This window comes from Cyrtonyx montezumae, unplaced genomic scaffold (genome assembly GCF_038088225.1).
Source record: "Cyrtonyx montezumae isolate F1298 unplaced genomic scaffold, pur_monq_1.0 scaffold_8, whole genome shotgun sequence".
Classification (NCBI taxonomy): domain Eukaryota; kingdom Metazoa; phylum Chordata; class Aves; order Galliformes; family Odontophoridae; genus Cyrtonyx; species Cyrtonyx montezumae.
In genome coordinates this window covers 48,471,400-48,615,578 of record NW_027072089.1, presented here as the reverse complement: position 1 = coordinate 48,615,578, position 144,179 = coordinate 48,471,400, and the positions used below count along the sequence as shown (strand labels likewise).

Here is a 144,179-nt window from a genome sequence, read left to right as displayed (position 1 = left end):
GAAAAAAACACCTGTAAATTCAAATTCCCATCAAAAGTCAATGATTTGGATGCTTGTATGCAAATGTATTATTTATATATTTAGCCAGATCTCCAACCCCCCTGCATGATGCCTTCTCTCTATTCAAAACAGCAGCAGAGGCAGCAGAGATGCCTAACAAGTGATGCAGAGAGCATTCAAACAGCAAAATGACCATGTGCATTCTAACCATTGTAAGCAACTTGTGGTAATGAGGTTTGGATAAGCCTACTGTCAGACTCACTTCATATGCACTGTTGAAGATGAAATAAAATAGAGTGTAAGAGTGACCACAGATGATGAGATATATAGAAGAAGAGAGCGGCTGTAAATTCCATATGTACTAGTTACAGTGCAGACAAGTGTGCTCTCCTTCAACAGGCTGAACAGCTTTATACTGAGCTTTCAGAAAGCTGTCAGCAGTGTATATAACAGTTCAAAATGCTCCACAGCTTATAGGCTGTGATATATACTGCAGCATTCTGAGATAAACATAACTTCTACTAAGCATAAACTGGACAAACTTTCTGTTGTAAATGCAACTCTTCCTATAGGTGCTGAGATTGTAATTATTATTGCTGCTATTGCTTCTATTCATCATCAAATTATATGTATAATTTAGCAAGGAAATGCTGAGTAATCCAGTCAACTTAAAACAGTTAAAACAGAAGAAAGGATGGAAGGGTAAATTATATCACAGAAAGGACTCAAAAATCAGTCTTGCCATGGAGAAAATGCAATCCTTTCCACCGCTTGCATTGCAAACCAAACATTTGTCTTCATCTTTTTATCCTTTGTGCCATCTTGGGTGCCTGGGACATTCACATTGCTGGTGATGGGCTTCAGCAAAGGAGCCCGACAAATAGTTGTGGGGTTTTCCTAGGAGCCCTTGACCATTTCACGGCTCCCTGCAACCAGGCTCAATTGCAGCACTGTCTGCTTTGATCAGGCCTCTCCCTGAAAGCATCTGGATGGAGCTTCAGACAAGAGACGCTTAGAAATGAGGTTGGCTGCTTGCCCTGCTGCAGCTGAAGAATTTGAGTGGGGTGAAGGGGAGGGAGGGAAGAGAGAGTTATTTCCAGCACAGCAAAAGATGCAGCCAAAAGATACCCTGCATCTGAGGGAGCTTTATCAGTACACAGATCAGCACATTTACTTGGAAAGGGAGGAACAAGGGCCTGGGATAGACAGGGTGGGTTTTGAAAAGTCTTAATCCATCTCCACATCTAATGCTCAAACGTATGCTTAATTTCTTCTCTTGTGCTGCAACAATTCATGGACTCTGGGGTAACAGAGCGAATCCTATGTCAAGTCCGATTCTCTGCCAGGGATTTCACACTGGGTAGCCATGAACAGAGTATTTCCAAATGTGCCTTTCAGCTTTTTAAATCCATTTAGCACAGGTGCAAATACAGCTACAAAATAGTCATGAACAGTCTCCAGTATCACCAGCTATCAGATCATGATAGTATAAAAAAACAGGGATGCAGCAGACCTCAGACTTACCAGGGAGTTCCTATGGGAGGGATAAAGCACCAGTGTGCCTGAGATGTAGGCAGGGGTCTGTGTTGCAGGGAGGTTGTAATCCATGTATTAGCATCCCCTGAGCTGTAGTGACATGTCTCTTATTCAAGATAGCTCATGTGGAGAAGCAGAAGATACTCGCTCTCTCACCTATATACAAAAGACAGAAAACTGTATAGTTCTTTATCTTACTGCAAATCATTTTGAAGGAGCCTTACAAAAACTGGTTGTGTGACTGCTGAAACAAAGCATCCCTAACATTTTGGAATGGCACAGCCACTTCTTTTTGGACAAAAGACGCAACAAGCTACAGCACATTCAAAAACTTGGCCATTTCAGATACCAAATAATCTTCTGAGCTCAGAGAAATCCATCCTTTTGTACCAGCACACTGCACTGTCATCACACAGAGCTGTGGAAGCCACAAGAGTTAGCACAGGGCAACTCATCTCCTCATTCCCTTTAATACATAACCTCTGTTTGCTGCTAAAGGCTGCAAAGATTTTGGGACCACAAGAGCACCGAAGACCCTGGCTCTTAACAACTGCACCAGTGCTGCAGGACGGAATCTGAAACTCACTCTGGAAAATGAACTCCACATAAGTAGGAAGAAAAATAAACCAACCCTTTGAGCTCTCCCGAGCCCAGGATGCTACCTGTGTAGGCATCCTCACGCAAATAAGAGCACACATGGGGTCTCCTTGTGTTAAAGCAACAGCCAGGACCCAAGACCTTAGACACACTCCTTGTGCAGGAGGTGGGATATGTGGAAAGGAGGTTCTGCCTGTGAGGAAAGGAGGGCTTATCCCCCTATGAACATAATATTTACCTAGGGGCAATCAGGGCTCTGGTACAGGAGGCTCAGCTGTTCATTTTCTTTGCTCTCCTGCACATGCAGTCAGAGATGATGCAGCAGAGACCTATCCATACGTCAGCTAGAGGCAGGAGCATTGGTACTCCAGGTGCTCTCTCCTCTCTGCACGTACTGTAGGTAGGAAAGTTGATCTTGGCAGCAATCCACTGGGCATCTCTGCCTGAAAAGGTCTTCATTGCAGAAGAGGTGAGAGAACTCCTGGGAGCCTTAAAGTCATTTGGGTTTCTGGTAAACAGCAAACTTCTGCAATACAAGATTTAGCAGCACCTCAGGGAGCTTAAAGCAACTCTGTTTCTAAATATTTGCTTCAACAAACTCAGTGAATCTACTACAGTATTTGCATCCATCGAGAATGGGGTCAAAGTGATACAGATCCCTTCTGGCACAGTCCTACTCATCTGGCTGTGATTTTTGCTTGTGCCACTTCAGTCACTGGCAGCAATGGAAGAACTCCTGTCAGTGTATTTTATTTACACAGATGTCTTACATACTTCTGGCTGCACTGCAGGAGAGAGCTCTGGGTTAACCTCTGCAATTGCACACCAGCTACAGCCAGTCAGTAGAGCAAAGAAACCCTACCTATAAGAAAAAGTCCATTTTGCAAGACTTGTATTCACAGTGCATGGCATTTGGGGTCTGTTTAAGCTACTAAATCCTAGTTCTTAGTTAAGCCTTTGTCTGAGGATCTCGGGCATCACAAAAGTGAGAGAGAATCTGGTCCTGTTGCAGAAAAGAAACCATGAAAGCAAGTGATTTTCAAGACAGCAAAATCTAGAACACCTTTGGATAGACCACAGAATCATAAAGGTTGGAAAAGACCACAGATGTCTTCTAGTCCTATCACTGACCCACCACCACCATGCCTACTAACCCATGTCTCTCAGTGCAACATCCACACATTTCTTGAACACTTCCAGGGACAGTGACTCCACCAACTTCCTGGGCAGCCTGTTCCAATTCCTCACCACTCTTCCTGGGAATAAATTTTCCCTAAAATCCAGCCTGAATCTCCCCTGGAACCTGAGGCCATATATTACTATATGTGTGCTCACTAGCAGAACAGTTGATGGGCATATCCTTCCATCCAGCCATCCTCAGGCTCACAAGCACAGAATTCATGTAAATGATAGAAAAAATCAAAAGCTGAGTTGAATTCAAGCTGAGCAAACCAAGTCTATGTGGCTTTGTTTTGGCACAGGAAAGAAAATATAGATGTGAAGCTTTTCAGAGAAGATTCTCCCACAAAGTTAATCACAAAATTTTTTTCAGTTTTCTGTTGGAAGGTTTTGGCTACATGGAGGACCTCTATCATACAATCTCAGCTTTTTTTTTTTTTTTCACAGCAAAACATGCAAATATTTCCCCCATCAGAATAAATTAGCAGCATATATGTCCTATAAGAAGAGGGTGTGTTTTGAGAGGAACAGCACTTTTTTTCCATTCATTATAATGTGGTGGAATATTTTCAAACTACAAGAAAGAGCCTGTTCTGGGTGGGCTCAAGCATTGGGCAAAAATTAAGGTACATCTTTGATACAGTCAAGCCTGCTCTGGAGGAGTAGAATCAATGTCCCTGAAGGTTCTCAAGAAAAAAGCAGATGTGGTACTGAGGGTCATGGTTCAGTGGGCAAAACTACTGTTTCTGTGGTTTAGATGGGCTGATGGTTAGACTAAATGATCTTAGAGGTCTTTTCCAACCTTAATGATTCTATGATCCGAGCTCTGTGTGATTTAGTGTCATAACAAATGTACATGCAGTGGGGTTCCTCCCTCCCAGCTGTGCCACAACACTTCCTTAGCACAATCCCTTACTGCCCTTCAGCTCATAGATCTTTTACACTTTGCTTGTGCCCACGAAGGGACATCTGCTGTTTAGAGAAAGTCGTTAACACAGATACAAGTGCACATCTCTAACATTCATACGCATGTATTAACCACCACAGCAGACTGCTCTGGAGATGGGATGTTTGATGCAGACTGCAACAATACATCTTTCACATCACAACAAAACTTCATGCTTTTCACAGATGGCCAAGACAATCAGAAAAGCCAACAGCAAGCCAGTCCCCTCTGCGGGGCTCTGAGAAAGAACAAGACTTTGAAGCTCACCACAGAGGTTATAAATCAGCTGGGAAAGATCCCAAACAGCCGGAAGAAATCCCCACTGTGGAAAGGGTGCTTGCTCTGCCAGTTCCCACAGCAGCACAGAGGGGAAAAGGGTAAGTTAGATCTTATGTCATTCTGCTATTCATATGTCCAAGACAAAATGCTGAATTTCATTTCATACATTGATAAGGCATACCAAAACCTCAGCAAGTGACATGAAAAAATCCAAACAAACTGACTAAGCCCATGCGTGCTCCTGGAGACAAACAGTGCTCATCTTTATGATCATATTCACGCTGGGGGCTTAGGGTAAGGGGGAAAAACAACTATCAAACAAAAATGAAGGTGTCCCATGCTTTAAAATGATTTTATTTTTAACAGTGTATCAGTTCTTTCAGAGAAATTGTACGTTTCTTAGCAAATAGCTTCTTGGTGAGCTTTTACAATAGAGGCTGAAGGAAGGCTTTCCATTGCTCTCAGTGATGAGAAGTATCAGTGCACATTGCCTTGGATAAGGAAAGGCATTCATGATCTCACAGCATCAGAGAGCTCTCACTCACTGCTGATTATGGACTCTGGTCCGGCAGCCTGCAGGAGCTCAGAGTCCAGCTGAACATCAGTAATTCCTGGTCCCCTCCCCAAAAATCTCTTCAACCAGAAAAACAAGTTCTTCAAATTAAAGAGAAATATTTAGAGAAGCAGCAGGGCCCAAAAGATAAAAAGCTACTCTGGTTAACTGAAGACTAGGGGTCCTACTCACAGATGCTTTCCCAGTACCATTGCAAAATAATTAGTTTTTCTGAATATTCAGTCACATTGACAAGAACAAAGGCTAGCACAGAAAATTGAACTTCCTTGCTGAGCTTGAGAAACATGAATTTATAAGTCTTACTTAATTTATGTATGGATACCGTTTTAAAAGGAGATAGAGAGTATTCCAAGAGACTAAACTTCTCTAAGTTATTCTTGCTTTCTTCTTGCCTATCACAGACAATTATTTCATTGTCACAAAACTGCAAAGAAAAAAAAGCTTCCAGGAGTGAGTATATGAAGTTTTTCTAAGGTGATACAAAAGCATTCAGACAGCAGTATAAAAGCATTTCTAAGGTTCTATTGAATTAAAATTAAATCAACTTCAGCAGGTGACAGCAGGATGACATTACCAAATTAAGATGCAAAGCCAATGTCACTGTCTGCAGACTTTTCCCTTATACAGGACCTGGGCTCCAACAGCAAGATTTTCATACATACAAATGCAGCTTTCCCTGCTCCTTCCAGTGAGCCCTTAGCTTCGGGGTTATTTGCTGCTGTTCTCCAACTAAACACACTGCAAATTCTGAGCAGACAAGTTCGTTGAGGAGGTATTCAGGGTGCCATAATTCACCCTCAAAAGAGAAGTAGTGTAAATGGAATTAGGTGGAAAGATCAGTATTCAATCAGACTGAATACAGAGGCCAACTGAAGAATCAGGTAATAACACTGAAGCTAATAATGGAGGTGATTTTTGCAAGATCTTTAAAGCACAGGAAAAAATATCTGGAGCAATCACATGTATTAAATAGACACCCCAAAACCTTAATGAAAAAAGTGGTGTTCTTGTTTACTGAATCACTGAAGAAATTTAAGTATCCTGACATTGACAGTTTAACAAAAAATTAATTAAAGAATAATGTAAATTAAGCTGGCTGAAGGCAGTGTTTAATTTGTTGGTAACTTAAGCTCAGCATAAAAAATGGAATATATTCAGTCAAAGAGAACAAACAAACCCCGCAAAGAAAGTTGTTTCTCAAAGTAAAATGGTACATTCGTGCATTAAGAATAAAGTATCATTACAGAAGGCACCTCAAAGCAGAATTTCATGGATTTCATGCATTTGTGAAGCAGATGGTGCCTCTAGAAACACTCACTTCTTTTTGTGCCATTACTACTTGTTAATCAATTACTACTCTTCTAATTATCCACTAATCAAGTACCTAGAAAATAATAATAATAGCCTCCCAGCATATGAATACAGAGAATTTTCAGAAGCTCCTCCTCTGCCCCTTTCTACAGAAACAGTATGTTAAAGAACTTCAGAGTCTGGGCTGGTGGGAAACCTCCAGTCCTGAGCAGTTCACCAGAGGCAAAGCCTCACATCTCAGGCCAGAGGGAGGCTGGTATCCCCACATCCCAATGACCAACCCATGCCAGCGTTACCCTGCCCAACCCATGGCCAAGCCAGGCAGGCTGACCAGTCCACATGGCAGCCTGGCTGCTCAAAACACCCAGCAATCTCAAAAGTCCCATCCAATGAAGGGCTTCTGCAGAGCCAAAGAGTTTTATAATCCAGCAGCTGTCTCTGCCCCAATCCATTCACACCCCAGTATGGATCTCTGTCATGGTTTTATGATTTTTTGATCTCGATATTCCACATCATAACATCATGTAGTACAGTGAGAGTTAAAGAGTTAATGCTCCAGTTCCATAGCTCATCAATAGTTCCAGGTATACTTGCCTCAGAAGGGAAGAACTACTTACCCCAGAGGACTTTGTGTTACTTTGCATTTTTCCTTTTTCCATTCAGAGGAAAAGATAAAACCGTTGGCAAGTCACAAGATCCCTCTCTCTTACTCTTTTCCCTTTTGGATCATCCCAGCAGCATGTGTGCTCCCTAGCCATCTCGTCTTTCAGCGTTAGAGTAAGGCCTTCTGTTTTTGGACACTTTCTCATTTTATTTGATTTATTAGCTTCAATTCCAATTATGTTGTATTATATTGTGTTATTTAACATTCCAATATCTTATTTAGTAAATTAGCTTTCCTCCTTAGATTGTTGCCACTGTTTTGTTTTTAGGCCCATCTCCCTGCTCTTTCCCTTTTTCCTTCTTTCTTTTTCCCAAAGCGTGGGTCTGTGGGTCCTCCCACCCCATTCATCATAGAACTGGGCCAAATCAGCACATAAACCACTGACAATCTCATTCCTGAGCCTCCCAGTGCCTTGGCCCTGCTCTCCCTGCACAGAACTGGGATAGACTTGAGTGCAGGATAGTTGTTTATATCTTTGTTCAGAGGAAATCTGGGATTATTTATGGAAATTCAGATGTTGCTAAAAAACAGATGCTGTTCTGAAAAGGAAAACTTCTCTTTTTCTTTGAGGTTTTTTGTTGTGTTTTTTGTTGGTGGTGGTGGTGGTGGTTTGTTGTTTTTTTATGCAGTTTAGAAAAGAAAGCTGAGTGTTTGCTCCAGAATATAGAGCAACTGCATACAAATAAAACAAATTTTCTTGGGACGTGGGCTTTATAGGGTACCTACTATTACTGGACTTAGGGGCACTTCAGCAAAACTGTTAAAAAAACAACTACAAAAGTAGCTAGGACTTAATGGCTGCTTTGGTCTGCACTCTACTGAGAAGACTTGTTCTCTTTCATGCTATTGCTCTGTGGCAGAAGAGAGGGGCTTCCATATAATAAGCAAAGAACTGCATTGAAATTGAGACCTTCACATTTAATGCCTAAACAAGAAAAAACACAGAGTTCAGCAGAAGACGGAAAGCCCAACTAATTCCTCCAGCTCATCCATAACAGCTTGTCCTCTGCATGATCACCATGGCTCTTCCCCAGCTTTGCTGTATAAACACATATACCATAGCTCATACTTCTTCTTGTACATGGTGGAGGTTTCAGGAAAAGCATCTTCTTGTTGGATGTCCTGGTATGATTAAAAATATTTCATCTTTTACTGATATTACTCTAAAGGTGTTGATATGATATTCCTAAGATCTGCCACCATTCAAAAAAGTTTATTTGATGCTTGTGCAATTTTCTCATTTTTAACTTCAGTTTTTAACTTTAAATTATGTGTGGTTTTTTTTCTGTTTTCTTTGTTTGTTTGCTTGTTTGTTTAGTAATTACAATACATTTGACCTACTGAAAAGAACTACTCCAGTTTTTCTGGGACTTAACAGTGCAGCAGTACAAACTACTACTGTGACAAAAACCATGCCCAGGGTGAGCATTAGTAATGCAATGAATCTGACCTGTGATACATTTTAAAGAACATTTTAGATGCCCAAATCACAAAACTAACCTTTGACAGTGTTTATTTTCTATGTTGTTGTGTTGGGTTTTTTTAATAAATTTCACAACATGGTGAAAAATTTTATCTACATATCAGTTACGCCGCGCTGAAAACAAATAATGAAGATCAGGAAGAATAAAGAAATATCTTTTTTATTATCTAAGAGGCTTTCTAGAAAAACACTAGAAAGCCTCCGAGTGTCTACCTGCTAATAGTAATACGAAAAAGTGTTCCCTTAGTTTGGGATACAATGTGTTTAGCAAAGATAATAACATTTTGTGGAAGGGTAATGGAGAGAGGGTCACAGTGCATTTAGTAACTGTTTATGTACTGGGCACTGCAGTAAATATTTGATTATGTATATGTAGAAGGCCAAGAGAGTGTACACAGCATAGTGCATAGACCACTGAGAGCTCTCTACTCAGCTGCCATGCAGCAGAAGGATAGGCCAAGATGGAGGCCTTGTCCGCATCACCCTTAAAAGAAAAGGCAGAAGTACATAGTGAAGTTAGAGTTAGGTTGGCCGTAGCTATTTCCAAAGGGATGGTAGGAGAACATGTAAAAAAGCAAAGGGCAGGAGCCACTCCATACTCATTCATAAGGCAGCAATGCCTGGCTTCGATGAGCTTGAAGCAAACAAGCAATTTGGGTGATACCATAGGCACTTTATTAAGAGAAAGTTCTCAGTAAATAGATAAGCCAAAGATTCTCCCTTCACAGTGTAAACGTCTGAGCAAAGCTAAGGATGTTTACAACAATGATACGATGTGGATCACTGCACAAATCTGCTTTGAAGATATGACAGTGAATGCCCTCCAACACTTGTTAGCTGTTCAGAAAATTGTAGGAATCAAACCATGTGAAATCCCACATTCTCTAAGGCTTCTCCTTCAGCGGATGAGCTTCAGAACTTGACAGTGGGATGTGCATGGGACAACCGAGCAGAAAAAATAATTGAAAGGAATGAGAAAAAGAAGAAAAGCCTATGTAATTAATACCCTTCTCAAAACAAACAAACAAAACCATCAAACCAATAGGACAGCTATGCAGATCTCCCAACAGGAGACATTAGCAGCCTCCATCTACACCAGTCATGCTTTCTCTCTCTTTTTTTTTTTTAATAATTCACAATCATCATCACACATTCCACTTAACGATGTACCACAATCATCACATCATCGCCACTCATTCTGGCAGTGAGGGACATGACATTACAAGAGATTGAATTACTCAGACTTAGTTGCAACAAATACATAGGAAACACAATAGGGGAGAATTCTGCCCAAAATCACAGTCTGGAAAAGTTGCATTTAACAAAATGCTAACCACAGACAGCTCTTATTTTGGAAAAAAAATACTTGTAGAAAGTCTGATGGAAATAACGTCGTGATGAATTCAAGAGATGTCTCAGCAATACACTTCTTAATGTTCCTGCAGAGTGAGTGCCATGTAAATGTACCTTTGTCTGATAAAGGCAATGACTTGACGAGGTAGAGAATCAAGGAAAGAATATGTGGCTACATCTGTCAAAATAAAAATTAACATGTAAAAACAATACCACAGAATCCCCCATTAAATGTAAAAAGTTTGAAGCAGTAATGCCTCTGAATATAAATTCCATTGTTTTCCTACAAGGAGAGTCAGCAGTTAGTCTTAGGTAAATAACTGAACAATCCAAGCTTATCAAACTACATCAGGATAGTCAAAAGGCTGTTTCCAGGGATGTTTCTTGCTTAAGTGAGAAAACAGTAGTTCATGGGATGGAAGTCTCCCCTGCCTCTCAAGTTAGCACACCAGGCTGAACCTTAGATGCATATCTTGTGCTGAAACATGAGGGTGGTTTTTGAAATGCATGTTGGTTGTAGAAAAACAGACTTGAAAGCATCTTGATTACTGCTAATATGTAGTGTCCTAATACAGACAAAATGTTTGCTGACTGAAGTAAACATCATGATTAATTTCCAAAAAAAAAAAAGACACAATAAGTACATTAAGAAATCTCTTAGTAGTTATAAATGAGTACATCAAATCCTGCCAGTTCTTGTCTACACACTTCATTGTAAATTCATCAATACTCCCAAATTAAACACATGCAGAAGTGTTGACAAGATTGAGGCCATCAGAGAATCATCCCCCCAAGTACTGACAATCTAAGTAATGTTCTGGCTTCAACCTGAATGCTTGGCATTGTGAGACGGACCTCAGGCATGAGGCTACTGCAGCATCACAACACAGGTTAAGGCTGGATACTGGCACCCTTACAACTAAGATGCAAGACAGGTCCTTGGCAAATATTCAGCAAGCATGTAAGTACATGTGTAGCTTTAAGATTTCAAATAGCCTTAATTCCATTCAAGCAAACCACAGTCTTTATTTTTGCACTGGATGAGGTTTTTAGTGAACAAGTACTGAACATGGTCTATGTACAGTAAAATACTTCCTTATCTATGAATGGCAATATCTAGCTTCAAAGTGTTTTCCATGTAAATAAGCAATGTTACTCTAAATAATCATTGTTAATACACATCATTATAATCAGCAATAAGCTAAAAGGTATTAAGTATAATAGCTTGTTAATACCTTAAACACAAAACAATGAATAGTGCTTACATCTGCAAGCTTATAGTCTAGGCAAGAGCAGGAGTATTTAATATACAAAAAAGAATTACAGTGGGAGGGGGAAAGAGGTAAGGTAATTGAAATCAGAACTTGATATATTTAGATTAAGATGTATAATGAGAAGCTAATAGGTTTAATGGGAAAAATAACTGGATATAAGACAGCACATAATTGGTCTTTTGCTATAAACCTATCATATACACAAGGAGAACACCTGGAAATGGGAATCCCCTAATTGTGCTTAAGTAAAAAATATGCATTATAAATTTACGTGGAGACTTTTAAAGAGGAAACAGAAGACTGATTTCATATTCTAGAAGGACTTCATTTACCGGTTCCTTTCCCTGCTGTCCACTTAAATATTCAAGTATTTGTATGAAGGTTAATGAGTTTATTATTATTATTATTACTTAATAGTGCCATAGAATTGGTGATGTGTAATACTTAGGCTGAGATTACATCTCTAAATTGAAGAGGTATGGATTTGAAAGACGGACTGTTTGATGGATTAAGAACTGGTTGACTGGTCACAGCCAAAATGTTGTGATCAATGGTTCTGTGACTGGGTAGAGGCCAGTCGCAGGTAATGTCTCACAAGAGTCAGACTTGCAATCATGCTCTTCAACATCTTCATCAGTGATATAGACGATGGAATCAAGTGCACTCTCAGCGAGTTTGCAGGCAACATCAAGCTGAGTGGTGCAGTCAATACACTGGAGGGAAGGGAAGCCACACAGAGGGACCTGGACAGGCTGGAGAAGTGGGCCCATATGAACCTAATGAGGTTCAACAAGGACGACTGCAAGGTGCTGCACTTGGGCCAGGGCAATCCCAGGTATTTAGGCTGGGGGAAGAACTCCTGGAGAATAGCCCTGCAGAGAAGAACTTAGGAGTCTGGTGGATGCTTGCAGCCCAGAGAGCCAACTATATCCTGGGCTGCATTAAAAAAGGGGTGGACAGCAGGGAGAGGGAGGTGATTGTCTCCCCCTACTCAGCTCTGAGGCCCCATCTGGAATACTGCATCCAGACCTAGGACCCCCAGCACAAGAAAGACACAGAGCTCTTGGAACAGGTCCAGAGGAGGGCCACTAAAATGATCAGAGGGCTGGAGCACCTCTCTTATGCAGAAAGGTTGAAAGAACTGGGCTTGTTTAGCTTGGAAAAGAGAAGACTCCGTGGAGACCTCACTGTGGCCTTCCAATACTTGAAGGGAACTTATAAACAGAAAGGGGAACAACTATTTACACAGGTTGATAGTGACAGGACAGGGGGGAATGGTTTTAAACTAAGGCAGGTTAGATGTTAGGAGGAAGTTTTTCACTCAGAGGGTGGTGATGCACTGGAACATGTCACCCAGAGAGGCTGTGGATGCTCCATCCCTGGAGGCATTCAAGGTAAGGCTCTGGGCTGCCTGGTCTAGTGGTTGGCAACCCTGCCCATGGCAGGGGGGTTGAAACTAGATGATCTTTGGGGTCCTCTTCAACCCATGCCATTCTATGATTCTATGACATCCTGTATTGTTACAAGATGAGAAAAACTCAACAGTCACCTCTTAGATCTCTGTCCCTCACTATGAGAGAAATATCCACTAAGAAAGAGACAAAAAAGAACAATCCAGACTTAAAATAGCAAATTAGGAATCAAAACTATTTACCACATTCTTTCCCAACACAATCACTGAATACACGCCCTGCCTCTCCCAACAGAGGCAGAGGGTCAGAGAGATGATGAGTAACTACAAAGGACATAAGAACATGAGAGGAAGAATCAGATGCAAATATTTTGAGAAGAACAAAGGTAGGCCTGCTATCCACAGAAACAAGTTCATCTTTTCTGTCCAAGCACTCACATGGACCATTTCTAAATAAATGCTAACTGTAGAATTAGTCATTAAAAAAAAAAAGTGTTTATGCTTTTGCATTAAAAGGTGGTTTTGCTTGTTGACGCAAGAATAGTACTGCTTAAAGGAGTCTTTGGCTGAAAAAGGTCAATCGCATTGGAAATATCATTTCACTTTTCAGTCACATTTTTCAGTGCAGTCCCCAGACAGGGTGAGATTTCAAGAATACTGCAGCTCCAGCCCAGAGTGCTCCAGTGGGGGCTCTTTATGGGCTGTGCCTCCTTCAGGCCTCATCCACCGCTGCCCCACAGCTCCTCTATGACTGCACAGGGAGATGTGCCCTGCACATTGCCCATGGGCTGCAGGGGGACGGCCCGCTCCTCCATGGGCTTCTCCTGGGCTGCAGGGAGCTGCTGCTGAGTGCCTGGAGCTCCTCCTGCACTGACCTCACTGCCTGCAGAGCTGTTCTTTCACATCTCTAACCCCTCTCTTCCAGCTGCTGTTCCATGGCATTATTTCTCTTTCTGAAATCTGCTCTCCCAGTGCACAACAAGCATCACTCACAGCTCAGCTCTGGCAATAGTGAAACAGCTGGAGCTCTGAGCTAACTTGGGGACAGCCCGGTCTCTGTTAAGAGAGGCCTCCCTTGCAGTCCCCACTACAAAAACTTTGAGACATAAAGCCTCTACAAAGAGCAGTGTGGATGAGCTGAGCTGCCCACCAGCAAAGAAGCACTGCAGAGTTTGGGAGAATGAAACACATGACAGTGACAAGTGGAGCACGGGAGTGTCACAAGGAGCCCTGATCTAACAGCCAGGAGCACATGGTTACTCCGTGGAGAAGGTCAATCAGCAGTTCTCACGAGCAAGGAGGTAGTAACAGTTTTCAAATGAATGAGGTGAATGCATCATTATTTTCCTAAAAACAGAGCTTCAGTAACAAGTAAACAACCCTTTTTATAGAGAAATAGGTACCTTCCATGTAGATCCATGAAACTGCCTGAAATCACCCTTTCTGATTTTCTCCAGCCCTCAGTCTTCTATCTGATCCCACCTGCTTTCCTAAGCCCCAGCTCAGACTATCACCCTTCATTTCATACCAGGACTAACTTTTTAAGACTGAAGGAAATTAATCCTCCCCATAACTATGTCCAGCCCATGTGTGACTTGACCTATTGACAGTGGGGTGGGTTCAGCACCTCTGAGCAGAGCCTCCCTACCCAAGCCTGGGCAATTCTTTGCCATATATACCAGACAGCAGTGTGTTACACTATATGCATGTTGGACTTTCTCCCACGGCAGACCCCACCAGCACAAATCACCACAGTTCCTCTGGAGGCCCAGCTGATGGATTTATGCAGTTCCTGGAATGTTCCTCTGGTTGTGTCTGCACTAAAACCACTGAATTCAGTAGAAAAGGGGTTACAGTATTTTTTACTAGGGGAAGGAAAGGGGAAAGGGAAAGGGAAAAAAGGAAGGAGCCTTAGGAGGTATTAATAGATACATCACTACTAAGAGAGGGTGAAAGAGGATCAAAGTATTTACTGAATGAACGTGCCAAGAGATGTTAAGAAGACAGCACAACAGAAAGCAAATAACTTACTGAGGTAATGGCAAAGCCTGCAAAGTCCCTTAGCACAGAAATAACCCCACAAGAGTAGAAACATCTACACATTACTGCAAGAGAAATACCATATATCAATGCCTGTGAGGGGAATGGAAAGATGGAAGGGGTGATTCTCCTACTAGCAGCTTTGTAAAATTATTATGCCATGATCTGGCAGCCCACTATTGGTCTGCCTGATTACTACAGCCAAAGTTCCTCCAGAGTTTATAGTGAGCATAAACAAATGCTTTTCCACTAAAACCAATATAAACAAATCATCCACTAACACACTCTCCCTTCCAACAGTTGTACGCTGTCAAATAGCATATGAGCTCCAAAAGCAGTTACTCATATTCAGAAGTGTGTAGCATTCATCTGTCTGTCTCTATTGAAATTCACTGACATTTTATGAACCAAAAATCAGCTTCCCTTAGACATGAAAGGTCAGAATCCAACTTCACCATAGCTATGTTCATATATTGTGGAGTTTTTAGCTAGAAATCCACAGTATCCAACAAGGATACTTCAAACAGACCGCAGGGGAAGTCAGTGCCAACTCAAACTCAGAGACATTTCCTTGAGTGCAGGACAATGATGAGTCTCAGAATAATGAGAAATGTGTACAGCCACTGGAAACCTAGCACAATAGGAGCTGGGCTATTTAAGCTCCTAAAAGCCCATCTTTCTGCCACGTAGGAATAGCGGCACATTTGTGTAGCAGTCCTACATAATTTGTTGCTTCTGTTAACAAATGGAGATTTGGAGCCATACCCTCATTAGACAGAAGTAACGTAAGCAATTCCTCCTCATGACTCATAGAATAAAGAAACAGAACACAATGTAGCAGTATTCCTCCAAATGCTGGTATAACTGTGACAGAACAGGAGTAAATCACAAAGAGAAATTTTGCCGAGCTCTCAAGGTCAAAACTAAATTTTGCTGTCTTCTGAAATATCCCCCAGTCTGAAGAAGGGATAAAATACTTTCCTGAAGGTTACTATTAAGTCTTGAGCTCAACAGAAGTCCCTGAATAAAAGGCAAATATGAGAGGATTCTTCTGTCAACTCTACTGTTTGATATGCCAATCAGCAATCAAAGAATCAAGAGTTCTCAACTCTGCTTGTAATCCTGAGGAACCAACAGCGTTCTTCACCAGAATTTTGTTCAGCTGCTCAAAGATATGAAAACAATGCACTATTCTGTACACCAAATTACAAATACCCTGTATCATCTGCAAATTGGGCAGAAAAAGCAGCATGATTGTTACATATAATCCAGCACTGATATGCATTTTAAATCTGTCGCAATTCAAATTTTCCACAACTGTACTTTGAACTCTATAACTTTAATGTATGCATGAATTCTAGCTTAACTAAACCAGCCATGATCTTAAAATACCCATTTAACTCAAGCAGTACATAATTAAGTGCTATAATGGAGGGATCATATTAAAAGCCAGTAATTTATAAGACAGCTAGGCCACAATGACTGGAAAAACAGACTTGAGAGAAGATAAACAGGTTCACTTTTTGTCACCGAGAACGTCTCCGAGTCACTCCTGACTTATGTTTGTCTAATCTGTTCTTGCTCCAGACTTTATTCTGGTATTTCCCAGGCAATTAATTCTAGCACGCCACTGTCTGTTCTGTTAGAGTGTTTTTGTTGTTTGTTTGTTTGTTTTCCAATACCTAGGCTCTATCTTTTTCACTGCATTTTTAAACTCTTTGTAGCTTTTCCCCAATCACCAGGCACCAGGAGAAAATGTTTTTCCTTTCATCTTTCCACTAGTCTTAAACACTCTTCTCAGTCTCTATTTCTTTAAGCTGGATAAGCCTCATGTTTCCATCATTTTCTGTAGCTCATACATTTCAGTCTCACTTTTTTAACTCATCTTTATTTTTCATTTTTTTCTGAACCTTTCACATTTTTGTTTAGGTGAAAGCCCAAAAGCAAACATAGTACTCCATCTGAGCCCTAATATTTTTGAAACAGAGCAGAAATTTTCTTCAAACATCTTGCAGGCAATAACTAGTTTAAAAATCAAAGTACAATATCCATCTTTTTTAGGGGAAAAAAATAATAACAAAAAAAATCATAGCAATCATGACTCTACACAAATCATGATGGAAAGAAAAAAAACACCGTAGATAATTTCTCTGCAAGCATTGCCATATAGGCAGCTCTTCCTACTCTCTCAGTGAAGTTCTTGCTTAGCTATACTGCCCCAAATTTAAAATACTAAATAGTACTATACTATTAAATTTGAAGATAATTAATTTGATCCCTTTTTCTTGGGTTATTTCTATAAATCCATTCTCAAAACATCTCCTTGGCAAACTTAATCACTGCTTTAGCTTCCTACTTCCAAACAGAAAAACAATTGTACAGCTTTTTCATTCAAAACTAATGACAGAGATCTTCTAGCCACAAATTACAGTTGTTACGGAGTTTTGTTTTTGGTTGTTTCTTTTTTCTACAATAAGGAAAAAAATAATCCAAGCATGAACAAAGTAAAAGAAATTAGAAGATATGAAACGTATGGTAGCTGGCCTTTTCACAGACCCACGCTTCTGCCAAATGTCTGATAACAGAATGTGATGTGTTACATAAGCAAAGACAATATTAATTGCTCAAGAGTAAATGCCACAGGCACAGGCAACAGGAGTGGAAAAGCAGTCCTTCTCTAGGATAAATAGGAAGACAAAGATCCCTATTTCCCAGCTGCAACACAGAAAATAGTCTTTCTTTTTTTTTTCTTAAACGTTTAGCATTTTATAGCCATTAAGCTCATTGTTACTACTACCACTACAGCATGGAGGAATTACCTGACAACTGATAAAAACAAAGACTTCAACGATTTTGTTTACTTCTGATATGATTGTTTTACTGCATAAGTGTGCATGGAAGGAGAACAAAATTAAATTACCCAGATACAGAGAACTTCAAATGAAGACAGAGAAACTTAAGAGCTGATGACCATAAGATGGTCATTTTTTTTTAATTTTCACTACTATCAGCTGCATTAGAAACCCTTGGGATACTTAATGGGCAAAGGCCTTCAGTCGCATGACTCTGAATAGGACCTTTCTCAATCACAGTCACTTGACTTGGAGTTTTCAAGACATCTTTTATCTTCATTATCAGTACTTATATTCTGGCCTTTTCCTGAGCTTTTTTTCTCCTCCAGCTCCACAAACCTTCAGAGATGTACAAGCTTTCTAACTATTAATGACTTCTCAAATCTGGTTGAAACTAGCCAGTGAGTTCAAAAGAGGGCGGGAATATTAAAAGAGCATAGCAGAGGAAACACAGAAATCAAGGCTGCACAGATAACCATTATTCAGCTTAGACGAGCTCCTTCAGAGCTTCAGCAAACATGGTTATGTAGAGATCAGCAAGAAGTGTGCCAAAGAACACCACTTCTCAGACTCTTCAGTCAGTGTCTTTCAGTTTTGTTTTGTGGTGTTGTTTTTTTATAATCATATGAGGTTTTTAGACCTTCAATTGAAAAATATTTCTGTGCATATCAATAACAATAGTCCCCTCCTAAGCTTAGAATGAACTTGTCTGATAATGGTTTCTCAACAAGTGCATTACTCTTCTTTGTGATTCCACCATTACTTTGTGGTTTTTGTTTGTTTGTTTTCCTATTTGCAAAGTAATGCAAAGTAAGGCACATTAAGTCTACATAGCTGGAAAATACCAGAGTACCTTTTCTCTTAGAAAAGAGGGAAAATCATCTAGACAATTAAAGACATTTGAACTATGCTTACAAAAAAATAAGAAATAAGAAGATAAGAAACCGATCAAAGATATGGAAGACAATGGAAAATCGATGGTATAAAATGATGAGATTAATTTACCAAAGACCAACCATTCAGAAAAACAGATTTTCAAACAAGGGAAATGAACAAGTTTTCATATATCTGGACTTCATTAAAGTGCTTTATACAGTTCCATATGGGAAAAGACTATGCTGTATAAAATGGGAATCAAATCCAACAATTGAATGATGGTAAGAAACTAACTATTAGGAGGGATTTGCTGACAGCAAAACAATTGGGCTAAGGGGGAGGTTTTCTTGGAGTTCTTCAAGAAACTATGCATTTTTCTTTACATCTTTGGATTAAAAAGCCATGCCAGAAGGATGAACCCATTAATCAAGAGAACAGTCAGAGCAGCATAGAGTGGAGTGCCTAAAAATTGTGTCCTGTCCACCACCTGCAATATGTGCATGTTAGAGATAAAGTGTGTGGCACCAGTACTACTGAAACTTCCAGCAAGTTTCAGTGGCAGAATTGGAGTGAGTTCCCAGTTTTTCTATCTGGACATTGTGAAGAACCAGATGACCATGAGGCACAGAACTCTGGAAATCAGACAGCATTCAACAGTACAAAATATAAGGCCAAACATTTCGAAATTATGATGATTTTTTGTCACAGTCTGGGATTTCATTAGTTTGATGAGGAGCAGAAGAAAGAATGAGTCAATCAGTAACAGAAGAACCAATAACCACACCTATGATGTCACCATTACAGAAAAATGTGGTCCTAGTTTATAAAGAAGCAAAATTATTTCCCTATCCAGCACGAACGTAGATTTCATTACGTAATACTTTTATGAAACTCTCTCTCAATGCCATGCAGACACAGTTATTCATGGAAACCCATACTGAAACAGGTGTGACGGTAAGACAATTTGTTTTGTATACTCTACAAGGAAGATGTTGAAAGCAAACATAAAAGCTGTCTATAAAAAACAGCAGGGAACTTCAGTGGTAGTACTGACAGGAGTTACCTAAAATCATTGACAAGATCAGTAGGAGAGCAAAAGTTATAAAGTAATCATACACCTAAGATGGAAACTGAAATATATTTATATGAAAATTAGAGAAACTGTATTCTGACCCTAACCCCAAACTAATAATAAAGTAATAACTAACTGCAATATGCTCTTCGTGACTCTAGTAGTCCTCTCTAGTCCAATACTTCTGTATTTCCTTGCAAACTGGCATTCTAGTCTCATATGCACTGAGAAAGATAACTAAATTCTGCATGTTATAAAGCCATGTTATAAAGCTGGCAGTTTAGATCAAGTAAGCTGCCAAACTGAGGCCTACCTCAAGCCAAATTAATACATGCAGTATGTAAAAGTGATACATGTAATTCATAAAGCTGTTTTTCTGCATTTCATGCCAAGAATTTTTCTTTACTTAGAACTGCAAGTTCAATTATATAATCACTAATCTTTCAAAGTGACGAACTTTAATCAGAAATGCAAGCACCCCTCAGTCAACTGAATTCATTTTAAAAAATCCACAGTGCACTGATCCGACATGTTAAAGTGCTAGGAGGAATTTTCCACTTTTCAATTTCAGTTTGAGTAAGTACATTTAAAATATATTTCTATAGTGTCCACAAAGTAATAAATAACAATTTTGAAGAAGAAAAAACATGAGGAAATCAAATTCCACAGCACTTTTGATGAAGCCACATGAATTAATGCTGTATTCTGAACTAAAACTTGCGTTAAAGGACAATTGTATGCAAAAGTTAAAATGTGGAAAATGTTAAGTGTTTTGTAATAAGGGATTGTTCCCGGAAACAATTATACTACTTTGGTGTCCTACTCATTTAAACAGCTTCACTCCTTTTTCAGCAGTCTTCATTTGTTTATTTATAGCTTATTCATTTATTAATATTCTTTTCCAGCAACCCAAAAGATAGCTTTCCTATAGAGTAACAAGGGCATACAATGCAAAAATAGGACAGACTAAAGATGGCAAAATATATGTTTTTCAACAATAAACATTCCTTTTTTGCAAATGCTTTCCTATTCAACAAAGGCCAAAAGGAATTGCTTGGAAGCTCCTTTAGATACCTCACTCCTACACATAGACACATTAGCTGAAAATGGACCCATGTGCAACATTCATTAGAGAACCTGGAGAGGACTGTCATGTGGGCATCCAGCAAAAGCTGACAAGTATCAGAGGGCACCATACTTTGCAGCCTTTGTAGCATTTATAGAGCACATGGCACCATACCATACTCATTGCTTATATAGCATTTACGACAGCAAAGTCTGCAGCATGGAGACCAGCTGCTACCACAGAGGCCATGGACACTTCTGGAAATTTCAGATGTGACTAGATAGAAAGCTAATAAAACACTGAGGTTCCAAAATTAAGAAGTTGCACTAACTTCAATGGATTATAGCAGAAAATTGCATTTCTACTATTAAAAAGCAAAGGATTTTAAGTGACTGTGAAAGCTTAAGAGGATTAATCCCAAAAGTGAATCTTACTGGAAGCTGGTTCTCAGTCTTACTTGCTTTTTTGAGTTACTGGAGGTATTTACGGTTTGTTTGTTTGTCTGTTAACTAAACAGAAATGGAGGAAAAAAATCATTTTAATTCTGCTATAAGTGCTGCTTAGTTCACTAGATCCTTCTTATTAAAGAGGGCTCCAGTTTCACCACATGACAGGATACCAACGTTACTCCAGTGAAACACCCCACTAGCAAATGCAAAGTGCTTACACTCTCCACAGAGGGTTAATACAATCTATTAAAGCTGTAAATCAGGGAGGCAGGTAGAAACAGTCCTCTAGAAAGAACTGCCTTCTGAGGTGTCTGCCAAGATGCCCCAAGAAAAGGCAAGCTGAAGTTTACATCTTTCTTTTTTTCCCCATGGGTATTTTGGGTACAAAGTAAAATCCAGTTCCTGCAGAAATGGCTTGTTGGAACTGGATATGGATAAGTCACCTCCATTCAGAGCAGGAAGGGGAAACTACCAGTTCAGAGGCTGTTACAGAGATCAAATCAAAGTCACTCAGACCTCTGCTCAAATCTGTGTTTCGGATTGTGCTAAATTTGAAGGAGGCTTAAACAAAGGCCTCTCAGGTCAAAATGCCTGCAGCTTTAATCTTCTTTGAGCCTACCACCTATTGCATGATTTTGGGCCTAACTTAAAGCTTTCTTACACCGTACTCAGCTCAGCTGGAAAACTGGGTAAGAAGCACAACTGCACTGAAAACCAGATGCTTCATCCAAGCCATGATCAGCTGCAAAATAAGGGAACATACACTTTCCTTGAAGAAATCAATAAAATGCGCAGTGGGGGAATGCAAATGTAATGCCTCACAGAATACAAATCATTGATTGTGATTTGCTGTTAAAATAGGGAAGAAACAAGATGTTACAGAAATATGCTCTGTAGAACAAAAGCAGCACTTAAGTCTAGATTCTGCAAATGTGCACATATATATAACACTTTACTCACATAGAGTATTTTGAATTCAGTGAGACAAGTTGTATGCTTGAATAAAAATGGCTATACATATACATATATATATGCACACCCCATAAAGTGTGAAAACAAGGTGTTTTCCACACACATACCTTGTGAATTCAGTATCAGATATATTCTCTTTCCCAGCTGACATTCACCAAGCAGTGAAGGATCAGTGGCAAGAGGATAAATTGTGTTGCATCTCTCTGTAATGTTCAAGGTGCAAGCTGGAACATTACCTCTATATTAGATGTATCTATACACATCACTCTTCCTCACTAGTTTAAATCACTCAGCTTATGTTTGTGCATCCTTGGCACAGAAACCATTTTCGCACACATCAAGGAGGTCTCTGAGGCATCAAATAAAGACTCTTCTTAGTGTAGTCTGTATTTTACACAGGTCCACATAAAAAGCAGAGCCAAAGGCTAAGTTTTAAGGGAGTTCATAGATCCAGGGAAATTCTATTTGCTCTGGTTAAACTTTTCTTCTAAAAAGATGGGAAATTCAGGCAAAACACTACTTTTTAATCATCACCAAGCATGGAAATATTGAAACAAGAAAGAGTAACAGGTTTTTTTCCTTTTTTTTTTTTTTCTGGAAATCTCAACAGGAAACAAACTGAGCAAAAAATAAAAAATTCAAGTTAGTTCTGCAAGAGTTAAATTTCCCCTCAAGTCTTGCATTTCTCAGCTAATATTTCAGTGCTGGCCTCATTGCCATTCTTTACTTCTGTTAAAGTGCAAAGATTACTTACAAGTTTCACACACATGCACGCACAAAATAGATAAGAAAAGTAAAAAAAAAAAAAAAAAAAAGGAACAAAAAGAAAGAAGAAAGAAATACTCAATGGGATATATTCACAAATTACCCCAGACCCAGTGCTTTGAAACTTCTCCAGCAAGGCTGCTGAAGAACCAGTACAACAAAACCAAGAATACCATATTACTGTGCTCTCATGCCTTATCTAATATCTACAGTGAAGCAAGAATAAAGAATGGGAAAACATGATTTGCTTTTCATACATAGAAACTCACTGGCCTCCTTTGCATATTAGTATGATTTCCCCTATGTCATCTATAGAGCTTCCTGTTACCAGTGCTGGAAAAGAAAGTAGACAGATTGTAATGCTGTAGCACTTCCTGTATGCAGATACTCATGCAAATTGATAAAACAAATCTTCTATAGAAATAAGAAATTCACACAGCTTTTCTAAAGAGTAAACACATCACTATTCTGTTGTATTGCCTGGAAGGACTCAACAAGTGTGCAGACCAGGAGAAATCTGGTCAGTCTGGATTTCCAAAATGCCTCACAAAATATCTAGACTGGACAAGTATAAAAGAAATGGTATAGCCCCATCACGTTTGTACTCTGTGAAATGGGATGGGTTTACTTCAGTTCCAAAGACATTCAGAGCAAAGATGAGACTGACAGTGAGGATCTGCTCAGTGATGATCTTTTATGAAACTCTGAAGGTTTCATAAAACAGGCTGAGTGACAAAACAGCAAAAGAAATCCCGTGTAAACAAATGCAATAGGGAAAAACAGATCCTAACTTAGTGTGGACTGTTTCCACTTAGGGACAAGATTTTAGGATTACAGAAAATTCTATTCACCTGGCTGCCCCATAGCCATCAAAAAATCAAATTAAATGCCAGGAATTATTAGATAGGGTAGAAACATCAGAGCAGAACTTACTGTTATTATAAAAATCCCCAGGTTGTATGAGTCTTTGCACACCTGCGTTTTGAATACTAACACGTTTTTCATCCCACCATCACAAGATGGGCACAACAGAACTAGAAAAGGGGAAAAACACCAAGGATGACAAGGAGCACAAAGCAACTTCTGTAGAAAAGGTGATTTAAAATTATAGGGCAGTTAATCTCAGAAAAGAGATTAATGATGAAACCACAAGTAGCAAGAAGGATATGACCAAATACTTATTTCCAATATTACTGGAAATGAAGGCACCAAAATTGTTCTCAGGTAGTAGTATTACAGTAGTTCTGCATGTCTCCTAAGCAGCCATCCTTCCACTACTGAGCACAGCTTGCTGGAGCTGCAAGCAAAACTCCAAGGGCTGCTCTCATTCCATCCACAAGATGCTGGGAACTTGTTCAGACTCTCAGCCTGTTGTTCCCAGGGAAGCCCATTGATCTCAGATTTCAAACATTGCCAGAGCTGTATCTCCCTGTGCTGTTTGCTCTTCTGAAAAAAAAAAAAAAAAAACTCTGCTTGGCCAATTGTTCTGCACACACTCCATTCTGCACACACCAGTGGTGCTTAACAAGCCAGTTCCCTCCTGCCTAGGAGTTTCTCTTTGTCTCGTATCAGCATCATGGTGCTATGAAACACCACCAATCCAAAGTGACACAATGCAGTCAAGCTCTCAATGAATAATTTCTCCTTGTCCTCATGAAGTCTTGTAAATAAGTGATTAGGTCTCATTCAGGGTGTCTAGGTTTTATGGGAAGAATCTTTGCAATATAAGGAGATGTATACTGTTATTCAACCTTTTTTCTGCTGCTTCTCACAGTACTACCATTTTGGAAAGCTGAAGAGACTGCAAAGAACAGCCTGGATGGGATAACTGAAATCTATTACATATGCATTTGAAAGACAAAAGACAGGAACCCAGCACTGTTTCCAGAGGCTTCATAGGACAGAAAAAAAAAAAGAAAAAAAAATGCAAGCAGGAAAACCACCACTGTCACACCATGTACAGAGAAGTCTGCCTGTTCAGAACAGGAGCCATCTGGGAGCATCACCCTCAACCTCCAGCTACACATCCTAGAGGCTGCACAACCTTCAGTTCCAGCTCCCCAAAGATGATAGGGCAAGGTTAGCCAAGTGAGCATTTTTTATCCCTAAACAGGAGTCCAAACAGGGTTCTTTCATGAGGTCAGGGCACAGAAACACCCAATGCTCCTCTAGCCCTAAAAGTCAATGATCTAAAAACATCCACTTCAGCTCCATAGCTAAGGGCACAAACTCAAGAAGTCTTGCTATGCAAAATACTTTTTTGAATCCTATCTTAAACACTCTGGAGAGAACAGACAAAACCCAGCCTTCTTTATGACTCCCTTTTGAACTAGGTACATTATTTCTGGGTTGTACATTACAACAAATGTCTCATTGATTTCCCAGTCACAAAGAAATCATTCTTTTCATGTCTTGTGACAGATGTTTCTTTGGATGAACAGCATTGACTTCAAACGGGATTTTTTACCTCACAGAATAACTTTTCCAAAACTGATTTTAAAGTACCTATTAGCAAACCAAAACCAGACGCATTGTATTTCTGAAGCAAAGGGTGAGCAGGAAGAGCCTCTTTTCCAAACTGAAAAACATCTCTGTCATTTGGCATTTTCATCCTGCACAGAACTGATCAGGGTGCAACATAACAGGTGCCTAATTAAGGAGCAGTTACTTATCTTTTTTTCCCACTGTTTCATCTCATTATCAGCATTGAAAGAGTGAGCCCCAGACACATCTATGTTTCATTTCAATCACCTCTTCTTCATTAACAGGAACCAGCTTAGGGCACTTACAGCATTCTCAAACTATTTTTGTAGGATTTGCTCATTTGGCAACCCCTGGAAAAAATATTAAAGAAAAGGGGGGAAAAAAATCACAGAAGTATATAAATACTGTTTTCTACTTTGAAAGTAAAGTGCCTTGAGTTGAGGTAAAAGAAAACTGTGAAAATAAAATTTGCTATTTACAGAGGTATAAGAAGGAAAGTTTTTGATGCACCGTTTTGTTCTTTGGTTTAGAAATAGACAAAGGCAGAAAGATGGTCTTCATCATTTCCTCTTAATCCTTCACCACACAGATCCATTGTCACACTTAAGCTCCCTACAAATGCAGAATAAACCTCTCCCGTGAGCTACTTAGTTAAGCAGTTTGGCAGGGGAAAAACGTGATTACAACTTTAACAGGGTTTTTGATTTAGCCTGGAGAATTTGTAGCCCTATTTTCTCAAGAGACTGCATCAAAAGGTAGAGAAAAGAGCAGCTAATACATCTTACAGTGAGCATGGCATGAACAGCTTTGCACAGCATTTACCTCACAGGATTCTTCAGTTTGACCAGAGCACAGCTGAGCAACAGTTTCTGAAGAAGACAGTTATATTGGCTGCTTTTGGCCTGTCAGAAAGTATTTCAAGAAGTCTCATACAGTAGATGAAAAATACACTCACAAGTTCACTTTGTTATATCATCATCGAGCTTGTAAACATCTGTCTCATTAGAAATTTAAGCTATGAGAACACCCAGGTTTATGATTAAAGACTGAGGTCAAAAATGAGAATATGAAAGACCAAAGCTTCATGTGCACCAGGTTATCTGGCATGGATTGCTCATATTCATCACAGATATATCAAATGACATACTTGCTTCAGTTTCTCAGATAATAGAATATAATACACAATGGAATCAGTCTTCACAACTGGAATTTCATATTCTGAACTCTTCTCTGCTCATATGTGCTGATCTTCAAGCATATTGGTAACCACTGCAGTTACCTATCTGTGCATACAAAGCTGCAAAATAAGGATGTTACCAAACAGAACTACAGCACAATAGGAAAGTTTGAACCACGAGAACTCCCTCTCAAGAAATCTGAAATGGCACCACAGTGCCTCTAAGGACTTTTCTAGTGGAAGGAATAAAAAGAAAAGCAAAAACAGGTAATCAGGCATTTAAGCATTTTCAAAATAAATTCTAAATTTGGAAAAATTCTTTTGGAGAGGAAAGAGTTTTTAAGAGAAAACATCAGTCACAGGAAACAAAGAGATGAGATGTTTTATTCCATGACTGAGCCTTTAGAAACAAAGGGTGGCACATACCTCTTTCTGTTTTTCTCTATCGACTCAAAAGCCCTCATGGCTTCTAGTGGATAACATAGCCCCGCGCTTGCTTTTTATACATGCAAGTATGGCACTCCTGTCCACATGTGCATATTGCTACGGAATACTTGCAGCCATCCATACATCACAACAGGGCCTGTTCTTGTGCATACACATATGGTATATAACATGCACATATGTCTCTGACTGCTTATATGCAAATGCATGCATGGAAATACCAGCAGACTTGGAGCTCCGTCAACACAGGCTGCACTATCCCCCAGCCAACCCAAGCCAACCAGCTATTTCAGTCACTGCGGGAGCATGGGTTACACACGCATACAAAAACAAACACGTGGGGTGACATCCTCTCCACATGAAAAGAAGAGCCTGTCATCTCCGTGGGTGTCAATTTAGCATAAACCCCACAGAAAGATACTGCTTGCTTTAAAATACACAGATGTCTTATATAAGAAGAGCCCATTCATTTCAAGCTCAAAATACATAAACATGCCTTGAGTAATACAGCAAAAAAAGGTACTTTTTGCTGATGTGTTGTGGTTTAGGATTTCTGAGGAGGTGAAGTATGGAGCTCAGTTGTTGTTTTCGTTTTCTGAGGGGGTTTTATGATTATTAAGTTTTAATTCAGTTTGGCTCGATCTTTATTTTGTAGGTATGTAAATATAGGCAACCCAGTGCCAATAGCTAGAGAAATAATTCTGGTCAAAATGAAACACAGAGCTCTAGGCTATAAACTTAAGACAAAAATCAAAGGATTTAAATGAAATTTGACATGGTGACTCATTAAATTCAAAAGTATCCATGATATTTTATTAAACATCAGTTAACTGCATCATTAAATAAGATAAATGCAAGCTCAGGAAATGAAACAGTCATTGCCTAAACCTTTAACGTGCTTGAGACACACCGATGCTGAACCAGTTTAGAGGAGCAGCCCCAGCTCATCCACAGGCTTATCTTCAAGAGTAGTCCTTATTGTTGTCTCTAGAGGAAGTCGTTTCCTTTCTAGAATAAACACTAAAACCAGTCTTCAGATAAGGGTGACTGAACTGAGCACAGTATTTCCAAAGGAGTGTATCACACTAAATAAGTCAGACCACGTAACTGATGTGCCATGTCTTAGCTATATGACCCATAGGTTTGACTTAAGTTTTCACATGTACTGAACATAGAGCCAAATACTAGATTAAAAAATTGCTATTCAGGGTAAGAGTCAAAGTCTCAGTCCACAAGTTCTGTTTCACAATGTCCAAGTGTCTCAGTGAGATACCTAAGTCAAAAAGCAAGTAACTGAGATTACCTTCCCTCGCCTCATTTCAGAGATCTTTATTACTGCTGCCAGTTGGCTCCAGTTTAAGGTCTTTTTTTGGGGTGACAGAGTTAATTAGAGCTCCAAATGTTTCATCCAAAGGCACACTACTTTCTAGCTTCCCCTTAATTTTTATCTGTTATTCACTCATATCAGTTAAGTTCAACTGATGCTCTCCCTGATCACCAAAATAATTTCATGCTGCTACATGGATTTATTCATCTCGATTTGTAAATCATTATTAAGTATAGCTATATAACATAGATTCCATTGCAGGATCAAAACATATCATTTCTCACACTGTGGCTGTTCAAACCTTCTGTGGAGATGTTTTACCAAGGTAACAATTCTAAAGTATCAACCAACTTTCCTTAACCTCTTCTTTTATTATGACCCAATCTAAGTTTACTAACAGGCAGCAAAAGCTGTGCCAGTTATATTTGAGTGCATCATTATATTTTTAATCTTTCATTTCACTTTCACTTTTTTTTTTAAGCAAGAAGAATCGCTCAGTGCAGGTGTTGTTGCTCTGTAACTACCCACATCTCCTTCTTTCACCCTTTAGAGTGACACAGAATCAACACAAAAAATAAATTAAAGCAATAAGAATTTTTAAGTAACAAGATCTTTAGATACCTCACTACTGCCTTAAGCACATGGTGTTAAGAAAATGCTCTGTTCCTGTATGCATGTAAATAGTAGGTTTCAGATGAAGGCATACTAAAGCTTGTTCAAAGTAAGTAGCCCCATTCCTGACATTTTGAGGACTAACGTAACGTATACTGATCTGCACTACAAACAGCCCTGCTGTTCATCTCACTGTTTAGACATAAATATATTGTGCAGCAATTCAAAACACATTTTTGCAGTCCACCAAATCAAGTCCTCATTTCCCACAGGCTTAAAAGTGGCTAAAAGAATAGGGAAACTTAAGTGGCTGGCCAGAATATATCTGAATGTGGTCATTTTTCTCAATCTCTCCTGCTTTAATAAGCTACAAGGAACATGGTTTATTTTACCACATATCTCAGGCTATGGACCCACTTTCCTACAGCTAGAAACTCTGCAGACTGTGATGGGGGGTAGTATCTGCTTCTCACTCAGGGAATTTAAGACTACTACAGAGAATATTCTTACCAAAGTTATCACAAACAGTATATTAAAATCAAAACATTTTCTCAGAAACGCAGAAGGAAAAATTTAAAAAAAAAAAAAAACACTCAAGAATTTAAGAATCCTTACCAGCAGAGACAGGAGGACCAAGTCACAAAATGCCTGTGAATGAAACACAGATGTTTTGATCTGCCAAATTTAAAGGATCGGTTTTCCCAAAAGTACTCACTGGGAACAGTACAAGAATCATTACATGCGGTTACTATATAGATTAGGCAACATTCCTCATTACCCGAGTAAAATCAGAAGACATCTTTCAAATAAAAAGGAGAAAATTGATTTTGAATGGGTCCTTGGTATTAATCTACATTTTGCTGTGAACCACAGGTACTACATCTCTGTAGTCAATAGCAGTGCTCCCAGTTTCTACTGTTAACCCTATCTCCTGGTTGGCCATACCATGCTCTCCTTGGACCACCTGAGCTGAGGCACTTACATGTCTCTCTCAGCCTTTTTTCTGTATCTCTCCAGCTTAAATCACCCAACTCATGACCCAACATAGCACATTATTCCACATGCTCAGGCCAGCAAGAGGCAGAATTGTCTCAGTTTTGATAACTGCAGTCCATCTCACCTAATCCACTACAATGGCCTGGGGCACGGCATGGTCTAAAAAGAAGACTCTAGCCCTCCTTGCTTTATCCAGAAGTACGTATGGCACTGGCATTTTCAGAAACCCTCCCAAAGTTGTACATTCAACAGAGTTAACTGGCAAGCCATCTAAGCAGCACTGCACACAGATCAGCAGCCAGTTCTAGAAAAATAAAAGCAAGAAACACAGCCCCACCCTGGGGTGAAAAATTCCTTCTTCAAGTCTGAGATGTTTCTGACTTAATACATAGTTTAACACAACACTCATCGCCATCCAGGATAGTTTTAAAAAGCCTATGTGTTCTAGAGAGGATTATATGAAAATTAACTTGAAACCTATTGCAGGGGACAGGGGAGGAAAATGGAGCGAGGAGAACTTCTGAGCCTGAGGACTTTTTGAAGGGCAGTAGTAAAACAGTCACATCACTCTGTGAGTTTCTCTCAAGGGATACACTCTCTGTTCAACAAATACTTCCATTACTAAAAGTCACAGCCATATCCCCAGTAGGATCATCACAACAGTAAGATGGCCCCATGAGCAACATCCTAACAGCCCAACATCTCAGCAGCCATGACACAGCATTAGACCACCAGCAGTCATTGAAGGCATGCTGTCACCAGGGTACTGGCTAGGACTACTGGGCTTGGAAGATCATCACTCAGTTGTGTGTATGATCCTCCAGCCGAATTGCATTCACCTATCCCCCAGGAAGGTGAACATAAACGTGCAGAGACCTGCAGTAAACCAGTTCCTTCCCCTTGGTCTTCTTCATTCACTGGGCATGAAAGTCTTCCTGTAGGGAACCATACGTTGTGGCTCTGATAAACACAAAAGACAACAACAAAATCAAATCCAATTTTAGTCAGTATTTTTATTTCCAACAGCTCCTTGGCTTAAGGCTGAAAATGTCTACATGACACAATCTCCAGCACTAGATTGACAGACCCCAAATAACCCTCAACTACACAGCCACCCACCAAGCCAACTTTTCAGCCATGTCAGAGTGGACTTGCAATGTTTCAATCACACCAGGAAGGAGATAATCCAGAAGGATAAGAGTGAAGACCACTATCCCACCAACAAGTAGAGGCTCTGTGGTTACTTCACAGAGATGGAGCTTCCATTAGAGTTATTGATAGAAGAGGACTGGCAGCAATGGGAGTACCTGGTAATCCTGGCAGAAATTCTCTGGCAGATGTTTCACCTGTCCTCCAAGCACTCAAGAAGCATACCATCAGAATGCCTAATAATTTACTTCAGCGACTCTCAAAGCACCAAAATTCAAATCACACGTTTGCACTTAGTAGCATGCAGAATAAAAACGGCACCACTAGCTTCAATGAGATCGCAAAAGACACAACGTCATCTTCATGCCCAAGTATACAATATGGAACTCACACTTAACTGGAAACACTGAAACACATATTTTAGCCAAATCAAAATGAATTCAAATTTAAAGATGTCAAAATTTCCTGAGAAATGATAACACTGAAGTTTTGCCGGATCTAGTCCATGTCAATGTTCCATATCCAGACATACCAACACTATCTTTTTTTTCTTTTCAGAAAAAAAAAAGTTATGAAAACAGACCGTGTCCAATATCCACAAGTTCTTTGATCTGAACTGTGAAAATAAATTATTTACTGAATTAGATGATACCTTTGGGAGTTCTGGTAGTACTGTCTGTAAATTTCCTTTAGTTGTGCATAACAGATGGTCAGCATGTTAGTTTTATTTACAAACTGTAAGCATTCACAGAAAAGAAGAGGTGGAAGGGGAACAGCCTGTTTGTTTCAACATCAAGGACCTCTCTTGGAAAAGGTTGCTGATAGGTTTTAGGGGACCTGAGGGGGACTTTTTGCTTTAATTGTTTTGCATTATCAGTTTGGACTTAAACATCAATCCCACAGCTCTATTGTTCTCCCCTGGAAAATCTTCTTCAAGGTTTAAACATTAATCAAAAAGGAAATAAAACTAAAACCACCTCTAAATTGTAGTGAATTATGTCTTGGCAACTCTATCCTTTTGACCCTACTATCACTTTGATGAATCCATCCCATTCTGTTGTGTTGTGTATAGTACAGCACTGGCTTGCATGAGCTGTAACACAGGCTGCCAAGTAGTATACTGACTGATTAGTTTGTGAATGCCTATGTTAACAAAGCCTCCAAGTGTGCATAGACAATGTCATAGATTGACTTAAGCCAAACTACTGAATAAAATCAACATCCAGGCAGTAATTCTCATTCATCAGAGAGAAGTCTGGGAGTGACTCAAGCCCTCATCATTGCAAAGATCAGATTCCTATAAGTTAACAGGCAAGAAAAAGTCACGTAGAGAGTAGTTTTCCATAAGAGTGACTGTTTGGGATTTATTAGTAGTGTATCTGCCATTAGATGCTCATTATTATCTAATAATTCACTGTTAATATAAATATATTAACAATCCACTCATCTCCCTTTTCTTGGGAAGACAAGGAGCAATTGAAATGGTCTTCCTCCCACCTGTACAAGGAACCAAGTGTACATGTGTCCAATAACCTTTCCATCAGGCTGCTGCCCAGATATCAGTATCAACACTTCCAGCTGCACCCACAGGCAGATTGTATGCACTAGAGAAGAACTGCTATATTCTGTCCTGCTTTGGCAAATAACTGGACATGATAGCTGCAATAACTGTTTCATGTACGAAGGAGATCTCAGATGCTGAGCTGTGACTTAGGAAACCCAGATTAAACTCTCAGCTCCGCCACTGTGCTGCTGTGGGACCTTACCCATACCATGCCAATGTTCCACCATTCTCATCACCTCCGCAGTAGCTTGATGTTTTGCATTACACCCACATATGGTCATGCATTCAGGAGGACTAATAAAATATCACGATCTAGATCTAGCAACAAGCTATAATTACCACTGGAAAAGATGCTTTTCTACTGATATCATTTCAGTGTCATCAGAGCTGCCTGAAACAAATACTTCATTGTTTTACTGCATAAACATCCTTCTAGGTCATGTCTGCCTTGTTGAACTCTTTCTGTGCCATCAGAGGACAGCAAATGTAGCCAAACTGCGTCAGCTCTGCAAACCCACTGTTTCCCAGTTAGCAGCTAACCAAACTGTGTCCACACATCATTGCTGAGGAGCCGGCTCCTTCCCAGAAGGGAAACAGAAAATGTACTGTATCATTGTAGGGCAGCTCCAGCATGCTAAATAGAGTCATATACTATCACTGCATGAGCAAAAGCTGCTGCTGAGGGGAAATAAAGGTTATGTTTTGTTTTGAGGTTTTAAAAGCATTTTTTCCTTTTTTTTTTTTTTTTTGCTTTTTTTTTTCCTCTTAAACGAAAGGGATCCAAACCAAAAGTTCCTTCCTGTCTGAAAGAGTTAGGCCTGGAACTTTCATGGCCCGATTTTCCTCTTGGCTATACTAAACTCAGTCAAATGTGCATCCAGTGAGCCCACAGAACTGCTTCAGTGTAAAACCAAGGCAAGGGAGGCAAAGATATGCTCCACACTAATGAAGTCATAACAGCAGCAGCCATTCAAAGCAGTGTCAGCATTTTCAAACCAAAATGATGTTGATCTTTTAGCTGGAAAACACAAGAATTTGAAGCTCATTCAAGTACTCTGCACAAAATATTCAATTCCTTTCCAGCATCCTTTTATTGAGGTTGACAATACGTGTCTGTAGCCTGTTGAAACCAAGAAAAATGGCAATGGCTTTACCCACCAGTTTTTAACACAGATGTAAGAAAATAAACAACTTTGAGTAAGGAGCCCATGCAGATACTGAAAGGTGTGACATTCTGATTACTTGGTGACAGAGGACTGCTGCAATCACTGCATACAGACCACAGAAGATGTTTGGTAATTCCTGCTGTGAGATCAAAACCTCTGGGTAACCAAGAAGGCCTAGATTAGAAGGTTTTGATCACTAGAAACCACATATTTGCCTCAAGCAAGGAAGAACTACTACCATCTGTATTGGACTTATGTGGAAAGGTTTCTATAGTGGGGGCTGCAAGCGTGGCATCTGTGAAGCAGAGCCCAGCAGCTGCCCCATGTTAGATCATAGCCAGGTCTAGTTGCTCCAAAAGCAACCCACCGCTGCCAGAGCTGAGCCATGGGTGTCTAAGGTTGTTCTTCTGGAAGAGGAGATTTAAGGAAGAGAAAAGATGCTGTGCAACAGCAGCTAGGAAAGAGGAGTGAGAGATATGAGAGTACAGCCCTGCAGGCACCAAGATCAGTGCAGAAGAAGTGCAGAAGGTGCTCCAGGCATGGAGCCTCTATCATGAATAAATAAATATTCATCCTTCACGTTTTGTCCCTGTAAAAAATTGTTCCCTAGTGTAAACTCATTTTCTTGTCCTAGTTAATACTGTACAGGTCGGCTCTGCCATGGGGAATATGTTAACTTTCAGCATATCACCCTTTTCATTGACCACTGAATCTCACTTTCAATTCCTAACTTAGCTCCTGACTCTTCACAGGCTTCTGATTTGACTTTTGCTGTGTTTTCTTCTTCCTAATCCTGACCTGTCTGCATTACCTTGCCCATACTTTATCTCTACTGCTATCCCCGAATCTGCTTGGCATTCTGTAGTCCTTGATCTTGCAGTTAAACCTCCCAAGACCTTCTAGCCCAAACTATCTGGCTAAGTGTTTCCTGTTTCCCAAATTATACTTGACTGCAGTAGCTACATCCCATCTACAAACCTGATGCTAGCCTGATTCTTGTCAGGAGGACTGACAATATCTATCCCATTGCATACCTTTTACCTCCAAGGGATGAAGAACATGGTAGAATAGCCCAAGTCATCTTTGAAGTCTACCAGTACTCAGCCCACATTCATTGCTAAACTACCCCATCCCTTCCACATCAAACATTCTCCCCTTTGAGGGAAGTGTTCCAGGCTGAAAATATTTGCATTCCTGTTTACATTTCTATACTTAAGCATTTGAACCCAGGAGAAGCCCCAGACGCACAGCAAATTTCCAGGACCCACCCCACACATTCCAAGTAGAATGTGTGGCTTTTTCTACGTTTTGTTACAAAGAGTGTTTCCCACTCCAGGAGTGAGCAACAACTGTCCAAGACAGGGGTAGCTGTTCAGATCTCCAGGTCTCATGTTACCTTTCCAGACTCATCCTAATTTTGCAATAGCTGTTCTTTTTGTGCTTTACCTCTCCTTTCTACTTTCCATTACCTTAATGTTATTAGTCCAAATGTGTCAATCAAGAAAGGATTTTTAAGGGATCATAATGGGTTCTCATCTTGCATAGCACATGGTCCCTGTCTCACTGCTAAGTCCTTTGGACCATCACAGTGCAGAAAGACATCAAGCAGACATAAAGGAAATGACCCTCCTTTCATCTGCTTCTCCTGAACCACAGGTGCCTGTTCTCCATCTGAACTACTTGAGTATGAGCAATCCAGCCCCACTGACAAATGCAGCTCCCCTGCCCACACTCTGTCTGGATCTGCTGGCTCTTTCCTGTAGCATCAAGTAAAGAACAAGGAATTCTCTCTCAGGTTGTCTGTATGACCAAGCTCCTTCCAAATCTGGGTGCTACTAATAATGTCCTAATAGATTAAATTAGATAGCACTGTAAATCAGGGCATGGAGAGCAAGAAAGGTTTTGTCCTCTTTCACACTATCAAACTCAGAATCAACTCAGAATCAACTCCAATTCTGATGAACAAAATTACTTGATCTTCAATTGGTAAAGTTCTGTCTGTTCCCGCTAGGTTTTCCATAAGCTGGCTAGTCATAAACAGACCTAAATTGACTCTGACTGACATTAGGAACCCAATAAGAATAAGACTGATACCATGCACAGAATATTCACCAGGTTGTGCAAAGATACACCTTCCCAAAGTCGTAGGCAACTTTGAGTATGTTTTAGTCTTCACTAGATTCTTCTTTTAATCACTTCATAATACACATGAACCAGTGTGATACAGAAAGTTGTTGACCTCCCTAGTACAGGAAGTAGGGCTGGGTAGATGTCAGGGAATCTAATAGCAAGAAGTTATGTATTTTTCCTCATTACCCACAAAAGAAGTTCTGGCTTTTTTTTTTTTTATTTAATTTCCTGGGAAATGATCCAATCTGTATGCACTGGTACACTGATGATTCTTTGACGTTCTCCTTCACTTCTCTCTTCTCAGACTGCCCAAAAAAATGAATTAGTATTTTAGTACTTCTATAGCCTTATTCTAAGATGTTTATGAAGAAGGAAATCGACCTCTTCCTGGATACCAATGAACTGTCAACTTCCTCTAGCCAGCTTCTTTGTAACACATGAAAAGCCATTTCTCAGAGGCACATTTATTGACTTCAGCAATAAAAGTGGAGTGAAAAGGATGCAAAGAGTGCATGGGGAGCATACCTCAAAATGATTCCCTTGAACTTCTCTTCATATTCACCAGAAAGGGGTAGAAGCTCAGTATGTGGGACATGGATCAGGCTGTGCCTATGCTTCTTGGATTTGGGAAAGATTTAAGAAAGGAGAGGGTAGACAATGTGTCAGAGCACTCATCAAAGCAAGGGGGCTCAGACAGTACAAATGCTGTAGATCAAAGTACCCAGAATAATTTGTGCATTGTTCCCAACTATATAAACACAAGATTTCTTAACTTTCACACAAATCTTTGCAATGCCAATTCTTCCCTTCACACACATACCTGGAAATGCTCTTTGCTAAAATACAAGTGCCCCTTTTCTCGGTGGCCCAGCAGGAAACCTGGGACATCCATTAACAGCTTCAGAGCTTACCAAAAAACTTTTTACCCTGAAACCCATAACACTGGGTAAAGCACCTGGTCTGACAGCTTCTAGGTTAATTCTTATGGCTTTATTTTTCCCCTCAATAAAGTTGTAGGCAACTGCATCCTTTTCTCAACAAGTCTCTGGAGGAGAGTTCTGTCTTCTCTACCTTAAAAGAGGGTTTGAGTCCAATGGTTTTTCAAGCTGAGCTGAGATCACAGATCAGACTTGAAATATTGACCCACCTCTCAAATTCTGGGAGATAAATCAGAGAAAATCATACCCCATATCATATGTCTGAGTCAAAAAAGCATTTCTTAATGGCTGGGCCAGCTCAGATAACACCCTTAACAGACTTGGGACACCAAGCCACCCACAGCTTGGACAAGGGAATAGGCACTGACCAGAAATACTAAATACACACCTCCCATGATGTGTCTATATGAAGAAGACTAGGAAAAGTCCCTCAGACACTTGGCTCTGTGTCCAAAATAGCGCATAACTGGAAGCAGATTGGAGCAGAAGTCTGGAGGTTCAAATGGGTAACTTCCCCAGGAGACAGAGTGATACCTGAGCTCATTTGAGACAAAGGAAGCTGAAGATTTGGGAGAGAATACCTGCAGATACAGCCCTGGGGCATAGTGCTGTCTCCATTTGCTACGACCCAGGGAAGGTGTCCTTTATGCAGTCTTGCTGGAGGAGCAATTTTTTTATTTTGATTCCTGGGAAAAAAAAGGGAAGAGACCATTGCTGCAGGAAGGAACTGTGTCTTCCTATGCTACTAGGAAGACAGGGCTTACAGGGAAGCTGAAGTGGGTTAGGAGTTAAGACAGCCATCACCAACATATCAAGAAAACTGCAGAACTACAAGGATGGTGGTGCCCTGGAACCGAGCCAGACCAGACAAGTGTGTGCAGAGCAGAGGGCTGGTAGGGAGCCCTTTGCCTGAGATAGATTTGTTGTTGAGAAACAGAACTTTATAAATGCTTAATTCTGAGACAAAAAAAAAAAAAAAAAAAAAGATAAAAATACAAAAGGAACACACAGCCGTCAGAAACAGTTTTACCATAGTCAGCAGGAGACAGCAATAATTGAGAGGCACTTCACCTCAGTGCTTGCAGAAACAGCACATTGAAAGAGAGTAGAAAGAGACTGAAAGCGAGTTACCAGTGTTTTATGCTGGGATTGGGCAATGACAACAAGACTGAAGGAAGCTAAAAGCAGCCATATTGAGTACTCAAATTTTACTGAAGCTCCATGTGTTCCCAGACCGAGTTTCCAGTCCTAGAACAGTATGGACTGAAAAAGGCAGAGGAGCCTGCTTGTAGCAGTGTACCCTCCCTGGCACATGAGCACAGCCCAGAATGCTTGCAGATGCAGCTGGATCCAATCACAGGATATACCATGTGGTAAAAAAAGTCTTCTCAGAGCCAGCATTTTCCTTGTCTTCTTCAACTGCTGAGTAAGAAATTAGGCCCGAGCCTTTCTTCTTTTCTCCCCTTTTCACAATTTCCTCTCCTGTTTTGCAAACATTATCCTCCTCTGAGGTCTACCAAGCCATTTGGTTTCAAGTTCTCAGTTGTTACAACCTGCATTCTTTTAGTTCCAGGTTGTTTATACAGATAAAGTAAAATCAATAAAGGAGGTAGAATAAATCACCTTAAGACTTTTTTTTTTTTTTTTGTCACAACTTTAAATTTTGAAGCCCTTCTGTGGTTCTCCTTTGAACCATGCCATCCAGCTAAATACTTCCTTCCCATGCCTCTTCAGCTCCAACTAAATATGCAGTAAAACCTACTGATCACTGAGGGATATGGTTAGTGTGCATGGTATGGTGGTGATAGGCTGATAGTTGGACTAGATTATCTTATCATTTTTTTTACAACATAACAATTCTGTGGTTCTATGATCTCAACATGGCTCGTTGAATTAGAGTTAAAAGTTGCCCTGCCAGTCCACTCATAACCACGCAAAATCCTACTACAAATAATAAAAAACAATATGATTATAAAATAATAGTACCTGTGCACTGATCTTTCTCTCGCAATAAAAGCTACTCCTCCAAAAGCACAAGTCAGTCCAGCAGCGTCTGGAGAGTTGCTTGCTGAGTTGCCACCAACAGCCTTGGTGCAGCTCTTTCCAAAGCCTGTCCTGCACTTGGAGCCTTCTTTGGTCTTGCATTTGTATTTCCCGCAGTGATCTCATGCTGACCTTGGACAGACTCCACACAGTTAAGTATGGCTGTGATCTGCCTCACCACTAACAGTGTGTTCATTTTGCCTCTTCCTCTTCCCCCTCCACTGAAAGATGCCGTTCTTCAGGTGAGATTAATTCTGTCTTCAGGTGAAGGTCCAAAGGCTTTTTTTCATTGACCTAAATTAAACCCCATATTCGCATCCATATAAGCAACACCAAAAATCAGGCTTAGGGCTTTCAAATCCTGCCAAATTCATAGGAAAGGAGAACAGCAGACTTCAAAATCTACCCCCATTCATTGAAGTGTTTTAATTAGTATATATATTACATGGATGTATTTTGAGTCAATATTAACATTTTAAATTATGCAATTAAATTAATCATGGTAATAAATAATTACATGCCCGTACTCAGGAAGCCAGCATTGCAAGCAAAGAAAGGAGTTCTCCTATTTACCCACCTAGGAAAAAAGCTGAAATTATGTATGTTAATGCTAGAAGAAAGTTCTTGAATTAAATTATCAGAGGGCTCTCAAAAGAGAGTAAAGGGGCTAGGTAAGAATGATTAACGTGCTTCTACACAAAGAATGATACTTTTTATATATCTTTGACCTTCAGAGGTCAAAGGGATTATAGGACTGTTTGAAGTTCAGGAGGAGCTGAGCGAGAAAACAAGAGGGCTTTTCATGGGGTGATGAGAAGCTGAGGCTGATATTTCAAGAGCAGAAAGCCTATTTTTATTAACTCCTTCTTTCTCAGGTAAAATGTTTTTGACAGAAGAAAGCAAAACAAACAGACGGATGTGCAAGAAGTAATCCAATTTCCTTTGCTAACACACAGAACTGAACTTGAAGTTCCTCAGAATCAGCACAGTATCCCGTGGGGAAGCAGAAAAGAAAGACCCATCAGAGGCAGGTCACCAAAAGCAGAATAGCATCTCATTATCAATGGTTACATTGGCATCGCTTACTGTGCTTTTGGAAGTTTATTAGGACAACTGCTGAGATCCTCCAACAATTATGGGATATTTTATCTTATATTTTTGCTTAAATTTTTGAAGAGTACTTATATGTTTCTGTGCACAGCTTAAGGGGAAACAAATATCAGGGTGGTTAATAGAGCCTGCATAATAATAGAGAATAAACATAACACGCATGATCTAGAGAAAGAAGTACAGCATAAGGATTCTAGGATATATTAGGTTATTTATTCTCAGTGAGTATTTCACTCACACAAAAACTCTTTTTAACAAGGGGCAGAGAAAGTATGGGTTAAATTTAATTAATAGTTTTGGCAGTGAGATCTTAGAAAGATGAAGGACCAGGCAAAGTGATTCATTTCATATTTTCAGTGTTCTTTTCCTTTCTTGTCTCAAAATAGATCTTTTTACTTTAAAATTGTCCGATTACCGTAAAGGCATTTTAGAAAGAATTTAAAATGCCACAAATAAAACTGAATATTTGACTTTGAGTCAAACAAAAGGTTTTGATCAATCTTAAATTATTTTTTGTTTTTATAGCATAATTACATGTAAGTATGTGGCTTTTAGCTTGAATATTAATACTTTGTGAATATGTGCAGCAATATCAATCATAAATTGTGTTTCTAGTTACTCAGACACCGTGGTAAAATGTGGAGAGTGTAATTTTCTTCTCTAGTCATTTTGAAATATACTGAAATATTGTGTTAATGCTACAGGAAATTCTTGATACTAAAGTCTTCAAAATAGGGGAAAAAAATCCCTTGACATTAACGCTATAGTAGTAGATTATGCCAGTGTCCCTAGTTCAAATACCAGACAGAACATTCAGTGGAGATCTTGGAAAGAACTCAGAGGACAAAGCTTACTTCTCCCTTTTCAGTTCTCTCTAAATTGACTGAACTCTTATGCACAAAATGAAACTTCTTTATTTTTCGAAAATTACTTCTCATCTTTTCTAGCTCTGACCAAAAATTGGAATGAATCATCTCACTTCTCTCGCTCCCTTTGTTTACCCTCAAGGTATGTTAGTACTTGACTGTTATTAATGCACTTTGCTCAACTTATATTGGATTTTCTGAATGTAAGCTGAGGCTGCCAATAAAAGAACTCCATTTGCATATATAAAAATGTGAGGGTACAATTTTTGACAAAAATGCAATGCAAATACTTTCCAAGAATGAACTCTAAAATTGAACAGAAAATAGCCAGCAAGTCGCTACAGTTGAAAGTGTGAGTAACAGCAGAGTAAGAGTAATCAACCTCAGCCTTCTTCCTTATCAATAAACCATGAGAAACTTCCATATTCATGAAGATACCACCACAGAGAGGTACAATTCAGGTAAATCTGGAGACCTACACTAGGCCTCTCACAGCAAGTCTTCATTGGTAGAGTAGTTTGAAGTGGCTCTTTCTCCTTAATCTTCTTTAGTATTCTCTCTGTAAACACCCAAATGCAAAAAGCAACTTCAGCACAGCTTATTCAGTCAAAGGCTTAGACAGAGTACAGAACTGTACCCACAGGATATGATAAAATATAAAATCTGCAATTCAAAGTCCTTCACTGCCCATAGAGCACTATGTTATAGCTCTACCTGTGTGGAGAGAAATGCCATGCATGGTCTTGATAACCAGAATTTTGTTAAAGAAAAAGAGAATTTTGCCTCAAAGGCTTAATTCAGCCACTGTTTACTCTGGACTCACACAGTAAATTCACACATGTTCAAGAACATTTATTTTTCATTTGGTGGAATATCTGCCGTGTAAAACACGGAGCAAAGGCAGACTGGTCAAACTCACCAAATCATTTTGGACTGAGGAAAAGTTTAAAAAGCCAGACACAGGAACGCATTAGTTGTGTTGTTCTTTTAACTAGAATTACAGTGTCAAAGATCTTAGGTTGATGTGAGAAAACACCAGTTTCCTTCCTTTACCAGAGGATATGTAACCAACAGCCCTCACCTCCCAGAAGTTCACCCATAATATCAACCTTTTTTGTATTCAGAACAGGGAAACCTTTCAGTCTGCCCTGTTAACTGTTTTAATTGGTAACTAAAGAACTTACTTAAAATTTACTAAATTGCAGGTTTCGGCTGAGCATCCTACTTATCAGGATAGAGGGTCACACTGATTTACCATAGCTGTGTCAGGGACTAATAATCCTGCACAGGGGGAGGAGCTTCAACAAGAAGGACAGAAGTCCCACTAAAACCTGTTGCTTTAGGTGTTTACTACAGTCATGGGTCTTAAATTTGCTGTTTTTTGACTCAGCAGCTTGCTAGCACATAGAACATGAGCTATACAGGACAGAAGCAGATAAGGGCCATGCTGTGCATAGGAGGAGTACAGAAACCCTTTCTTCATCTTTTCCACTGTTGTGCTTCAGAATAATGATTTACGTAAAGATGGTGCCTTTTGCTTTAGTTTTGAATGCTTTTCTTTTTAATCTTCAAGGGAAATGGATACAGGAGAAGGTACAAGTAGCCTGCACATTGGAACACTCCATTTCTTTGTTCCAATAAATGTTTACACAGCATTGAAAAGTGACAAAACAGAAGAGTTGTCTGGCAATAGTATAAAAGCGTCTTACTCCTTGTTTCCAATTTTGTGAATATATCCATTTCCTTTGCTTTTCTTGAAAATGCTTGGAAAATGAAATATTTCATTTTGGGTTGGACAGAATGTTTCACTCAACATACAACATAATTTTCTGACTTTTCATTCTTCTTTGTGGAGAAAAAATAATGGGGAAAAAAAAAGTCTAAATCCATTTTAATCCAAACCAAAATCTCAATTTTCTTAACTTCGTCACCAGAGTAAAAAAAAAAAAAAAAAAAGAAAAATAGTTCTTCATATAGCCTTAATGACACATTCAATCAATTACAACATGCTGACGTGCTATAAGAATTCCCAGGCTGCAAAAACAAATTGCAGCAACAGGAAAAGCTGTGGAAAGCAAGTCTAAGTAAAAAAGTGTATTGCTACTGTAACAGGTGGAATAAAGAAAAATAGAAATGGGTATGGAGAGAGGAGAAAAGATTTCCTGATGCTGTTTGCAAGAAGAAAAATCCAATTGACAACCGATCTGACTTAGAGAAACATGAAAAGCAAACAGGTGACAGGCAGTTTGAAACTGCTATTCTTTAACATTAATAAAAGAAAAAGAAAACATAGCCCAAACTTCTATACTTCAGCATTCTACTGCACGCAAAACCAGGTGAGCCTACGCCAATTCCTCCTAGAATGTGTGTTGAGACTTGGCTGATGCAGCATTCCACAAATAATTCCTCTTCTTTGTGCCTGCAAGACATTTCAGTGTAGGAATGGGAACACAACCCAATGCTCTCAATTAAAATAATCATTCAAAACTGGCAAACTCTTGAGATACACTTATTGTTTCTTAATTAAAAGGTGGCATTTAAACTTTCAGGGATACGAAGAGGAACTTTGTTTATAGATGAAACGCAGTTCTAAGGAAATCCTGATTCTCACTTGCTTCTCCTAAAGACCAATAAATCCTCTCTAAAACCTCCTGATAAGGGGACATAGCTAATATATACAGATAAGGATCTTATGGTACATTAAGGATAAAGTTCCTAATCAAATAGTAACTATAAGTTTATAAATACTGTGCAGTAGGAGGACTAACCATCACATAAAATGATTTTATTGCTTTCACAGAACAAAGCACTGTCCCCCTTTCTAACACTTTAATATTTATTAAACATCTCACCATCTTTTTCACATGCTCTAGGTTAGTTTCTCTATTAACACAGTTCCAAAGAAAAATGAGAGATTGTTTGACTTTCTCTTTATTTAAAATGAGGAAAACTAGCCCTCTAGACTCCCTTATGAGGAAAGGCTGAGAGACCTGGATCTGTTCAGCCTCGAGAAAAGAAGACTCAGAGGGGATGTGATCCACGTCTATAAATATCTAAGGAGCGGGAGGCCAAGGGATGAGGATGGACTCTTCTCAGCAGTGTGTGGTGATAGGATGAGGGGAAATGGACACAAACTGAAGCATAGGAAGTTCTGCACAAATGTGCATGGGAACTTGTACACAGTGAGGGTGATGGAGCACTGGCACAGGCTGCACAGAGAGGTGGTGGAGTCTCCTTCTCTGGAGACGTTCAAGACCCACCTGGACACCTACCTGTGCAACCTGGGCTAGGGAGCTGCTTTGGCAGGGAGGTTGGATTTGATGATCTCTAGAGGTCCCTTCCAACCCCTACAGTTCTGTGATTCTGTTATTCATTAGAAGGACACACATAAACAAGTAGCCCCTCTTAATTACAAATAGCTATTTAGTCTCATTTCTCATGCATTACAGCCAGCATTAATCATATTCTCACAGTGAGGCTGGACTGGTGATACAAGACTTCATGATTCCTAAGCTATACTGTTTTGTGTGTATACGCATTACAGCTTTGCCGAGGCAAGTTCTATTCTTTGACTCCAAATATATCCCCTGTGGCTCAGCTATTTCCTGCTGCTTTCATGAAAATGAGAAATAGTCCTTGATCACAAAGTTCCCAGGTTTTTCCTCGTATTCACAAAGGAGATTGTTGTTCGCCTACTGGCAAGTGTTTTGAAATGTGCCAAAGAAATAGGATTCAAGTGAACACTCACATGGATCAGGAAGGAGTTTTTTTATCTCTTAGAGCAATTCTCTTTTTTTTTTTTCCACTCATCTACTCACTTCCCATTGCACTTCCAGGCTCATGACCCCACTTCTGATTGCAAGCCCAACTCCTGCGATCAAGTTCCCATCAGGCCATCTCTCAAGTACCTTGACCTCTTTTTTGTGCACCAGTGCCCTAAGGGTCTGGTAAAGAGGTAACTCCTTTGTGAGTCCTTCAGCATAGGTGCAACCATCAAACCACAGTAATCTCCGGTTGCTTGTTCAGATACTGCACATGCTCATAGCAGATGTGGAGATATTTCCACTATGGATTTTGTCCTGGAAAATAGTGGTCTTCATACATGATTTCCAAAGGTCCTTTCCAATCTAAACCACTCTGTGATTCTGTAACCAAACCTCTGTCCTAAAACTGTGGAAATATTTAAATCCTCTAAATGCACATAGATCAAGATGCCCACAGAGCATGCCATCTAGAGCCCATGCCCCTGGCCCACAGTTCCTGAGAATCAAGGGGACATCTCCACTGATCTCTCAGACCTGCACGTGAGATGCTGTGGAGCTGAATGTGGCCATAAAGAGTGTATGAAAATATGTCTAGTCAAACTTCTTTCACCATCAACCATAGTTCACCATGGTCCTTGTGTCACTAATAGTGAATAAGGGAAACTAAGCCACCTCGGTAAACCTCTCTTCATTTTTAATCCTTTCTTATAAATCACTTCCTCCTGACTCTGTTGCTGTTCATCTCTGGCTTCTCTCCATTTTACCACTGAAGCTGGAGAGTTTTCAATTGTGTGATCTGTTTCAGACAATTTTAAAGGAGAATATACAACTAATCACAGAAGAACAATGGATTTTGGTCATGGTTTAAGTATTAAAACCAACAGCTAAACGGTCTCATGCATGCAACCCTCTCCATGGTACCTTCTTACCAAAACTGCCTAAAATTCCATTGCGTTCCATTTGTCAAACTGCATGTCACCTCTAACTGCCATAATCACACAGGGAACCATGGACTAAACTGAAACTTCCAGGTGCTTGTTGTTGGTAATGCCACATAACTCCCTCTGTGTCTGTCTTTCTGAGTACAGAGGAGAGCTTCACACCTATGCACAAAAACATAGAAGCATGGATTGATTTTTTTTTCCCTCTTAAACACGCTTGCAGGAACACAAGCCAGGAAATACCAGCTTCCATAGGCACTGACGCTGTGGGTGGTTTGAGGCTGGTGCACCCATGCCTCTGGGGGAACAGATGTTGCCACTGATTCACTTTGCAAGCATGTGAGTCAAAGTCTACATCTGTGACAACTTACAGTAAAGAATTGTGAGCAGCTGCAGAGCAAAGAGCACAGTGAAAAGTCAATCAAGATGTAAGGCAAGATACCGCATAAACCCTGAAAATTGACAAATGGAATCCATTTGAATCAAGCTGTGACAAATCTACCTGAATAGGAAAAAAAAAAAAAAGGAAAAGAAAGAAGGGCAGATAGCAGTTCACTGACTGCCCTATGCATGTTGCACACTGACTGCTCTCTGATGCCTTCCATGCTTCCTCCTGCACTAAAAACAGCTGGTGGGGTCTGCATGTTACTGCAGGACTTGTGACAGACACCTCAGCTCTGTAGCACACTGCACCTTCTCCCCATCCCCAGTGAGTTGTCCAGAGGATTTGGCTGGAATGCCATCTCACACGCAGTCACAAAAAGGCCCAGTGTGTTCTTCATTACAATCAATTATACCAATTACTGTGTCCCTCCGACACAGTGCATGCACACTCACAAAACCAAAGTTAATTTGGATTGGTGCACACTACCCCTTCATACCACAGGAAAGCACAGTTCAGGGGACAGCAGTGTTATACTGAATTGGAGTGTATGCATCACCTCAGTGTTTTGAAAAGGGGTTGGAAGTCTGCGGATGAAAAGTACTGTCTACACAAAGAAGTAAAGCTACCTCTGTGCCTACATAGAGTGAAGGAGAGGAGGGGAGGGGGGGGGGGAAGGGAAGATAAAAAGACTGCAAATATTTGATTGACTTTCTAAACAAATGTTCTCCACATTGCTCCTTTATGTTTGCTTTCTCTGGGTATCTATGATATCAGGTTTTAATATCTTAAGAGTTTGTAGAAGGCAGGAACACACAAAGTTGCATACTGAGGAAAAAACAAATTTTAAATGTGCTTTCTACCCTAATTTGACAAGAAGAGGGGTTTTATGACTACACTGGTCAATCACAAAATAGAGGCAGTTGCATGAGTCTTAAGTAAACTTATCTGGTGATGTGAGAACTTTCTCAAACTCACTGGAAATATTGGTACACCATAAGATAGTTATCTTTATAATCTTCAAACACCTTAGAATGATAATTAACCTAATTTAATCAAAGTGGGGGTTTTGGCCAGTCACAACACTCCTCTGGCTGTTACTAAGACTACAAATTTGCTGAGGGAAGCAGTATCTTCAAAATTATGCTCTTTATGAATGTTTTGTGTTTTAAATCTGTGTGGTTCTGGGACTTCTTAAAAAGGAGTGATTTGACTGCCTGAATAGTTTCTGTTTCTTGTGTGGGTAGCACTTTGCCTAGTGAATATGCTACTTTCAGCATTCTAGTAGCTACATGCTTGCCAGGGGCTTTACAGTTTTTTTCTTGAATTCCTCCAGCATTAAACTTTCTACAGTGCATAGAGCTCTTCTGTACCTTTGCACTGCATTCATCAATTGTTTGATAACTTTGCATTTATAAACTGCATATAGCAATTCCAAACTCCATCTGCTGATGGAGTCTGATTTGTTAATGCTCAGCAAATTTCTTACCATTTTGTATTCCTACCTACTTCTTTCACCTTGACTAATCTAAATTATCTTGGGAGCACCCACTTACTGCCTCTGGGCTCCCCGTCATTTTCAAATTATTACTCTCCACATTAAACACTGTCCCCAGTTTGGCAACTTGTCAGACCATGGTCTTACGACTGCAATAATGAAAACTGATCACTGATGGAAATTGATCCTTTCCTGGCTTTTCTGTAATAACAGCTCTTCAGCTTTTCACCAGTGACTACTTAATTTCTTAACAGTCATTGGCAAAGGTCTTTCAAAGTGTAACTATATGTTAATAACACATTTTCCTTCATCCTCTGACTACTTCATTGACATAAAGAATTCCAAAATGTTTTCCCAGTACAATCTTCCACTGCAAAGATCCATGATGATCTTCCAAATTCATTTCATTTTACCACTTCAGTATTTTGTCAGGTCTCAGAGTAAGGTTCATGGTTGGTGTCATGGTTTTATGATTTTTGGTACTGGTATTCCACATCATAACATCATGTAGTGCATTTAGAGTTGGAAACTTCCTGAATGATCTCTAAAACAATAGAATAATCCCTGTAAAATAAAAAGAGAAAAATAAAGGGGAAAAAAGCAAAACAAAAACACATTTTCAAATTAAAGTTTGAAAGGAAAATTTGGGTGAATTACCCTAAAATTGTTCATTTTTTATTCTGAATTTTAAAACAGTCATCTTATTATGTATTTTCTTAAAATAAAGTTGTTGTGTTTTTTTGTTTTTTGTTTTGTTTTGTTTTGTATTACTACTGTTCAGCCTGTTCTAGACCAGCTTTACAGAGGCAGATATAAAATGATGTCCAGTTACCCCTCAAGAGTAAGATCCTGACAGTAGATATTTTAACATTAATGCAGGCTTGATATCAAGAAGCTGTTAGTAAGGAAAACTGAAAAGTGTGGATTTTTAAGAAAAGACAAGATTTAGTTATATTGTGCCACTGCATATGCTTTTCATGTGCTTGCACCCTGAATACCGTGTGGGGTTCTGTTTCTCTGACCTCAGAAAGGATATATTTGAACTGGGAAAAGTTCAAGGAAAGGTCACAAGGATGATCAAAGGTGTGGAACAGTTTCCCAACTAGGAATCACTGAAGAGAATAGGCTGGAAATGAAATGACTGAGTGGGGATATGACAGAGGTCAATAAATCACAGGTGTCGTGGGGAGAACAAGCTGGGGACAATGTGAACACTGTCCTTCCTCAAGAAGGGACCAGGCACATAATGAGAGATGAGAAGGTGGCAGGTTCCAGACAAGGAAAGGCAATGGTTCTGCATGAAGTGTGTTATTAAGCTCTGGAGTACTTTGCCTCAGGATGTTGTGGATAACAGTGGTTTCAGAAAGCAACCAGATAAATACATGAAATAAGTGCTCACCAGGAACTTCTGCATTTTACATGTGCAACTTCCAGATCAGGAGATTTTTAAGCCCTGAATTGCTGGCTGGCAGGAGAGCACGCCAGGCAAGTACTACACAGTAAGCAGTAAGCTTGGTTCTTCTACTCTTACCTAAGCATCCATGGCTCACCAGCAACTGGGACAGGACCCTAGGTTAGACAGGTCTCTGGTCTGACCAGCAGTGTCATGCTTACGTTCCTTCTATGGTGAAAATTACTTCTACTGACAGATTTTTCCTAGTGCCTCAACCACTTCAAGTTACCATCAAACCCTCTTCTTATGTGAACAGCAGCTTGCTTTAATCTCTCTTCTTCCAACATTTTGTACTGTGTTGTCACCACAGAAGAGGGCTGGTCTGGAGAAAGGTCCTCCATGGAGTCATTTGTGGGTAACTTCCACCACACTTACGTTGAAGTCAAAGGAAACTGCACACATGTGATGATAGTTTCTAGTATTTGCACCGCAGAGTACAAAGGTGTATCAAAAATGTATAAAATAATCCACAGAGGCACTCCAGACATGTTGGAGCAGAATGACGAAAAGGCTGGTGAGTTGAACCAGACCTGTAAGTTTAAAGCTAAGGAGAAATGCATAAATTAAAAATAAGAATGATTTTGTTTTACTGATGTCATGTATAAGTATCTGTGTGCTATTTCAAGAGCACGTTGAATGGATTGGATTACCTTGTCTTTCAGGGTAAAGAATAGTTATGAGGAAAAACAAAAAAAAGAAACTTCAGGGAAGCAAAATTTCAGGGTTAATATTTTTGATTACTAAGATGAACTAAAGGATTTTCAAGCTGTAATTATAAATTCAAAGTCTATGCCCTGGACATTTTTGTCTTGTTTACTGATATGCAAACATTCCCCTACTCATAGTAATTTATTTATATACAATGAAGGCATAAACACTAAAGCAGCAACATCTGAACATCCAACAACAACCCCGGTTGCTAAATTTGTCAGGGTCAAGTTAAAAGTCCTCTGCATTTGTTTATTAATATTCAAGCTAAAGAGGGTCAGTAATATTTATCTTGGATTCATCTCAAATTTCAAATTCTCCATTTCAGAATCCTCTCAGAATAGGCCTTCCATGCTAGTGAGACATCCTTTACTAAGGGCTGGCTCTGCCTGGAAATGAATGGGGCAATGTGGCCTGTATGACATGAAGAACTAAATTTCCTGGGTTTCATTCCTGGAACCGTCATCAAACTATTCTATAATTCTGTCCATGGGATTATAGGCATTGTTTCAATTAAAGAGGGTTTTCTTCTATCACAAAATTCAAATTTTGTAAACATTTGTTTTGATGTTTGTGGGTTTTGTACAATCCCAAGTGATTATTATGTTTTTTGTGCTTATTAAAAGCTGTGACATTTGATACTTCAAAAATGAGAGAATTCACAACTCTCTCCGTTATCTTCACATTTTATTTCAAGATGAAAAGGGTCATAAAATGGGAGAAAAAACACAATCAATGTTTTTTTACTCCTATAAACTCAATTTGAAAAACAGATGAGAGAACAAAGTTGTTAAGCAAAAAATGCTTACAATGCATCTTAAATGGTAAGGGTTTTTTCCATTTAAACGGGCAAAGGGCTGAATGTAAATCCATCTAACTTCACCCACTACACAATACCCTACAGCAGAAACAGTCAGAAGACAGAGACTCTACTCAGTGTCCCTTGCATAAAGCCAAGTCCACTTCTTCCAGTAACTGCTAAATCCCAGACCATGCTCCTGGGAAGGCTGAGCTGGCCATACTGGCTCCTGCTGGCATATCTCTGTCCCAGGAGTTCAGAGGACCAGCAGCCATCACCCAGGGGTCCCATGCAAGTGCCCTGTTTTCTGGTCTGTGGGGGCTTCCTACCTTTGCCTGCCCACACACCAAAAAGACAGTGAAAAGGGAAAATCCATCCTTCCATAAGAGCACTGCTAATTCTGGTGTCTGTAAATGCTTTATATGCAAGTGCTAGATGAGCTAGCATGTGGTATGTCAGGAATGGTTATTCTAGAAATTGATGAAATTATGAATGATGTTATGAGCATCTAGAAAGGAAATTGTAATGCTGACAAATAGAAGATATGAGGTTTTGTCAGAAATATTTAGATATGAGATCTCTCTTCGTTCAACATTCAAGATATGCATATTACACTATCTGAATCCCATCCACTTAACAAAGACTTGAAATAGACCTCAGCCAAAGCTGAATTTAGTAGCCTGGGATGCAGAGTGTATGCATGAAAACACAGCATGCCTCATCTTTGCCTGTGTGTACATGGTAATGCTTACCTACTCCATGAAGTTGTTACAAGGATGTTTCAATCACGTTTAATTTAATGCAATGCATTAGCAACAAGCATCTCGAGCTGTAAGAATGAAATGGATGCATCACTTCATTCCACATATTAGGGCTGTCTGCATAGAGCCGTGTCATCCAAACACAAATATAGGTGGCTCCCCATGCACAGGAGATTGTTCAAGATCATAAGCCAATGGAATACAGATGCACAAACTTTGTAGATGGTATCTAACCAGTGCATTAGTGCTGCTGGACACAAGATACTTGCTGTTATTGACTGGTTCTCCTTTCTCATTCTTATGCTTTACTAGCCTTATTTATTTCTCACAGTGGTCTAATATTTAACAAAATTGTATGTTTTTCCTGAAAGAAATCAATCAATAAATTACAATAACACATTTTTTTCATTTGTTTCTTTTCAGTATTGCACCCTATTTCCAAAAATTTCAAATAAAAGTATAAGTGGGAAAAAAAAGACTGTTAAATTACATCCACATGGATGCTAATAAGTAGTCTCTAAGGTCTTAGCCACTTGCCTAACCAAAACACAAAGCATATGGGAAAAAAAAAAGTGGGGGTGGGGGCTGCAATAAAAAAAAAAACAGCAATTCCATACTTTGATTATTTAGTCTGTGCGGTTGAAAGAACATGAGTGTACAGATAAGAGTCTGGTGCTATTACTTGGATGTGTAACAATGTTCAAGGGCCATCTGCATGTGTAGAGCAGTACTCTTAGGTCTATATACATTTAGGTCTCTAACTGTTAAAATCATAGAATCATATAATCATTGAATGGATTGGGATGGATCTCAAAGATCATCCAGCCCCCTGTCGCAGGCAGGTTTGCCAACCACTGAATCAGGCACTAAATCAAGTTGCTCAGGGCTCCATCCAACCTGGCCTCGAACATCTCCAGGGATGAGGCATCCACAACTTCTCTGGGCAAAATTTTCTATTCATTTTTGTTTTCTCTATATCTGTACATATAGAAAGTGCAGGACCTCGTCCATGGGCACTGCACCCAGTGCTGTGTGTCCCAGGCTGAATGGCCTTATTCCTAAAAGCTTCTCCAAAAACTTGGAGCTGCTCAGAGCTTGCCATTTCCCCAAGGCCTGAGAGTGGGCTGCAGCACATGGTGTGCAAAATGACCTGGACAGAGTTAGATTCATGAAACCCTTCACAACTGCAACTTGCTGTTATCCTGCTTTCATTTCTACTCACGTAGACATAGTGAAAACTATTTCTTTTTCAGTGCTCACATTTCTCTGCTCTGGTACAGCTTTTGGTACATCAACAAAAAGACAAAAGATTTCTCTGTCCCCTCCCTACTCACAGAACAAGCTTTCAATCCATGGTACCTAAGGGGGACCCAAGAAGCACTAGTGTTACCATGAAAGGATCCGACACCCAGAGAAGAGATAGATCTACAGTTTGTGCCAAAAGCACAGCAATGACAAAGTCCTTTTTCTTGGTAATCATCAAATGATTGCCACAGATGGGTAAGGATAACCTCCACTCAACCAAGAATAACTCAGATGAGTCTGGAATTGCTTCTGTCCAAGAAGCCATTATGATGTCTTGTAGACCAAACAGCACGGTACATCCCAGAGATCTGAGTACCAAGGCTAAGTCTTAACTCTAAGACCCATGATAAGTTGTCTGATTACTTTTTAAAAGTTCACTAATTTTGTATGCCCCTTTTTAAAGGTGCATAGCTGCCTTGTAAAAGATGGAGAGATCACCTGTTTTATAGGTTCATAGGTACATTAGGTTGGAAAGGACCTACAAGAACATCTAGTCCAACCATCCTCCTAACAGGCCTCTTCACTAAGTTCACAGAGAAAGTTTTCTGGTAGGTAAGGTGAAGTTTTCTTTTGCCTTTCACAGAAATTGTGAAGAATAAAGGACTTCTTGCTGACGCCTTTGAAAAAACAAATTTCACTCTAAAGTAGAGACCCAGATAAGACAGCTCAGAAAATCACTAACCAGTGGACAAAAAAAACAGTTTCCCACAGAGAACATCATGCAAGTTCGATGACTGCAATTCAGGGGAAGCACATGCTCAAGTTCAACACATCTTTCAGCTTCAGTTTGCAAATGTATATGATGAGATCACTTGAGCTGAAATTATTATAAAAACTTCTGTGGGCCAATGTTCACTGAATGCAGACACAGGCAGCAAAAATTTCTTATAATGCCAGAGCCTTTCCAAACAGATGTTTTATTTTAGTTTTACAAAACCAAGCTGTTTAATCTTGTGACACAATCTACAGTTTATACATAAAAGGATTTGGCATAGATATATATGTGTGTGTGTGTGTATATTATATATAAAAACACGTGAACAGACACATACTTAAAACAGTTAAAAAATTTTAACACTAGCAGGAGAGAAATACTAACTGGAGAATATCATATAGTTGTTATGATAAACTGTACCCCATTCTGTTTAGTGTTTCTTCATCTGTAACTGTTTACCAAGTGCCCCTCATCAGCAGATAAATATTTCTTCATAAAAAACTTATAAAACTTCTCTAGTTAGCACATCTCTCCAAGTGTTAACTGTCACCATATCTCTGAGGGTGTTACTTCCCTATATCATCAGAATAAAATGTTTCTTGCCTATGAGTGTTCTGAATTGTCTCTGAGTGTCTGAGACTGTTTAGCAAAACTGTGGTTTCTTCGACTGCAGCAGTGAGTGTCGGTCTGTTAATCAAAAGCTTCTGTCATGCAAGAGGTCAGGCCAGACCAGGGGCTTGCCTGTGTCGTGGTCACAGACCCCCTCTTCATCAGAGAGAGAAGGACCCCCAGCTCCTAAAACATAACAGCAAGGCACGACAAGAGACTGGAGGAATGAAAGCAAATGACCAGTAAGAGCTCCATCCACTCCTAAAGTTTACATGTTTAAAATTGTAGTCTTTGTCCTTTCAGTATTAAATAAAAACGTTTCTTTTATTGTCGTAACAGGGGAAAACTGCCTTTAAAGCTTACATCTCCACTAATATTATTCATACCTTATGGAGGCAAGACACGAAGCATGCATTAAATCATAGGCCTATGAAAACGAATACTTAAAACCAGTTCATACCCAAAACAGCTCCTTCTCAACATCGAGGTGGCATAAAAGTGGATTAAAGAATCCTGACTGTTAATAACAAGGATTAAAATGTTCACCCTTTTTTTCTAAAATTATCATTTTTACAGAATTTTTCATTCTGCATCAAATGCAACACATTTTGAACACAGTTCATCAGAGCTCATGTCCAAGCCCAAACCCTTGACACTTCACCCATAGCTGAAGTGACCTCTCTCAAACATGCAAACACCAAAATAGCAGCAGTAAAAGTTGAGGAAAGGGCTTTCTTTTCAGTTCCAAACAAAATCCCCAAGAATATTTCTTTGCTATTCCATCAAACTTGGAATAATCAAAAATTTCTACAACAGCCTCAGGGAACATCTCCTCCTTTACTTTCCTTTCAGTAGGAATAAATGTCCTGCTTTACTTGCAAATTATTTTCTAAGCATTTAATTTGTGGTCGTTTAAATTTTTCATGAGCACACCTTTCATTTCAAAGTCAGATTCTGAAGAGTTTCCTAAGACATTTAAGTACGTCTGTGAGATTTATGATTAAATGAGTCTACTGAAATTAAAGTAGGTAACTAGTATAACTCTAATTCATGGCTGAGCTAGTACTGGAACTTGAGAGTCCTGCTTCTGAGTTCTCTGAAGTTAGATTGCGATGATTTGGAAAGATAGACATCTTGGACTCCCAGAGGAAAGTGCTCCAGACAAAATAAATCACTGTCACAAGTGGATGAGATTCCACTGAAGCCATGCCAGGGATGAGTTGAGCAATTCATCTTCAAAGAAGTTTGTTGCATCTTATCTCCAGGAAGATATTAATGATATTAATGGCACATTTACGCAATGTAAGTTTCAACATGTAAATTACCTTTATTAAGACATTTCTTTCAGTTGTTTGCACTTGCTTTCAAACTGAACTATAAAGGACTTGTTACTAGCCCTACAACCCATCCCACTTCTGTTGAAACCAAAGGTGAAACTCCCACCAGCTGTAATAGGAAGCTACTGAGCCATAAGGCTGGACAAAACCTGGAACTATGTATGTCGTTGCAATGGTGTGCTTGGAAATCAAAACAACAAATAAAGGGACAATATTTTCACCATCACCATTAGGGCTGGTAAAAAGAAGGCTAATTGCTATCTTTAATTTAAGATCTGCTGGGATACAAGTTATCTTACCTATCATAAAGCATTCCCAATGCACATACCTAGGAAATCTCATCTGCAAATAGGGAGTTCCTCAGAGCAAACTTTAGTGCCACCAAGGTGCCCAAAACTGAAGACAAGTAAGCAGAATGCTTGGGGAGCTCAGAAGTGGTTACAGACTCATGTCAGACAGGAATGAGATGAGTAATTAAGTTTTGTAATGGCTGACCAAGAAAGCATGCAAGCAATCAAATTGCAGTTCTCTGAAGTTCTTGATTTCCCAATCTTGATGTTCAAGGGAGGTGAGTCTGTGAGCCATGCAGAGGGCCCTTCACACTCAGCTGTGGCACCATCAGACAACTTCATAGCTGTGCCAATATGGTCATAATATACAAGAATAAAAATAGGTGGTAGCTCAAAAAAAATGGCTGTTTTGCACTCTGGGAGTGAAAAGTTAATGAGTATCCACTGCTTAGATCTCTCTGTACCCCCCATCCAGGAAAATGGAAATTCATAGGGAATACCTGGCATGCAGACCTCAGTTTGACCCAAGGAATCTGTATGAATTTCACCCACTCCTCTTCCTCTCAAACAGCTCCATTCATTGCAGCCACTTGACTCCCACATCATACGAAGTGAGGCTCAGAGGAAGAAAATTCTTCTCCCCTCACAAGTCAATACAGAGTCATTGATACAGCCAATGCTCTCACCATATCAGCTTCGTCAAGCTCTGGAAGAGTAAAAGTAAAAGTGAAAAAGCTGTCTGGCCCTCAATTCGCAACAGAGGCAACCTACACAAAACATTCCCTCAAAAAAAATTTCATGGAGTTTATCACACTTGCATGAGGAGACAGAGCTTTGTGTGTAGCCTTCCTCAACCAAGAAAATTACTATCAAATGTACTTTTTCTTTCTCTAACACGATGGGGAACAGTTCTGTAATTAAAGAGCAGCTGAAGGGGATATTCTTAGTAGCTTGATAGCTTTAGGATCACTGGGTTATCTGCCAGGAGTGAGCCACACACAAGTGTGGTTATAATTGAAGGAGCTGTGATTATTCTGATGGGAAAAACAGCACCCCAGGTCACTCATGCTCTAGCATTTATTCATGTGCACATGTGTTTGACAGAGGAATCACAGTGTGAGGGTCAGTATTCCTCACCTCATTTGCAGGCCACATCTTTGCTCCATTTTCCTCCTTAAGCATCACACACACACACACAAGCACAGCCCCTCACTCCACAAGGCAATGGAGGTGTGAATATGTCTGTTCTGCCAGGCATTCTCCATAATTTTTCACAGCTGCCTGTTCCTTGCTGCCTGGAGGCTGTGAGGAGGCTAAAGAAGAAGCTACCATATCCAGGCACTGCGCAGCATCCCTGTGCCAGACTGCAGGTGGAACAGTTGGAGGGGGCAGCTCACAGTAAGTAAGTACCCACATTACAGGATTCACTGCATTGTCAAGAAAAGTTGGCCCAAGCCATGCTGTCTAGACTAAAAAAAAAAAATGGCAGGAGAGGATATAGGAGTTGGCTGTTGCAGTTGTCTACAATAGACAGACATAAAAGTTGACAGAATAGCTCCGTTACTCTGGAGAGTTACTCACTAGCTATTTTCTGGAGCCTAAACAGCATTGAAAATAGATGAATATCTTATGCCACCTTGATTTTGTCATCAGCTCTTATACTCTCAATTCTTGTACCAAGTACAGAAATGGAAGACAAAGAAATTGGCCAGAATACAGCCAGTTGGTCTCTCCCCTCTCCTCCCCTCTCTCTCTCCCCTTTTCCCTCTCCCCTCTCCTCATTTCTATTATCTACAATTGTAATTCAGGTAACTGCTCTCCAAGATGCTGCTGGTAGTGATTTCTCATCCGATAAGCAGTTTTCCTACATAACCTGGCAGCTCTTAAGTAGCCTTGAGAACACCTTGCAGCTGCAGACAAGCTTGTTGGAGAAGATTGCTGTTTAATTCAGGCAGTCAGCAATCTGGCTGGCTGTTCATGAGTTTGAAGAGTACACACTTGGATAATGCACTAACCAGATGTTTCAAAGATTTTATATGTATATAAAATAGACATTTTACTCATATGTAAGTACTGTATATGTTCATATGCTGCTCACATAAATATGTATATAATATAAGTTTTACATTGATAAGTAGATGGAAATGATGGAAGGAATTCAAAACTTACTGCAGTTGATGGGGAATATCCTGAGAAAATGTATATACCTTATTTATTAAACCATATTAATGCCTTTCTACCTGAAGGTGAACTCCCACTCAGTTATACTTCATACCATATATGCATTAATTTCAATCTATAGAGCTATTCAAAGACTCATACATGTCATCCACAGATGGGGAAACTGAGGTCCTGGGAAAGCAAACAGCTCACACGAGTGTTGCACAACCAGCCAGGCACACCAGCTAGAAATGATAACTCATCAACACTCACAGTCACTTCATTTTTCTACTCCTCCTTATTTTCAAATGACTTAGGAAAGCATGCTTCTACATTTTCCTCGAAGCCAGTGGCTACGACAAACCTTGGTGAGGTCATGATTTGAGAGTGCATGGAAGTGGTATTCTTTTACCAAAAGACACTGCTTTGCCCCACACTGGGGGGAGCTTTGAAAAAAAATACACTTGTGCATGAGCCAGGATCTTGAATATATAGTTTGAAATCTGAACAAAAGTCGGTTTTATAATGAGCAAAGAAAAAAAATGCCTGAAAATGAGTATCTCTGTGATAGCTGTCAAACGCCAAGGCTGTGGTAACCATGACTCTAGATCAAGATTGAAAGTGGCTGCAGTACTATCACACTGAGAAGCAAACAGCTTAAGTAGGAGAATGAGTCTGGATGCCAGCCAGCCAAAGGACCACTAGGAAAACACAGGGGAATTGTGAGACAAGGTCATATTTCAAACTTGAGTTTGTCCATTTGTGTATCTAAGACATGTTGCAAGAGACGCATTACTAAATGCAAGTCCTGAACTAAATTATGAAAGAAAATCTCCCACCTGGTCCCCCCATGCAATGCCCAGGACCACGAGGCTACCTGGAGCTGGTTTGACTTCCCAAACCTCTCTGTGTGCATTTTCTGCGCCAAATGAAAAGGAAGACCATGAGCAGTGCTCTACGAGGAATGGAAATCCCATTTCCCAAATGGCTTCTTATTAACCCAAAGAAGCATTGGCCCCAGAGGGACTGCAAGAAGAATATAAACTAAGAAAGTGACTCCCAGGTGCTATACAGGAGCTAGCTGTTACTTGAAAGTCTCATGTAAGCCTGGCAAGTCACATTAATCCATTTTTCAGCTTGGAAATTAAATCTGTTTCTTTGGACAGTTTATAAAAAATTGCCAGAACTTCCATTTTCTCTGAGAAATTAATCAAAATAAAAGTTTAATTCAATTCTGAGAAAATATAAGCAGTAACGAACAACGCTCTACTTGTGTTTGAATTTTTCCAGAAGTTTTCTTTTGTCTTCAGAAATGGAAACAGTCACTGCTCCAATCAGTTGCACAACTCTGCAGAGCAAGAAGATATATGGAGAGAATTTCTGTCCAAAGAGTAACAAATTTCCAACTGGTTAGTTTGGCCGTTGCTTTTTTTTTTTTTTAAGTCACAACATCAGAAAGCCACTGTGAGAACAATAGATTACATCATGTGCACAAAGGCATTTTTACCACACTGGATTTTTTATGAGATTTGAATGCTATGAATGAATGAAATCAGCAGTGCTGAGGAAAGTGAGGATGGCTTCTAGAGCATACATGTGATTAAGAAATGTCTTCATTTTCCTCACTTCTAGATGAATACTGCCAGCATACAAGCATTAGCTGTTCCAGTTGGCGTTGCCAGCAGCCCCCTCTAGGGCAAGATCCAGCTCTCAGCACAGGCAATGGAAAGACCCCTACTGGGTTCACTGGAGCTGCAGCAAGCCCCAAGGCTCTGGCTGCAGGAAGAGTCCCACAAAACTGTCTGCCCATAGTGAAGCAATTCTAAACAGAGAAGTTGCTCCTCAGCTCTGAGCAATCCAATCATAAGCACATTTCAAGTGCCAGGATCAAGAGAAGATGTGAAGAGGGGAGCATGTTTTGAGTCCTTGCTTCTTTCTTTGATTTCCCTCTCTGGTGTTGCCTGCTGCAGGATCCGCTCTTCATGTTGGTTTTTTTTTTTTCACATTCTTATTACCATCTACTTTTCAAACTGCCCTGGGAAAACCTGAAAAAAACCTGCTTCAGATAGCCACATTTTTGTGATTTTTGTAAAACCTGTGCTCCCTCAAGCAAGCCTCTTCTAGCAGACAGGTTTTGTGTGGTGTGCGTGTATATAGGTGCATGTCTCTGCATGTATCTAAAATATTAAAAATATATGTTTAAAAAGGAGGAAAGAAGTCTAAGAAGGCCACAAGACTTTCATTTTCACTGTCTGGACTATATATTCTGTGCCTACTTCTAGCTAACAGACCTTCAGTGTGTCTTATAAGACTAAAACAAAATCATCCCCAAAGCTCACCTCTTGGGCACCGTGCCTACCTAAACAAGGAGAAGCAACAGAGCGCAGATCTTGGGGGCAACCTGCACCACTTCATAGATGAGTCTCGCCCTCAGAGCCACAGTTTGCAGGTGAGCACCACCACGAGTTCAGGCCTGAGAAACTAAAATCAGTGTCCTCTAAAATAACTGCTATGTTCCACAGGCTCCACTGAAGATCAAGCAGACAGAGGGGAAAGGTGAAACACTATGGGATCAAACATCTAGAAAACACTGCCAAAAGGCTCTGTCAATTCCTCTTGTTAAAAAAGAATGAGAAGGAAAAAAAAAGAAAAACAGGCTATACATATTATTCAAAAACACGAAAATAATAGATGCAGTAACTGATGGATACTGCTATATCCCACAAACTATAGGTTCTTCAGTCCAGACTGAATGAAGAGACAAATTGCCTGATGTTTGCTTTACACTGTAGAACAGTTTAACTTCTCTCTCATATAGCTGAAGCCAAAATAAGATGTCATACAGCGTACTTCTATGTATCAGACAAGCTCTAGGCTGATCTTCTGGATTTCAACTTCAGCTGGGCATGTAGCAAAACCTCTCTCCAAATCTTCATTTGTTCTGATGAACTTGTCATGAACAGCCCACAAATAGAAACCTCACAGACTTCTGATTCCTCATGAATCAGTCACTGCACTCCTTTCCAATAAATCTTTACATCCCACTCCTTTGCCACATTCAAAAGTATATACTGTCTTATAAAAAGCATTATTTAGCCATCATCTAATCACTGTTGTGGCATTGCCAAAGCATTACAGAGTGGAAGGGTGCTACCCCATTCCATTTTTCTCCATAGTATAAAGCATCCCATATGCCTGTAGCCCCCACTCTTTCCCATCGTGTCCCTGCTTTAATTGTCTTTTACCACAGGACTGGTATTGGCTGCCAGCTAATCGGCCTTAGCTAGACAAGTGCCATGCTGATATGCCTATGTCTTTGAAGCATCACGGAACAAGCCCAACGAATTTGTTTTCTTCCTATTTCAATACTTTTGTAGAGAGCCTCAGCCCCAAAGTACATTTTCCATCAGGTTAGTTTCCTAAATGAGCAATTTCTGTGCACACTCTGATGATCTCCTTTTTTAAATGCTTTCGCGCCTATGATATTTTTGAAAATATAGAATCACAGACTCATTAAGGTTGGAAAAGGCCTTTAAGATAATTTAGTCCAACTGTCAGTATAGCTGGGATGTCTTTGTAAACGATCTTACTTTATACCCACATTAAACACATACTCTGCCCCAGGAGCCCAAGTTCACAAAGTCATGCTTGGATTGGTTAATATAATTTTTAATGGGCATGGATGTGACATGCCGCTTAGATCAAAGTGCAAGGAGCTGTTATTTGTCACTGCTTCCTGTTACAGCAACAGTAAATGCAGAACAGGGGCACAGTAATGAAACAAGTAGGACTAAGCTGGGCACACTTTCAAAAAAATATTGTGCATCAGTTTGAAAAATCCCATGTCCTTAAAATATCACAAAATAAAAAAGGCGAGTAGAAGACAAAGTATAGTCTGTGTTGTTTTTGGAAAGTTCTACCGTGCCTGGGTCCACTGGGTATTGATTTCATTTCATTTCATTACCACATCTGAAGCTGCGCTGATAGTAAATCACAAGCGGAGCCTAATTTACAAAGTTGGCTGGTGGAGCAGTAAAGTTATTCCCCTTTCTGCTTATGAGAAGCTGTTAGTGATGCTGCCAGTGGGGGATGTCTGTTCCCAAGGGGCAAATCTCACACTTCTTGGACAAATGATTTTTCACAGGCTCATCTCGCTGATAATTGCATTGCTTGATTCAAAGACGGCAGAATAGGTTAAGTCCACAGGATAAAAGCCTCTCCTGTGGGATGCTGCAACTTTGATATAATTACACTTCAAAACTATTACCCTTCATTCCTTCATTCATGTTCACAGTGGCATTGGCTACCTCTTACATCCTGGGTGCACATTTTTGTTATCTCCTTCTGACTCGCCACTTCCTCAGGTGAGTTGGTAGGCTGGATACGTCCAAGGACCCTACAGGAACACATACAGGGCTTTTAAGGGGCATAAACCCATCAATTAGCACTAGTAGAAGTCTCACATTAATAGGGCCTTCCTACACAGCCACCAAACAAGTGAGACTCTTTGAGCTGGCTGCTTCTTAATAGGCAAGATGTCCCTAAAGCTGCTCAGCCCAGCCATGGGCAGCTCACTTTCCCACATGCACAACCTTCCACGTGCCATAGAATCATAGAATAAGGTTGGAAGGGATATCAAAGTTCATGTATTTTGGTGAGTGGCAGGCGTGCCACTCACCAAATCAGGCAATAGATCAGGGTGCCCTGGGCCCCATCCTGACTTTCAACATCTCCACAAACTTTTTGGACAGTCTGTTACAGCACCATGTGATGCCATGTCTTGGTATCAATGGTTTCAGCCCACCATCATCTCACCCATCATTAAGGCAGAAGCTTCCCTTAGCAGAGGCAACCACCACACAGGTATACAAAGTGCTTCAAGGGTCCCCAAGACACACAGATGCAGAAGCTTGTACTGCATCTAAGTGAACATCACTGTCTTCCTTGGCCATTGGATATATTTACCCCCTGGAGATAAAAAAAAAAATCTACTTTGGTGTCTCAGCCACTACCAGATTGTCACAGGCAGCAAAATTAATTCTTCAGGGTTAATCTTGATTCTCTCTTAAAAATAGCCAAGTTGAGTACACAAAGAACTTTTCCATCTGCATTAGGTCTACAGCATGAATCGCTTCTTCATACACACAGCTGACAAACACTTTTGTGGTAACTACAGGAATGGGTTGAAGATGAGCAAGAAACATTGGGCAAGGGCATTTTCACAGCCATACTCAGCTTTACTTGCGTTCAGGGGCACCTGGTTTGTGAAGGAGGTTACTCTTTGTGCATCTCTCACCAGGTCATCAAATAGATATCCACCCACTACAACCTTGTAGAGACAATCATCAAATGCTCTGGAAACTGTCCTTTCTGACGTGAAAACATTTGTTTGAAGGAACGAGTGTAACTCGGAGAATCCAAAGCAGCAGAGCTCGCACTCTGACTCACCACTAATCTTGCTTCTGTCTCAGCTTCCTCTCTGTATAAGCGAGGAAGATTAAATTTATTCTTCCTTCTCAAGGGAGCTGGAAAAAGTCATTGTTGTTTGTATTTCTTTTTAATCACACAGCGTGTGAACACTTTAGTTTAAACCATTCAAAACTCAGTTACGTTGATTTCCTCAAAATTTTCCAATTTGTTACACATTCTTTGTCATGGGACACTAGAGCTGAGCGTGCGGATGCAAACAAAAACTAGAAGATAGAATGGTTGTGAGCTGCAGGCAGTATAAAATAATTGTCCCGCATTCAAACTCAGGCACAAGTTGTTAACACGTACAACTCTAAGAACGCATGTTTACATGATCAGGACATAGGAACTGGAGTGGCTGAGGTCCCTGGGTGTGCTGAGCACAGAGCAGAGGAGCTGAGGGGAGGCCTGATGGCGGCTGCAGCTCTCCCAGGGAGCGGAGGGGCAGCGCTGAGCTCTGCTCTGTGTGACAGCGACAGGGCCCGAGGGAACGGCATGGAGCTGTGTCAGGGGAGGGGCGGCTGGGGGTTAGGGACAGTGCTGCTCCACGGGGCGGTGGGCATGGGACATGCTGCCCCGCGATCGTGGCCCTAAGCGCTTGAGTTCAAGGAATGTTTGGACAGTGCTGTCAGACACAGGGTTTGGATCTGGGGTGGCCTGTGTGGAGCTGGGAGTTGGACTCGACGGCCCTTGTGAGTCCGGTCCAAGCCACGACGTGCTGTGACTCCCCCGGCCATGGGAAAACACGCGGAGCGCAACATCAAAAGGCGGCAACTCAGACGCCTGTTCTTTAACACGTCTAATTAATGCGAAGAAACGCGCCCCAAAGGGTTCCTCTCCCCGAGTTCCGTCCCCCAGCCCACGGGGGCACACAACCCCTCCGTACCTCCGCCGCCACACACGGCAGCGCTCGGACCACCCCCGCACGCCCGGCCCTCCCCACGCACCCTCCCCCGCGCGGCGGGCACCCCACGGGCCGCCCCTCCGACCCGCCCTCCTCCCCTCCCCACGGCGGCGGCAGCGGCGCGGGAGTCCCCACCTCCCGACCCCTCCTCCTCCCGCTGGAAGGGGAAATATGAAGCGGAGCCGCCGCCGCGCACCGTGGATACGGGCGAGGAGGCGGCGAGCGGAGCGCGGGGCCCCGAGCACCGAGCGGAGCCGGAGCGGAGGACGCGTTCCCCTAGCGCCGGCCATGGGCTGCCCGGCGCGGCGCTGAGCGCGGCACGGCCCGCGGAGCGTGGTGGCGGCCCCGGCACGGAGCGCGGAGATGTCCGTCCCGTACGGCAGCCTGATGCGGTACCTGTTCCCGGCCCTGCTGCTGCACGGTGAGCGCGGGGAGCCCGGCGGCTCCGCGGGTGGGGACGGGGCGAGGGTGGTGCTCTCGTCCTGCGGCGTGGGTCCGGCTGAGGAGCTAGGAGCGCGGCCACGCGGACCTCGCCTGCTCCGCTTCGTTGGTGGCGGCCCTGGATAAAAGTTCGGAGCGGCGGGGGGCGGCCAAGCCGTAGGGAGAGCGGCCGTGCCTCTGCCGCGCTCGGCTGGGCGCCTTGCGAGCCCGTGGCTTTGGGACGGAGCGGCTGGACGGGCAGCTGGCACGGCGTCGGGCGTTGCCGGGAGAAGGTCCGACCCTGCCCGGCTCAAAGCACCGGGGGCTCGGGGTGTGACTGCCCGCGGTTCTGCTAAGCCATGGACTGACGTGTTTCGGAAACCCCAAGCAGGCAAAAAGTTCAGTGTTTAGTGTATTTAAACTTGTGCGTGCTGCATTCAGCGCGTACGTCCATCCAGCTCGTTTGTCTAGAATGCCGATGTTCTTCAAGAGCGACTACTGAAAGGGAAGCTATTTAATTAGCTGCTTAGGTACGTCTAACGTTTGGCAGCCAGATCTGAGAAATCCAAGCAAGATACTGTTCTCTGAGAGTGTCTCAAGCTCCTCAAGTCACAGCATCGGTTTGAAGCATGTTAACTCGAGAGTACTTTGTAGCATCCAGACTTCTTCAGTTAAATTTCCTAGGACCCTGAGCTGGCTTGTAAAAAGAGGAATTTGCTTTAGCTCTTAGAATGCAAGTAACCTGCACAGATTCAGGGTGAGATCTGTGAGTGGGGATAAGGGTTTCAGAGCTGTTCCTGGGATTGATTTTGTGGAGCAGGGATTGCCTCTCTCTGTGTTTGTACAAGTGCTAAGCACACAGATGGTATTCAATAAATAATAAAGAGCATGGACTTCTGATTGTGTATTTTGTTTTGAGAGACAAAGAGCAAGAGACCTTGTTCCCCAGGAGGGGGTTTTATGCCCTCCTCACAGCTCAGCAGTGAAATCCAGAGAGAGCATAAATGTGTTCAGCTAAGCCAGACCCGCTGGGACGCCGAAGGTGTTTCTTAAAACTCTTGTGATCTAAGATGTAAGAGTGAAAATGGGAGGCTTGGAGTTAGAGGGTAAGAAGAGGAGGTGTAATTACAGGGTTGGACTCCCCGGCTCATCTGCTTGGAATTACAGAGCAGTGCTGAACCCTGGCTGGAGCGGGAAACAAATCAAGGCTGATGATCAGATCAAAACAGCAGCTGCCAAAAGAGCACGAAGTAGGAAAATAGTCTATTTTTTTCCATCTGCCGTTATGTTTCACCAAATAGAGTATACCTATATTCTTGCAGAAAGATGCAGCTTGGTGGCTTGTGTATAAACATCTACACCTCAGCAAAGTAGCAGCGTGCAGTTTGGATCTCAGCTTTGAGCGTGGGTGAGTTGCCACCCTTAAAAGCTTGAAAATGCCATTGGTGTCATACCGTGACTGAAGTCCAGCCAGTCATAATGCGCTTACCGTGTTAGCTTTAACTTGGCCTGGGGCTTCCTGTGTGTGCTGTGGAGTCAGCGGGAGCATCCTTCAGCCAGTGGCCAGCCCAAGCTGGGGATATGTAAGAACAACAAGCAGTCCCAGGGGATTGCAGTGCTAAGCCTCTTTACACCATGTCGTGTTGTCTTCAACTTTTCTATCGCACCTGGCAAATTAAAGGTTAAAAATGAGTGAGAGAGTGTGCGGGTGTGTATTTAGGGTTTAAAGCTTTATAAAGCAAGTTAGAATGTCCTGTGAGACTAAAGCTTATGCTTTCATTATGTTAAGAAATGCCTACTTTAACGTCGCTGAATTACTATTTGGAAAAACTTGTGTTCCTTAGTCAAAATAAAACCTGTACAATGTCATAAGAGGTTTGCAGCTGGAAGTTGTCCATTATCACTGTTTTCTTTGCTTAGAGAGAAAGCCACAGAAGTTTCAGATGTCAAAAGCTAAGATCGTTCAGCTCCAGAAAACCTGATTAATAAGAGTCACCTCCAAGAGGGTTCAAAACAAATTTGGCTGATTTCTTCTGGAAAAGTAAACTTTTTTTTTTTTAACAAGTACAGATGCTAAGAAGAAACTTGAGCTTATTTCTGATTATGTTACTGCTAGAATAGTGAACTAGAAACCCTAACTAAAACAATTTGTTGATAACATCATGGAAATAGCCCTAATAACGATGATGAAGACGGGACCGCTGGGCTTTTCAGAGCAAGGCTGTTTATACTTTTAAAAGTTCGCTGTCAATATTGCTTAAATTAGTGTTTAATTTCAAAACTTGTTTATGGAAAATAAGTAAATGTATACAACGTAAATACCCATGTCTGTAAAATGGACCCAAATTGCACTCTATGCTAGGGACATATGAGATCTGTTCCCTCTGGAACATGCTTCATTTGGAAATCTGGAAAACAACAAATAAAAGAGGAAAAGAGGGAGTTAGCAGGAGGAGTTAGACTCAGTTTTGTTCACAATTTCATCAGCGTGAATTCACTGTCACCCATGTTTGTAGCTTGGCTGTGGGCTTGCAATGGTAGGAGATGGTGATGGCATCTTTGTGCTCTGTAGTGTGCGTAGGACAAAGGCTGGAGCCCAAAACTGGCACACAGTATGCTGATGGCAAGTATGCTCAGCAGTTTAGAACAGTAGTGTTTTATTTATGGCCACAGGGCTCTAAGTAGGGCTGCTGGAGGGTGCGATGGCCCATGGCAAGCTGGTTAGCGCTGTCTTTGTGCGGACTCATGGCCCACCTGAACAAACAGCCGTGCCGTGTGTGGAGGACAGGCTGCAGCTCACAGGTTGCATGGCAGTGTACAGATGTCCATGATGGAGACCAGATGTTGGCTTCAAAGGGGGCAAGACCCAACTACTGTCGAGATTGGATCGCACTTCAGCACAGGGCTGCCCCGCGTGGTGGTGGGCTTTCATTAACCCTCTGTGGCTCTAGGGGGAAGCACACTCACTGGGCAGAGGTGGCTTCGCTCTTGGCGTCTTGAGCTGTGGGGATCCGAATTAACAGCTTAGCAGAGCTTTCCAGATGCACATCTGCTCAGTGCTCGGTCCTCTGATCTCCAAGCAAGGACAGAGCTGTAAGGTAGCAGAGAGTCTAAGCCTGGGGCAGCTAGCCTTGAGCTTCTTTCTAGCTCTCCCATCTAAGGACGCTTTATCTCCCTCCAGTCCCTTTCATGCTCTGCAGTGTTTGTTCCCTTCTGTGAGGGTGCGAGGCTCTTTAGCAGCTGTGCCTGCAAACCCTGCGTGCACAGGAACATCAGCGGATACCTGTTAAGGGAAGTCATTGTCCTGTCTGCTTTTATGACCAGGAAATTCAGCTTTCCTTTCCCGGCCCCTTTGTTCACAGCAGCTAATTTAGGTCCCGCTCCTGTGAGGACTGTTTGAAGTTCCGAGCTCGGGGAAAACACTGGTAAACACAGACAGCGGCTTGGTAACAGGACATTATATTCCCCACTGTAATTACACAAGTTTGCACTGCAGCCGAAGGCCTGTCACGGGCATTATCTAGCACTCTCCCACATCAAGAAAGAGAGTAATCCAAATGTGTATTTATTTAATTGTGCAGGGCCACTGCCCAGATAAGGAAAGCCATAAACTTAATCCTGCCAATTATCCTTTATCTGTGGTAAAGTTTTCAAAGTTTCTAACAAGTTCAGACTTGAAAAGGGCTTGGAGCAGAGCTGCAGAGTCAATGCTCAGATGTCATCATGTGATTTGCACTTGGACTACCACTTGAGATTGTTTTAATTTGTAGCAGAATGGTGCTCTTCTTCACTTACAGGGCTGTAAACGAGAGACCAAGTGATTCCTCCCGAGCAATCCCAATCTAAATCCAGTTTTTAGTCCTACTTTTTGTTAATATTTATTCTCTCGTTGAGCCAAGGGTGAGCCTGCTGAAGGTGTAGTAGCTTTGAGCCCATGTGTTGAAGTGTTCCGTTTGGCCATATTTGAAGCCATGGTTTCCATTCTGGTAGAGGTGTTTGTTAATTAAACTGATTTACATCTAAACAGTTTAAGCTTTAAGATTATTCGAGCTATCCTTTTGCAATCTTGCAAAACTGAGAACAGAATTTGCCTGTGGTGCCTAGATATGAATTAAAAGATTAGAATTTGTGCTCAAGCACAACATTACTTATCATTATCGATGGTGCAATTGTACATTATTTGCATACTATTTTTCCAAAAACTGAGCCATTGAGGATTGCAGCTCACAGTTTTTCACAGAATTGTTCCTGAAGAGCTTTTTGTGAGCAACTTTTGAAACATATTTGGGTAACCAGTTGCCAGCAGGTCACCCTTTCAAGGCTGGTATTTTACTCGCAGCTATGTGCAGAAATCTTTGAAGAACTTGAAAGTAACCCATCTTCCCTTCCAATTATTTTTATCTGCAGTGGTTATTCCCACATCAGATAGAGGTTTATGGGTGAACCCCAGAGCCTGAAGCCCCTGCCTTATCAGCACCTGGTGCAATGGGTGCTGCCAGCTATGCATTCTCACCTGGCAGCTGCCCACGCCTCACTTTCCCACTCTGATGGTTGTTGGCTCTGCCTCTCTAATGCTTGATCTATGGGGCACTGAAGGGGATTCCCAGCGCAGAGATGGAGCTGCAGCACCTTGTGTACCATCTTCGATTCAAACTTGGGTGCTGAAGCTATATTGTGATCTATGCTGCTAGGTCTCGATTATGAAAATGAAATTGGTTATCAATGCATCAAAAATGCATTTGTTGTTCTTTGTTTTGTTTTTTCTAGGAGGCATTTTTAACAGGCTCTGGAATTTTCTTTTTTCTTTTGGACTTGCTGATGTGAATAGGCAGCCACCATGGGGAGGATGATACAATCTTATGGCCTGTGATCATCGTGTAGCTACCAGAAGTGTTAACCAGAGGCTTCACAAAAATACTGCCCTTAGACGCATGCAAAGAATGGGTTTCATTTGAAGTCTTTCACTTTTGAGTGATTACATGGTGGACTGTCTTTTCTGTTGTTGTTGTTTATTGAATGTGCAAGATTCCTTCAGAATACATCAAAAAATTAAAAGTGTCAGACCTTGAGTCTGAAATATGTGGATTATCATGGAGGTTCTGAAGCCTATCGTCTGTCTGTGCTATAGGGAACAGCAGAGCTGGATCCCTCTGAATGAAAGTAGTGGCTCCAAGTATGTTGCAATCATGCTTGAGCTCCAAAGTGGGCTTTTAAGAGCCGTGAAATTCTTTTCCCAGTTTTGTGAAAGCACGTTTTAATCTTAAGCCTTCCAGCAATGTCCAACTTTGAACATCGCCAAATGGATCTTTTACAATGAATGCCATCATCCCCACGAGGCCTCAGTTTTGCAGAACACTTCACTGTGAACTGCCAAAGGGGAACAGGGTACACTGTGCTGCTCTGAATTATCCACAGTGTAGAAATGCACAGGAGACAGTGTTCAGCTTCATGCCCTGCACAGAAATAACATTACCAGTCTTTGTGAGGGATCTTTAGGTAACACAAGGGAAGTTATGGAAGTCACACAAGCTGTAAACAAAACTGTTGAAATTATGACTCAGTGAGGAAGAAGGCTGTGCTAAATTAAGTATTTCCTTGTCTCAGCAACACAAACACTGAAAAGTGTAGTGAGCAAGGTAAGGGTCCCATCACTGCCTGTTAATCTTACATCAAAATCTGTATCCTGATAGTCAGGTCCAGTGTATGGGATGTTGCCTGGCATGTGTACATCTTCTACATCTCTTCCTCCATCTCTACAGTCTTTCTTATGATCTCATGCCTGTCTTGACTTAAACTTCTTCCCATCATCATTTGTCATAGTTTGATGGATGAATTCTGAGCACATGCTCGCTTCTCAGATACAGATCTCTGTGGCTGACGATGCAAATCTCTCCCATCCACTGGGTATAGTTTTGTTGTCTGCAAGACAGAACTGCATCCAGCTGTACTTCCACAGAGAGCTAGAGGCCAACTTACTTTTAAGCAATATCAAAAAAGGCACTGCATAATGTCATATAAAGTTTGACTCCTTTTCCAAACCCCCTTCTTTTCATTATTTCCTCGAGGGAATAATTGGCAATGTATAATGTCGTTACCACATCTTCTCTTCTGCTATGTACACATACAAGATGGTATCCTTCTGCACAAGGATTTTTGCTTGGAGAAATTAAATACGTTTAAAAGAATAAATCATTCATTTTCAAGTGCATCTGTATTCATGAATCATACAACGTGTTAAGAAAAGCACAACAGCCTAAAGCAAAATACGTGATACATATACCTTAGAAAAAGTCACTTGAACCATTCCAAAGCCTCCTCTTAATGGCAGATTTCAAATGCTTAACGACTCCAGACAAAAATGTAAATTTTCAAAGGCTTTTTCAGTGTGAGATAATTTATTTGCAGAAGACATCCTGATAGCTGTGTTTCTGTTGAAAGAGTTAATAGCGATAGCTCCAGGTACCTTGCAGGAGGTATCCTTTCCATGGACAGGAGCACTCCATTAAAGAGAAAGTGCTGGATTTTTTTGAGTGTGTAGAGATGTAGGGATGCAAAAACTTGTTGATGGAGGTCTCAAACATTGGCTGTGGTTCATAACAACAGAAATAAGTGTATGGTAAATTCCACCGGACCTGGCTGAACTTGTTCTTCTGGCAGCATGACGGACTGTGACATCAACCCCATACCCACAAGGTTTCAGATAAACCCGTCAAGCTCAAGTTTTTGAGAGCTGAGTTCTGTTCCAGGTGAGCTAGGCTGCCAAGAGATGCAGAGATGCTGGCTTAGGGCCAGGAGGCTATGTCCGTGAAAGACTGAACCTATCTACTAAATCCTGCCTCTCAAAAGATTGTCAGCTTCAGGGGAGCATCATCCTGGTGTGAACATACTGCTTTGGAAGCGGCCCTACCATTTTTTGCTTCAGAACAGCTGTTGTTTGATGTATAAGTGAGACTCCAGCATTGTAGAAAGGCCTGAGAAGACTGGTTTTCAGAAAGGAAAAAACACTGAACCTCTGAAAGTCCTTTAAATGCATCTCAGATGGCATGCTCAAATATCAAAGCATCTCTCGTATTTATTACCCTTTAGGAAGGAAGGCCATAAATTCTCATTCAGAAGGAAGAATTATTTGTAAGCTGCAACAAAGCTGCTGGATCTTCTAATAAAGACTGTGAAGTCGTATCCATTAATCTCATTAAATCTTAAGATGATTCAGTGATAAGTGCTGTTTACATTCACATGTTTATAGTCATGTTTCTAATCACTTTTTACTCTGCCTACTGGAAAATTCCTTGCCTTTCTTAAGCGTAGACTCGTCTCTTTTTAAATGGGTGACGTGTATTTGTATTTCTAGCAATGCCATTTTCTCAAGCGTTGACCCAACTTTATTCCAGAAGATGTTAAAGCTTAGTCAACGTCATGAGTCACTGACACAGTTTTCTTTTAGCAATAGGAAATGGCAAAGCTTGGAAATGGTGTCTCTCTGAAAATGAATAATGCTGATTTTCTTGTAAGATCCGTAGCAACACCATGCACTGTGGGACAGAGCGCAGCCATAAGAGTAGCCTGAATGACAGACTTTATACTTAGAGACCGCGCTTCATGCCTCACATTTTGATGTCTAACCTAGGGAATACAGAGCAGGGTCAAGCTTGGTGGCTTGGGCTGCATAGGGTGATCCAGAAGAGCCCAGCTCCAGAGTCAAGCTTGGCAGAAAAGTGATCAGAAAAGACAGGGCAAACCCTAGCCCTTACCCCTGGGAGCACGTGTCACTGAGCCTTCCCTTTCCCCAGACAGCCAGACCGGCTTCCAGGGCACACCCCATATTCTTTTCCTAGCCCAGAGGTTCTTAAATTCCTTTTGGCAAAGTATTAATGGTTTCCCACTTGTTATGTAAGGTTCATGTTTTTCACCTCTTAACCTCTTTTCTTTTGATCCATGTTTTCCAACAAATCTAAGAGCGTTTGGTGCCTAAAAGAGTAAAGATGCATTCCTCCTGAAGCTACATATTCATTTTGCCCAATTAATATGGTGTAGAAAGATGGCTGGTGGGTTTTCTATGTATACATTACTAGAAACCAAAATTACTGTATGATGGAGACAAAATTAGCTTTTGAAATTCCTTTTCCCTTTTAAAATAAAAATAGCAGAAACTGCCTCTAACTGACCACCTCAGTCATCACTGAGGCTTCCTGAGTGCAGAGGCTTTGCTTTTAAGATCTGTTTTCCTTTGGCTTTCAAGAGTAGTCTTTGTTTGCAAGTTTAGCATAGAAGCGTTCAAATTAGAGGGGGGCTGAAACCACAGAGTTTACATCCAGATCTCCATGCAACTTTCTGGGAGTTCCAAGGCCCAGATTTCTGACTGTTCTGACCAGAGATTAAAGAGGTGTCTGTAAAATTTAGCTCTAGAGCCACATCACTGAGTGTAAAAATGGAGCGTTTTGGTTCAAGCCCTTGTGGAGTTATAGAGAAGACAAGCATTGCATTTTTTTGTTTGTTTGTTTGTTTTTCAAATGAGACAAGAAATGTAACCTCTAAAGAAGAGCAACACTTAATGTTGTGAACAAGTGTCATTCAACACAAGATGTTCGCAACCACCTTCATCATGTTGAAGGTTCTCTTACTGGGATGGATCTCTGGATAAAGTCTGCTTTTCTATTGCAGGGCTGGGAGAAGGTTCTGCCCTTCTTCATCCGGACAGCAGGTCTCACCCCCGCTCCTTAGAGAAGAGTGCATGGAGGGCTTTCAAGGAATCCCAGTGTCATCACATGCTGAAACACCTCCACAATGGGGCCCGCATCACTGTGCAAATGCCTCCCAGTATAGAGGGCCACTGGGTCTCTACCGGGTAAGGGAAGATCAAACAAGGTGCAATGTGGAAAAGGGGAAGGAAACAAAGAAGGAAAGATGAAAATTCCCACTTAAACAAGCAGGGGAACTAATTTCTATAATATGGTGATGCTTCAAATTCCAAATGCTTTTTAATAAGCTTATGTATAGAAAAAGGGGCTGTGTTATGTACATAGGAATAGCATACTATAAAACTGTCTTGATGAATCAATTTGTAGTCTGGATTCTAAACAGCACACTGTGAAATATCTTTAAATCTCTTTTGGAATAGAAAAGAGACCATCGACTTGCCAAAATGCTTATTCAAATGTAACATTATACTATCTTAGACTGAATGCATTAGATCTGTTGAATGGATCCTTATTTTCTGAGTGTTTGCCTAGCACAAGTTTTTTTAGCAAAAGAAATTAAGAAGCTGTATTTCACCAGTTCTTTTCCTCTCCATACATGATAACTTTTAATTCAGAGAGATATTTTGCTTGCATGTCTCAGCAGGCAGTAGTCACTCATTTATTTCAAGTGAGTTGTAGTAGGAGAATCTTGGGCTTTTTAATGGAGTGTATTTACGTTAAGCAGTGCAGCTGACAAAAAGGGGAACAAGTTTGAAGGTACAAAAGAAACTGGAATTTAACTGCTATTTACACCTTCCATAAAAAAGAAAAAGAGCATAGTACTTCTTCATTAACAAACCTCAGTGCTGCATGGACTAGATTCAAGCCAAACAGGAGTTTTACATTAACTGTCAGAAGTTTACATTAACTGCCTCCCCTCTTGAAATGCTGAGTGGGAAAGCTGAGGATGAGATTCTGCAGGTCCTCTGCAGAACAGACCAGGCAGTGCACTACACTGAAGCCTCTGCAGCAGCTGCAGAAGCCAGTTCCTTGTCCTGTTCTGTGGGTATTTGGCATTTCACTTGCTGATGGTATCAGTCCTTTTGCTAAAGCCACCATGCAAAAGAGAACAGTAGATGTTTAATAAGCTGCAACTTTCTCCCTAAAAGTAATCACGTGGTAGTCCTTGGACAAAAAGGAAAAGTGAAATATGACTCAAAGTACTTAATTCTACAGAGAATAAACTCTTCGGTAGATACAATCACCATGAAGCTGTATGTTACTGTAATAGCAGAGGAAAATCTTGGTAAATAGGCAGATCATAGTTACCTAGTTCCTATTTACTTCATTTCAGAGGGACATGAGTATGTACTCAGGTAATTCTGGACCCACGCAGCATTGCCCATTCCTGTCACCTATAGTGTACATGATGTGCCACCTTGCTAAAGTTTTGTTTCTGTCACTTTCTATCTTCCCACAGCTGTGAAGTCAGAGCAGGCCCAGAGTTCATCACAAGATCTTACAGATTCTATCACAATAATACATTTAAAGCCTATCAGTTTTACTATGGCGGCAATCGCTGCACTAACCCTATCTACACTTTAGTTATACGTGGCAAAATTCGTCTCCGCCAAGCATCCTGGATCATCCGAGGGGGTACTGAAGCTGATTATCAGCTGCGCAACATACAGATCATATGCCACAACGAAGCAGTGGCCAAAAGATTAAGCGAGTTGGTGAACAACACGTGTCCTGGATTTATACCAGAAGACAGTCCCTGGGAGCAGGATGTGAGCTATGACTTGCTCAGAGAAGAGAACGGCTGTGAATGCACCAAGGCTCTGAATTTTGCCATGCATGAACTCCAGCTAATCCGTGTGGAGAAGCAGTATCTGCATCACAATTTAGATCACCTCGTGGAAGAGCTGTTTCTTGGAGACATTCACACTGATGCTACCCAGAGGAGGTACTACCGACCCTCCAGTTACCAACCTCCTCTTCAAAACGCCAAGGTATGTACGTGCCTGTGCCACCTTGTTAAGGTATTTGTGACAAAGCTCACATTAGTCAGCTCTTCTGTATCGGTACTAGTGTAATCTTAAATGAAGACGTGGTTCTAAAATAAGAAAGATCATAGATAAGTTACAAAAAGATCACAGAGCATATTTCATGGGAGTAGTAACTCTTGTGGTTTACAAGACTGCGCCAAATGCATGAAAAGCAGTCGGAAGAGTTAAGGCCAATAAAGGCCATGGTGAGTCTGAAGATGGTATCAAAGACCTTTTGCAGAGGTGACAGTTGCTGGCTGGGGTTGTGGTTGAAGGCTAGCAGCAGAGAAGAAAGTTTGATGCAAGACTGAGAAATGGCTAGAGAAACAAGCATCAGTGGATGCTTGTATAGCTGCAGGAGTGTCAGGGAGAGAGGAAATCAGATTGTATCAACGTATGGATTTTGGGTGATCCATAATCTGAAGAGAGAGAAAGGAAATTGGAAGACAGAACCATGAAAGGTACAGCACGAAGGGAAAAACAAACAGATGGACTGTGCAGGTCATGGATCCAGAAGTGGGCGCACACATTAATGAAATGAAAAACAGGTGAATTTAGAACGGGTCTCTAATTCCATTTGATAATTCAGTTTTCAAAGGGGCTTCAAAGTGCCTTCAGCTTCATTGAGAACTGATCAACTCATGGTAAGTTAAATGAAAATCAAACATGAAGAGCAGACATTGATGGTCTGTAGCAGGAGGTCTGTCTGTACATCTTTCCTGGTGACATTTCAAAGGAACGCAGCAATTGGAACCACACTGCAGGCTGCAGTTGCTATCAGGACGTTCCAGCTAGATGTTGCTGCAGGATCTCTTCCAGCTAATGAGTTATCACCATTTTTAATCATCTCACTGTGTGAGCGGTTCAAACAGCAGCTACAGCTTATCAGCAATAGCAGGAAACACAACAGGGGAAATGAGAATTTTGATGGGAAAATCTTGGTTTTCCCTTCCATTCAAAACCACTCTGTCCACCCTGTGTTGTGTCTTCCTCCTCCGAATATCAAATTTCTGTAGATCAGGACTTTACATGATCTGCCTTTAATTATTTTAAAAGCCTGTGCTTAGTGATAATTTTAATTCACAGCCAGCTATGTCTCCATACAAACACTGCTGTCACTTCTCTCATTCTTATGTTCTCTTCAAGTGATATGGGACAAATTTGCTTCTTGTTTATAAACATCTTCTCAAAATGGAGAGTTTCAGCAGCAGTAGATGAACCACAGAACATTCCTCAACACGAATGCTGGATTCAGCATTTTTAATTGTCTGAAATTAATTCAAGCAAATACATCCACTTTCTCTTTGCTCATTTGGGATTAGAAGGTCTTTCCTAAATCTCTATCTTAAAAGCACATTCAGATTATCTGACACCAGCTATGTTAGAACTGTTCAGCAAATACAGTATATGGTATATGGAAGAGCATACAAGCCAAGCTATCCATTGGTATTCATGAAGTGCAGTGCTTCCATAAGACTTTTGGTAACCACTTCTTGGCAGGGGCTGAATCTTCAGGTTGAGTTTATGACACTGGAATGCCATTCATAAGAGTACTATTTATTGGCTACAGGAAGTGCTGTTACTATAGAAAGCAAAGGTTAACCCCGAGTACACCAGAATACACAAAAAAAAACAGCACTCCATGACATAAATTTCATAAAGTTTCTTAAATGAAGGCCCCAGGTCCTGACTCTCAGACCTCTTCATCCAGTTTGAACTTCTGGCAACATACTTTACCTCTGTTCTTCCTCAAGCCTGTTTGCACAGCCTGGTAGGCTCCTGTAACATACGATATTGTGTGTTCAGGGTATAGATTGCTAGGACAGCAGTCTCAGCTGGAACCCGCAGCTGCAGAGCATGAGAAGGCTGAAAACAGACTAAGCATCCCACAGTGTAGGTTCTCTTTATAATTTTGGTGGGTTCATCTTGTTGAGATTCAAAGTGAAAGTTGCTTTATCTCAAGAGAAGTTGGACTTGCTGGTGGGAGACATTCAGTGTGGCACAAAGAGCAAATATACCTAAAAATGAGTCTTTACATTAGCTCCTTTGAAGGACTTACGGGTTTGGGCCTGTACCTACCTACGAAGTTCCCTGTGCCAACAGGTCCTCAGCCTGGCTGTGGGACTCAGCATTTATAGGATGGAGAAAGAATAGTAACAGTGATGGTTTGAGTTGTGTTTTTTTTGTTCTTCTGTTAAAAAAAAAAAAGCACAGGCAAACATACTGCTGGAAGGTTATAACCCTTCTTCTTTGAACTCCTTTCCCTTTCTAATTGTTGCTCCACTGGGATCCAGCTGAAAATGAGTTTAAATGCTAAATTGAGTTTAAAACTACAAGTAACAGACTCCTCTGGAAACTGGACACCATGAATAAATAGAAACGTTAAATCAACTTGTTTTTTTAAGGTTTTTGCACTCATACCAAGAGGTTGGGGAGGCCAGGAAATTACTTTTGAAGTGAATCAGGTGTATTGTGTGGAATCTTTCATTTAAGGCTTTTTTCATTTCCTTTTTATTTATTTTTATTTTATACTTATAATAAAGACCTGCCTAAAATAAGTTAAGAGGATTCACATTTTGAGTTAAAATTATAGTTAAGCCTCTATATAGAAGAAAGTTCCACCCCACTCAAGAGCTTACAATGCCTGTAAGTTGGATGCAGTAGCCATATTCATTACTTATGTGGTTGAAATAAACGGTAATTAAAAGCAAATGATTGCTGGATATGCTAGGAATGCCAAAGCCACATGATCAGGACTTTAAACAAATAGAATTGGACCTTCTCCAAACTCCTGCAGTGATTTCACCACAGGGTGGTAAATCAAAAGGGCTGTCCAAAAACCAGACAGCTTTATGCTGAGCTACAAATCTGAATAATTTCACAGATTACCGTATCTCAAGTGTTCGTATAAAATCAGGGAGCTTTTAAAAATATCTAATATGTCATCTCCTAAAGCCTTACAAATGCTCTTAGATAACAGCATACCTTAAACAAATTCCTCTTGTAAAACACATGGAAGTTCCTAAGAGCAGCTGATTAATAGATCGCTATATAGATTTAGCTGTTCTCCAGCCTTGCTCAGGGCATGAATTAGAACTTGCTGATGAAGTGGGCTGAAAGCCTTTGATGTACCTTGATGTAGGGAGTTTAGAAAGGGATTCATGCTTGTGCACGCTCAGGCTCTTTAGCCAGCAGGAGAGAGAATGCTGGTGGAAAGGGCAGGGTGGTGGAATTGCTTGGCAGTCATCATGTGTGGTGTACAAACAAAATACACACAGATGAGAGCAACACCAAGCCTGGCTGTCTGGTCATAAAATCATACCTTATTTACAAATTCATACAAGTAGTTGTAGGGAAGGAAGAATCGAGTGCAGTATTTGTCCATAGTGCTTAAAACACCAGGAATGTTTACAGCAGCAGTACTGGGGTGCTGATTTCTTATCTAACAGTTTTCAAAACTGTATTTCCGAGGCTAAGAAAAACTTGTGCTGTTTTAACATATGACTGAGCAACAGGAAAGATCAGACCATGGCTGTGGTGCCAGGTCGCTCTGCCTAGATCATTATGTAGGAGTACAGCTGGAACAGTCTGGAACATCACAAGAGTCCTAAAACATACTAGAATAACCTTCCTTCTGCCCCTGCCATGCTCAAACATTTGCTGGCCCCATGCTTTCAGTAAGATTTTCCCATGGAAAAAGCAATCCCAAGTTGTCAGCTCCCTCTGACAAGTTTCTTCACCATTGGAAGCTGCCTTCACAGCTAACGCAGGTTCCACATATGGAAGCTGGTGCTTGGTTTCACCCCCTGGCTAAAGCAAAACAACAAAGTGCTCAAGGTTTTTTGAGCTTTTGAAAAATTGGACATTCATCTCTTTGAAACTCAGTTACTTCAGCTGTAGGGGAACGTGATGTACTAGAGGATCTCCCAAGCAAACACAAGCATAATTGAATTGATGTTAAACATGTGGAGCACCTCCAAGAAATAGGCAAAAGATTATCTCAACCAAAAAGTGTACTTTTGGAGGACAAAACTACTTTGTTTGCCAGAGACTTCTAGATTAGGAGACTGCTAGACTTCTGGATTAAGCCAACATTTGAAGGGTTTCTTTTGTTAATTATTACTGGTGAGAGACTCTTTGGGAAATATTCTTTCTTTGCTCCCCTCATAATCTGAAGAATGTTCAAGTAGGTTAATTCCAGGTTTATGAACAGCATCAGTGTATATGATGAGCTTCAGAGATAAGAGAATCAAAGAGCTTCTAACTGAACCTTCCAGAGCTGCGTTGATTTTAGAGCCATATTTCTCTTTGTGGATCACTGTTCATCCTTTAACTGCAGTAAAAGTCTGCTCCAACACAAGTACAGCACCACAGATAAAAATTAACTGTTTAAGCCTGCAAAATAAAAGAAGGCCCTCCACAAGTTTATCTAACCTGCTGAGACCCTGCTTTTTGTGGGCATCTAATCGCAATTACTTCACCTTCTCTAAGGAGTAACAAAGGACTCACTGGTCATACTGCTCTGCAGTTCAGAAGGTTATGTATGCCGCTTTCTGAAGCATCACATGGCTTAACTTTAGAATACCTGTTCCTGAAGATGGACATCCAGAATGTTGCTTCATTTTTTACAGAAAAATTCCTGGATAATTCCCAAAAACATGCACATCACTATAAATATCATCTTAGTGGGATAGAGTGCATGCAAGTAAACTCATTTGAGAGAAGACTTTTTTTTATCTTTGTTCCCATCTTTTAAGTCTAACTAAAGACTTAATATAAAGGAACAAGCAGAGAACTCTTGTTTTTCATTTTGGTTGTTTTTCAGTTTTATGCAGGGTTGTGCAATGGAATCAACATGATAGACCAGACAGATGTGTAATGATAGTGCCTTCAGATTCCTTCACTATCTTTCTCTTCATGGGAGTAGTTAATAAAAACTGTTCCTCAATATCTGAAAATATACGATACACATTTGTAGATAAACCCCAGCGTATCTCCACTCTCCATCCGGCATGCAGCTCTTCTGCTCTACACCAAAAGAAATCCCAAACTGACAGCCCTGCAAAGGAGTTACCATTCTCCCCAGCATTTCATTTGCTTTAAGATTTTTTTAATTAAAGTTTTAAATCTTTGTTATTCTTCATTCCCTTTGGCAGGCTAAATTATAACTGTGTCAACTGTGCTTTTCAACTCCCCAGAGCCAGCCTAATGCACGCTCTCCAACTTTGCTTCATATGAGGTCATGGAAAGCCTGCAAATTATCACTTCTGTGGTAGAGTGAGATTGCAGCCATTTGTTAAAGTGCTGTCCTGGTCTGCAGTTATCTGGAGCAGTAGAGGAGTGAAGCCTGATACTACACCGAGCAATTTGTAGAAGCACCCTTTGGGTGGACTCAGCTCCTTGGCAGTGTCCTTTCTCAACTTTTACTTGAATTGACAACTTCATTTCCAGTCCTATATGCCTTAGCCCATGACACTCAGCATTCAGGTGGGTATGAGAGATCAGTGCTAATCATTTCCTTTCCTTTCTTCTTCAATACTTTCCCTCGTTGCAAGGATCAGCACTAAGAAGGAATTAACCTACACAAGAGCAACATGAACTCTTGGATAGCTGGAGCCTGGGTTGCAGCACATGCTGGCTAGAAGCATCTTCACCTAGCTGTGGACCTTGTGCTAGCCCTTGCCACCTGCATTACAGTGAATATGCAACCCATCCTTTTCCAACCACAAACAAGACTATGCATCAGTAACCAATGCAAATCAGTGCTGGCTAAAGGTGACTTTGTGCCAGCTGGGAACCTGGGTCTTCCAAGCAAGCTTTCCATGCTACACCTGCACAGACATGGGTAATAAAACAACAGCAGGAGAGTGTGGTGGAAATATTTTTAGTGTCAGTACAAAACTTCCTAGGGCAGGATACTGCTAGAAAAATGTGACTTCACAGGGTATTGTCACCAGGCAGGACAGATGACAGCAGCCCCAGCACAGGGAACCACACCAACTGGGAGAAGGGAGGGATAAGCATGCTTAGAGTAGCCACACTGAACAAAAGCTGAAAGGCCCCAAGAGAGACACTGCAGAAAAAAGCTACAGCTCTGCCAAGGACTCCAGGGTTGGGCTTTGGTTTGACACTAGCATTACTGGGAGGGAAGAGGAGGAGTTCAAAGATGGCAGAGCCAACCACAAAGAATACATACTGTGGCAAAACTGATGCTGAATCTCCTAACCAAGTTATGGGTTACAAAGGATGTGTTCACTGTGCAGTAGCTTCAGCTAAAAAGAGAAGGTGAAATGATTTCACAAATTCCTTTGGAAAACTGCTGTGTCATTTCTTCATATAATCCTACGAAGATCTTGCAAATGTAGAAATGCTGAGAAAACTGCTTGGGTTCACCACTTCTCAAACAGTCAGCTACTTTTCCTCAGCTTGTGTGAGCTCCAAATAACACCAGGCCCCTGTCTCTCGTAGCACCAGGCCTATTGAAAGAGTTGCTGTACTTTTAGGTGGTTTGAGAGCTTACTGTAACACATTACTGCCTTCTAGGCCTTTGTCTTAATGTATCTGGTCTGGTTAAATATCAACTGCTTGCTATTATAAGTGATGACAGAGAGAACTTGTTAGAAAACAGACAAAATTCTTCATTAAAAATACCCAGAAAGCTCTTAATTATTTTTTTATATACATTCACTTATCACTGATAAAAAAACAAAATTTTGCTTCGTTTTTCTCTTCCTCCAGACTGTATACTCATTATTTCTTCATCAGATTCTTATTAAAATGATGAGAAGTGACAAATTTTTCTTTTATCAATCTTTCCTGCCAAGAATGCACTACATTCTACAGGGAAAAGGTTGAGTTACAGTTGGAGCTGTTTGAGATTAATAGTGCTTTTAAATTTTTTGATTGAGATAGACACATTTTCAGCATAAGAAAGAAGTATAAATGGGTAGAGGAGAGAGCAAATATGTTTGACAGGGTGTTTAGCTGAAAAATAACTACATTTTCAATCTCCTCTTTTAGCGCTTGTTTGGTTGCTAAATACAACTTGAAGTACCCCTGCAGGTCTTCTCCTTGATAATAAGCATTAAGTTCAGCTTCTACTTTAATTATAAGGGAAGGGCAGATTCTCCACACATTTTGTAAAGGGTTTGGTCCACATGCATCTTGGACAACAGAGTCAAGAATGAAGGTGTTCTAGTTATGTTTGTACACCTCCCATAAAGATCTTTCTATATGCTACTCAAATTCCATTTCACTGTTGCAAAGAGTGCATCCCAGCTGTGTGATCTTTTTTTATCCTGAACTGTGACAAATACTGTGAATTAATGAGAGTTAGCCCTAGCAGCCATAGAATCATATGGGATTTCAAGAGAAAAAGATATGAGAAGGTTTGCATTTCCAACTATCCACAGCAATTGGGAAAAAGATCAATTAACACCATCCTTGTTTGCTTTTTTTTTTTTTATTAGAACCTCCCTCCTTGCCTCCAGAGCAGCCCAGCCCTGTTACCACTTCAGTTGAGGCAGGAGAGAGGAATAAGAAAACATTGGTAGAAATTTTCAGGTCAAGCTATTTCCTCCCCAAGTACAAGAACTGAGTTTCCCACCAGAGATCTGGGCTCATTTCAACCCACACGGCCTCATGGATTAATTCAAAACTTGGCTTCAGAGAGGCACCCCTGAGAATGAGGAGTTGGGCCTGCACAGGTCAGCTCTATGAGCTGGACAGAGGCACCTTTCCTCTGCCTGTCAGAGGGCAGCAGCCATTTCACAGGCTGCTCCTTCTAGCAAGACTTCAGTGTTAGAAATACTGCGCTGTACACCTAGGATATCCCAAACATAAAACAGATGTTCATCTAGTCCACTGATCACTTTATTGCTTTCTAGTTTATGTCATGCCCAAATGAGCTTTTTATTGAGTGTACTTAATCGTGTTTGGACTCAGACATCCTCCGCCTCTGTTTTATATTCTCTTTGAACATCTGTTCTTAAAGAATAATCTTTCTTGAGACAAATGAAAAGGGAGTGATTTGTAAGGCCTTAGCCAGTGTAATTAAGAGCCAAGAGCAGCTGACTTGAAAAAAGCAACAGTGAAAAATACAGTCAATTGATAAGCATAAATTACACATAATTAAGTCCAACTGTCTCATAAGAAAACCAGATCTTTCTCGTGTCTTGGACAAAAATGGTATTGAGGAATTTTACACGTAGAATATTCTTCTACTGAGAAGTTTGTAACTCCATGGAAGACAGAACCAGAGTGAGAAAGGTTCACATAGGCATAGGTTCAAGTGCTAATCTTAGAGAAGCAGTATGTTCAGGGTACAGCCTGATGAAATACCTGAACCACTCAGGTGCCTCACTGATTTGAAAGTGATTCTGCTGCTTCCCCTCCTCACCTCCCCAGCCTCTCCTTGCCCTGTCCTTTTTCTCACATCCTCAAGCCACGTCACCCAGGTGCAATTTCCAATACCTAAAAGGTAGGCAGGCTGAACCTTTACTAGTAGTGCAGTCAGTCAGGTCTTCAAAGCTGGTGCAGTCCTTGGAAGTTAGGAGTTATTATAGCTCAGGATACAGACCACAGAGGTCAAGGAACCAGATGAACTACAAATATTGCTACTGCTAGACTTCACAGTGATTTCTTTGAGTTAGCCTAGACCTTCCTTGAGTTTGGCCAAGGAATCCCCTCCACCCACAGCAGTAGTGTAAGGAAAGCTATGTATTCCTATTGCATGAGTTTTGCACGTTTGGGGAAATAACTCTTCTTCATGCCCACTCTTGATAAGGAGAAAGGGGCTGCTCACATTAACATACTTCTTTGCATTACGGAGCTCTCTGCCCACTGTACTGCTTGCCACAGCCAAGAGACAGCACAAGGGACAAATCTGCAGCAGGTGGAGCCCATCTGCACTCTCACTGCAAAGGAGAAAACGTGAAACTATGATAATACACTCCACTCAGCATCAGAGCCTTGGCTCCAGAATTCAAATGGCTATTAGTGATGCAAGGGACAGCAGCACTGGAGGAACAAGCAGCACTGGAGGAACAAGGCACCTGGCTTGGTGCGTTGTAGGTATCTGTGTACAGACACCAGCAAGTGTTGTGGTTCTGTGAAACCAGACTGCTTCCCAAGGAGACTTGACAGCCTCTGAAGGAAGGCAGAGTTCAACAAACCAGTTTGGTAAGTCCCAGACAAGATGGCAGATTAAACCTGGTGAGTCTACTGCAGACAAAGGGAAAGGAGAACACTAGACTTGAGTCAGAGTGCACTTGAAAGTCTGTTCAAGCTGCATGCAAATCAATTGACTTATTTATCCAGTATGGCACTTAAAACCGCTGCCTGCTTTCTGACAGTTCACAGTCATTAACCTCCTACCAGTCCTACATCAGACAGAAAAAGCTGTAATTGCCTGCTTGTATGAACTGAGATCAAGCCACATGGGAAAGCCACACAAGAAACCCGTAGCAAAATAGGAAGCCAAACTGAACCTTGATTCCTCTCTTGACCATCAGTAAACCCAAACTAAAACTTGCAGTCTCAGATTCTAACACCCATTTTACAGCCTTTGAGTGTTACTTTGTGGTGTCCAGGGAAACTATATTTTGCACCAGCCTTTAATTTTAGTTACAATGTCCCAGAGCCATGCTAACTTCACCAGTACCAGTTCACTTACTGTAATGCTACAATGTGATGGAAAGTACAGCTGTAGCAGCAGGGTAGCAAAGCCTCTAGTTGCAGCAAATGAAGACAAGTCCAGATGTAGCAGCTGTAAACGCAGAAACAAAACAAAACAAAAAAATCTGCTTACCTTCAGAAGGCCTCAGGAGGCGAGAACCTCCAGCAAGATACCTTAGCCTACCCTGCCAACCCTAAAATGAGGTCTGGGAAGGTTGGATCCTGGCTCCACCTCTTCCAGTCACTCAGGGGCATTGCATTCACCTGAGCTCCCCTGGGTAGGCCCTGCCTTCCCACCAGGTGCTCAGTCACTGGTTTAGGCCATGAATTAGCATTTCTGTTACACTTATTCAGTTAAATATTCTTTGTACTTTTGGTCCTTCTGTCTGTTTGCAGATGCTGAAACATGAATGAAACATGAAATTACTTAACAGGCTGCCCAGAGAAGCTGTGGGTGCCCCATCCCTGGAGGTGCTCAAGGCCAGGCTGAATGGGGCCCTGTGCAGCTGAGCTGCTGGGGGCAGCCCTGCCCATGGCACGGGGTGGGACAGGGTGGGCTCTGAGTTCCCTTCCAACCCAAGACATTCTATCTTGTCATTTCACATATAGGCCACTAGACTACATCCCATTGAAGCTAGCAGCAAACTTTTATTGATTTTTAATGACTTTCTAAATCTGGAGGAGAAGCAAACGTACTTAATATGTGCAAGAGGGATTTATTGCCTGAGTCATGTGTTGATTCTCTGAAGCTACCTATGGCCATATTATTGTGTTATGTGTAATTGTGGATCCTAAGATGTGCCACAATCTGAAGATAGCAAATGGAGAAATGGTGATTCCGCAGTAGCACACATGGACCTTAAAGTATTAGTGATGAATTTGGGCATCTATATAACAGGAGGAGAGATCAGAGAGAGCTGGAAAGGGATGTGAAGAAAAAGTACTTGTTCTGTACACATCTCATTCCTTGGTAGCTGCTCAAACTGATGAGGTGATGTGAGGAAACCCACCAGCTCACACTCCCATGCCAGGGCACAGTGGGCAGCACTTCTGAGAGACCCTGTCTGCACATTGTGAAACACCTCCAACTCTCACAAACACAGCTGGAAACTGGGACGCTTGGCTCCCAGAGGCTTACACTCAGCAGAACGGTTCAGCAGTGAGCCTTCATTGAGCCTGACTGACACTGCAAACCCTACTTTTGCTGGAAGGAGCCATAAAGCTTTCACTGTGTTCAGCAACACTAGGCCATATCTGCTTCCTGGAGTGCCACAGGCTCTGTACAGGCTCACTCACATCTCCCTATCCTTGCTCCTGTCAGCAGGGTCATGTGTATGACACAGAGAGAAAAATTCGCAGAGGCTGCAGTTGGGACTTTGCTAGATAGGCAGAAGAAACACCTCACAAGGTGGTGCTTGAGCTCAGGAAAGCTGACAAGGCCTAAAATAGCAGGTGGCTCTTCTCCTAGACTGCTGCCCAAGTGAAAAGCTTACTTAGGACACCTGTGTCCAACTGCAGTACCACAGCTAACAGAGCTGAACAGACTTGTCAAGTCTCTGCCATAGGTTTCAGTCTGACCATGTCTTGTGTGACATGAAGGATACAGTCATCCTTTTCTAGATTCAGTCAAAAGCTGAACTAAAACGTTTATTTGAGATGTGGGAATCAATCTCCTAATCCCGCTCCTGCTTGAAACACTTCAGCTTGAAACAAATGCCCTGGTTATCTGCCCTTGTTTGCAGATAGCACCTCATCAGAGTTCCTGTCTGCTCTTTTTCAGAACCATGACCGCACGTGCATCGCGTGCAGAATCATCTACCGCTCAGATGAGCACCACCCACCCATCCTGCCCCCCAAGGCCGACCTGACCATCGGGCTGCATGGCGAGTGGGTGAGCCAGCGCTGTGAGGTGAGGCCAGAGGTTCTCTTCCTCACGCGGCACTTCATCTTCCACGACAACAACAACACCTGGGAGGGCCACTATTACCACTACTCCGACCCCATCTGCAAGCATCCCACCTTCACCATCTATGCCAAGGGCCGCTACAGCCGAGGAGTGCACTCAGCCAAAGTGATGGGTGGAACAGAGTTCGTCTTCAAAGGTAGAGTGGCAGCAGACGTGGCCATGTAGCTGGGGACAGGAGCAGAGCCTGCTTGCAGTTTCATTCTGTTGTGATTCTTGGGACTATTCTGTGATTATTTTGGGGAGTTACTTAATGGGGGGCCCTTTTGGAAGACCTGTGAGCACCCAGCCAAACTGTGCAGCTGCATGGCATTTCCTGCCACTGAGGCAATACTCACTTGAGGCAAAATACAAAGATCTCTAAGTAAGACACTGTCAAATAAGACTTTCATCACTACCTGTTGGAGTCCAGTGACCAGACATCAAGCATCAAGCATCTAAGCAAAACTCATTAGACAGAAAAGAAAGGCCCTTTTGAAGGCATTTCAGTCATAAGCTGTATAAATAATTTTCTGGGAAGACAGATACAGCAGTGTGTGTCATTTCAGCAGTTTCCAAAGGGGCCTAGAGCAAGTAGGGATGTCTCCAAAGCCAGCTTTGATTAATCCCACCACAGTGCAGACTAGATGTATCTAAGTGAAACCCCTCAAGTACTCCAGGAAGCGGCACTCTGTGGTGACACTTTCCAGGTCCCTGCGGCTGAAAAGTCATCTCATACTAACAACCTCGTGGCAGCCTGCTCAGAAAGAGCTCGGTGGTTTTAACCACTTACACAAACAAACATCTCTAAAACACAACATGCCTCCATAGCACCAGCATCAGCAGAGCATGTGAAAAACCCGAGCGCGCTGTAGGCTCCTCTCCTCTTCCTTACCATGTGAGGAGCATATAGCTTCCTGCATGTCTCCAATTTAGGAAAGTAGTTATAAGAAAGGATTTGCTCATCTGGGATTCCCTTGGGAGGCAGGATATCCTTGCCTGTCAGAGATTTTTGTCTTAGTTGTATGTGACACGTTCCAGTTCAGTTTCTAGGGTAAAATGCAGTTTTTGCTTTATAATATGTCAGCTTACCTCACAGATCAAGGTCACTAATTTTGTTCTGGTAACACTTTTAGGTCACTCTCTATAGATTATCTTTTATGCCAGCTAGGACAAATAGCATCAGGTGTTGAGCCACTGAGTCAAATACCTGTTTATAAAACCTCAGAATTAAATTTCCAACAAGTATAAAAAGACATGTACATTGTTAATGGCCTGCAAAAGAATCTGGGAGTTTGGTGTGTTAGGAAGCATGAGGGTTGGTTATTCCCTTCTGTTTCGGTCAGCAGCAATCCATTCTGAATTTTTTTTCTTGATACAGTACTAAAAGCACACAGAGTATAACCCCTGTTCAGCTTCCATAGGACCATTCAGTTTGGCTTTTCCCAACCTCCTAAACTCAGCTGAAAAATAAAACTTTTATTAATTCTTTAGCTTTAGATGTGTTTAAAAATGATGAATGTAGGTTATAAGTAGCCCTCCTTCTGTTGGATGTTAATAAAATACAGGTAGAGTTTTCTCATTTCCTCTTTAACGTATCTCAACTAGGCTTTATCTGGGAAGGATTGCCTGGAATTTGTGTAAAGCTCTGCTCAATCTCTGACTGAGATACGGAGGCATCAGGTTTTCTCCAGCTGAATTTGTCTGTGTTTGTGTGCATTCTCTGGGAGAAGTAGTTACATCAAAGATGTATAATGACGCAAATAGATTTGTGGGCCACGCCTGCAAAGTGAAAAAATATATATTTAAGGAAGGACAAACAGAGATTCAGAGCTGCTATAACTCCTGTTAGTTAAAGGACAAGCCAACGTAAATTCAGAAAGAGTTTATGTTTCTAGCACCTACACAAAGATGTATTCAAAATAGCCTTATCCCCATGGTTTCTAAATGCATAAAGGAACACATCTGACTTGAACTCTTCATCACGTCTCTAGGATTAGTCATTATGAACAGAGATAAAGGGCTCCGTTTCAGAAGGATTTTGCAGTTTCCTTCCCTCAGTGACCGAAGCATGTGTTGATGAAATGCTAAGGCTGACGTCAGCATGTCACCTCTGCTTTCATCTCTGTCCCTCTGCTAATAGCTCCTCTTTTCCTCACAGTGAACCACATGAAGGTCACGCCGATGGACGTGTCCACAGCCTCTCTGCTCAACGTCTTCAATGGGAACGAGTGCGGAGCACAGGGCTCCTGGCAAGTTGGGGTTCAGCAGGACGTCACCCACACCAACGGCTGCATCGCACTCGGCATCCGTCTGCCTCACACTGAGTATGAAATCTTCAAAATGGAGCAGGATGCCAGGGGCAGGTACTTGCTGTACAATGGCCAACGACCCAGCGATGGGTCCAGCCCCGACCGACCAGAAAAGAGAGCCACATCCTACCAGATGCCTTTAATTCAGTGCGCTTCATCCGTACCCAGATCTGAAGAATCACCAGAAGAGAATAAAATACGGCTCTACAGCAACAGTGCACCAGCAAAACATCCCAGCACCCCAGCTCTCGCTTTGGTGTTGTTTATTTGTACTGTGTCATATTGGGACATTCTCAGCTAGAAGTGAAAAAACTATTTTTCATGACTACAAAGCCAGGATTCCACAGACTGAGGGTTGTTTTTCTTCAGAAAGAAAGGGACGTTTATTTTCTTGATGCACTTGAATGCCTGAGAACTGTTGTTCTTTTCCTTATTTCCCCCTCTCCTTGAATCACGAACGGCATTCGTTTGATGTTTGTGCTTTGAACTTCATCCAGTCTGATCCCTGGCCTGACATGACTGCACAAAAGTAATTGCACTTTAGGACTGCAGACTTCTGGGGGGGGGGTCTCTTTTTTATTTTGTATTTTTGTAACTGCTGGGGTGAACGTTGTGATCCTGCTTCATTGTCTTGGCCATTTTACCATTGTGGTACTGCTCTGCCCAACGCTCGGTTTCTCATCAGAATTTAACTCCACGAAACAAGTTGGTGACAGTGGCTTCCTTTTGGCTTCAGGATTCTGGTAGAGATGTGTATATAGGATGGAAACCCGCACGGATTTACCTGGTCACGATCTCACAGCTCAGCACAGAAAGAAACAGCAAGTCAGCAGCCACCTGCTGAGATACTGCTAAATGGTCGGTATCTCATGGAAAGATATTCACAGTAATTTGAACTATTTCACAATCATCAAATGGTAAAAATAACCAGTGGTTTAATATTTTCTCATTCAATTTCGTTAGCTGCGTAATTGCTTCAACATTTTTTTATGTATCTAGTGAGTGGTTACAACCAAGTCCCCTTAAAGGTAGACAAAAGCAGCATTTGTACTGTCAGATATACACAGCACAGCTGAGCTGCTGATAAAAGTCTGCCGTGATGTGTTCCGCTGCCATATTCATGAGGCCTTATATACCCTACGTGCAGCAATTGTGCCTTGGGCACTGTATCAACCAGGTGCATGAATGAAAGTAGCAGCTCTAATGTCATGCAGCCCTACTTAGCCACCTGGTTTCAGTGATCTAAGTGGCCTTTTTAGGAACAAGTGATGGGTCTCAGCAGCAAGCATGGGCCCCAATACTGCCGTTACTTTAGAGAGCAAGATCACAGCAGGAAGCAGACCCTCCTTGTATGATGGATGGAGACCGGCACTGCCTTAGCTCAGCAAGGAGCAGGAGTCGCACAAATGCTGCCACCTCCCCCATTTTCTCCTTGCTACACAGTCCCAACATGCACTGTGGTTTCTCTGAGCTGGAATCCACATCGGTTTGGGCAAAGTTGGATAGGCAGAACCCTCAGGTGATGTGTTCCTGCCCTGAAACCCGCAGATTTTCCCTGTGGTCAATACATCCTCACGTTCATATTGACACGAGTGAAAGCAGAGAGGGTGAGGGAGGTGTTTAGGGCCAGCATGGAGGTACAGTTCATGGATAAACCATGTTCCCCACATTAACGGGGAGAAACTGAGGACATGGCTCGGCCTTGAGGCCTTTACTGATATGCATGAGTGTGCTGGCTCCCAGAAGGAAACGTGAGAGCAGTACAGGGAGTGAGGTCACAGCTCCCAGCTGCCCTGTCCTGTGCTACAGGAGGAAGAACCCTCTAGTGGGTCATACCCAGAGTCATAGGAAAAACCCATCCTGAATAAAGCTTTCAGCTTTACATAGGTGAGTCTCCATACTGTATGCTAGAGCAAAATCATGCTTTGGAAACAGTGATAACATGGGCCTTTCTAGCCAAACAAGCAGGAAAAAGCCATCCAGGCAGCAGATGGCCGTACTCAGGCCCGCTGCCTCCTCACAGTGTGTGTGCCTTCTGCACAGTTTGCTCCAAGCTGGCATCAGCCTTTGGCAGGGATTTGCAGAGTGGGAACAAAGTCCGCTCACCCATTTTTGAGGCAGCATGAGGAGGCACAACCACAGGCTCTCGCTGCCAGATCAATCGCATCTTTCACACTTGTTCTCAGACATGAAAAACTGCAGAAAGCCCATGAAAGCTCAAGAGTCAGAATCAGAGCCTGGGAGGGCTCAGCAGCACTCATCCACGTACTTGATTCCAGATTCTCCTTCAGCCTGATGGAAGGAGCTGAAAGCCAGCTCACTTGGGTGAGTCAAGCCCTAAGAACCAGAAGGGAGCTTGTTTTTCTCAAACTAGACCTTACTTTTATAGCCAGCAGATTTCCTCCGGCACATCTCCAGATGAGTTACTGAGCTATTACAAGATCTCAGACATATCTCTTCAAATAGTGGCTTAGCTTCTCATTTCTGTTTGAGACTTTGCTGCACGAGCAAGCTCCTGTTAGCTCTTATTTGTAAAGACGTGCCTGCTCTGGTTCCTTTGGCCACATGAGACGTGTTTCTTTTACCGCCAACAGCTGCCATATACACATATCTGGGAGCTGTTAAACCCTGATCCTTCCCTATGTACATGCCACATGCAGCTGAGTCCCAGCTGAAACCCACCCATCCCAGTAACACAGGACTGAGCCCAGTGCTAAGGAGCCACTCCTTAGCACCATGTTCTGTAGTCACCAGCACAATCGGCCCAAACCAATCACTGCTTTAATTGCTTAATATCAGGAGTATTGCAATAGTCTCAAGAGAACTAAAAGCTCAAAGAGGGTAGATGGAGGTTAGATATAAAGAAAAAATCTTTTGCAGTGAGACTGGTGAGGCACTGGAACAGGTTGCCCAGTGATGTGGTGGATGCCCTGTCCCTGGTCTTTCAAGCCAGGCTGGATCAGGCCCTGGGCAGCCTGATCTAGCTGTGGTGCCCCTGTTCATTGCAGGGGAGTTGGATTAGATGGCCTTCAGAGGTCCCTTCCAACTCTAAGGATTCTATGGTTCTATAGTTACCTGTCATGTTCTTACCTCAAAAAAGCACAATCACATGTGAACTACAACAGTTAGATCACTGTTACAAAGCACGGGCTTGCAAAGATCTAGGTTTGCCAACATGTGGGGCTACTCTAAACACAAATATGACACAATCTGTGCTAACTGTACAAAAAATGCATTTTTCCTTACGATCATTTAGTGATGGTTAAAAAGGAAGCACTAGTAACAAGATGTTCATAATGCATTGCAAACCATCCAGTTCTGGTTTGTTTTGGCTCTTCTGGTTTATTTGTATCATTGACTTGAAACATAATTCTACGATCTGGGTTCTCATGTGCTGCACCGTCTTCCCTCCTTGGGCCTACCTTTTCCCTTTATTTTGCTGTCAGACAACAGAAGCCAAGTTGGACAAAGTTATGTCAGCCTTCAGAGCATGCAGTTTATTTTTCAGTCCCTGTGCTCTGCAAGAGTTCTGCTTGGCTACAGGCACAGAACTAGGCACTGAGCTCCCCTGATCTTCCCATTTCATCAGGCACTAAATTAACCACCGCACAGCACATGCATTTGTGATACAATATATTCCATTCATTTTGTTCCTTCGGCCTGACCTCATGTGCTGGCAGGCCTGACTGCTAAAGGAGTTAAACTGCAAGTGCCTTAGCAGCAAACTGAGCAACTTGTCCCATCCCAAAGCTCAGAAGCTTTAGTGTGAAACAATGAATGCTGGTGCACTGCCTACCAATAGAGGTGAACGCCCCTTTCCCCTTAGTACCACCCTGAAGATGTTCTGTTGTTAAAAAGGGACCGGAACGCTGTACCACATCTTCCTGCTCTCTTTCTGTACCGTTTACACACTGTGCCTGCTGCCCTGAGGTACAGCGTCCTCTTGATGAGCAGAGGTCCGCAGTTCAAGATGTAGTGTCTGTTTTGCTGAGTTGGAGTGTGCTTGCTTCATGTGCAGGATTTTAAAGAAAAAAAAATCTTTATATTTTTGTAAAACTATAGAAGGTATTTTTCTTCTCAACTCTATGTTCCAGATCAAACTGCCGGGGAAGTTTTAGCACTTGTTGAACTATTGGTTGAAATAAAAAAAAAAAAAAAAAAAAGCTTAACTGAAAAATGAAGGGTTTCTTTGCATCCTATGCATGTCAGTGGTCTGTTAGTTCTCCACCTTTGAAGGATGACACCTAGCTCAGGAAGCAGGATTCCTCTGTTGAGGGATCTGTGTGGAGAGAAGCTCCTTTCTTGCTGCCTTTGTTTGCAAACATGACACTGGCAGCAGCCCTGGTGAAGGCAGCTGGGATGCCCCAGGTCTCACAGCTCATCCTCGGGCTCTGAGTGAAGCGAGCTGCTGTGCTGCAGGCTGGGAGCACACCACGAGCAACAACAGCCATGGCTCACGAGGTTGGGGCAGCAGCGTGTCCGTGCAAAGGGTGTGATTGCTACAGAAAGAAAACATCAGAAGGGAGCCGTGAGCAGATAAATGGCATTACTACACTGTTTGTGCACCTCACACTAAGGGCTACAGCCCAGCACCGCTTCATCACAGCCTCACTTGCACAAAGAGGTGCAGTGAAGCCACCATCCACCAGCAGCTTCAAAAGGTTTGCATCTGAGAAATGACTCAGGATTTTTGGAACCACGACAGCAGATTGCTGCATGATGAGGCTGCACACCAGGAAGCATGCCCGCAATTACAAGGCACTGCAAAGGAAGCAGCTGGAGTCTAAGAGTAGGGGCCTTCCTTTCCCTCTTTTGTGTGGAGATGCAAAGCTGTGACACAGATAATCCAAGTCTAAGTGTGAATTTTATTATTTGATTCCTTTTCCATATTTTTTCACCTCTGAGAAGTATTTTCCAAGAGGTCTTTCCTTCTCTCTAGCACTCCGTGTTAATTTAAAAGAAAATTACTATTTGCTGCAAGCAATAAATAGTCACAGAATCATTAAGGCTGGAAAAGCCCTCTAAGATCATCTGGTCCAACTGTCAGCCCACCCTCATCGTGCTCACCAGCTACGTCCCTCGGTGCCACATCCACGCGGTTCTTGAACACCTCCAGGGACGGGGCCCAAAACTGAACACAGAAATTGAGGTAAAGAAACAAAAATTCTTCTCAGGCAGAAATAAACACAGTGAAGAATCAAACCACAAGCATCCTCATTAGCTAAGGGAACACTGATTATCTAAGCTGACACTGCTCCGGCAGCCCTTTCCCATGGGAACCACGCAGCCCTTCCCAAGGCATTCTGTAGGAAAATAAAGCTGCACAAGGTCGGGTTGCTTTCAAATAAAGAAAAAGCTGATGGTTTGAGCTGTTCGGAATTGCATCTCCTGGACCGCTGTCACCATCTGCTCTGCCCTCGTGAGGCCTCATCTGGAGTACTGCAGCCAGGCCTGGGGCCCACGGCTCAGGAAGGACGCAGAGCTCTTGGAACGGGTCCAGAGGAGGGCTGTGAAGATGCTCAGAGGGCTGGAGCACCTCTCCTGTGAAGAAAGGCTGTGGGAGCTGGGTTTGTTTAGCTGGAGAAGGCTCCAAAGTGCAGCCTTCCAGTACACGAAGGGAACGTATAGCAGGAGGGGGCCGCGCAGCTTTCCGCCGGGCGGGCGCTAAGAGCACACTGCCACCTGGCGGCCAACGCTGAGTCCTTAAGGATTTGCTTCCACGTTACTCCGCCTGTCCAAACGCGGAAATTAACGCAATCAAGGCAAATTAGCTACTGAGCTTTCATCTTCTGCAAAGTACTCTTCCATTATCAAAGCTGCACTCGTTAGCAGCTCAGATGAGAGCTCCAGGGAGCTGCATTTGACCCAGGTTCAGGTCTTGTTTTCTGCCAGCTCTTCTGAGCTTTCCCAAGGCACGGCTCTATGACCCACAGGCTGTACTGCGTGATGATTTAAAGCAGTGCCTCAAACGCTATGGAACAGAGCATCATCATCATCAAGGTAGCTCCTAAATCCTCATCATCACTGCTTTTTGAGCCAGCCTTCACACCGGTGCAGAAGCTGCCAGTGAATACAATCCACTGTTAAACACCTCCAACAGAGGCGTTTTCTGCCTAACACACAGCTTCAGGGACAGAAAAGCAACAGCTAGTTCTTTGAGGCGGCACTTTAAAAGCCTACGAAAGATTTCCATGCAACATAAAGCAGCATTTCGGAAACTCGGCAAAATTAAATAAAATTAAAAGCAAAACAAAACAATTGGACAAGGACTGAGGAAGGTTTGATGAGAAACAAGATGGAGGTATGTCAGCGAACAGGGGTTGTGCCTCAACCACCCCTTCCCAGCTGTCTGTTCCAGCACGCGTGCCTCAGCCTCCCCACCTCAAAAATCAAGACGAGCAAGTCCTGCTGCTGAACACTGACATTTAGTTACTGCCTGGATGCTGACCACCAGGGACAATCTCCACATTTGCCTATGCTCTCTAACCCACACGATCATCAGCAAAAAGATCCATTCACAAGAATATACCAAAGGCTATTTCCAAACTAAAGCTTTGTTGTTCTTAGGTTTGGTTTCTTCCAAACAACGTGGATGATAAGCAGGCTAATAGAAGTCACACTGCCTTTTTCTTATGCACAAGATTAGAAGGTAAGAATTAATGACTATTTCAGTCACCTTTCAGTTAGTTTTTAAGTGCCTGAGCTGAGACTCCCTAGCTATTATTGCTCATAGCTGCCTGTCTCATGCCACTGTGCCTGGATACCGTTAACACCCCTTAAAAGTTTTCTGAAGGAAAGGGAGGGGGACGAAGAGCATTCCACTGCTGCCAGAAACAGAAGGAGCTACTGCACACACTGGGATTCAATGCACTGCTGGCAGCATTAGGAGTGTTACATAAACTGGCACCAAGCTTTAAATAAAATGGCATGGCAGGGGAGATGATTGTACCACCATTTAAATACAACCATTTGTCAGATGTGAAATTTCATCCAAATCAGCTCCCCAGCGCAGATCACCACACAAACGTGTCAACCACTGTCCCACCAAGGGAGGAAGAAGCACAAATGGTTTTGCACAAGAACTCATTTCTGTACAGCCACTTCTTCTGCTTGTGCAATCCTGCCACAATCAGCAGGCAAAAACAAAAGCACAGCACACCAACTGCAAGGATGTAGTCCGTTACGTTACTTGAATGCCCTGGAGAGGAAGTTCAGACAGGGAATAGAGATCACTCTCAATTGTCACTCCTAGGAGCCCAATCCCTTGTGAAAACTGACTCTGGTGTTCAACCCCCTCACCTTGGCCATCATCTAAGCCAGACCCCAAACCACGGCTCCCGCAGAGGACCAAGCCCAGCAAGGACAGTCTCCATGGCAGCAGTGGTCTGCGCTAGCCCAGGATGCAGCTTCCAGCACAGTCTGCAGTGACTCTCACCTGAAACCTGGCAGTGAACTACAACATTCACAGAAACGTGGCTAAAAAGACATGATGCAGAGCTTGAATCCACCTGTAAACACGAAGAGCAGGACACGTCACTACTGATCTTCATGAGGGCTGCTCTGTAACCACAAAGACCTTCCATCTCTTTCAAGACTGAAGCAAGAGTGTGCTGGCAAGCCTGCTCAAGCACAGACACTTGTGACTCCACACAGGAAAAAAAAAAGGTAACTCTTTGTCACGATGATTCTCGTAAATCAGGCAAGTCATCAGCACCCACAGTTCTGGGCAGACTCACTGCAGCACCCCATCTCCATCCATGCCAGCTTTGCACCATCTGCCCGCAGCACCTGAAGCAGGGCAGTCAGACCTCCTGCAGGATGGTCCTAATACACACCTACATATACCTACTCAGTTTCCTAAACCCTACAGAACATAAGCATTCGGGGAGAGGTTTCAAAATAAAAAAGGACACTACTAAGTTTTTAATGGTTTATTAACACTTCAGCTTTTAATATCTTTGAAGAAGGCCTGAAAAATAAGTTTTGCTTATTGACTTTGTCTTTTCCCCTTTGCAAGATGTCACCTTCCACATCCTCCCTCCACCCCTTCTCCTCCCAAGAGGATAATGACGTTTCAAGCTAATGTTTGGTTGCTTCTCAAGTGGAAATCAGTTTCAATCATAGCAGCAGAAAACATGCAAGCCTGAACAACGGACCGTAAAAGTCTAACAGCTTTTAAAGAATGAGTAGAATTGCACAAATAAATTGTGCATTGATGCAAATAACTTTTTTAAAATGAACTTCATACATGTACACTTTCTTTTTTTTTAATGTGGATTAAATTTGGTGCCCAGATTTACTACAGAAGTTCTATTTTCTATTTAACAAGGCTTTTTCTTCACCTGAATAATCACATTACCCTTCTGTAAAGTGGTAAGTTCAGAAAAGCTTTAAATACTACTTTAATGTATACTTGCTCCATCTTGTCCTTCTGAAAAGCCAAAATGGGACTTCTGTGGTATATTGAACTGAAGTTGCATATTTAGCCTCACATGACTTCACGGGCACTGTCACCTGATCTTATCATTAGAAGCAGCAGAGGCTATTTCCCCATGCTTACATACACAAGTAAGCAGGCAGACAAAGCAAAAAGTTCTAACCATTTCAGGAACAAACACAAACAATTTAATCCATATTACATAATTCACCGAATACAGTTGATCTCATCCAAAGTGACTCCTGAGAGCAAAATAGTTTCAGCATTACATTTTATATACAGCTATGAAGGGATTACTGGAAACCAAGACAGTCTCCTTATACCATCAGCAAGTACACTGGTTATGAGACTGCAGCACACTTTCACTTTGAAGACATTACTCAAACCATGACCAGGTTCTATGACCACCAGTTTTGAACTTAGAAAATAATTCATTTCCATCTTATTCTATCATTGTTTTTAACCTCATTACTGCTGCCAGACATCAAAACCTCAAAACCTCAGTTGGCTGCACTGAGCGGGGACTCCTTTTTCTGCTCTTAAGTCCTGAAAGCTACTTTTGAAAACCTCTACACGTTATGCTGTAAATATTTTGAGATCTCCAGGGAATGTTTTTTTTCCTTCTATGCTCTGTCTCAGGAAAACTACATCCTGCATGCTTATTGCCTTCGTTACGTTCAGCACACTTAGTTTGGAACAGGTTATGGAAGTCTGATGCATTAATGTTCTATTTAAAGAAAAAAGAAAAAAAAACCTGGAGAATTACACTATTTCAAACCAGCAGAACCAAAATAATTAAGACCTTAACAGCGTTTCCAGTCACTGGGATGGAAGGCGACTTGAATGCAGATGCTGGAACATGTAATTGGAAACATCTGTGCTTGCATGCTTAAGTGAAAAGATAAACAGTATTTGTATTTTCTTCATCATCTTCCTTGCACATATGCAAGATTTTATAAAAAGTTTATCACAGACAGCAATGACAGAACATGACGTAATTATAGTTTTCTTAAAAAAAAAAAAAGCACTAGAAATCAAAGGCAACCAAGATAACATACATCTTCTCTAGAACATTTTTCTCAGCTACGTAACGTGTGCATGTACCAAGGTCTAACACACTTAGCTGCACCACATCAAGTCGAGCTGTCCAGAAGCATACAGAATTTCACTTACAGGAGTACATCCCCTCCATAATTCTTCAGTTTACAAGTAATTCCCTCTACTGCAATATGCTTAGTTAAGTACAGCTATTTCGTTCCATTACTACTGACTGTTTGAGGACATATGTGAAGATGAGGCAAGACTTAAGATTAAGTGCAGGGAAGCATTTTAGACCCCAAAATGCATTCTTTAAAACGTAGCTACACACGGTTAACACGAGTAAGTCTGCCAAGAGTTGCATAAAATGACTTGTTTTCAAGAAGTGAGCAACTGAGGCTCACTCGGCAAATACCAACTCTTCTGCATCATGGAATTCATTATGGGTATCTGAATCATCCAAATTACATTTCTGATTATCTACTAAAATGGAATTACAAACCCAGTAAGTTGGTACATTTGAATTAAGCACCCTTATGAAATCAAAAGAGAGTAATGTTGACTCCTGGAAGACACCCAAAAAATCCAAGGATGGAGCAGAAGGTTGATTATTACACTCTTGCACACTGCAAGCAAATTGTTGATATACTGATAACATTCATGCCTGGTATTTGTACCTGCTGGATATCCAAATTATTCTGTCCCAGGACAAGTTTGATAATTATCCTCTCTGTAACTGAAAGCAGCCATAAACTTTTTTTTTTTTTAAACAAACAGAATGGAGACCCTTTTTTCTTTCTTTTTTTCCTCTTCCCAAGCTTCAATTACAACAGTCTAAGCCAGAGACTTAAGCAGACTTCCAAATTTGTTACAAGTAGCAAATTGCCATGAACAACGAACTTGTTATGAATCCCCTTCTAGAAGTATGACACACACAAACAGGCTACCCAGCAGAAAATCTGTTAACAATTTTATTTCTTTTGTAATGTTAAATATTATGGGACAGGATTGTAAGGATGAAGAACTCTCAACAATGCCTCACAAGGGATAAGAAAGAAATTCTGCCATGATATTAGCAAAGTAAGGTAAGGAGAAAATTTACACAGTAAGAGGCACCATTTCCCCCAGCATACCTCTTGTCATGTTCCTGAATGAGTGGGATTAGCAATCTAATAAATCATTTTTCAAGAGGTAACAGCAACAGATAAAATTTTAAAGGATTATTAAAATAACATTTACAAGACTCTGAACAATTTTTGAACTCTTATTAAAACCACAGAAAGAAAGAACAATTCTTTATTTATGAATTTCCATAAAGGACTGACTGTGCAACTGACACCTGCTATTAATGACTGAATGTACAATTTTGTCCAGTAGCCGAACAGTTTGTCTTTTTAGATTGTGTTTTCTAACCGTGAGAGATCATTAAAGGCAAAGCCTGTTATGATGCTGTACACAGAAATGGTCACTTGGGCCATACTACCAATGAAGTGGTAGGTAAACAAACCTTTTTCTGGCCAAGAAAAAAAACAAAAAAACAAAACAAAACAAAAAAAACAGAAGCTGCATTTTGCATGCTTCTCTCACTCATTCTTTCTACAAGATGAATTTCCCTAGAAAGAATCCAATGAAAATGGCTGCAATTACAACAAGAAGTGATGGAAGAGAATTAGAGCCATTATCTCTGAGGGCCAAAGCTGTGGGTGATCCAGATTTATCCGAGTGTGCTACCTTTCTGAGCCTCACACCTTCATCCTGATGGGAGAAGAAAAATACACAGAGATGAAAAAAATATATATGTATGTATACAAAAACATCTTTTGAACAATTTTATATAACCTAACTCAAAGGTCAAATTTACTGCTTAACATTTATATAAAGAAAGTAATTTGAAAAGTAATATAGCACACTAAACTCACAGAGCAAACAATGACATTTCAAACACAGAGAGGTAATTGACAAGTTTGCTCGTGCTCTGCTTAAGAAAGATTCTAAAATTCTTGGCAGGCAAAACAAAGGATCCTACTTTTACTTACCACATAAGAATGATATAGTGGTAATTCCTTATTGTCAAAGAGAAACATCTATTTTGTACTCTAATTCTCCAAGCATTCAAATGACAGCAGAATGGCACGTAACGAAACATCATTATTTTAGAAATCATTACAAGGCTACAATTGCATATGACATCTTCAGATACCCAAAACCAAATACACAGAAAAGTCACAAAGTCACCTATCAATTAGTTACAAGTTACTGAAGGAGCACCTTTACAAAAAGGTACTGGAAAGCAATGTTTGCTTACCTCCTCTGGCCAATCAGTTGCTCTTATTCATTAATAATCTGAGCTGCTGCGTTACTGATTTGGATCTCATTTACTCATTCTTAAGAATGAATAATAAAACACTTGTATTAAAAGCTAATAAGTTGAAATCTGAGATGTAAAAGTAAATACTACCAGCTTAACCGGGCCTATATTTACTGCATTTTGTTAAAGAAAATGGTGTAGCTTCAGTTTCTCATTCAAGACGATCCTGAAGTCTCAATCACAGAGACGTATAAAGTACACGGAACAGTAAAATTACATTGCAAATCAATCTCAACGTTCCAACAACTGTACCTAATTCCGGAATAAACATTTCTAAGCCTAATTACAAACCAGACTCCTCAATCAAGAAGCACGGAACCAATATAAACAAGGAAACCGAACTTACCCTCAGGTGCCGATTTTCTTCTGACAGCTTCATAACCTCTGCCTGAAGTCTTTTGCACTCTTCCACTAGCTTCCTCGTTTCAGTATCATTAAGTGAAACACTATGTGGTTTTGGCATGGGTCCATCCTGCTTAGATGTATTCTGTACTGGAGCGGGTTTGCTCGCATCTATATCGTTCTACAAATATTAAGAATGACTTGAGAATTTTACTTACCTAGAGAAAAATTATCCACAGCTTAAAAATGAAACACAATCCACCTACTAATATAGACAGTTACATTTACAGTACTCTAAACAAGAGACTTCTGTCATAAGTTGTGATTAGCAAATTGTTAAAAAGCAAGAATGAACTGTTTGCATTTTGTACTAAACGCCACTGAAACTAAACTGAACACTTAAGCTGCATAACACTGACTCAGCAGGCACCAAAAAGGTAATACAGTAACATAAAATGCACCAAACAACATTTGAACTTGGTAGGAAAATAACGGACGTCATCTACTTGCCTTCTGAATCTTTTGCAATGCAACCATTGGTAGCTTAAGAGACACTCCAGCTACTCTACATAGGTACTCCTAACTAGATTTTAAAAGACCAACCTATTTTTACCATGAGTAAGCAGAGAAGGACTTAGAGCTTCTTCTGCCTTTTTGGTTCACTAGCTAAATTGAGTTCCTTCCTTTGATAGATGTACCTCCTTAAGCAAACCTTCCTCTGCTTTCTAACCTCCCTGACTGGTTCCTCTACATCAATCTCCTGGCTGGGACTGGTAAGCAACTGAAGAACGTGGCAGCCAACCGGGGTGAAGCACTTGCATCCTGGTGAAAGTATACCCCTGAGGTGGCATGTAAGCCTTACCCTCAGGTCTTGGCAGAGGCTTGAGTGACTAAACCAACTGCTAAAACATTAGGTTTTGTAACCTAATGCTGCTACTCAGAAAAATATAATTATGTGCAGTCTATAATATGAAGGTATCACATTAAATAAAATGCGTAAACATATTTAGCACTACTTAGTTATATCTAAGGTGTTATTCAGTAAGACGCACACACAGGCAACTCGCACAGCTAAATAGAAGTCTGCACCTTCAGTTATCCTTTACCAAAAAACACGACTTTCCCTCAACACACCTACAGTACAAACTGGACAGTATTAATGAAAAGCCAAAGCCATGAAGTGAATAAAGTCATTAACAGAAATCCTGCTTCAGCATTCTACCTCACAATGTTAAAAGCAGCACCAAAAAAAAAAAAAAAAACCAAAAATTAAAGGGTAAGTAGGAATCTACAGTATAAAGATTCCATAAATCAGAAGAATGAGGGTAAGAAAACATTGACATGTAAGAATTTCAGTCATATTCCAAAAAGCTGGATATGTGACAGTTAACTATTACTCCAAATAATGACAAAACAGACATCTTCAGTCCACATACATGAAATTGTCATCTCCTATACAAATAGAACTCATTTTGTTTGAAGTCAGAAGCATGTAAGAGGTTACAGCAGTCTTTTTCATCTGGATTATCTGTCTGTACCACTACCTTAAATGATGCACTTACAGCTCCCAGAGCACATATTAATTTGTAAACTGTACTTCCTTTCCTCATTCAGATGAATTAGAAAGAGAATTTTTAAAACTGAAAAGTGTTTAATACTTTAAAAAGCAAATGATTCAATTTGCTTCTCACAGTACTGAAGACTCAGTTTTTATCTGTCAGCAATATAACGCTAAAGTAATTCAGTAATAAGAATAATGAAAGGATATTTTTTTTCCATTAGTATAAGCAGTTTGAAATATGGTACCATGGTAAATTACATGCAGTAGAAGCCAACACTGATTTGTTTGCAAACCATGCACTAAGAATATCAACCTGAAATTTAATGTAATTCACCCTGTAAATAGTTAAAAAACGTGAGGCCCAGTCCTCCTTTCCATTTAATTTAGTAGAGATTCCAACAATCCACTTAACCAACAAATCAAATCGCTTTAAAAATGTTTCAAACCATTTTCTGTAGGATCCTAACAGTCAGTGTATGATGGGTTTGTTTTTTTTTTTTTTACTCTTTTCTTACTTACCAGTTTATCATTTTCGTTGGGCATTTCAAACACACATCTCAATTTGGAGTCCATTAACTCATCAGGTTTTGCTTCTTTCCACTAGAAGTAGTAATATAGTCATTTAATAAGCCAGTCACACAAAAATCTGAACAGTTCATAACCTTGCCCTTTGAACTTCCCTCTAACTCTTACGAAGCTGAATACTATCTTTACCCTAGCTGAAGTTTTCAGATTTGCTTTTGAGCAGTTTTTTGTCCACCTCTGACTACTACGAAAGTACTGAAAGCTAGACATGGTTAAACTGGAGTTTGGAAATGGAATCAAGTGAACTGAAAGTCAAGATGGACTTGTAGGGCACAGCAAGAAGGACAGCAGAGCGGTTTCCAACACACAATCAGAAACAGAGTACCATTTGAGGCAGTCTATCACCACTCAGTGCATCTGCTCCTGACATTCCATCTTGAAAGCACCTATTTTAAATAAATTATTGAAAGACACTTTTATACTTAGCTCTAGAATGAATTTCTTTAATTCTCTTTTGTCATTGGCATTAATGGTGCACTAACTCCTAACTAAAATTACTGATTTTCTGACAACAAGGAGAAGAGATGTTATTTTTGTAGCTACATGTCTCAAAAGCTTAATGAAAACTTTTCCGCCGTTTCCAGTGGAGAGAAATGCCACAATAATCTTTGCCTTCATACGTAAGGGAAGAGGGCCTAAGTCTGCAGAGGTTTAGTGGATTTTAGTGATTCATAAACCTTCTGATCTTTGTTCACCCTCTCCTCCTCCACCTTCAGTGAACATGGAACTGGGTGAATCATCACTTGAACATTTAGAACAGAAGATTGTGCACCATTCCCCTGGACTGTAATATATATGCTTTTGGGAGCCCATGTATGCTCTAAAAGCAAACGTTCTCACAACTGAGAGCTAACCTTCCAATCACTTCTAAGGTGTCCTTCTGAACTAACAAGCATAAACATAAATCTCTTATTTCTGGATCTTTCATCAGGCCAGTGCCACCCAAAAGCTGAATATACAGCTAGTTCTATTAATACAGAAAATAAACCTATCATTTGTGCTGCATTTAGCCCATATAGCCACTTGATGTCTTTGAGAGAGACAGTACTCCTTCAATGTTTCAGTTCTTTAGAACACCACTCAACTTTTCAGACAAACACTTCTTAGTCCAAATGCACCCATTTCACACAACTTTCAGGCCTGCTGCTTGCATATACCCTTGATTCCTTCAAATACAACCTGTTTATTCCCTCTCAATGAGCTGCAGTTCAGATACAGCATGACAGTAACTTAACACTGAAAAGACCTTACCTTTAATTTACACTACTTTGGTTCAATCAGTCCAATAGGCACATTCTGAGAACTGAGCTTGTGGAAATCATCATTGTTCAGAAAATTCAATTTTCCAAAAATACAGCAGTTTGTAAACATGATTCACTTAAACCTAAGACTGATTAAAAAAAAAATCCAATCTAGTCATTCTACCCCATTTTTACTTACCACTGCCTCCATATCTGAAATATTTGGCGGTGCGTAGATTGTTTGTACCATAAACTTGTGTTTACTTTTCTCATTTGGGTCATAGTCAAAAGGCTGCAGCATTACTGTGCAAAAGAATAAAATAAAACATTTAACTATGTGATCGCATCACTGGAAAAAAAACGCTATATACTTCACATGTTCTCACTGAACAGACACAAAGTTGAGGTGTGAAGGCAGCATTGGAAACACTGTAGATATACACTGTAGCAACAAGTAATGAGAGGAAACACTTTAACAGTGTAGCTTTAAAGATTGTTTCTACAGCTACTATAGCAAGAGAACATTTAATGTACAAGTAAGAACAAATACACCCTGTAAGACAGCCAACAAACACCTCAGGATTTTTCTTTGGAATAATCACACTTTGTGAATGAGAGAATGCAAAGGTAAAAGAGCTCTGGCAAACTTCACAACATCAACCCAAGGGAGAAAGGGAAGAGAACGTATATTAGGCTGACCACCAACCAATAGGAGAAGCTCAACTTCTAAGGCATACTAGTCTAAGCTACAAGAAAACTACTAAAATACTTCATTCAAACCACAATTATTAAAAGAAGTAATGCCATCAAGGGCTTTAACAGTTCACTGCAGAAAAGTTTCAAAGTCAGTTCTTAAAAAGATAAAGTGATTAGAGAATAACTACAGAACACATTCTATTCAGGGTTTGACATTCTTGTCCTTAAGTCCTTCATAACAGCTAACGTTTGCCTAAAGGTACTCACAATCCACGTATCCATTTGAATTCTATATTTTACCAGTGGAGAAGGTGGAATGGAATTCAAAACCAAGCTCTCTGCAAAGGCAGTTTAAGTGAAACATTAAACACTGAATACCTGCTCTTTGTATTCTACCTGATGCATTTTACCTCCACATCTTCAGCTTTCAACATAAACTAATGCAAATTATATATAAAAAAAAAGCAATCACCTTCCTGAATAAAACCAGACATTTTTGACACAAAACAGTTTGTGCTACAAGTACCAGAGACAGATTATGCAAGAAGGGATACTTTTGTGACAGGACAATTTCTGAATGACTGCTTTCTGAAGCTGAAAATCCTGTCGGTCAAGAAGGAAAACTTCCATTTCAAAGTTTTTAGTTTGAAGTATACATAAATTCAATGGAAAAATAAATAACATCAACATAACAATACCATAATCTCCATTATTACTATATTACTGAATATTTTTAAAGGAATGATTTAATTACAGGAGTACAGAATCTTCATCCATCCAAACTGTACAAAGCCATTAAGAGGCTGGTTTTCTGTTAGTGATGGTGGTTAAAAAAAAAAAAAAAAACAGGCAAGAGTGGTTGTCAGGTCACTCTGGTTTCATTATTTTTGTGGTTTCTTTAGTTCAAAGTGACTGAAAAACACATGTCTATAACACAGACAAGGAGAGTAAAACGTTATAGCATACACTTGCTTATCCACCAGTGTAATGGGCACAGTGTAAAGATTTGCACAAATATCTGAACTCACAAGCTTTGCCATAGTAGCACTGGAGGACTAGCGAACAGAACATGGCCAGCACAGTCTACTTCTGTTCTACCTTCACAGAGTGGATCATGAAAGAGAATTACTTGACTCAATCCAGGCAGAAGTCCAGGACAAGAAAATGTTTAAGCACCTGTAAACGCGTGCACACATATGCACACACTTCCAACTTTCTACCAGAGAATGATGAATCCAAGTGAACTGTAAAGAGAAATTATTTGACAGTGCACACACACTTGGCGTTTCACTGAAAGTAAATTCAAGTTTAGTGCATCTTTATGTAAAACGAAGAGAAATGTAATTTCAGATAAAATGAATTATGGAGCCCTATCAACAGGAATCTGTGCTGTTAGCTATTTTACAGCAATGAAAAAGCTAGAGCAGAAATATCCATTTAGCTAGAAAAACACACTGTACATTCTGAACAAGCTCCCCATATGTTCTCAAGAAGTTCAGAAGATTTCAATAGTGTTATAATTGAATTGATCTTGAGGGAGATCACACGACACGTGCATGGCAATAAAGGGATCAGACCCAGCCAGCACGGGTTCACCAGGGGCAGGTCGTGCTTGTCCAACCTCATCTCCTTCTATGACTGGGTGACCAGACAGGTAGATGAGGGAAAGGCTGTTGATGTAGTCTACCTGGACTTCAGCAAGGCCTTTGACACGGTCTCCCACAGTATTCTCCTAAGGAAACTGGCAGCCCGTGGTGTGGACAGGTTCACTCTTCTCTGGGTGGAGAACTGGCTGGAGGGCCGTGCCCAGAGGGTAGTGGTTAATGGAGTTAAGTCCAGCTGGCGTCCTGTTATGAGTGGTGTCCCCCAAGGGTCAGTTTTGGGGCCCATCTTGTTTAATATCTTTATTGATGACCTAGACGAGGGAATTGAGTGTACGCTCAGTAAGTTTGCAGATGACACAAAGCTGGGAGGATGTGTCAAACTGCCTGAGGGTAGGGAGGCCCTTCAGAGGGATTTGGATAGGCTGAACAGCTGGGCTGAGCAAAATGGGATGAGGTTCAATAAGACCAAGTGCCGGGTCCTGCACTTTGGCCACAATAACCCCATGCAGTGCTATAGGCTTGGGGCAGAATGGCTTGAAGAATGTAGAGAGGAAAAGGACCTGGGGGTGTTGGTTGATGCTCGGCTCAACATGAGCCGGCGGCAGTGTGCCCAGGTGGCCAAGAAGGCCAACAGCATCCTGGCCTGTATTAGAAATAGTGTAGCCAGCAGGAGCAGGGAGGTGATCATCCCCCTGTACTCAGCTCTGGTACGGCCGCACCTCGAGTACTGTGTTCAGTTTTGGGCCCCTCACTACAAGAAGGACATTGAGGCCCTGGAGCGTGTTCAGAGAAGGGCAACAAAACTGGTGAGGGGTCTGGAGCACAAGTCTTATGAGGAGCGGCTGAGGGAGCTGGGATTGTTCAGTCTGGAGAAGAGGAGGCTCAGAGGAGACCTTATTGCACTCTACCACTTCCTGAAGGGGGGTTGTGGTGAGGAGGGGGTAGGCCTCTTCTCCCTGATAAGTAATGACAGGACGAGAGGGAATGGCCACAAGTTGCGCCGGGGAAGATTTAGATTAGACCTGAGGAAGCATTTCTTTTCTGAAAGAGTGGTCAGGCACTGGAATGGCCTGCCTAGGGAGGTGGTTGAGGCACCATCCCTAGCGCTGTTCAAGAAGCGTTTAGATGAGGTGCTAAAGGACTTAATTTAGTAGTTGGGTTGAGATAGTGATAGGAGGATGGTTGGACTAGATGATCTTATAGGTCCTTTCCAACCTTATGAACTTATGAACTTATGTTGGAAACTGTATTTCCCACAATTCTAAATCTTCACTGGATGAACTGTTCAATACCCTTGCTCTCACATAAAGCAAATTCTTCACAGTCGAACTGAATTGTAGAAGTTTATAAAACAGAAAGCACAATATCAAAATGATTAACTTTCTCCCTCCAAATTCACTAGTCCATATGAAAAGTTACTTCTAAATTTAATCATACTGCCACCTAATTTTAGGCCCTACGTACTGGTTACATGTTGCAGATGCTTGCTGCTGAGTGGTTATTTGATATTTTTCTCTGTTGAATGCTACATACAGTATAATCAAAGGATAATTAAATAATCTATCACTCTATCTAGCAATCGGAATTAAAATAAAGCAGTTAAAGGAACTGGAGCATTTGATATGTTTTCAAACTATCCTATTTTGAAGGGTTTTAAGTCAGAGAGCCTCTATCACTGGCCTTACTTTGGTCCAAAATGTAAATGACTAAACAAAAGGCTTCTTTCAAATATGGATGCTACAGTAATTTATCTCTAAGACTCTTTTTCTATCAACAGACTAGAGAGAACATGTAGTATTCTTCCCTGCACCAAGGGAAAAGATGAAATACCTTGAAAAATGGCAACACCAGGTTTCTACCATCTAAAATCCTTGGACAGCTAGTTAAATAACTTTGTACTCTTTGACCACTAGGTAATAGCTGAAAGCACGACCGAATTGAAAGCCAGCAAAGAAAGAATCCATTAATTCAAAGAACTATTAAAAGCTATGTTAGGCTTTGAATAATCATGGAAAACCTTATGAATATGTGAAGGTGCAGTTTTCAGCACATTCTTGAAATCCACAAACAGTTCAGCTCTAGGAGCAGCTAGTATCAGCTAATATCTAGTATCAGCTCTAGCAGAATTAACAACAAATAGTAACAAAGCAAGCCTCTTGTTAGTAACATACTAATGTTTCTTATATTGGAGGGCCCTATTTCCACAAAGTATATCTTAAATGAGTCTGAATACCAAAAGGAAGAACAGCAATGAGTAACAGTAACAAGCTGTGAAGGAAAAACAATTACATTCTATAACCTGGAAAGAAAACTCAACAGAAAGTGAACTAATATAGGTGATAAAATAATAAACAGATAATTTTGCTCATCAAAGTAAACGAAAAGTCATTCAGATCAACAGTAAAGAGAAGTAGGTCTCAATGACTGAGTTGTTCTGGAAAAACATATATATGTTGTAGAAAATGGTTACCGACTCATCCTCAATTGAGTGATACACAAAACGTCCATAAACTTCATTAAAATAACTTTTAAATCGTATTTCCAATAATATATTTCAAAACCACCTTGACTCCTAATCAGTTCATGTATTTATACAGGCTAAAGTCAGCTAACACTGTCAACATTTAGTTTTGAATGCGGAGCTTCAGTCCCTGGTATTCCAGTTCTCTCTGCCCAACAATCTGAGAGAAATCTATTTTAATGATATGAACAATGAATCAGCACAGAAAATATTTAGTAGAGAGATGCATGAGATAAAGTGGGTCACTAGAAAAAACTATCTGTGCACTTGGCCCACCAAGTGACCCAAAAGAAATTACATGCGTAACAACAAAACACAACAACAAACAAAAAAACAGCAGTAAAAAAAGCCTTAATTCTGAAAAGTAGCCACTACTAATATCTGCATATTGGAGTTACTGAAGCTGAATAACTGCTCAAGACTCCTGTAACACAGGAAAAACAGCATTCACAAAGATGCAAAACATGAAATCAATCAGCTCTGATGTTCTATCATGATACTGTTTCCCTTTCTCGGTCAACCTGAAGATGAAATATTTGAAACACATACAGCAGTTTCTTTTTTCCAAAAGGACATTCAAAGACTGAAAGATTGAAAGAATTAAAAGGATGACTCAGAATAATGAAAAGATTTGAGTTGGAAGGGATCTTAAAGACAACCCAATTCCAACTTCCCTGCTGTGAGAGACAGTACTTTCCACTGGACCAGGCTGCCACAAACCCCAACCAACTTGGCCTCTGACATCTCCAAGAATGAGGAGCTTGCCTAGGCAGGCTGTAACTATGACACAGAACTATGAAATCATGAGATATTGCAGAATCACAGAAAAAAAAAAGCTTGATACCAGATGGCAATCAGTAGTCTTGCAATCAAATACGTAATTGAGACAAATGGCTTTGAGTCAAATTTAAGAAGGAAAATAAAGTAAGCTTTTGCCCATCCAAATTTTGAAACAGTCTTCTCAGTAAAACAATCTTTTATCCACAAAATACCAAACTGTCCATGGCAACACTTCAGTTTTAAAATGTCACTTTCTACAGATCATTGATATTAGACTGGAAAACTGATGACTCTGCTACAAGGAAAGTTACTCTTAACCTTTCAACCGATCAAAATTTAAAGTTTTCCTGAGTTACACCTGCAATTTTTGATCATACACCTGAATCTAGCTCCACAGATGCTTTTATACTTCCCCAAGGATATAACAGGACAGTTATGAATCTGAAAAGCTCTGAGGATTGAGCTGTGTTTCCTTTTGGCTTTACTGTAGCTTTTCAGAGCTGCTACAAAAATCAGCTTTCTAGACATATGAGATCTAGGAGCTTATACCTTTATCTCTACAACCTACAAGACCATCTCAAGGAGATTTCTTTCTTTCCAAGCTGGGTAATATGATGGCTCTACATTCCTTCTCTCCTCTTACAGCCATTGATTTGAAAATCCTCTTACTCAGAAAATTACTAACTCACTACAATTGGGAGAGCAATCTACCAAAATCCTTTACCAAGTCACAAGGACAATACCTACTCTCTGTTCATTTTGAGAATGAGAGTTCAATCTCACACTGATTTAGACCACTATATGTCCAACTATCAAAATACTGGTAACAGTCAGAATTAAGTATGTAAGCCAAACCTAGACAGATCTTCATGGGGAAAAAATGAAAATATCGTGTGGCGTCAAGGTTCACAATGTTGAGTAGTAAGGATCCTTTTTTAAATCATCACCAAAGAAAAAGAGATTAAGGAAGCATCTCTACAGTCTCTCAAAGGCTAAATTTTTCAAATCTTAGGGCTACAGAACAGCTCTACCAAAAATAACAGGAAAAAAAAATCTTTTTAAAAAGCAATTTCATGACTGCCCCTTCATGTACACTATTTAACACACACAACTCTTCTATGAAAGGCAACAGGAATCGCTACTATAAAATCAACTGTTCCACAGCTGTGAATGTTTTGGGTTTCTTTTTAATGCAATGAACCGTTGAGTATTAAACTCAAAACACATCAGAGCGGTCAAATAATGTCCCACTTCAAGATACAAACACGAATACAGTAGTTTGAAGCAAAGATATTGTTAATGTCACTGTCAACTTTCCAACTTTCTTCCCTCCCTTACACACAGAAAGCTGCAGGTAAATAAAACAAATGGCAAATATTTCTGGCAGAGAGCATTTTCATACATCACTGAAGATCTACACCAACAAGACAATATCTGCGCTAAGGAAGGGAAACAGGTTTATTTTTAAGCAGTCGTTTTGAAAAGCTGGCATACTCGCAACAGCCTCTAAGATCACCACTGGAGAGCTTGATTAAAGCAAGTCTAAAAAGCATACAACCTACAACTATTTGATTTTACCTGAAACAATTACAGATGATCCCGGGTCAATAATTCCACTGTTTGGCCTCACGCAATATCGACGAGGCGCTGTGGTCTTCACTTTGAAGCATACTTTTCTATCTGATGGATTTCGTAGCTTAAGATTTGTGGTTACTACATCTGTAAAGGGACCTGAAGAAAAAAAAAAAAGCTTTTCTTTAAATATGCATGTATCTGTGGAAAGGAAACCAGCTTATACAGTGCAAATTGCTCTTTAAATTAACGTAATCTGAGGGTGATAAGTTTCTAAGAACTGGTTAAATCATACACCTGTTAAGCAAGTAAACCATTACACACAAAGCATACTCTACAATCTAAGTTACAATAATATAAATTAAAGCAATGAAGAAAATAATTGTATAATTGACTCAAGCTGCTGGTGAAAGAAGTTCATATATACATATATAGACAGATTCTTTTTAAACAGAGGAGTCGTGTTAATTTTATCAAAGCATTCTTAACATTTTAAGTACCTGGAAGGTAATGGTGAAATGCTAAACTAAGTTTTGCTGGATTTTTCCATAGGGATAGAGACAACATGTACTTTAAATGTTTGGAAGAGTTCCAAAGACAGTAAACACTAAGATACTGGAACAGACTAACTGCACTTGACATTTCAATTTCTGTTAGATTTCTGAGCTCCTACAGACTTGACAGGAGCACACAAACCTCATTATTTAAATTCAGAGCAGGCAAGGAAGATGATATTCTGTTTAGTCATATACTCTAACGAATTCACAGAAAAGAAACTAATTGCCAGATTCACCTATCCGATGCAGTATGTTGGCTGTGTTTAACCATCAAGATAAGAATTGACTCTGCACTTGAACTGCACAACAGCGGCATAATTTCAATATTAAGCTGTAAAAGCTCTTCTTCCAGAAGAAATCACCTCCATTTGATGCCATACAGTAACAGCAGTAAAGGTTCAGTGTTCTGAGTGGTGCCCATCATCTGAAAGCATGAATGCACAGGCGCTAAAGGAATATAACTTGGAAAATGAAATTCCAAATGAACGTGAAATTTATTCAATACTATTTCATGTGCACATTAACTTTCAAGAAGCCTCTTGACTATTCTTTAGAAAGTAATTGCTACAAAATGTAGTCATTTCACCATCGAGGTTGCAATAACTACTATTCCATTAAAAAAAAAAAACTCTATTACATAGGATTATAAATATACTTTTTTAATCCAAGTTGTGAGGTACAACAAAACCACCAATTGTACAAGGTAATAAAAGTCAATTCTCTTTCAGACACAGTATTCCACAGAGGTCTCAGGACTATTCTGAACTAAGTGGAACTATGACTGGAGAAGCCTGTCATTACACTAGAGGGCTCACTATCTGACCAAAGTTTGCATGTTGATAACCCTCTTTCAGTTCAAATCCTTGATTTTTGAAGAGTACTAAACACAGCCTTGATATAAAACAATGGGATACAAATCAATGAAGACTAAAACTGGGACTAAGCAGAATAGTGAGACATAATTGAAAACACACATGAACCAGTTAAAATTCAAGACTTTTTTTTTTTTTTTTGAGAAAATAGGACCTAATTGGTATTACTTGACTGAAAAATTCATTTCTAGTCTGGCTTTATATGGTAGAAGAAAATAATCACCCTCTTAATCTATCCAAACTTGGCATAGGACCCATGAGGAAGGTTTATACAACGACTTCAAAGTTTCCTGCCACTTGCCCCTTGACAGCTCTAGCAGGATCCAGTTGCATTTGCTTATAGAGTCTCATCTAAAAATAACTTCCATAACCCACAGCACAAGCTGAAGTAAAATCAGGTATCTGAATAATCCTCTGAGACTGGTGATACACTCAGAGAAGACCAACCATTTCTTTTTTGAGCTGTATAAACATTATTAAGGACATAATTCTCAGTTTTATTTATAGCCATGCAGGCAGTGCCTTTGCAGTGCTCAGCAGCATACGCCTCAAATTTGGCTAGGCTTTTTTGTGTTGGTTCTTTTTTCCCCTTTCATTTTGTTGGATTGTTAATTGTAACTCTAGACAAGCTCTATAAAAACTATATAAACCCTCTCAAGACTCAAAACCACCAGATTTAATAAACAGTTCATAAGGAACTCCCATACCGACAGAAAACAAGAACAAATTAAGACCAACTTTCACTGTTCCTGCAGCACCCAGCTATTTAGTTTACTGACAGCACAGATCTCGAGCACAGGCATAGGTGTTGACCTTCCTTACACAGGAATGTAAGTCAGAAAAAAAACACTAGCATCCTGAGGAGCATCATATTCTAAATTAGAATGGTATATCCTTCAAATAAGAAACCACATGACGGCAGAAGAGGATTCAGGAGTTTCCAATCACACAACCATGCATACCACTAACTCCAGGAACAGGAAAAAAATGACTGGTTGACACTAGCAGCCCAAGCATGAGCTTAAATCATGACCTTAAATCAGTTCCTTGAGAGAATGGAGGGGAGAAGAACTGGGAACGTTAGAACAACAGACGCTGGGATCTGCAACTGTTTCCAGAATAAGATCTTCAACGTATACTGATATAACTGTGATGTACAATGACAAAACACCACTACTTTTTAAACCTGTAACTTAAATCTAACAGCTCCTGGGAATCAGAGTTATTTTAAAAGGAAAAGAGAGTTTATAAACCCATTTGGCAGTATGCAGCCAAGACACCAGTTACAGCATCTTTCCAGAATAAAAACTGTGCGAGTGCCAGGTTATTCCAACTGTTGTGAAAGGTGAAGTGACAATTCATGCCAAGATTTTTCCTGTCTTTTCAACTTAAAATGGCCTTAGAAAGGAATGACAGACACTGCCTACACTCAGAGAAACTAGAGATCTCCAAAAACATGATACGCTGAATTTCCATTCCAGCAATCTTAACTGTGCAGCAGCCGCAACATTAACGCCGAGGTTGCCTCTGGCAACCACATACCTTGGACTACAGCAACTAGCAAGCAGGAAGAAATGACACAGATTCTGCACAGCCAGCTTTCAGTGCTGAAATGCAGTTCCAAGTTTCCTGTCTTGCCACGACCTTGCCAGTTATACTGCAGTAGAACCTAAAGATGATGTATTACTGGACAAGAAGGATCTGTACAAAGGTCGTTTGGGATCAGTGTTGTCGTATTCTCTCTTTAAATTCAGGTCTTCTGAGCACCAAGTCATCCTTATGCTGAACAAAGTCAAACATAAGGGAGGAAATTATGACATGAATATGCCTTTCTAGAGTGTGAAGAAAGAGCAGAAAGGAACCTCCTCATTCACAATACTATGGGAAAGGTCAGAGATTACAGCCAGCATCTATTTGTTGACAGTATAGCCCGAATGAACTGAAAGCATTTTTTAGAAGGGGACAGGTTTGATTATTAGATGTTCAATTCAAAATGAGAAGACCTATCCGTAACAGATACAAAGACCCCATCACAGAGCATTACCTCTAAAATTTTCTAAGAATTCACCACTATATAAATTCAGAGCTGCTAACTCACAGAGCTCTGCAAAAACGGGTACACATAATGAAAAGGTTGGACAGCAGTTTATATGAAACAGCTTAAATGCAAGTAAATCGTTCTCTTTAAGACACCGAACTTCAAGAAACTAACATCCCAGCTGACTCCACACCAAAGGTACTTCATCTTATGCATGGAACTGAAGTTTATTTAAGCAGTAAACTGGCACGTTAAAGTGATGTATCATCATACCCAAAAAAACACAAGTATATGTAAGGAAGTACACAAACTGGCAAAAAGGTTCCAACCTCCTTAAAAGCAGGTAAGCTGCAGTATTAAGTTCAAAAATTATTTTTATGACATGCTCAAAGTGGGACAGTGTTTTTCCACAACTGCTTCATTGCATTTCAAAATCTGGGAGCATTCAGTGTACACAGAAGACATGAAGGTATCTCTTCCAAAACAAACTCAGGCAGGCTAGTTTTGTTCTGCATGTAATTAAGTCAGGTTGGGCGGGCAAAGAAAAATAATTTACAGCACTTAACATCTTCAGTACTAATGCATGAAGAAGGAACTAAAGTCAGTACTTCGGACACCACTGGTCATCTTTGTGGCAAGAGTATACTGAAGGCTCACATTCAACTTGATGTCTACCAGGACCCCCAGCTCCAATCCTGCAAAGCCGTGCAACTCAGCAATTCCCCTTGCTGAACTTCATGAGGTCCCTACCTGCCCATTTCTTCAGCCTGACCAGGTCCCTCTGTATAGCAACACAATCAGAGTTTTGAGTCATCCACAAACTTACTGAGGGTGCACCCTGCTCTATGATCCAGATCATCAATGAAGTTGTTAAAAGGTACTGAACCCAGAATCGATCCCTGTGGTACACCGTGAGTTACTCTCTCCTCCACCAAGACTTTGCACCACTGACACCTGGGTCCAGCCAGCAGCCTCTTTCTTATCCACCTTCCTATCTGCTCATCCAGACTCATTCATCAACAGCTTTTCTATAAGGATCTCATGAAAGGTGGTGTCAAAATCCTCAACAAACGTCCAGGCAGAAAGTATCCACTGTTCTCTCCTCATCTACAATTAAGGATTATAAACAGTGGCCTCAAAGTAACGCCTGCCAGCTCCCTCAGTCCTCAACTATGGGTGCCTTTCTATCTGGGCTCACAGACTTAAGTAGGTCCAGCTGGCTTACCTATTGCCTGACCTGATCTTCTACAACCACAGGTGCCTTCTCCTTGTTCCAGATTTTCTCCTTGGTCTCTGGGACATGAGATTCCAGAAGGCCAGTTTTACCAGTGAAGCCTGAGGCAAAGCTGTGAAGTACTAAAACTTCAGCCTTCTACATGTCCTATGTAACCAGGTCCCACATCTCCTTCAGCAGTAGGCACGTACATCCCTTTTGTCATCAGTGCACTTACAGAAGCCCTTTTAGCTGGCCTTCACATCCCTGCCCAAACTCAACTCCATTTGGGCTTTGACTTCCCTAACCTAATCTCTACATGCCTGGACAACAACACTGGATTCTTCCCAGTCTCAACCCCTTGCTCCTACATTTGAGATAAGTATCAAAAACAGAAGTACTTCCAGAGATTTTTTGCCCTTTTAAAAAGTAAAGAGTTGCATCAGAACAATAAAAAAAAAAGCTCTGTTAAAAGAATAGATTGCATATATTATCAAGCATGCCATACTCACAACACACTCCAGTATCATGTGTGATGCACCAATAGACATCAAGGAGACTACATAAGCTGTACACAGGAGGAAACAGTCACTGTGATACATCAACTGTCTTCCCAAATACAAATACTGATTGAAATAGGTAGCAAAGTTAAAAACCAGAGTAATTTCATAAAGGGCCTGAAATTCTACAAGCTTGTTACAGCCAGAGACTCCAGCTTTTTCTCAGAATACCTACTATATATTATATATAAATATATATAATAATAAATTATATATATTTATTTATATATATTATATATATTCCTACCAAGAATACTGCTGTCTTCATTACCTTCAGAATTTTCCTCTTGAATTTACTCAACTATTTTTAAAAGCCCTTAGAAACATTCCTACTTTGTCTTATACTACAGACATATATTCTTAATAAAAAATTCAAAAGAAAAATAAACTGTCAGCATTAAGAAGCAACTTGCATTTTGCTAGCAAGCAAACCGTGTTCAATACTGAAATAAACAAGGTAGGATGACTACAAGAGCAAGAGCAGTGTTTAGCAGTGATTCTGGAAAACTGAAACTACCCTGACTGACAGATAACCTCACTGATTTCAAAACGAAGACTTGAAGCACTTAACTGCTTTGAATTTAATTTTGTAATACTTTCTGGAAAAAAAAAATGTGAAACAGTTGACACAAATGAAAAAAAAAAAAACCAAGAGGAATGTTATTTCTACTAACTAGTTTCAAGCAACTCATATTCAGTTTTTTGTTAAAAAAAGAACAATTTAAAGAGAATCCATAACATCCACTGTCAATGAATACAGGTCACCTTTCTCTTGAAATATTAAAAACACAATTATTGAAATATCCTAAAAACTCAAAGACAAATTCTAACTGCCACAGATTGCCTACCTTAGAAATAGTAATGGCCTACAAAGCACAGAAGCCTTGTGGAATTGAATGTTGTTTCTGCAGTGAATATTGAGAAGTATAATTAATCCAAAGAAGTGGAATTTAATGTTTCAATATTCTGTAACTTAGCCCCAGAAATAGTCTGTGTGAAAAGTAGGAACACCGTATACATATTAGTAAAATATCCTAGAAACATAGTTACTGAACAAGTTCTTTCTCACAAAGCCACAATAGAATTTAGATGTTCCACACAAAGAGTACAGTCTTCTAAGTTAGAAAGACATTGTACGGTTGTGCCAGGAAATCTTTGCTTAGGCCAGCAACAGTAAAATATCATGAACGAGCTTTCAATGAGCCAAGGCCTTTATACAAACTGTCCAGCTCTGTGGGAAGGTTAGGATGTCACAGGCAGGCTCCAAGATACCCCACTCCCCTGCATCCTATTTCCAAACCTTATCTCTATGCAAGGACAAACATACAGAACAACGACCAAGTGTTAAAGGAATGGGCTAGGGGGCAATGTTTATGTTTAAAGTGTAAAACAGGTACTTGAAAGCCATGATCTGGTATCTGATCCGAAAGCAATGACCAGACATGAAGAGGGCTATTTGCTGGTGTTTAGATAACAACCATTTGTTGTTGTTTAGATGACTAAGAGATTGTTTACTTGGTGTATGATCAGCAAAGCAGCCGTGAAAGAGCGTGATCCTGCAGTACTCAGTCAATGAGGAACCAGGGGAGAAAGAGGTAAGTGTTGGGCAATAGGGGATAAAAGATGTAACATTGTTCTCTCTGTGCACTCCCACCATCACAATTGTGAATAAACTCTGCTTTATCAGAGGTACTGTCCTGACTAAATTATTTGGGTATTTCCAACAATCTGGAGGCTCCTCTGGGATACTCATCGCCCCTTGGGGTTCTCCTCTCCTGCCCTGGACAGGATAGGTGCACCCTGCTGACTGGTCCTGGCTGGGTGGTCAGATGACTCCCTGGGACAGCCGATACTACACCGAGACTGTTACATAAAGGACAGGCTCTGTAAAAGCCTAGGGGCAGGCAGGCATGGGTGTTGGCCTTTGCAACCCGGTAACTTCACACATGGACCAAGGTAAGAAAAAATTCTCCGGAGGGAGCTGTTGGTATATAGTACCCTGAGCACTTGATGAAGTGTCAGCAGTACACCCCTATTAATCTGAGAGATCGGAGCACAGTACTCCAGAGTGACTGGGCCCAAAAATTCTGGGAATTGGAGTGAGACAGTATCCCAGAGGGATGCGTAATAGGAGCTCTCAAGAACAGGGGAAGGGATCATGCCTATAGATAGCCCCTTGGGAAAAATGCTTCAGAAATAGAAAATTAATCCTAGGACTAGAGATAAAGGTAAGATAAAGACGTTTAAATACTGGACACAGATATGGCCCAAAGAACCATTACAAGGAAAATCCGTATTTTGGCCAAAATACGGATCTGATGAGGATTGGATTTGCCAGATTTTGTATTCACGTGTAAAGAGTAAGACTCCATTTTTGGAGGAAGAAGTAGAAAATGTTGCCTGTTGGACATAGGTCAGCCTACTTTTAGTAAAGAAAGGTTCAGGCCAGGAAGAAGAAAAAGGAAAGAAAATTAATCGATGGGATCCCCCAGAGAATCTACCCCCTCCATAAAATCCTAATGAAGCACAGGAGGTGGCAGTCGTTCCCCCAGAATCATACTAAAGCATTTGAGATTCAGCAGAATAAGAATGAATCTCCTAGTGACGTTTTAGAAAGGCTTAGAGACAGAATGAGAAAATACTTAGGAATGACTTTTGAGGATCCTGTAACTCAGGAGCTTCTTAAGGTTAATTCTGTAACTAAGGCATGGCCTGATATACAGAAAAAGCTCCAAAAGACAGAAGGATGGAGTGTGAAGTCCCTGGAGGAACTCCTAGAGGAAGTCCAAAAAGTGTACATTAAATGGGAAAATGAGGGAAGAAAAACAAAAAGCTAGATTAATGGTTTCAACAGTTGATCATGTAGTGAGACGAAGAATGGTAACAGAGACAGGAAAATGGGAGAGAGATCAGGCCCAGGGAGATGGCAGAGAGAAGAGGAATTCTGAGGATATCAACCTAGACCTCAGTCAGAAGTTACTGAGAGGAAGTGTTTCAAGAGTGGTAAGCTGGAACATATAAAGAGGAATTGCCCAGAGTTGGAAAGAGAGAAGTTGCTAGCTGTCTTAAATTCAGACTAGGGGTGGCAGGGGTTATTGAAAAATCTGTCCCGCCAGCAGCCCTTGATAAATATGAAAGTGGGACCTGAAGGAGAAGAGATTGTATTTTTAGCTGATACTGGGGCAGCTCGATCGTCATTGGCTCATGAAGTGCCAGGACTCAAATTAACAAATGAAACTCTAAAGATAACGGGGGTAGAGGGAACTGGAATGATGGTACACTTTTTGAAAATACTGAGTTGAAATTGGAAAACTGGACAGTAATGGGACAATTATTATATGTGCCAGATGCAGGGACTAATTTATGAGGAAGAGATCTTATGACAAAATTGGGAATACAAATAACAACCTGTCAGAAAGGGATTACAGTATCAGTGAACATGTTAACCGAAGCAGATGAGAAGATAGGTCCTGTGGTCTGGGTTAAAGAAGGAAATAGAGGACTGAAAATAACTCCATTAAAAATAAAGTTGCAGGACAAACATGAGATTATAAGGCAGAGACAATACCCAACTCCGATAGAGGGTCATACTGGGCTTAAAGCTGTGACACAAGGACTACTGAAGGATGGATTGCTGGAACCATGTATGTTGCCTTTCAATACTCCCATTCTGCCAGTAAAGAAACCTGGGCGTTCCTATAGATTGGTACAAGACTTGAGAGACATTAATGAAACAGTACAAAAGTGACATCCCATGGTTCCAAATCCATATACTTTGATGAGTAAAACCCCAAATGAAGATAAATGGTTCAGTGTTATACATTTAAAGGATGCCTTTTGGTCTTGTCCCCTGGATCCGGAAAGCAGGGACGTATTTGCTTCTGAATGGGAAGATCCTGCTAGTGGTCGAAAACAGCAATGTCAGTGGATGGTCCTGCCTCAGGGATTTGCAGTCACCAAATCTGTTTGAGCAAGTTTTGGAACAAACATTAGAATGCTTTCAGCCACCGGAGGGAGTAACACTCCTACAGTATGTAGATGACCTTTTATTGACCGGACCAGAAAAAGCAAGGGTTAAAAAGGCTACAAACAGATTGCTAAACTTTCTAGGGAAACAGGGACTGAGAGTGTCAAAGAATATACTACAGTATGTAGAAAAAGAAGTCAAATACCTGGGACACCTGATCTCTGAGAGAAAGCGCAGAATAACCCTAGAGAGAAGTCAGGGAATTGTTGAACTACCCCTGCCCAGAACAAAGAGGGAATGGAGAAAATTCATAGGAGTACTGGGATACTGCAGGCTCTGGATAGAAGCATATGCTCAGAAAACCAAAGGGTTATACCTTAAACTATTAGATGGGGAACCCAATGCCCTTGAATGGACTGAAGAGGAAAAGGGGTTAATAGAGGAATTAAAACAAAATCTAATCACAGCCCTAGTCTTGGCCCTCCCTGCACTGAATAAACCTTTCCAGCTCTTAGTTACTGTAGATCAGGGAGCAGCACTGGGAGTGTTAACCCAGCAATGAGGGGATAAGCATCAACCCGTGGCATATCTATCTAAGCTGCTAGATCCAGTATCCTGGGGATGGCCAGAATGTACACAGGCTGTAGCAGCAACTGCTCTTCTGGTAGAAGAGAGCAGAAGGAGACCTCTGATAATCACTACCCCGCATCAGGTGAAAACTATCTTAACCCAAAGGGCTGGAAGGTGGTTAACTGACTCAAGAATTATGAAATATGAGACGATACTGATTGAAAAAGATGACTTAGTATTAATTACTGGATCTTGCCTGAAATCAGCTAAATTCCTGTGGAAAGGGGAGGAAAAAAAAGAAAATACAGAACACAATTGTATAGATATAATTCAGTATCAGACAATAAAGAAACTTCTGACTAAATTGGTCTTAGAGACATGACTTCCTTGGACAAACTGCTTGCCTCTCGTTCTCCTCGGAATCTGGACAGCGCCAAGGAAGGATGTGAGGGCTTCTCCATAAGAAATGTTATTTGGGCTGCATATTTAGGAAAGAAAATTGAGATACCACAGTTTGAAACTAAAGTTACGTTTCTTAAGAACTATATGCTTGGATTGTCTTTCTCACTAATATCTCTCGGGATTCGAGGACTGTTAGGACAAACACTGCCCCTGGAGTTCCCAATTCATCCATTCCAAGCTGGAGGCTGTGTCCTCATCCAGACCTGGAAGGAGATAAAGCTGCAACCCGACTGGGAAGGACCATTTCAATATATAACAGTATTAGTAAGAACATGGAATGTTCTTAGAACATAGAAGAACATGGAATGGTCCTTCCCAATCTCTATGCAAGGACAGACAAATATCCAGAACAATGACCAAGTGTTAAAGGAAGGGGCTGGAGGGCAATGTTTATGTTTAAAGTGTAAAACAGGTACTTGAAAGCCATGACCTGGTATCTGATCCGAAAGCAATGACCAGACATGAAGAGGGCTATTTGCTGGTGTTTAGATAACAACTATTTGTTGTTGTTTAGATGACTAAGGGATTTATGTTTATTTCGTATTTGTATGAACAGCGAATAGTCACAAAAGAGCGTGATCCTGCAGTACTCAGCCAATGAGGAACCAGGGGAAAAAGAGGTAAGTGTCGGGCAATGGGGATAAAAGATGTAACACTGTTCTCTCTGTACACTCCCTGTTTATGGGGTGCCTGCCATTGCAATTGCAAACAAACTCTGCTTTATCAGAGGTACCGTCCTGACTAAATTATTTGGGCATTTCCAACAGCCTATACTTCATGAACTGATTCTTCAACATCGCAAGTCTGAACGATCAGGAATAATCAGCAGATGAAGCTGCAAGATTAATATCTACAGCCATTGTTCTCTGGTACATACCCATATATTAGTGCAATAATACAGAATCTCTCTTCTTATTCCATCCTGGCACTTGAAAGAGCTCTTAATTACATCATCAATTTGCACAGAGATGTCACAATGCAAAAGAAAAAAAAAAAAAAACTTAGCAGGAAATCTGATAGGCCTCAACATGCACAGCTCCAGAAGGTTTATTCTAGGCTAGCACTGTTTATCACAGGAAACATCAGATTTTTATCCATGCTGCTCACAACATCGTGCTGTCTGCATGCATGCTGATAAATGTTTGGCAGATAGACCTTCTTAAAAAAGCTGAGACAATGCCCATTTCTAATCCTAAAAGGGTTCATTTTTCTCAGCCAAAGGGGCACGTAGACACAGCTATACAGCTTGAGAACAGTGCACGTACAGATGCTGACCTGCACGCTTTTACTGAGGGCTGGCGTAAGAGAAATGAGAACTGAAACCTTTTGACTCCAATCCAATGCAGCAAAGAGAATACAGTACAGCAGCATTTCAAGCCAGACAAAACAAACTTTATTTTTTTCCCTTATATTTTCTTTCTGGATCAGAATTTCATATTTACTCCAGGTTGCTCCTGGCACATTAGTGGCCAAGAACTACAGGGCAAACACAATCAGCATCTGTCTCAAGGGTAAAGTGCAGCCACAGACGATTCCTGATAAGCAGAACATTATCTACTTCATACACTGGGTAAAATACAGACTAACAGGAGATTGTCCCGAGGTTAAATATGGACAAAGGTTTCTTTAGTTTCAACAACAAGCACTATTAATAACATGGCATAACATGCAATACCTTCATCCAAATATATTAATGCTATTATTTACTTTAACCTCCAAAAATCTAGCACTCATGTGGCTATTTTTTACATTTTTCTTACTGAAAGAGTGCCATTACCAATGCAACATCACATTACTAGCGACAAAAGCAAGTTCATCTTAACCCCATGTTACTGTGAATTCTCTACTTGGAATTCAGCTCTCTGGTTATCCTGTTATCTTGCCAAATATAACTAAGCATACTAAAATTGGTAGCTCGTAATTCTACTAGGATAAAGTCATAAGAATCCAACAGCAAAGCATTATTCATCCCAAAGCACCCTCCCTGTTGAAATAACAGCAGTAGAAATATTTTACTACTGACCACCACGAGTATTTTAGACAGCAAACAATGCTCAAAGTCCTGAAACAACCAGAAATACCTATCAGCACTCCTTCAGTACATCCTGAGTAAGTAATCAATATGGCCTAAGGGCTATGATATGAACTCTTCCTGCTGGTGCGACTGTCCTCTTTACTTGGAGGCAGGATAATTAATTTGGCAATTACAGGCTCTTAGATTTCAAAGAATATTAGCAGATTTCAACAACAGAACTGGTTAAATAAGTAACTTCCTCCCTTCTTTTTCTTGTGAACTTTTTGTTTATATTTTAACCTCCTGTAGCTTATAACAGGTTTCAGTGACGCTGAAAAGCCCATATCTCCTGTTTAAAATATTCAAGAATACAGCAGATCAGCTATAAAACTTCCAATTGGATGCACCTGTCTGATCTGAATTGCAACATTCCAGATAACTTCCAAGCTATAAAGCAGTAATCAGAACGTGCTTAATTATCTCAGCTGACAGCTGCAATAGCATGCAGCACTCTGTGCAAAGGCTAATTTCCTTGAAGACACGACCCAAGGCTGTGTGCTTTTTTCTAGTGTGTGTCCCAAAGAACTGGACATCGGAGGTCAAACACTACACAGAACACCAGAACCCTTCTGACTTTCACCAGTTTCCTCACGAGCAGAATCCCAACAGCCTAACAGGATGTAGGGATACCATTAGGATGGTGATGGAGCACCTGGTGAAGGGGTGCAGCTGACCCTGGGCGCACAGGCACACTCCTCCTGTGCTCCCCATGCGCGCACAAGGGCGTGGAGCCACGCTGGACTTATATAAGGGCAGCCACTGAAACAGCCCTTGGGCCTTGACTGCTTCCTGAGAAGGAGTACTGCATACCCTGAGTGCCTCTCACTAATGGGGTGAGTTCAGCTCCTTTCCGTATGAGACTACTGGCCTACCTGCAAATACTTTGCCTCATATTTCCAAGGGAGTCTATCAGAAGCATCTTCACTCCTTTGAGAGCAGAACACAAAGTAATGTTAAAAATAAGTGAATTTCATGCAAACATCCAACTCCTGTAACTGGCACACAGTGCAGAGCCCCATCTAAGCAGGCTTATATACCAGACATCAATATCTTCTACGGAAAGATGCAGCTAACGCTGCACCACCTCCAGAAGCAGAGGTCTCCAGCTCTTAAATCTCTGAAAGCTGTGTATGGCACACCCCAGTTTCACAGGAAAACAAACATCTGCTTTACAGCTTGCTCGGTCACCACTCCCTCTAACAGGATCACGAGCTCCACTCCCTCACTGCCTTCCTTTCTCAGTAGTAAGCTGAGCTAATGCAAACACTCTCTCCAGGAGGCAGCTTACTTCTCCAGAAGCAGTAGGAGTTGTAATGCAAGCCCTGACAGCCCTCACTTCCTAACAGGGAAGTGAGCAAATGTCTTGTACAGGTCCAAAATAAAAATGGTTTGGTTTTTTATTTGCACTTGGTCTACAAGACTAAGTGGCCATTTTCAATTAAGTCCCATGAATTCTAATAACTGTTTACTTCACATATGAAGCAGTTACTCCTATGTGTACAATTTTTTATTTTCAAAACATCTCTCCTTAAAAAGAAGAAAGAAAACAACACAACCCAATGCTGCATATAGAATCATAAAACTGTGTTGGAAGGGACCATTAATGGACTTCTAGTCCAACTTCCACATCGATCCAATTTCCTTTTAGAAAGTTAGTTCAGACTGACACATTCAGATTTTGAAATTCAGTTTCTAGTGATCTAAACACATGCACTGCCACTTGATGCAAATTCACTTTTGTACCAATCCTACCCTTTAGCCTATGTAGTCATTCCCCCAGTGCCTACTTATGCTGGTGTAGATAGTAATCAGACCCTTTTTCAGTTTTCATTTTGCTAAGACAAACAAAACACACTATTCTACTTAGCTGACGTTAATTACTTTTCTACCATCCCCAGTTAGGTTTATTTCCTTTGACTAGGCATTGCCAGGGACGTATTAAAATATACATATATATATATATATACACTTCCCTTAGGACACAAGTACAGCCTCCTTTTTGCCTGTTTTGGTGATGTGTCATGTGCATAATAAGCCTATGACTAAGTACTAGTCTCTAGTCTTACTCCTTCATCACTTCCAACTAAAATAAGAAAGCATCAAAGCATCAACACACACCGAACATTCATCCTATGTCCTAACCTCCCAACACCAGCAAGCTGCACAAGCATCATCTCATTCACACCAAGATCATAAGGGAATATACTGCTAATACTAAGCCAAGTTCAAACATGAAATGATCTTTTAGAAATGTCTTTATTAAGCTTCCAAGAGTCCAACGGTTGTGCTGTGATTTATTTTATAGCTTGTTCCTTCTCCATCATAATGCTTGCCCACTAAGCTTCTTCACCCGCAGGTACTGGTCACAGATACCTCTGTATAAAGTCATTTAAGGACACTCAGTAAATCCAACGGTCAGGTCAGTTTTTATCTGGGGAGGGGGCACACAGAAGAGGCAGAGAGTTCTCACATCAGACTGTCACACTCTACCCACGACACTGATGCTGCATTTTGTTCTATGTTCCATTTACCTCCAAGTCTTTAATTATTCTTTCCTCCAAGGCTCTGCATACTATTTAGGTCAGATCTATGCAAGCACTGAAGTGTCAAATTAAACGTTACTCCAAGTGAAACCACATTTTGAGAAACACAGGAGTAACTGAAATGACTATCGCTTAAAAATTCAGGCAAGCTACTATTTCTCCTTTTCTTCCTTCTTTGTATTGTTAAAAAGCAAGTACCTGAAGTCCTACAGCAGGGTAATCTTTAGCAAAGTATCTGAGCTATCAAGATTTTTTTCTTAGGGAAAGCAAATGAAAAATATTTACTTTAATTCACATAACCACGTGATTCTAAATACCATAACACAAAACAGTAATTTTCAAAGCAATTAAATACATGTACACTACTCAACAACACACTGAAGGGCAGGAGGCCAGGGTCACTATGCATCAGATAAAATCTTACCACCCAACGGAAAATAAAGTGACTGGGGTTCTAACTTGTGCTTCTGTATTTTTATTTTCAACAATACTTCATCATAAATTAACTTATTAGTCATTTTACTGTGGTTTTCTTTAATCCATTAGCTTATATAGACCTATTTGGCTCATGTGACAATAAAAGCCTTAAAATTTAACAACATTACAGCAGGAAATATAACACTTACGCAGTCATTTTTTTTCCATCCTACATCTCTTTAGCAGCCTTTTCCAGCTCGAATGAATGGCTTGTAAGCAAAGTATGTAATAAAGACCTGGATGACAGACTTCTTCCAGAGACAAACTTGGTCAGAAAGCAGAACATACAAACACAGCCAAGACAAAGCAGGAACAACTCGCAATATCGCAACAGTCAATGCACTACATATTCAGCTCTCTTAACTGATGCATAAAACACCTCCTCCTGTTCAACCTAACATTCTATTCTTCAAGTAGGCCTTCAGCAACAGTACAATACTCAGATGCAGTACAGCACTTCTATAATACTGATACACTGTAGTGAACGCTTACTTGAGCTATCAGCGAGCAGAACAAGTGGGCACTTTGTACAATGACAACCTAATGGTGAAGGCTTTACACTGATGGCTGCACTACAAGTATAATGTGGCCATGCCTGTATAGTGGTTTTCAATTTACTTAAGATACAACAGCGAGTCACGTGAACTTAAGGGGAAGGACAAAACATCCCAATCTTTACCGCAGTGTTCTTCTTCATTGTAGGAAATAATTCCACTACTGAATTTTATCCAACACCTACAGCACACATGGCTTCACCTGCTCATTAGGCAGCCTATGGTAGAAACCTAAACACAAGCCACCTCTTTAGCAACAAATGTTAAACTACAGAATAAAAAAATCTCTTCATTTCTCTTCCTCAATGCACTCCTGCTAATCACTTTGTGCCTTAAGTTTCATTTACACTCAATATGTGAAAAAATAAATCTATACTGCATTTCAGTCAGAAAGCAACAGAGATAAATATGAGATGATTAAACAACGCCAAGAAATCTTTCTGGATTTAAAAGAAAAAACAGAGACCACTTGCTGAATGTTCAGTCATTCTATGGGATATTCCATCTTTGTCATTATACAACACTAAATAAATAAATTCAATAATTCTGAAGCATCAGAAACTCACAACTGTGCTAGTAACCACTTCAATCATTTTGTCCCCTTTGTACTCTCATTGGTCAGATCCAAAAATGACCTGTAATGAAGACATCGGAAACTGATATTCTGATCTTTTCTTTTTTTTTTTTCTTTTTAAAATAAACCTATCTTAGAAAGCTAGACATCACAAACGTACTGGTACTTTGAAGAGAGTGAAAATAGGCTTCAAATGTGATCTGATCCAGACACGCGTAAATAAGGCGGCACAGTTAAGGAGTTCAAATCCTGCACTCCAAATACACCCTGGGCCAATTCTGACAGCAGATCTTGAGGGCAGGGGATAGATTTAACATAGAGCTATTTTTACCATTCAGTTCCATCTTCACGATTTGCAGCAACACACACCCTGTGGCTTTTGCTGTTACCAATAGCGAGGTAATGGTTACAAAATAATCAACAGCGTTAGTTTTTCATTACTTTAAGACTTCTTAAAGACTTCCTTCATTTCAGAAGGAGCTGCAATACTCAACTGAAGCACTGTTTGTCATACCTGAAAAGAGTTGTTTGAACATACGCCAGCTGATAGGCACTTTTAGTACAATAATCCTAGAGTATGAATCAGATTCATAATGGGAAATCCAGTATCACGTTCTACAATCTCTTCCAGTAACTCAAACCACAGAAGTGAGTATTTTACTGCACTGTGACATTCACAAAAGTTGATTTCAGGCTGCTTACTTGCCAGCTTATTTCCAGCCTCAATAAAACAAGAAGAAATGGAAACGCGTGCCTTCCTTCTGAGTCCTTTACTAAGGTGGCATAGCTGGACTTCACCTGCTTGAAAGCAACAACCTCCATAAAGGATATCTATGTAGACTATTCATACATCTTTACAGCATCTGATATGACTGCTCATCAGGCATCTCTGAAGCATGTGAAATACAAATTCTGAATACTATCAACTAATCTTCCAAGGCTCATCAAATCAACGAGTGTTGACTTTCCATCACATGTTGCAAAAGCAAGTCTTGCAAGTGATGTAAAGATCTGGAGAATGTTTTTAAAAAAGGACCATCTTCCAAGAACAACTGAAATGCCAAGTTACTTGCAATTACATAATTGTCGTCTTTAGTTTAAGGAAAACTAGAAAGCTTTGACTTGAAAACTTCAAGTGCTGCCACTTAACTATAAAACTGTTGAGCAGCTAAAGAAGATTTATTAAAAATAAAAAAGTATTTGCTCAGAAGGAACCAATTCCAAATTACCATAATCTTCCTTAAACTAGAGCTACAGACAATGACTGTATGCATGAGTCAAGCGAAGGGGCCCTAAGAAGAGACAGAAGATGAGAAACACCAAATAGCTAATTGGAAATGTAGAATGCAGTCCAATTCTCCCTGTCTGGTCCTAGCCAAACCCGAACTTCAGATTTGAAGAGCTAAACTGAACTCATTAGGCCAAAACATAGCAGAAAGCTAAGTAGGTGCAGTGTGGCTGAAGACCTGGATACAAGGGCTATGTGTCAAATCTCAGTGCTCTCTACTGAGTCTCTGAAAACAAAATTCTACAGGCTATCTGCCGTCACTTCATTTCACCCCTTTTAAGAACAATTTTTTTCCCCTTGACACATTTGTGCAACACTCTGAAATACATGTATTTGTCTTGTGATTGCCCTTAGATATCCCTGATGGCCCCACAACCCAAAGAAATGTAGCTATCATAGCAGCAGAGGGAATGGCTCGCTAGGAATGCCAGGTACTACAAGAACAGGATTCTAATCTTTCTGACACCAAAGCGAACACAGCGTGCTAACCACCATGGGACAAGTTCTTAGAGTCCTTTTGAACCACGTGGAATAAAATCCAGCACATGCCTTTGCTGACAGAGTAGCAACCAAGAAGAGCTTCATCAGATAATGATGAATTTTAAGTGCTGTTAAGTGTTCTTCACATGAGTTCTACCTAGTCTTTAATTTAAGTCCTTGTCTGCAAAAGGGCACGTTAACACATTTCACTGGTACTCTAAAGGTTAGGGAAATCACTATGAGACACTCTGTGAGGCAACAAAACATAGAGCTATTTGTTCTCTTCTGATGGTTGGACATAAACTAAGTCTCTGTTACTGTACTAATACTGTTGATGTCTGTGTAATACCAATACTGGATAATCATCCCAGTAAACAACTCTGAATAATAAACTACATCAAAGAAAAAAAAAGAATTACTTTTTTTTTTAATATGATCATATGATTTTCCTACATCTAAGTTACACTGAGAACCTCTGAGTCATGCACTTAGTAACCAATTATTTTTTAAAAGATAATACTTGGTATTCCATTCTGCCAATATCATACTCTTCTGTGCAACACTTCAAAATTGAATGACGCCTGCAGCCCACAGACCTTCCTAAAGACCTCAGAACAATAAGCAATTGGAAAATATTTACTATGAAAGCACTCAGTGCTCTTTAAGTAGGTACCTCTTGCTGGATTGTATTACAGTAATAATACAGAGTGTTTGCCATGGTGTCCCACTGCAGTTCCACTATGCTTCAGACTTTGGGCTCACTCAGTCTGCACAACAGACGTTTTCCTACTATATGCCTGAGTCTAAAAACCAAACTTCATGCCTAATAAACACATCTTGTAAACACACATGACAACACTGATTACTGTCTGACAGTGGCTTCATCCTGACAACTTCTCCATCTAGTGCTTACCGTGTTCCTTGGAACCAACACTGTTTCAAACCACACAAACAGAGCTCGCTTCCAGCTTGAAGACAGTGCAAGATGCAAGACATGCATTTTCCTGCGACCTGCTCTTGCAAGAGTGCAGCGCACTGAAACCTGGGTGCAGACATTCTGACACAATACAGAAGAGGGGAAAAAAAAATAAGTCCCCACTACGGTTTTGGTTGCACCTTTGGATGTGCAATTTAAAAATCACAACTATCAGGAAGTTAAGATTAGTGATCCAACAGAACTGGGCTTTTTTAATTGACGTGATGGATCTCCAAAACATGTAAAGCTTGAGAAAAATATATTTAATAAAGGAGGCTTTGGTTTGACCGCTAGGAGCCTGGCCAGCCAAAGGTGTCTGGGGGAAATACAGTGTCTGTCTCAGATACGAGCATCTACCTGTATCGATTGTTACATGGACAGGATGCTCTATTCCCCTAAAACAGTGAAAAATGAGCCTAACGCAACAACACTTATAGGATTGTGCAAATACATAGTGTGGTGGCACTGACACCAGCCACAAAAGGCAAGATGTAAGCTGAAAGATGTAAGCTGAGAGTAGAAGCGAGAACTCCTTATTCCATCACGTCTGCTTCTGCCGTTGTCACGCTCGATTCTTTTGAATCCACACACCTTTCAAGGGTCACTGTGCAGCAGCCTCCCTTTTCGCACCCATCCCATTCGTGACCGCTGAGGAGGGGCTAACACCGCACGCGCCAACAGCGCCGACCGGAGCCCCTTCTGACAGCGCTCAAACATCCCGAACGTGACATGCCCGAAGCCGCCTCAGCCTGGGGACCAACCGCCCGCCCGCCCACCCGCCCCTACCTACAGTGGACGGCGCCGGCGGTGACGACGGGAGGGGACCCGCTCAGGGCAGGGGGCGGCCGGAGCCGCGTCGGCGGCAGAGCGGGCGCGGTGCCCGCCGGGCCGCGGCGCTGCCGGGACCGCGGACGCGCCGGAGCCGCCGTGGGATCGCAAGATGGCGGCGGCCGAGCCCGCTCCCCGCCTCGGCGGCGCTCTCCCCCCCAACACAACCCCGCCGCCCCCACCCCGGCGGCCTCCTCGCGGGACCCGGGCGGGCAGGGCCCGGCCCCGAGGCGCGGAGCGGGGCCAAGCTCCCCGCGGCGGCCGGGGGGAAGCGGGACGCGCCCCGCCCGGAGCCCCGCTGCCCCTCACCTTTGAATTTGAGGTCGGTGGGCGGATCGAGCACCAGGATCTGCTCGTGTTTCGCCAGAGCCCCGGCGGCCGCCATCTCGCTCGCTCGCTACGGCGGGAGGAGGAGAGGGAGAGGGCGGGAGGAGGAGGAGGAGGAGGAGGAGGAGGAGAAGGAAGAGGGGCGGGGCGGGCAGCTCGGGCGGCGGAGGCTGCGGGCGCGCCGGTCCTTCTGCTCTGCAGCCCTGGCTCCACTCGCTTTCCACCTCGCGCCAGCGGCTCTACGGCCCCCGACAACGCCGCCCCTCCGCGGGCACGAGGGCGGTGGCGGCGGTCGCTGGACCTGCTCTGCGCATGCGCTCGCTCCCCACCCCCGCCGGTTGATGGCCCTCAACGGCCGCCCCGCGCCAGTGCCGAGCGGGAAGAAGCGGCTCCTCCGCGCTCCGGAAAGAGGCTGCCGGGAGTGGTGCGCGTGCGCCGCGGGTGGAACTACGACTCCCAGCATGCCGCGCGGCGGGCGGGAGGCAGCGCGGCAAGAGGGAGGGCGAGGTGCATGCTGGGGATTGGAGTCTTTCTGGGCGCCAGGGAGGGAGCGAGAGGTTCACTATCCTTCCACTTTCTGTCAGTGTTTTTATCATAGACCTTTCCATTAATACTGTGTTTTCAAGTGGATGGCACATTCTCGGGTACTTTGAAAGAGGAAAAGCAGGTGGCCAAGTCCATCTGATACTTAATGATTCTGATCCCCATGGCTAACTTAAAAATCTGGCCCTAGGATTTATAATTAAGTTTTTGTATCCCTGCAAGATTTGATTACAGGTGATGGAATTGGTGTCAGAATGATTAAAAGGACATTTATTTTTCTTCTCTGGCGATCTGGTCGTAGGTATGCTAAGACCATGTATGGAAACATAAAAACCCACTTGAAAATATAAGTCCCAATAATAAATCAATTGAAATAACATAGAATGATTGAATCATTGAGGTTGGAAAAGACCACTAAGACCATCTAGTCCAACCATGAACTCATCCCCACTGTGCTCACTAACCACATCCCTCAGTGCCACGTCCACACGGTTCTTGAACACCTCTAGGGATGGTGACTCCACCACCTCCCTGGGCAGCTGTGCCCCTGCCTCACCACCCATTCTCGGATGAAATTTTCCTAATATCCAAACCAAACCTCCCTAGTGCAACTTAAGGCCATTGAAACTGGAATGTTTTACCTTCAAATTTATCTAGCCACCATAAGAATTACAGATTGCATCAATTCCTTAGTGAAAGAAAGGACTTTGAGGCCATTATGTAGGGGAATCCCTCTGAGCAATTGAGTCTAGTCTCTGCCTGGGCTTCAACAAGGCCTTCACCCTCTATTTCAGCTGTCTGCCTCTGCTCCAGGCCTGCACACATCGTTCTTTCAGCACTTCTCTTCGTGACCCTCTTGCCAAGAGTAAATACCAATATAAACTTGAATATCATCACTGGCTGAAGAAGAAATGTGGGAAGTGCTGTAGAAAAGCACTTCAGAGTACTTCTACACAATTGGAAATGGCTTCAGTCAGTGGAGTTCAGTGGCATACCTATGAAAACATTGCTAGAGGTCTTTAGCTATTCTGGCTGTAGTTTTCCAGCTACATACTTATTTTATGATACCTCTAAAACAACACTGGAAATTGCTTCCCTTTGTTTATTTACAGTGCATTATTTAAAGTTATTCTTACCTTTGGATTCTGGAAGGAAACAAGGGTGGTTATTTTAATATCAAGGTATTTTTTCTTCTTCTATTGTGAGCACTTACTCCATAACCTCCATGCTTTCTCCATTTCTGTTCAGGAACCAGCCAAAGATTAAGCCATAGTGTATATTTCTCTGAAGCAATAATTCAGCTCCAGAATTATGTGGTAATTATGTACCTGAATAATTTCTGGGTCTCGTTTTTCAAATAATTGATACATGAGGAGCTGCTGCAAAGTTCTAAATACCTCCAAGGGTTCTCTCCTTTCTCTTTTTAATGGGCTATAAAATAATAGAAAGAAGTACAAATTCAAGAGAAGATTCCTGTAAGTGCATTTAGGGGAAAAAAATGCCTATGTTTTTCTAAGTCTTTTATACATCTCTTATATAAGAAACATCTCTCATAAAAGAAAATCTGAGGGGAACCAGAAGTTAAAATCTATTGAATATGACAACAGGTCTTCCAGGTTTTCACATACATGGTTTTCAGTGAGACACCTTGTTTTACATGGTTACACGTTAGATGTAAGTGAACATCTGTGGGTGTTTGCGGGCTGAAGAAAGACTGAGTTCATCCTTATCACCTGCATATTGAGAGGCAGTTGATGAATGGTAGGCTGTGGCCTCAAGTACAGTGTTGCCCATAGGAAGAGCATCACAGCATCACTGAGGCTGGAAAGGACTCAGGAGGGCTGTACTTCAGTCTCTGGCTCAAAGCAGGCTCAAAACTGAATTCAGGCCAAGTAGCTGAGGGTTTTATCGTGTGAGATCATTAAAACCTCCTAGGATAGAGGTTTCCTGAGTAGCCTGGCTCAGCTCATGAATCTGCTTGGTCTATGTGTTTTATGGTAAATGCCAAGTTAGTAAACACTAAATGAGTGCATTAGTGGTAATAATGCATGAACATGGGTTTTTTTATTTTAATGTAGTAATTGTTTGAACACATTTTCAACCTTAATAAGGCATTCATCTGTTTTGTTGCATTTAGTATAATTTCTAATGCTTTTATTTCACCTAAGCTAATGCTATTTTTATATTAAACAAAACCTGTGCTGCTGATTAGCAGTATCTGGCAACCTTCTCCAACATATGACTTATTTCACTTAAACACCTCGTTGCACAGTTCAGGAATGAAATCTTGGCTCTGTGGCAGTCAATAGCAAACCTCTCACCAATTTCAGTGAGATGTCATTCCAGAAGTGTCTCTAGCATCTTTATCATTGCTTGCAGGCAGCTAACATTTGCTTAATCTGAGGTTAACATTTGTCCTGTGTGTTTGCAGATTTTAATGTTTATTCACACTGTGAATTCAGCATCATCATTATTATTATACCTCAGTTTGAAGATTGCTTGACATTTTTCAGAGCTGTCTGCTATTAAATATTAAATGAGCTTTCTTTATACCTGCGAAGCATCAATGTAGGCTCGGTTTCATAATACTTTTTTCCACTGTATATTATTCTGGTAGCTTATTCAGCCCTGCCAACTCTGAACTTGAAAATGTCTTGCAATAAAACAATATCACGACTTGCTTTGCAGTTCCTTTGTGTTATTAAGATTGTCAGAAAAAGCAATCAAATGCCACGTTACTTGTCCTGTTAATAGAAAAAACTCTCAGTCTCACTCACCAAAGTAATGTATGTATCCTGTACTGCCAAGTCAATGAATATTGTAAAGCAAAGCTATGTAGGTGAAAGTCTGTTTTAATTTCTCTTTGAGGAAATACCTGGCCTCTTGGTGCTGCAATTTATCTTCTTAAACACAAAACTATTCATAGCATACACACAGATTACAGCAGACTGTCGTCATAATTTACTTGGCAGCTAATGAGTTCCATATATAATTTGGGGCCTATGTGTTATTTTGTAAATCAAAGGTAAAATTTCAATCCATACCTTTCTGAAGATTTATGGCACTATTCAAATGTTCCCGCAGGCTAGAAAAGTAGAACTTAGCTGAGTATCATGAAGTTTGTTTGACTGCAGTGTGTTTCTCTACCTGATGAGGTTATTAATGAAAACATATGATGTGTATTGCATATGCAAGTGGAGAAAAACTAATAACACATAACAGCATTCTGATACGTCGCTGTGGTGAAAATTCTTGTATAAATGTCAAAACATAAAAATGCTTAGAACATTTACTTGTATAGAAACAAGATAAAAATGGTATTTTCATTGCAGTTTAAAGTATCATTTAAAGAACTGAGTGAGTCCTGAGCCAATTTTAAACGTGCTAAGGACCATTAGTCCTTTGGTAAAGGACAAAGCTATTGAGGAAATGGATTTTTGAATATTGTTTTCAAGAATTGGTTCTTAAAAGTCCACATACACTCATAGTGTAATGAGACAATGAATATGCAAAATGTAGAATATGTAATGCATTGGTGGTTGTTTGCTGATGTTGCATTTCTAAAAATGTACAGACTCTATGCTGAGAAGTAGCCAAAAATAAAATATGTATAGATAAGCATGTAAATCTAAGTACATAGTTGAAACTCCCTTTTTACCAAGAGTAAAACTGTATCAGATTACAATTTCAGACTGAGAAGAAATACTGCAGAAACAGCATGGCAGTGTCCTGTGGTCGTCTCTTTTCCACATTGGTATTGCAAACAAAATCACGGTGTTTCTCAGTCTGTTTTGAGGACTCATCTGGCAACTGGGATTCAAATGTCACTTTTCATTTACTCTGTTAATATATACAGCAGCTCAGCGATGCTAATTCTGCATCTCCTGAGAGACTCCAAGAAGCCCTCAAGTTAAACCTTCAAATTGTGCCCAGGTTCTGTTCTAATGGGTCATGAGGTAAATATGAGCAAATAATGTATTGATTTGCAAAAGATAATCACTGTAATGAGACTGTGCAGGACACATGCTTTCCCTCTGCTAAACACTGATGAGACCTTGCACTGAAGTGCAGTGTCCAGTTTTGGGTGATGTTCTTCAGGAAAGGTGTGGAGTGGCTGGCACAGGCTGCCCAGAGAGGTTGTGGAGTCTTCTTCACTGGGGATATTCAAGACCCACCTGGACACCTTCCTCTGCACCCTGCCCTAAGGAACCTGCTTCAGCTGAGGGTTGGGCTGTGTGATTCCAGAGGTCCCTTCCAACCGCTACGATTCTGTGATTCTGTGAACTGAAGGGAGGCCAGAAGAGAGCACCAGTAATGGCTGAGGTCCTGAAAACAGGCAGTTTGAAGCATACAAACAGAATGAAAAACTGGGGTGATATTGCCTAAAGAAGACATGACTGAGTTGTGCAAATAGTTTTCAAATACATTAGAAGCTATTGCAAAGAGGAAGAAAACAGTCTGCTCTCACTTTTTTTTTTGGCTAGGGCAGGAAGTCGTGGGTGTTGGCTGGAGCAAAGAACTTCTTAACAGTAAGAATAGTTAACTGCCTGGAAGGGCAATCCACGGAGTCCCAGTGAGTGACCTCCAAGAACAGGCTAGACATTTGTTGGAAGGTATAGGCTGAGCCACTCCTGCCTTGAGATGTGACCTTTGAAGTCCTTTTCAACACTATGATTCTCTCTTTGTATAAATTCCCGTGTGCTCAGAGATTAAACCGATCATCTGTGGTGGAATTGTTCATTCCCTAAGGTCTGAGCCACGGTCCATTAAAATCAGGGAGAATTCTTCCAGTGCCTTTAATAAGCATTGGATCAGCCCCCTAATTGAGTGTGTAATTTGGAGTTGAGTATGGAATTTGGTCGACAATTCTGTTAATGGTATTTGCAAATGAGAGGAATCCAACTCCTTTTCCCAGGGTACATTAGTTTGCAATGGTTACAAGAGAAAGTAAACACATGCTGAACAACCAGGACTTTATTTTTCACACAGTACTGAGTAGAGATGACCAAAGACAAAGACAACAAGAAGATCTCTGGGGAAAATTTAGCAACTTTTCTCAAGGAAGAACATTTTAAGACAGCTGTTTTTACATAATGAAGACAGAAGGAGAAAGCAAAAAGCTACGTTAACAACACATTAAAAATAAGCATGCCATAGACATGAGAATGAAATGTCTGTCTCTGCTGAAAGATCAAATTAGCAGAGAGCCTGAAAATGGGCAGAGGAAAAGAAGGGAAAAATTTGGAAAAATTGAGGCTGTCGGTGGATTCAGTTGCTTGCATAGTGACTGACAGGGAAGGATCTGCTCCCCTGTAGCCTGTTACCAAACCGCATAAAGATGTTACTCAGCTCTGAATGATCAACTATATCACAAGCACTTATGGCAACTAAAGCTCTGCTTTTCAGTTGTGCATGTTTATGTCTACTGAAATCCAGAGGAATTCTCAAATGCATAAACTTAAGGCTTGGAGCTTTGCAATGTCAGAGCTTGTGTGGGCATCTGCAGCTGCTCTGCCATCATGGGCTTCACCCAGCCCCTGGAAATGCCTTCCCCTTCCTACTGTTGTTGAGGCAGACAAGAGCTCACAGCACTCTTGGAACAGATGCCAAAAGCTAAGGTTACTAACACATGGTTAATACACAAATGAAAGGTCTTTGCTCTTGATTAATTCATTACATCTAGAAAATTCAAGGTTTCTAGAATCACCTCCCCATTCCAGTTTGTTGCAAATATCTTCTTGTGTCTGCACGCAAGCTTGAGCATCCTATCTGAAATATGTACTTAATTTGCATTCAAGAGTTAAAAAGTCTGCATAATATTGTTGATGGCATCTTTGACTGCCAAATACTGAATTATTTATGGCTTAATTGTAAAAATGATACCCATGAGAAGCTGTTTGGTTGCAATATGCAATTGATACACCACACAGACAGGAACATGTCTTTCAGCCTTTGTTCTGGTACAACAGAGGAGCACCTAAACCCAGGTAGGAACAATTTGCAGAGGCAAAAAGGAAATACAGCATTTTCACAGAAACACAGAACCATTAAGGTTGGAAAAGCCCTCTAATATCATCTAGTCCAACCATCAGCCCATCATACCATGTGCACACTAACTATGTCCCTCGGTGCCACATCCACACACTGAACACCTCCAGGGACGGTGACTTCCCCACCTCCATGGGCAGTCTAGTCTGCTCCGATGCCTCTCCACTCTTTCTAATAAATTTTCCTAATATCCAACCTGAACCTCCCCTGGCACAACTGTAACTAGGGGTAAAAAAAGCCTGTAGAAAGCACCATGTAGCAAAAGATGCCCTGTGCTGGATTCTCTCAGTGTGGGATGTTTCCAGCATCAGCTCACCCACCGCCATCATCCAGCAACCTGTCATGCTGTGCACTGAACCCCTGATGCTCCCCTTCCCTGGGAGCAGCCCAGCCACTTCTGCCATGAACCTGCCTGCATTGTGGCCACTGCTCACCACCTCTACCATGAATACTCATCATTCTGCTTTCAAAAGGGAAACACATTAAAGTGGATCGAGACCCTTCTGCTCCCACTCCATCACCCTGGATCTACATTTGTCCTATTTTGCTTCTTTCCTCCCTTACTGTCTTTCCCAGTCTCCATTGCTCTGCAAGCTTCTACTCCTATCCCTTCACCTTCAAGTGAGCCAGATGCTTTTTCTCCACTGTCCTTAGTACAAGCCTCTTTTCAGGGGTGTGCAAGGACAGGACAAAGGGTAGCAGGCAAAAACTGTAACACAGGAAGTGACGTGAAAACATCAGAAAGGCCTTTCTTACTGTGGGGATGACAGAGCACTGGAACAGTCTGCACAGAGAGGTTGTGGAGTCTCCTTCTCTGGAGATATTCAAGACCCACCTGGATGTCTACCAGCTGTGTGCCCTGCTATATGGGTCTGCTTTAGCAGGGAGGTGAACTGGATGATCTCCTGAGGCCTCTTCCTACTCCTACGATTCTGCAATCCTTCTGTGAGGAGGAAGCAATCTAATAGAAATTAATATAATTTAACAGAAAAACAGACTTCCTCTGCAAACCTGGAATTTATTTATTTTTATGTGTGTCAGGCCATTCCTTGCTTTTTTTCCTCCCCTGAGTAAGGCCAATAGAAATAAGGAAAATGGGAATCTATAGTGCCCATTCAATCCACTGGGCCAGCACCTGAGGCTTGAGAGAGGTGCAAGTCCCACCAACACCAGATAGGGAATAGCATCTCTTCCACATGGAGTCTTGTGGTATTTTTAAATCCTGACTGACAGCTTAAGATCTGGAGAACAGTGCTAAAAACCTTTATGTTGTTTTGTTCTCATCATTGTTTCCTTTCAATTTCCAGCAATTTTTGTGTCATTTGCAAAGTTAGCAGCAAAGATGTTATGTTTCCTTCCAGATCACTGATAAAGACATTGAATGGTGATGGTTCCTTTGAAGCCGTTAATAACCCATTAGAAGAGAGTAGAAACATGCTGATACAGCTGCTAATAGGTTCTGAGAGCATGTGATCCAGGTAAATTGATTTTGCGTAGTACTGCTTTTTTTTTAACCAGATTGTCATTCAGAGCTACATCAAATACCTTAAAGTAATCCATGCCTTAAATCAATCCATCTACCTTAAGCAAGTGCATTTTAGTCTCATCTCTTGTGGTTTGGAAGCACCTATTTTAGATTTTAAATGTATTGATTACCAGCACATACGCTTTTATCTGTGGATTAATACCCATTTGCTTCCCATGTCTATCTTGATATTATTTTGCCCAGGGTTTCTGTCATGCTTGTAATTATCAGAACCTGTCATATTTACTCTTCACAGTGCACCACGTTCACTTTTTATCCATTTTCCCTGTGCACCAGTATTTGTTCAGGGTGAATATGAACAGCTCAACGAGCGTCTCCTCCACCAGTTTTTATAATACTCTTGGGAGCATTCAACCCTGAAGATTTAACTGTGTTTTGCTTTTGCTGATGAACATTCTCTCACACGTTCAGTGAAAGAGAAATTCATATCACTTCATTACTGTAACAGAAAAAAAACAGATTTTCAAAGTAGCTTAGTAAAAACTCCGCTTTCTTATCCAGAAACTATTCCCGAGGTGCATATCTAAGTTTCCCTCACATTAGAGGCAAAAAAAGAAATCACTGTGTTTGGCTCTTGTTAGCTACTCAGAGACAATACAGCTGTGAAGGAAAGAGCTGAGCTGGATTTTGGTTTATGCATCATTAATGAAACTTTTAAGTAAGTTAAGATGTGGGACATTCAATCTCAGAGGTGGCTAAGCCAAAGAGATTGCTCTGTAGGCAATTTTCCTATGTAAAGCTGAGTTTCCTAGGCTGGCACGTAATCTTCAGTAAATGGTAGGAGGTGTCCTCTGGATGGTTTTGATGGACAGTAAAACAAGGAATTGAACTGTTACATTTTTACCAAGTCCTGTTTTAAATCTGAGAATTAGACTCTTCCCTAAAAACTTTGGGTCATGAGTTTGGGAAAGCCCGTGTGTGCCAATGATGTCATGCATATTTCTTCCCCTTTTTTTTTTTCCCTCTGTATTTATTCAAAAATGAAAAGTGGTTTTAAATCTTACAATTTCTACTTTTTAGAGAATGAATTGGATAGAGAATTTGAAACAACTCACTTGGGCCAATTTTAACAGATTTCAGTAGCTTCTCATTATAAAAGACTGAGGGATGGTGTGCTTTCTGGCCATGATGTTGCAACTAACCAGATTTCAGATCTGTCTCTGATCAGATAATACAGATGGATGCATCACTGAACCCAAATAGAAGTAGTTCACTTGATGGGACAATCTCAACAACGTCTGACTACTTTCCTAGCGACTGGTAAAACAGCAGAGTTTACCCAAGCTGAGCTTAATCAGGACTCTGGCACATTTTCAGTTTTACTGTCAGTGTTACCTTCATACAGCCTGAGTAGTGAATAAAATGCAAGACTTTCCAACATTTTGCCATCTGCACATTACAGGCGACACCACAAGGAAACGAAATGTCTGTAGTTGCCTCACAGGAAAACTTAGAAGTGCACAAAAACACCCATGAAGCGAAGTATGTGGTAACACCAGGGCCAGCTCTGGCAGAAGCACTGGGGTCACCATGGAGGCCTGACGGCGCACTAACTTAGCATGCACCTCAGTCCTCAGTGCCCAGAGGGCTGACTCGGAATTGCTCTTTCTCAGAGGCCCAAAGATACCAGAAGGCAGGCACAAATTCCTGAATACTGATTTATTTGCCTGTGGCTGGCTTAAAATGTACATCGTAATTATCTAACTTCCAGGATTTAGATGTTATGCCTTGGAGGCCCTGCTAAGAGGAAGGACAATTTCCAGCGCTGGTTGAAAACATCAGGGAGAACATCCTGAAGAGTGGGAATCTCTCACGGGAATTCTGGCACCGCTTCACTGTAAAATCAAGTGTTCTTCAAAAGCAGACCTGTCAGAAGGCAGCCTGAATAACTCCAGGCTCTCCCGCACTACCAGAGATGTGTGCTGAGTCATCTTGCCAAATTGCAGGGTAACCACTTTCCTGGAGCTCTGAAACCCGTAGCTCCCGGACATCCTCATCTCCCTGTCACTGATGTAGTGTGAAGCAGGCTTCTCAGATGGATGCTCTGTTTCTATTCTGGTCATCACTTCAGGCCCTGAAAATTTTCAGACCCTATCTATCACACGAGGAAGGTTGCAGTTTTGTGCCGTGGCACGCATCTTTCACTGGTGTGTGATTTGCAGCAAGATAAGCAGTATCTGAAAGGCATGCCCGCTGACATCAAGATCACTTGATGACTCAAGTCTGGTGGATTTTCTAAGACATCAGTTCTGTCCTGGGAAAAGTAAAATAAAATAATCCTCCATTTTATATTCCAGTGATGGATGCTTTGTTATTGTACAGCCTTTATACCCCCAGCAGCAGGTACTGAAGAATGTGCTACCTGCTGTGACCTTCCATAGCCTTCTCTGGAGTGATTTGCCCTTTTATTGCAAAACAGCCCATCACACCAAGACATCTTTCAGCTGAAATCAAGCTTCCTGAAAAACTAAACCATGTAGGCAGAATGGCTGCATAAGTTCATGGCAATGTGTTCAGCAAAGTCATTAGTCCAAGGCTCCTACTTGCTAACCTATCTGTCACGGACGACATGGATGGGCGTCACCTTTTATGGAATGGGCTTTGTACCCTGTACATTCAGGTCTACACACAGATAAAGTATTATTTTTTAGAGGTGGAGTCTTTAGCCACCTGAGGCACTCTTTGTCTTGTATTTGTTTACGCTCATTTGTGGGCCAGGGTTCCTAAGCAATTATGGTGTGCCATGGAATGCGTGGATATGTACTTTGACCATTTATGATGTGATAACCCTTTTACATCAAATTTCCATTTCAGATATCTCTTTTGTTCCTCATCTGTCACCTCAGTGGTGTCATTACCAACCTCCAAGAGCATCTTCCAGGGTAGGACATCAATATGTTGTTTCTTCCTTCTTCCCTCTTCACTATTTTATTGCCAACATGACCTCCTGGCTTTGTTCTCATTTCAAGAAAACTAATTCCTCTTCCAAACTTCAGGCTTTGAAAAAGGAATAACTAACCTACAAGGGCTGCTCCAAAAGTAATGCCTCCTATGTTATGTTGGCCCACAACATCAGAAGCCAGTATTGGTGTATGGCAATATGTATACAAACTGCTGAGAAACAGTCACCTCCATCAGAAACATCGGCTGCTGATAACACTTCTGACCCTCCATTCTATGACGGTGGGGTGGAGAAGTGGCCAGGTTCCAGTGGGTGGTTCAGGTTGCCACCTGAAAGCAAATTTCCCCTGAGAATAGAGAATGAGTGTGGTAAATCTCAGAGGACAAATGGTATCTCTGAAGGGAGTGGCACCAGGAAAGAATTCTTAGATTCCTCAAGATCTAGCACAGAAAACCTACATGCTTATTTTGAATATCCTTTTTGAGGGCCCTTGGGAGATTCCTACTGCATATTTTAAGATTTTTTTGGTAAAGATCTACAGTGTAAAATTGTACCATATAGTGCATGAGGAACACAGCAAGTAAGTAAGTAAGAGGATAGTAATTCTGTTTGCTGATTGCTTGGGTTTATTTATTTATTTATATATTTTTTAATTTTATTTTATTTTTCACAGAGCTTTTGTATTGAAAAGGGATTTTGAAATGCACAGTGCTACCCAGGCTGCATCCATTGCTCTTTTGTGCTAAACTGCTACGAAATTTCCCAGCTTGTATTTGTCAGCACAGCAGCTTGGTTCTTTGAAGACGACAAGAAGCAGGGATTTCTTTTATAAGGTGCTTAACCTACATTTCAACCCTATTAAACAAGCGAAGAGAAACCAGTACCATCCTCTTATCCATTTCTTACTTATTTGCTAAGTCAGTAACAGCAGTGCTATCGCTTGCCCCCCAAATCATGCTGCACTGTCAAACAGGAAGAAATGCAATGTTCATTTTCCTCAAGGGCATCTCTTAGGCGTGTGAGCTGACTTCCTTATTGATTGCCACTTGTCAATATGTAATCGGAAGCTGAGTGATTGCCTCTCTCATAGTCTGCCACAGAGCATTCCCCCAGAGCATTCTGCTTGTTGGAGGGGGGATAGCGATTTGATTGTTAGGTAT

The 144,179-nt window shown here is 41.1% G+C and overlaps 2 protein-coding genes across 2 annotated transcripts; one reads left to right on the top strand and one right to left on the bottom strand.

Annotated features, from left to right (window-relative positions):
* Window positions 1-64,009: 64,009 nt before the first annotated feature.
* Window positions 64,010-89,437, top strand: APCDD1 (APC down-regulated 1). Its single transcript, XM_065753709.1, has 5 exons — window positions 64,010-64,221; window positions 72,882-73,065; window positions 74,379-74,910; window positions 86,402-86,723; window positions 88,725-89,437. Exons 1-5 carry the CDS (start codon window positions 64,164-64,166, stop codon window positions 89,174-89,176), a joined length of 1,548 nt encoding a protein of 515 aa, XP_065609781.1. The 5' UTR covers window positions 64,010-64,163; the 3' UTR covers window positions 89,177-89,437.
* Window positions 89,438-99,294: 9,857 nt separating this feature from the next.
* Window positions 99,295-132,099, bottom strand: VAPA (VAMP associated protein A). The gene is made up of 6 exons (XM_065753229.1): window positions 131,963-132,099; window positions 111,627-111,779; window positions 104,647-104,750; window positions 103,141-103,221; window positions 101,065-101,241; window positions 99,295-100,105 (listed from the first exon to the last, which is right to left on the bottom strand). Exons 1-6 carry the CDS (start codon window positions 132,036-132,038, stop codon window positions 99,947-99,949), a joined length of 750 nt encoding a protein of 249 aa, XP_065609301.1. The 5' UTR covers window positions 132,039-132,099; the 3' UTR covers window positions 99,295-99,946.
* Between the last annotated feature and the right edge of the window lie 12,080 nt (window positions 132,100-144,179).

Coding starts and splice junctions, on each gene's coding strand:
- VAPA (XM_065753229.1), bottom strand. CDS start 132,038: ATGGCGGCCGCCGGGGCTCTGGCGAAACACGAGCAGATCCTGGTGCTC. Junction 111,780..131,962: donor CACCGACCTCAAATTCAAAG/GTGAGGGGCAGC, acceptor TTTTTTCTTCAG/GTCCCTTTACAGATGTAGTA. Junction 103,222..104,646: donor TTTCAGATATGGAGGCAGTG/GTAAGTAAAAAT, acceptor TACTACTTCTAG/TGGAAAGAAGCAAAACCTGA.
- APCDD1 (XM_065753709.1), top strand. CDS start 64,164: ATGTCCGTCCCGTACGGCAGCCTGATGCGGTACCTGTTCCCGGCCCTG. Junction 74,911..86,401: donor CTCCTCTTCAAAACGCCAAG/GTATGTACGTGC, acceptor GCTCTTTTTCAG/AACCATGACCGCACGTGCAT. Junction 86,724..88,724: donor AACAGAGTTCGTCTTCAAAG/GTAGAGTGGCAG, acceptor TTTTCCTCACAG/TGAACCACATGAAGGTCACG.